The sequence below is a fragment of the Artemia franciscana genome, chromosome 13 (genome assembly GCF_032884065.1).
Source record: "Artemia franciscana chromosome 13, ASM3288406v1, whole genome shotgun sequence".
NCBI classification, from domain to species: domain Eukaryota; kingdom Metazoa; phylum Arthropoda; class Branchiopoda; order Anostraca; family Artemiidae; genus Artemia; species Artemia franciscana.
In genome coordinates this window covers 29,591,550-29,735,728 of record NC_088875.1, presented here as the reverse complement: position 1 = coordinate 29,735,728, position 144,179 = coordinate 29,591,550, and the positions used below count along the sequence as shown (strand labels likewise).

Below are 144,179 nucleotides of genomic sequence, written 5' to 3'. Positions count from 1 at the left end.
ATAAATTAGAAAAAAATTAATTAGAGTGCATCAAGCCTTTGATTTTCCTGTTAAATCAATCTATTGATTCTTTAAATTTTGTCAGCGCTCATAGCATATAAGCTCTCGTCTCTTGGCTCTTCTTGCCTCGTCACAAGTGACATATGAGCTCTTAGCTCTTGTTTGCCAGAGTTTTTATTTACTTAGTAGTTTTGGGAAATGAATAAATTGATTGTCTAACTGGTCTTTTCCCTTCAAAGTCAAAACACATAGAAAGAGGAGGATTTTGAACTTCTTGGGAACAATGAGGTGAAATAAAGACGGATACACGAACTAAAGTTACAGTGGCTGCTTAATAATTACCAAATTTCTTATCTCATAACTAAAGTGAAAAATAATAGCTTGTACGATTGTTGCTGGTTTTAACTAACAAGATGTGCCATGAAATGCTTTTTAAATAAGAGAAGATGATTATTGTTGAGTCAAGGTATATAAGAACAGATTGTTGGATAACTTTAGTTGCGTTTCTTGTCCCCTATCTTCTGAGACATTGGTTCATTTTTCAATTTTTTGAACCAAGACTTTTCTCCTAAGGCCTTCAAAGAAAGGAAAACGGTGATTCTGAGATCAGTTCTCAAATCTCCTCTTGGAATTAGGAAAATAATCAAATGAAATATGAAACCTGACTGGCAATTATGCAACCGTGAAGGTTACAAGAATTGAAAACCCATTTTGGTATTCAAGGTTATGAAATAAAACTTAGCGGAAATTTAGCTGATAGGAAAGAAGACTTCGGTGAAGGTCCACTGCAGTTTTGAAGACTTTGAATTTCCTTAAATAGTTAACCGGAATGTTAGGGATATAGTGACAAAACGTCATCGTCTCCTAAGTACATGGCTCCAACAGTATTCGTGGTTGATGTTCACCCCTTTAAAAAAGTTGTATCAAATAAACATCGCTTCCTATCTGCTAAATTTGAGACCAGAAAAGGCTCACATTAGACATTTGGATGCTTACTTTTGGAGCCATATACTGACCTTGAAAATCCTCTTGCTGAGTTAAAGCATCATGATGAAGACAGCATCATGTTTCTGCAGTTCAAAATCTATGATACACATCAAAATACAAGAAGGAAAAACATTCCAATTGAATTTGCAAGATCACGAGCAAAGGATTAAAAACTGATAAATGTTAAGACCAATTGTCCAGACTATTCTATTTTGTGGTTTTCATGGACTAGCCCTGTAGGGTCTTCATGAAAGAGGGGATTTTCTTACGAAAAGAATTGAAAATGAAGGGAGATAAAACTCTACAAAAAAAGAAAACTTAAAACGAGACGACAGCCAGTAGAATTAAAGACTAAAACAACGCGGATATTTCGCCTGTATAAAGCAAGGCGTCTTCAGCACAAGATAGAAAATTAAAAAAGAAAACTAATCTAAAAACAAACAAAAACCACCACCAAATATAATAAATACAATTGTCGCTACTTATCCACGTAGGGAAAAGCAGCTATGCGAGTTACTTCAATGAGAATCAAAGAGCAACTGAGGAAAAATTTATGAAAATTGAAACTTAGTTAATTATTCTGTTGCGAAATAATCCTCTTGTAAGCTAACATTGAAGCAACTTTTTTTGGTCTAGTGGGTAATCTTGTCCCCTGGTGATTGTGTAAAATTTTAATTCCCCCATTGACTATTGGTTCATTTTTTAAAAGAATATCATAAATTGGGTCAATATTTAAATTCCCTGTGTCTCTATTTATTGAAATATTAGCAAATATATGTTTTTTAATTTCTAAAGCCTCCCTCGCCCACTGAGAAAAATCTCTATCATTGGAAATAGCTGTAGCCTCATCAAATTGTATAAAATGTTCAGGATAAAAGAATGTGTGTTCAGCTAGAGCCGAAAAAAAAGTTTCGGGAGGCTTTCTTAGTTGTAGGGTTTTTTCTATTGAGTTGCGATGCTCAATAAATCTTTCAGTAAATTGTTGGTGAGTTCTACCAATATAAAACTTTCCACAGGAACATTTTCTATCTTGTGCTGAAGACGCCTTGTTTTATACAGGCGAAATATCCGGGTTGTTTTAGTCTTTTAATTCTACTGGCTGTCGTCTCGTTTTAAGTTTTCTTTTTTTGTAGAGTTTTATCTCTCTTGATTGTTTATTGTCATGTCTGGCCAGTTCGGCTTAAGAACTTTCAAAATGAAGGGGTGTTCAGAGCGCTGTTGCAATTGATGATGGATTGCAGGAACACAAAATTTTGGGACCATTTGAATCATCCTCTAAAAGTGCGAAATACACATCTTCTATAATGCCGAATCATATCTTCAATAGTGTAGGTAATGTCATCTGGGATACAATTTTAAATAGAGCAAAAATTCTGAAGTATTTTTCGGTATTGGCTGATGAGATGAGTTTTGTAACTTCAAAAAAAAAAAGGGGGGGGGGGTACTTGTTGTCTGTTTCTATAACCGTCTTCAAACAGAAAAAAATTTGCGTTTCAATGCTGACTGCTTAGGGTTAGGATTATACATGAACGATTTAGGTGGAATTGGCTTTGGTGGAGGACCGGTTTGTGCAATAGCAGCCTAGACAGTTGAAAGTGTTGGGATGCCCTCATCAAAACCAAGACGCCATCGGCGGTGATTCTCCTCTTCAGACACTTCTCTTTTTACAAAGTTTTTGTCTTTTCCCCATACGTCGAGCAGCTATGTAAAGAAATCGAAATGAGGTTTCTTAACCACCGAGATAGAACATTTTACATCCAACTTCTGTTCCCTCGTTTCATTATTGATGCTCTATTAGCCAAGGCTATGACGAATTTGCAATAATATAAGCCGTTCGGCTCCTCTGTGAATAGCCTAATTGCTGAGTTAACTGTCTGGCAAGTCAAATGGAGGTCTATAGGTGAGTCTCTTCATCCCGATAAGCTTTCTGTAACTTTTGTACAACTGTGCATTTATACTTAATTGTATTCTTCCTGTTATCATGACGTATGCAGAGCATTGAATTAGCACCCCAAAGCAGCTTAAAACATACCTCCGGAATCAGACAAGAGAGGGCAGGTTGAATGGTCTTGCACACGTGTCTATCAATTGCAATGTCAAGATGGATATTGACTATGTTTTAAGTGACTTTTGGAGGAAATCAAAACGAATTAAAATATAAAAAGTATCTACAGTGCTTATGTTGTTTTGTATCTTATTCAAGGATTGGCAAGATAAGAGCTCTTCAGTTTAGTTAATTGGTCATTATTTTTTTTAATAGCATATTAATAAATAAGTTCAAAAATGACAGTTACAGTACATGATAGTAATATACTTAGTACTTGGGCACAATGACAGTAATATACTTAATTGCTTGTAAGTTTTTTACGCCAAAGTTTTTTCCAGTACTTCCAAAGGAGATATTTATTTCAGTTAAACGGTCTTTTTGATTCAGGGGTCATTCTTCAAGAATTGGAACAAAATTCGAACATTTGCGTAAAGAGCGAGAATTTTGGAAAGTATGAAAAAACAAGAGCTCATATGGTATGAGCTTTAACACAATTCTAAGAATCAATAGATTGATTTAAAAGGAAAATCAGAATCTTAATACCGGTCGGGATTTAAAATAAGAGTAAGTCACGATGTCCTTCTAAATACCAAATTTCATTAAGATCCGGTCACCCACTCGTAACTTATAAATATCTATTTTTTTCTAATTTTTCCTCTTCCTGTTGCCCCCCAGATGGTCGAATCTGGGAATACGACTTTATAAAATCAATTTGTGGAGCTTCCTGACAGGCCTACCAATTCTCATCATCCTAGCATGCCCAGAAGCACCAAACTGGCCAAATCACTGAACCCCTCCCCCCAACTTCCCCAAAAAGAGCGAATCCAGTACATGTACGTCAATTACGTATCTAGGACATTTGCTTATTCTATCCACAAAGCTTCATCCCGATTCCTCCACTCTAAGCGTTTTCCGAGATTTCCGATTTCCACCTGGAACTCCCCCCAATGTTAACAGATCTGGTCAGGATTTGTAATAAGAGCTCTGAGACATGAATTCCTTCTAAATATCAAATTTCATTAAGATCCGGTCACCCGTTCTTAAGTTAAATTAACCAAAAAAAAACAAGTTTTTTTAAATCAAGGAGGCACACTCGTGCCTCTTTAAAGAGGCAAACCACGACAATGTTAAGCGATCTTCGGTTCCAGTGGTCGCAGAGGGATGGGGAGGGATGCATTTCGTAGCCCGAGCTCCAACTAAGAAATCTGCCAAATTTCATCCCCCTCCGACTTTTCCTTCATGGGGAAAATCTGGCCGAAAGTTTCGACCCATTTCCCCATAAGAGCCCATGTTGAGTTTTTTGTTGTTAAAAGTTACGAATTTCAACATTCAAGTACATCAAAATGATCAGCTTGACATGGTGAGACTGACTGAAAGCTTCAAAAAATTCTGTCTTAATCCGTAAAATTTTTATTTGAGAAAAATGACAGAAACCCTTTTTTTTCTACCACGCCTACAGGTCACAGCCGACATCGGATCTGGGTGTACGAAGACTCATTCGACGCGGAATTCTCCGAGTAATTTTCCTGGAAAGTTTCGTCGGAAAATCTTAACCCCCCGATTTTCTAGCTTAGAAATTAATTTTTGAAATTCTTAAAAGTTATTTAAAAGTTATATTTATACACATGCAGGTATTTCGACTTCAAACATGCCCGGTTAGCTCAGTCGGTAGAGCGTGGGACTTTTAATCCTAAGGTCAAAGGTTCAAGTCCCTTATCGGGCGGTTTTTTTTCACAAAATATGAAAAAAACTTCGTTTTCTTAAAGAGTTAAAGAGGCTGCGTCCCAAAGTCGAACCTTAAAACGTACAGGAATTAGGAGAGACAGTCCTAATTCTTGTACGAGGAGTACAGGAATTATTAAATTACATCCACCATGGATTGTAGAAAAACGTACAGAAATAATATGAAAAAAACTTCGTTTTCTTAAAGAGTTAAAGAGGCTGCGTCCCAAAGTCGAACCTTAAAACGTACAGGAATTAGGAGAGGCAGTTGGGAGGCTGCCGCCCCCCAAACCCCCCGCTTTCAAAGACTCTTTTGTACAGGTTTTTTGTTTTGTTAATTAAAAGAGAGCCTTTCCGAAGCCAAGAGCGGGGGGTTAGGGGGGCGGCAGCCCCCCACAGCAAAAAACCTGTACAAAAGAGTCTTTAAAAGCGGGGGGTTTGGGGAGCGGCAGCCCCCCAACTGCCTCTCCTAATTCCTGTACGTTTTAAGGTTCGACTTTGGGACGCAGCCTCTTTAACTCTTTAAGAAAACGAAGTTTTTTTCATATTATTTTGAAAGTAAGGAGCGACATTAAAACTTAAAACTAACAGAAATTACTCCGTGTTTGAAAGGGGCTTTTCCTGCTCAACGCCCGCTCTTTCTTTTTCTTAACTTTACATTTTAAAACAGTAAAAAACTTTAGCGTAAAGAGCTGGGCATTGAGGAGGAAAAGCCCCTTTCAAATACGGAGTAATTTCTGTTCGTTTTAAGTTTTAATGTCGCTCCTTACTTTCATTTAAAAAAAAACTTTTTTTGTTTAATTTCTGGACGTTTTTGAATTAATGTATGGTTTGATTTTGGCTCTCCGCACATAAACAATTAAAAGGAGCGACATTAAAACAGTAAAAAACTTTAGCGTAAAGAGCTGGGCATTGAGGAGGAAAAGCCCCTTTCAAATACGGAGTAATTTCTGTTCGTTTTAAGTTTTAATGTCGCTCCTTACTTTCATTTAAAAAAACTTTTTTTGTTTAATTTCTGGACGCTTTTGAATTAATGCATGGTTTGATCTTGGCTCTCCGCACGTAAGTAAACGTAATTTGCATATTAATAAAAGCGAGGGAGGAGGCCCTTTGCCCTCCAAGTTTTTGATTTCTTAAAAAGGCAACTATAACTTATAATTTTTTACGAACGTTTTCATAAGTAAAAAAATATACGTAACTTACGAATTAAATTACGTAGCGAACTTCTATATTCGTATGTTTTTATTGCGTATATGAGGGGGCTCACCCCTCGTCGATACCTTGCTTACATTAAAGCTTCAATTTTGTCCCAATTCCTTAAGAATGACCCCTGAATCACAAAGGCCGTAGAATAAATAGTTGAAATTTCTAAAAATACTTTAGCGTAAAGAGCGAGGTATTACGAGGAGGTAAACCCCTCATATGCGTAATGATTTCTGTTCGTTTTAAGTTTTGATGCTGCTTCTCACTTTCAGTAGAAAAAAACTTTTCATATTTATTTTTTCATTGTTTTTTTTTAAATAATGCTAGAATATCTTGCGCCCCCTCTATTGAAAGTCTCTTCTCCCATGAGAAGTTCCTCCATGGAAAGATCATCCCTGGTAACCCTCCCCCCTCAAATATCCCCCCAAACCAAAAACAAATCCCACTGAAAATGTCTGTACACCTCCCTGTAACCATTACTTAGTAACACAGTAACTTACCAGTAACACAGGTCAAAGTTTGTAACTTGCAGCCCCTCCCACGGGGACTGTGAGGGATTAAGTCGTCCCTAAAGACATAGTTATTGGGTTTTTCGTCTATGGTGAATAAAATGGCTATGTCAGAATTTTGATCCAGTGACTTTGGGGAAAAATGAGCGTGAGAGGGGGCCTAGGTGCCCTCCAATTTTTTGGTCACTTTAAAGGGCACTAGAACTTTTAATTTCCGTTAGAATGAGCCCTCTCGCGACATTCTAGGACCACTAAGTCGATAGATCACCTCTGGGGGGAAAAACGCGCATCCGTGATTTGTCTTCCGGCAAAAAATGCGAAATTCCACATTTTTGTAGACAGGGGTTTAAAACTTCTACAGTAAGGTTCTCTGATACGCTGAATCTGATGGTGTGATTTTCTCAAGTTTTCAAATTTTCTCAGGCTCGTAACTTTTGATGGGTAAGACTAATCTTGATGAAACTTATATATTTAACATCAGCATTAAAATGCAATTTTTTTGATGTAACTATTGGTATCAAAATTCCGTTTTTTAGAGTTTCGGTTACTATTGAGCCTGGTCGCTCCTTTCTGCAGTTCGTTACCACGAACTGTTTGAAATACCTCAATTTTTCTAATTTTTCCAAATTAACACCGCCCAGCTCCTCCAAAGAGAACGGATCCGTTCCAATTATGGCAATCACGTATCTAGAATTTCTGCTTATTTTTCCCATCAAGTTTTATACCGATCTCCCAACTCTAAGCGTTTTCCAAGATTTTTGTTTCCCTCCTCCAACCCCCTATGTCCCCGGATCCAATTCGAGTCACAAATGGAGCATCTGAGACATAAGATCCTTCTATATATCAAATTTCATTAAGATCCGATCACCTATTCGTAAGATTAAAATACCTCAATTATCACGTTTTCCAAGAATTCCGGTTTCCCCTCCAACTCCCCCCGATGTCACAGGATCTGGTCAGAATTTAAAGCAACAGCTTTAAAGCACAAGATCCTTCTAAATATCAGATTTCATTAAGATCTGGTCACCCGTTCATAAGGTCCAAATACCTCATTTTTCCGAGTCCCCCCCCCAACTCCACCAAAGAGAGTGGATCCGGTCCGGTTATGGCAGTCGAGCATCTTAGACTTGTTTTTATTCTTCCCATCCAATTTACATCCTGATCTCTCTGCTTTAAGTATTTTCTAATGAAAGTATTTAAGTGTTTTCTAATTTAAGAGATCCGAGGTACGAGGTCCTTCTAAATATGTAGTTTCATGAAGATCCGATCACTGCTTCTAAGTTAAAAATACGTCATTTTATCTATTTTTTCAGAATTGCCCCCCCCCCCGCAATAGAGCGGATCCGTTCCAATGTCAATCACATATCTAAGACACTGCTGATTTTTCCCACCATGTTTCATCCCGATCCCTCCACTCTAAGCGTTTTTCATAATTTTAGGCCCCCCCCCCAAACTCTCTCCAGTGTCACCGGATCCGGTCGGGATTTAAAATAAGAGTTTTGAGACACGCTATCCTTCCAAACATCATATTTCATTAAGATCTGATCAACCGTTCGTAAGTTAAAAATACTTCATTTTTCTATTTTTCCGAATTAACCAGCCCCCACTATCCCCCCAGATGGTCAAATCGAGAAAACGACTATTTTTAATTTAATCTGGTCCGGTCCCTGCTACGGCCGCCAAATTTCATTGTCCTAGCTTACTTGGAAGTGCTAAAGTAACAAAACCGGGACTGACAGACAGACCGACAGAACTTGCGATTGCTATGTGTCATTTGGTTAATTAGGGGAACCGATTATTTTTTGGGGAGGCCGAAATATTCGGGAAAATACCCGAAAATGTAGGGATAGTGAAACCACTGGCATTTTCTGACGAAACCTGCCAACAAATTTCACTAAGCCACATCAACTTTAGTCAAGAACTTTACAATAAGTAACTTCTCTAAATTTTACGAATCAGAATTAGCTTAATTTCGAAATATTCACTTACAGTATTAAAATAAGCCTTTGATATTTTTAAAACCGAGTTTTAGCAGTTATCTCAGTGATCAATAGTTTTTATGGCACTTGATATTAACCATGTGACATATAGAGATCGCAAATTCTGTCAGTCTGTCTGTCCGGTTTTGCTAGTTTAGGCTCTTCCAGATAAGCTAGGACGATGAAATTTTCCAGGCGTATCAGGGACCAGACCAGATTAAATTAGAAATAGTCGTTTTTCCGATTCGACCATTTGGGGGGGGAGTGAGGGGACGGTTAATTCAGACAAATTAGAAAAAAATTAAGTATTTTTAACTTACGAACAGGCCATTGGATCTTAATGAAATTTGATATTTAGAAGGATGTTAAGTCTCACAGCTCTTATTTTAAATCCCGACCGGATCCGGTGACATTGGGAGGAGTTGGAGGGGGAAACCTAAAATCTTGGAAAACGCTTAGAGTGAAGGGATGGGGATGAATCTTGGTGGAAAAACTAAGCACAAGTCCTAGATACGTGATTGACATAACCAGAATGGATCCGCTCACTTTGGGGGAGTTGGGAGAAGGTTAATTGTGAAAAATTAGAAAAAATGAGGTATTAACTTACGAAGGAGTGATCAGATATTAATGAAATTTCATATTTAGATGGACCTCGGAACTCAGATCTTTTATTTTAAATTCTGACCGGATCCAGTTTCATTGGGAGAGTTGGGGGACCGGAAATCTTGCAAAAGGCTTAAAATCGAGGGGTCGGGGTGAAACTTAGTGGGAAAAATAAGCACAAATCCTAAATACGTGATTGACATAACCGGAACGGATCCGCTCTCTTTGGGGAAGTTGGAGGAGGGTTAATCCTGAAAATTAGAAAAAAGGGGTATTTTTAACTTACGAAGGAGTGATTGGATCTTAATGAAATTTCCTATTTAGAAGGACCTCGTAATTCAGATCTCTAATTTTAATTCTCGACCGCATCCAGTGTCATTGGGGGAGTTGGGGGGGGATCTTGGAAAACGCTTAGTGTGGAGAGATCAAGATGAAAATTGGTGGGAAGAATAAGCACAAGTCCAAGAAACGTGACTGACACCACCGAACTGAATTTGCTCTCTTTGGGGGAGTTGGAGGGAGGGGGGTCATTGAGAAAAATTAGAAAATATGAGGCATCTGTAACTTACAAACGGGTGACCGGATCTTAATGAAATTTGATATTTATAAGGATCTTGTGCTTCAGAACTCTTATTTTAAATCACGACCAGATCTGGTGACATTGGGGAGTCGGAGGGGAACACTGGAAATTTTGGAAAACGTGAAAATTGAAGTTTCTTTATCTTACGAATGGTTGATCGGATCTTAATAAAACTTGATATATAGAAAGATCGTATGTCTCAAACGCTCCTTTTTCATTTCGAATTGGACCCGGGAACATAGGGGGTTGGAGGGGGGTAACAGAAGTCTTGGAAACCGGAAATCTTGGAAAACACTTAGAGTGGAGACATCGGGATGAAACTTGATGGGAAGAATAAGTACAAGTTCTAGATACGTAATTGACATAATTGTAACGGATCCGCTCTCTTTTGGGGAGTTAGGGGGAGGTGTCAATTTGGATAAACTAGAAAAATTGAGGTATTTTTAACTTAAGAACGGGCGACAAGATCCTAATGAAATTTGGTATTTAGAAGGAACTCGTGTCTCAAAGCTCTTATTTTAAATCCTGACCAGATCTGGTGTCATTGGGGGGAGTTGGACGGGGAGGCCTGAAATTTTGGAAAACGCTTAGAGTGGAGAGATCGGGATGAAACTTGGTGGGTAGAATAAGCAAATGTCGTAGATACGTTATTGACGTAACCAGAGTGGATCTGCTCTCTTTGGGGGAGTTAGGAGGGGGTGTCCAGTGCTTTGGCGAGTTTGGTGCTTCTGGATGTGTTAGGACGATGAAAATTGGTAAGCTTGTCGGGGACCTGCTCCAATTGACTTAATAAAGTTTTTTTTCCGATTTGACCATCTGGGGGGGGGGGGTGAAAGGAGAGGAAAAACTTACGAGTGGTTCATCAGATCTTAATAAATTTTCATATTTAGAAGGACCTTGTGACTCAAAGCTCTTCTTTTAAATCCCTACCGGCATTAAGCCTCTGATTTTCCTTTTAAATCAATCTATTGATTCTTAGGATTTTGCTAGAGCTCATGCCGTATGAGCTCTTCGCTCTTCCAACCTCCTCACTAGTGCCATATTGAGATCTTAGGTCTTGTTATTTTATACATTAATTGCTCTATCTTTTTAAGCTATTTGTGTGGTCGTAGTAGGCTTTTTAACATTAAGGGATAGTGGGTAGTCAGGAACTGGTAATAGGAGGTTCAGGGGGAAAATCGTCGCTGCGTATAGTGGGATAATGGTCCATCCATAATGTTTATTCTCAATAGGTCCAAGGAATCCCTGACTTTTCTTTCTAAAAGGGTTTGTTATCAATCACCTTAAGAGTTTAACTTTCAAATTTAGTTACTTAAGAAAAAAAATAAGTTTTTTCAATTGAAATTAAGGAGCAACATTGAAACTCAAAACGAACTGAAAGTATTCCGTTTGTGAAGGGATTGCCCCTTCCTCAATACCTCGCTCTTCACACTAAAGTTTTTAGCACTTAAAAAAAGCCTCCTATTCTAATTAAACGGTCCTCATGTTCAGGGGTCATTCTTAAAAATCGGACAAACAGTCAAATTTTAGCGTAAAGAGCAAGGCATTGGGAATGAGGCAACTGCTTCATTAATGGAATAATTTCTGCTCAATTTGGATTTTAATTTTGCTCCTTGCTTTCAGCTAAAAAAAAAATCTTTTTTTAATTTAATTTCTAATCATTTTTAAATAATACCGGTAATCTGGCTCACCCTCTATGAAAACTTTCCTTCCTTCATGGGAAACTTCTCTGTGGAAAGCTCCTACCATGTAAAATATCCCCCCCTCCATTATTCTTTCTGCTAAATTTTCTGATGACAGCAAAATTAGGAGCCAATTTTCCTTCTCTAAGAAGCTCGAATTGAATCATAATCCCCTTAAGACCTATATAAGCCATTAGCTATTAATTTCCATCTTGTTGAGGACTCCCTCTCCCATATTTGTTAGATTCTGGGTAAAAACTTCCAAAGAGGAAACTGAACTTACTCTTATTTCCCGCCAAGTTCGGTCGAGAGCCGACAAACTGTTCTGCTAGATGTCGTAATGATAAGAATTTACGTGTCTCAATACTTGTTTTCCCTCTGAAGTAGACAGAATTAGTACAGACCCCCCCCCAAAAAAAGAAGAAAAAATACTTAAAGACGCCCATCTTGTTTCCAATCAGGTTTATCAAGGTCAGATAAGTTATTCTATTGGATGTTCTGAAAATGATAAGTTTAACACATCTTTCCTCAAAAGCACCTCATATCCTGTTAGGCCCGAATCCTCAAAAGACAAAACAAGGATGGTTATTAAGGGGTCGGCACCGTTTATTTTTTTTTTTTTTTTTTAGCAAAAACAGATATGGTAAAAAACGGCAAAAAAAAAGGAACCGAAACAGATGATTCTACTGTGGTGGCTTCAAGTTCCTATCTGCAAAAAGGTGGAATTTTGTATTTATTGCCAGAAGAAAGATCACGAATGTGTGTTTATTTGTTGTTTTTTTATTCACAGGGGTGATTGTATCGACCCAGTAGTCCTAGAACGTTGCAAGAAAGCTAATTTGAACGAAAATTAAACGTTCTAGTGCCTTTTTAAGTGACCAAAAAATCGGCGGGCAACTAGACCCTCTCTCATGCTCATTTTTTTCCAAATCACCGGATCAGAATTTTGAGATAGCCATTTTGTTCAGCATAGTCGTAAAATTCAATAACTGTGTCGCTGAGGACGACTTAATCCCCCATAGTCCCTGGGGACTATGCCAGTTAGCCAGTTAGGCTGCCAGTTAGGAACTTTGCCTATTGTTTACATATAGTATTGGAGACAGTTACGTGGGAGGGTCTTTCCATGGAGGGATTTTTCATGGGGGAAAAGAATTTCCATGGAGGGGGTAATGGACTTCCCAGTATTGTTTAAAAAACAATCAGAAATTAAATTAAAAAATTAATTTTTTTCAATTGAAAGTAAGGAGCAGCATTAAAACTTAAAACGAACAGAAATTATTACATATTTAAGGGGGTTCGCCCACTTTTCAATTCCTCGCTCTTTATGCTAAAGTTCGAATTCTGTTCCAATTCTTTAAGAATGACCCTGAATTATAAAGGTCGTTTAATTAGAATAAATATGAAAGTAACTTCTTCAAACCGCACAATTAGCTTTGGCTTGATTGGAAAATAAATCGTAGCTATGTCTTATTCAAGTATGTAGCGGGTATTTTGGTTTGGATTGGTTAGGTTAGGTTGGTGTAATATATACTATGCTTTACTCCCTCCCCCTCCCTAGTGTTCAAGTATATAGCCCAAATTTGTTTCTAAACTATTATATTCTCATCATATTCTGTGATTTCATTATCATTAATCGAACTTTATCTCCCGAGTGTTTATTACATAATCGGTAAGTACAAAAACTTTAGCGTAAAGAGTGAGGTATTGACGAGGGGGCGAACCCCCTCATATACAAAATAATTTCTGTTCGTTTTAAGTTTTAATGTTGCTCCTTACTTTCAGTTGAAAATACGTTTTATTCTAGAGCAATTTATCTATGATAGAAGTAGTCAACAAGTGCTGAGTGGCTTTATACAGACAAATGAACAAATAAAAGAAGAAGAGGAAGAATTGTGTCGAGGGACAGGTGAGTTAAGCCCTAACTTCTTTTTCTGCAACAGTTTCAACTAAGGACAATGGGTAAATATTATATTAAATATTGTTCCACAATGGTACAGAGGGTGCTCAACAAGCAAAGAGGATCACTGCAAATTCCTGGTTAGATAATAAGTGCTCAATAAAAAAAAAATACATCTTGCAAACCAATATTTTCTTAGGTAAGGGCTTGCAAAGTTTAAAGCTCTACGAAAATGGATCACTTTTCAGGGAAAAACTGACAGTTCATTTTGAAAAACAACGTTTAACTTCTAAAGTAAATAATTAATTATAATAAAGTTAGTGTACAACCACTGTTTGTGCTTACTAGAAAAGTATTTCATGTCTATCTGCTCTCTTTTTTGTTTTCATTGTAAATTTGTGTTTTGCAGGATAATGAAAAAGTGGGTATTTTGATAATTGGTAAATTACGGTGCTGTTTACTCCTTTTCATGTGCATCGACTTAATGAACTAATTGTGTTTTCTCTTTTCTTCTATGTTGTCGCCAACGATTGTGTGTTTATCTACCGATTGGGCGTATGTATTTCAATTGTTTTATTCCGTAAGGTAAGGTTTTTTTTGCTATTAAAATATTTAGAGTATAGTATTATTGAGCGTTTTTACCTTAATCTTTCTTTCAATGAAGAGCAATGGAGGTTGACTTGGACGATCTTTTAAAACTTGTTGATTCAGTGTCAATTAATACGCATACCCCCTCTAATGAAGTGGCTGAGTTGGATATTGACGATTTAATAAGTGGTACGTGCATGGAACTTCCATATGTAGTACGCTCTAGCCCAGAGGCTTGTGAAAATCTGGGCACTTCAGAGTTGCTTAGAGATATTATTCCTACCAAATTAAATCTCTCAGAAGAACTCTCAGCCGAATCGAATGTGGCTGATTTTAAGGTTCAAAATTCAACACCACCAGTGCCTATCACAGAGGGCCTTGACGACAGTAATGCATCTTCTAATGTTAAGTTAGTGTATCAGCAAGACAAAATCAGTTCTGAAAACATAACCTTTCTTAATCCTCAAATAGCCTTGGAAAGGAAAGATGCCGAGGCTAAGAAAACATTGTCAAGTGATAATGACGAGTCTGATTCTGATCTAGAGGATTACAGTTGGATGGACTTGGTAGAACTTACTGGTTTTAAGCTTAAATCAGCAACATCTACCACGGAGGAGATATATGACGAAATAAGCGAAACATTAGACCACCAAAGATGCTACAAACCTACAATTTTGCTAAAAGACTGCTCTGAAGTGGGAATAATAATGAAACCAGTGTTGTCTGATAGAAAAGTTGAAGAAAAGCGCTATGAAAAGATAAAGACTCCCATTAAACCATTTGATTTTAGTACACCATCACCGGATGCCTGTGTACGCCAGAGGAGACTTGGGACAAATATAGTGTGATTTATATACAATGTTGTCGATTTTCAAAATGAAATTAAAAAGAATTAGAGTTGGCCCAGTTTCTGTGTCGGTAAAGCTAATTCCTATTGCTGTCAAATATGAATATGGAATAGCAAAATAAAGGAGGTTTTGAGAAATGCTAAATACTAATCCAGATGAAACCCGGTTGTTTTTTCTCCTTTATGCCTTTTATTCTTTTTATTTTCGTTTTGTACTCCCCTCTTCCCTACATCTTAAAATTGTAGAAAACTGATTCTTTTTTTTCTTTTTTTTTTACGACAGTTTATTGCACTAGCATAAAAGTTGGACGAAGAGTTTGTAAAACGTAGTCGCGAAGCGTTGATTAATCCTTTCTTCTTTTTTCTAAAGATTTAAAATCTATTTTTTCCTTTTTTGTTCTTAATTGAACGATTTTTTTTCTACTTTGATATCTTTTTTCTTTTTTTTATTACATTGTTAACTGATTAAAATAATATCTTTTGGTTATCAATAGGTTTGCTCAAGTAATAGGATACTACTATAAAGATTTAACACTTGACTCAAATAAGAGTTGTCAATTAGTGAGCTTTTTAATCAACGAACAAAAAATGCCTCTGATCTGTTATAATAATCGAAGCTGTGAAAGAGAAAGTCAGCAAAGCTCAGTCGGACAACAAATTTACTTATGATTCAGTTCGCTTTTGGTGGGAAACACTATAGAATAACAGAGTGATAATTAGTTCATCAAGTTCGGCTAAAGCTCTCGCCAATTCCTATACACTGATGATCCTGTGTGTTTCCTCTTGTGATTTAACTCTATAGTTTCTAAAATATTTGCCTTCTTGTGTTATTATGCCTTTTTTCTTAATTGAAATTGTGTGTATTTTTCGAAAAATTTTGAATGTTGTTCATTCCTCTTTTAAAATAACTCAATCATATGTTTCATTTCCCCTCGTTGTTTAGTAGGTTGTAAAGCAGGCAGCTTGGGTCTTTCGCACACACAAGGTCATGACGGAATGATGACGTCAGTCTAATCAGAGCCCAAGGCCTGCATGAGTGTAGGGAGGAAACAAAAAACCGAGATCCTTCTATTATATGGTTTATATGTATACCTTATAATACAAGAAAGTACATAACACGTATAGTAGAAAGGTTCATTACGAGTAAAAATGTAATGCTATGTTTTTGCTATATTCCAGTTACTTTTTTGAAGTGGCTTTGAATTTTTCTTTATGATTTATCAGTGATTAGCGTATATGGTGCTGAAGTGGGTCAAAATCTTGCACATTATCATGAACAGTAGGGGAGAAAGAAATAATACCAGGCGATCAAATTATATGATCGGTATCACAAGCCTTTTTTAGAGTGATAAATATTAAAGAAAATTTGGAGATTTGGGTGTAAAGTGACGTGTTGGAAGACACTAAAACTCTGATCTATTTTTCACTGAAGATCGATTAATATTAATATTAAGATTAACCGTAATTAAATAATATGATGAATTCCAAACAAATTGACCCGCATTAGTCTTCAGTAGACTGCGCGTCTTAGTGAATTTTGTCTAGGATTTTAACACAACGGTCTTTATTTTGGAGATAAGAGTTTATAGAAACGGTAGTCCCAGTAGGTATGGCCAAGAAAGATTGATCAGATTTGAATGGAACTGGGGAAGGGGGAAGTACATGCCGTTTAAGAATACAGTTAACTGGAAGGGCGACTGTTATTCTGATATACCTGTTATTCTTAGAGGACTCAGGAATGGAATGTAATGCTTGTTTACTGCAAAATCTTCAAACTTGAAGCTGTAATACGATGCTGGAGACATTGTAAGAATCGAACAAATCATCGATTATGAAATTCTCATCTTGTATGCCTTTAATATTAAAAAAAAAATAGTTGGGATTGATGCGGTATGTATAAGCAGAGTGTAATTGGGTAATTGGAAAAGTTAGAGCATCTAAGGGATCCAAAACGATCATTTGCTCTTCCTACTCCACAACTCAACTAAGCAGAAGAAAAAATAAACTAAAAACTTTGCATTTGTGACCCTTAACACTTCTCTTTTCGAGGATATTAAAATGCATCGCACTTTAAAAACATCAGTCGTCTGCTTAACGCAACAAATTATACTCCTATTTTAGTCATCGGTTCTTTGCTGCTGTTAGCAAAACCAGAAGAGGACAAACATACACTGAATTTGTTTTTATCCAATAGACGGTTTGAAAATTCAGACAAATTTACCAAAATATTGCAAGGATGAAAATCAAATCCCAATGTCGAAACTGTGCTTTCAAATAAGATTTGTTATAACCTTGAATCCTAACGATTTAAAAAGTCACTTGTGAATTCATAATCATAATAAATTGTTATGAAATAATATTTCAAGTGTAAGATCGTTTTTTGTATTCTTTCCGATATTTTAATTGTGCTTGATTATTTCGCAAAACTCATTTTAGTGGTATCTATTTTATTGTAGTATAGATGGCGTCTGTCTTCATTACATGAAGAACATAACATTGGTGAAATAATGGTAACATTTCTATATTACGTCGGTTCGTTGTGTAACATCTTATTAACCCCACATAATTGTATAATTGGACACAACCCATAGCAATTTTGAAGTTGGATCGTCGAGATATGACAAAGAGAAAAAAAGATACAATTTACTTTGAGCCAATGTAGAAAAAAGTAGTGGCGGATATCTTGACTGATATTTCCAGTGTATCTTCAAAGGATAGTTGAAAAAGGGCAAAACCTTAAAAACTCACATGGTAAAACAGTCACAAAGCGGGAGCAGATTTTAGTTTGTTATTTTACCAGTGGGGTTCCTCCAAAACAGTCTGGGGCAATCCCCGCCCCTTATGCAGGTAAAGTTTACAAACAGATATCTTGAAAACGATGCATTTAATCAACTCGATATGATTTTTAATATTAGTTGAACTTATAGGCAATGATAGTTACATCTCTTGTTGGGAAGTATAATTTCGTGCTTTTGGGGGTACCTTTGAAATCTTAAACATCAAACCCCCGTAACGGTAAAAGTTGGTTGCTTTATCCATAAAACGCTTCTCCTTCTAATTCTTCGTTTACTAGTACTTTTTATATTTTTGTCTAAGAAAAGGGTTTCAAATTGAGAAAGTTTTAAAGTAAATATGTAATTGGAAAAAATTACTTTAATTATTATGCTCTCATATTTAGCGGTTATTTCCATGTTTGTGTTACTAATATTTTGAAGCTATTTACAGTTCAAGTTGAGCTCTCTAAAGCCACTGCACCAGTCGAAGAAAAGGTCTTGCAAATCCCTTTAAAGGTAAGTCGTATTGCATCTGGAATGTTATCCGTTATATTTAGTTGAAATTACAGAATGTCTGATTTGTAATTTTGAGCATCTTGGAGTTTTTAATAAAAATGTCTCAGTTTTTTCAGTTTGGGGGGGGGGGGTATTTATCTTGGCAATTGCCTTCCCCCGCCTAAATCCCGCCTCTAGACTTCTGAAGAATACTTTTTTGCAGGTATTTCTTTGAAAAATGACTTTTCTTGTATTTTTATTGAGAAAAAAGAAAAATATTGCCTCTCTCGATTTAAAAAAATATATATGTATTTTTGCCCCCCCCCCCCCCACTCCCAATGTTTGCGTGAATCGGCACCATTGGGATAAATTAAATTATTATTTTGATATGTATATGTACAGCGAACAGCCATATCTATCTCCTAACTCCATTCTGTTCAACAAAACGACAGATTTGGCTGAGTATACGTTAATAATATCAGGTCAAAATTTTTGGATATTCAGTATATATATAAGTATTGGCAAGTTGATTACATATTTTTCTCAGCAGCTCTTACCTTTTCTAGTTATTTTAAGCTCATCCTCAGAAGCTTTGATTTTGGTTACAGTGTTGTAGACTATTTTGATCAAACAATTTGGTCCTACTTTGAAGTTTCTCCCCAGCCAGTGTTAATTTAAAATTGTTTTTTTGATGTTTTTCTACAGTTCTTTCGAGAGCCTTTCAACCTTTTTTTTGTAAGTTGTTTAATCTGGCTGCTGTTACTTATGTAGTTTGCATTTTCCTTCATCTTTGTTTTTCAAGTTTCTTTATCAATGGAAAGTGAAGATAGAATTTTTTATAGTGACGTGCAAGCTAATGGGAACTTTTTTTTATCGGCACGTAAATACACAACAATACAAAAGATCCTCGCTCAACAGTAATATAAATATTACTCAAATCTATCTAGTCAGCCGAATCTATATTTACCGTATTGGCTAGACCACCCGACGTCTGCCACCTGTGATATTTGCTGGCTGAAAAAAATCTGACAACTTTAGTAAACGATAAGCTACCAGTCTACTCATAGAGATCAAAAACATATAAACTAGACGTACATTAGAAGGTATTCCCGTCTAAAATACCTTTAAGAGGCATATTTTTCTTTCTCTTAATTTAGAAAAAAAACTCACCGAAAACGAAGTTTTTCAAAGAAAAGTAAATACCATATTGAACCTAGGATCTTAGAAAACGAATTCGGACATAAAATCTATAGTAAATCAGACAGAAATTACTATTAAAGAATAAGTAAAACCCAAACCAAAACGAACAGAAATTAAATAAACGATCATAGCAAACAAACATACAACATGTACTAATGTAAATGAATAAATAAATCTTGAAAACGAGTAAAATTTAAATTGAGTGTGCAAATCAAGCTTGAAACGAATAAAAAGTCTTTTAGTATTAAAGAATAAATAAAACCCAAAACTAACAGAAATTAAATGAACAAACATAGCAAAAACATACAACAGGTACTAATGTAAATGAATAAATAAACCTTAAAATGAAGAAAACTTACATTTAATATGCAAATCAAGCTTAAAACGAACAAAAATTCTCTTATTATTACGGAATAAATAAAAGCCGAAGCGAACAGAAATTGAATGACCAATCATAACAAAAAATATGCAACAGGCACTAATATAAACGAATAAATGAATCTTAAAATGAGTAAAACTTGCATTGAATCTGCAAATCAAGCTTAGACCGAGCAAAAATCCTTATAAAAATGAGTTTGTCTACTGCCCCCTTCCCTAACTGGAAAAGTATAAAACCAACTGCGTCATTGGCGCTTTATTGAAAACAAATTATATTACAGGTATTTGCTTGTGTACTTATTACAACATCGAAAATAAAATGATAAACTGTGAAGTAAAATCTTGAACTGGTGAGCTTTCAACAATTAGTTGCATTATATATCAAACATTCAGTTTGATTTTATTTGTACTTTTCAAGACGGTTCAAAACACATAGTTTTCAGTAAAACGTCAATGACGCAGTAAATTTTAGATTATTACAGTGAAAGAAGGAGGCAAAATCCAAACCATTCTTTGTAGAGATTTTTGTTTGTTTCAAGCTGGATTTGCATATTCAGTTTAAGTTTCACTCGCTTTAAGATTTATTTACTCATTCATATTAGTAACTATTGTTTGTTTGTTCGCTAGGATTGTTTATTTGATTTCTTTTCGTTTTGGGTTCCATTTATGCTTCAGTAGCAAGATATTTTTGTCCGTCTTAAGCTTGATTTTCATATTCAACTTAAGCTTTACTCGTTTTGAGATTCATTTATTCGTTTATATTAGTACCTGTTGTATTTTTCTTTGCTATGATTGTTTATTTAATTGTTTGTTGTTTAATAGTTATTTCTGGTTGTTTTGAGCTTTAGTTATTGTAGGCTTTTGATCTTTCAGCCATTTATCAAATATTCATTTAAATTCGATTAGATCTTTCCAAGAATGTTCAAGACACCTATAGTTTTTACAACAAACAACTGCCCGTCTCCCTGACTGTAAAATTCTAAAGCCTACTGCATATTTGGCGCTTTACTAAAACGAATTATATTACAAACATTTCTTTTGTACTTATTACAATATTGAAAATAAAATGAAAATTGTAAGTAAAATAAAATCTTGAGCTGATGAGCTTTCAGCAATTGATATCATTATGGAATACATCCAGTTTAATTTTATTAGTTCTTTCCAAGACTGTTCAAGACACATTTAGTTTTCACTTAAGCACCGATGGCGCAATAGGTGTTATACTTTTACAGTTAGGGAAGGGGGCAGTAGCCAAACTCTTGTTGGTAGTGATTTTGTTCGTTTTAAGCTTGATTTGCATATTTAGTTTAAGTTTTCCTCATTTTAAGATTTATTTGTTCATTTGTATTAGTAATTACTGCATTTTTATTTGCTATGATTGTTATTTAATTTCTCTTCGTTTTGAGTTTTATTTATTTTTGAATAGTAAAAGATGTCTTTTTTTCGTTTTAAGTTTGAATTGCATATTCAATTTAAGTTACAACAATTTTGGAATCATTTCAGCCTCAAATAAAATCAGACAATTTCAATTCTCAGTATGTTATTTATTCGAATTAGTAAAGCCGAAAAGGAAATCACGTCGGTGAAAAGGTATTGCAATTCGTTCATAGAAGGAAGCAACTATACAAGCATTGATAAATATGCCTTAAATAAATGGGATCACGTCTTTTTATACTGACTGCTTAATCAAGTGACACATTTTCATGTTTGAATGACTGAATCATAAATTTACAAGTCCTTGACAAGGACATTCTGAAAATGAAAGACGAAGTGAATAATTTTACCAAAAACATGGTAGCAAGTCACCTTTCTTGAAGAAAGAAAAGTTGACGTGTTTGATTTAACTTCCTATTTTTTTCTCTTTTTAATGATCTTTCAGTTTTTAATCCACTTTTCAGCGACGGCAACTTTAAAAATAAATCTAGCTTTAAATATTAGACGTCATATACACTTTCTTTATTAAATAGCAGTCGAACCAGGCATACTTCAAACCGCCTCCATAAAAAATGACTCCATAAAAAAAAAGACTTTCTTATAAGAAAGGGTGTTTTCCCAACGTAAGAAGCCCTTCTTATGGTGGTCTTTTTAGACCACTTCTTGGTTTTTCAAAATAGTGGTCCATCATGTCTCCCACAAAAAAAGAGAAATCTGTTTATTTTCAAATAGGAAATGATATAAAATAATAATCAATAAAAATAAACCAACTTAATTAATAAAAATTACGAAATAGAAAACTAAACTCTACCGTTGTTGTAAATTTCTTTTGCGCAAATGATCACAATAGCTGCAAAAAAAAACATGTAACTAAAACACATTCTAAATTTATCAACCAACTTTTATCTATAAACTCCACTTCGGCTGCTGTTTAAACAACAACAAAAAGACTTAATTTAATAAAAAAAATAGTTTGGCAACGCTGTTTTACTTCTTTTCACTCTCTCATACACTATTCACACCTTCCTATAAACTCTCATTCGAATCAAAACTTCTACATCAGACTCCATACACTCAATATCACTCGCTCCTTCCGCTTTTTGCTAATACGTAATATCATTCTCACACTCAAATTACATAATATCATTCTACACTCAAAACCAAACCCTCTGAACTAAACTCCTTCTCATTTTTCTTTTCCAAATATATTCACAGAATTTCAACACTTAACGCAACAGCTTCTTATCTTATCTTAATGTTCAAAACCACTCGACAGTCGATAAAAACACTAATTCTTGGATCAGGCCATTCGTCACCATCTGATCACACAGCTTGTTCCTTGGGCCTTCTTCATGAATAAAACGGCACACTTGGTCTTGATACATAAATTACTTCATAGAATCCATAGGTGGTACATTATACATTTTCTTAAATGAGAAATTAAGATTCATCAAGAGCCTTTTCTTTTCACAAGAAAATCCAATAATTCTTTCTTTTTTTTGAATATCCATCCACTATCCTTTTCATTTCAGTAATTTTTGCATAATCACTGAGTACTCCTAAGCTCTTCATCAAAATCAAACAGTTTGTGGTAATGAGCTGTAAGTAAGGAGCAACACGGCTCAATAGTAACCGAAACTAAAAAAAAGAAATTTTGATAACAACAGATGCACCAAAAGAATAAGCCTAGTAGGCTGATTCTAAATATATAAGATTCATCAAGTCTAGTGTTTTCCTTCGAAAGCTACGAGCCTGAGAAAATGTACCTGATTTTACAAAAAAGGGAGAAAACATCCTCTAAAAGTCAAGGAATTGACCTAAAGAAAATCACACCATAAGATTAAGCATGTCAGAAAACCCTACTGTAGAAGTTTTAAACTCATATATACAGAAATGTGAATTTTGCATTTTTGCCAAACGAAAGATCACGGATGCGATTTTATTTGTTTAGTTCTTTCACATGGGTAATTGTATCGAAATATTGGTCTTGGAAAATCGGGGGAGGGTGTGTTCGAACGAAAATTAAAAGTTTTAAAGCCTTTTTTAAGCGACCAAAAAGATTGGATGGCAACTAGCTCCTCCTCCCGCGCCCCTTTTTTCCCAAGTCGTCCGATCAAAATTTTTTGATTGCCATTTTGTTCAGTATATTTGAAAGATCCAATAACTATGCTTTTAGGGGTAACATAACCTCCAAAGCCTGCGGGTTGAAGCCTGTAAGTTATGAAATCTGTCCATTGTTTACGTATGGTATTTATTATTGGAAAGTATACAGATATTTTTAGGGGGAAAGGACTGTGGTTGGGGTATTTGTATATGAATATTTGATTTAAATCTTTTGATTAATAAATAAAAAGTTATTTTGTACAAAAGTGCTTCATTTTTCTGATCGACTACGATCCATTGTGTATGCCCTCCCCCTCCCAGTGTGTGAAACAATGGTCTGTCGGTTCTGTCCGTTTTTCAAAGATTATTGTGCCAAAATATTACTTTTCTATTTGAAAAGTTCATTTATTTATTTAGTCCACAGGAACACAGAAATGTAATTATATTTTTCCCTGCTCTCTGAGAACCATCTTTACACCTTACAATATCGTAATTGCCAAGACCAATTGCTCATTATCGAGTAATAATGGATACTCCTAAGCTCGCCATAACATGAAGTTTGGGGCATTGGAATTCCTTTCAGACATTGCTGCCACTTTTAAAAATTTCATGTACTTGTATTTAAATCTTTTAAAGGTTAAAACGAATTAACTATATATTTTGGGGTGCATCAATTGTTCAATGCGCATATCTTCATTTTCTTTTCTTTTTTTTTAATCCTCCTCTTTTCCATTTTTGTTCACAACCTATTATAGTGACGTATGCTAATTTTGAAAAAATTTCTTCCTAGTCTCCGTCAATAGAATTTGGAGCACCGAAAGCACCGTCTGTGATTTCAGGTCCAGTGCCTCGGCCGACTACTGCTAAAATAGTTCCCGCAACCCCTAAAGCTACAATTGTAAGCGGATTTCTTGTGCCATCTGCTACTCCAGACAAAAGTAAGTGTGCCAGTGAAACAAGAATTTGTTTTATTTGTGCTGGTGTTTGATTAATACTTTGTTTGTTTGTTGTTTTTTTTTTCTTCTAAAAATTGAATTGGAAGTGGTCTATTAACATCCTTGTATACATTCTCCTCGACAACCTACATTGTGTTTTGGTGACTTATTACCAAGCATGTTTGGTTATAGTGGAAAGTTAAACACTATTATGAAAAGTTGTGTCCATCTTGACAGTTATTTATCTGATTAATATCTTGTGTACATATTTTAATTGATTGCTTTTATTTAGAAGCAAAAATCGAAATGATGTTGGACCAAGCTGGGGTGGGTTACCCTTGGAAACCCACATTCCTTTTGCTGTGATTTTACTATTCACTCTATGTTCTTACTGGAAAATCTCTTCAAGGGGAATGCAAATACTAAGTATTATATCCAACTTGACTATCGTTTAATTGATTAGTAGCTTACTATTTTAATTGATTAGTCATTTTTCTTACAATGGAAATGACTTTGACCAACTTTAAGAGGATTTTCTTTGGCAACCTATATTGTCTGTTACTGAAATATTACCAAGTATTCTAGGCTCTAGCTGGAAATTCTCTTTAGTGGAATTGCAAAGACTATCACGAAAAATTGTACCCAACTTTACAGTCATTTCTCTGAAATCTTTGGGACGACAGGTTTGCATTGTACCATAATCTCCTGCATCTCTCAATAACTATAACAGTTATGAGTTATGACTAAACTGGTCATGGTAACTAACTGTAAGTAAAGAGTGACCCTTGCCATTTGTAACCAAACTCTACAAAGGAATATTTGATAGCAATATAAGTTTCAAAGGGATCTCCTTTTTGTGCTAATTTTAAATATTTAGATTTAATGAGGTTTCTTCTACTGGGAAGTAGGTGCCCTAAGTGTTGACGAATGCTTTTTTAGGCCCTTATTTTCAAGCTTCCTATAAGATATGCTTCAGACAAATGCAGAGAGAGTGAGAATTAACCCCTAACTTCCCTACATCTGCAGAAAAAAATATTTTGACTAGGTTCCCTCTAACTGCTGACAGTTCCCCCTTGCTGCAGATTTTGTACATTTCAAGGGGAGGACTAATTTTTACCATCGAATTGTAGTGACAAAAATCCCAACTTGGTCCTACAAAGCGGGATTTAATTGAGGTAAAAGCATCCCTCTCATTCGGAAAAATTACATTTATTTCCATAAGGTTAACGTGGTCATTCTTTGTGGATGAAGGATGATAGATTGCCGAAAATTATGCTTTTTGGTTTCCATCTTGAGCCAAGCAAAAAGTAGGTGGTCTCCGACAGGGGTGGGATGAAGTCACAAGAAGGCATTGAAAGAAATTGGAAACTTTGTAGGAAGGAGTAAAAAGTAAACCTTTAAACAGATTTGGGCAGAGGAGGAGCATAGATAGCTGTGTTGGCCCTAGATCGCTTGGTTCTGTAAGTAATTGTTTTTAATAGTGTCGATAACGGTGATTTGAAAAAAAAAGACATTCTGATGATGTTAAAATGTATCAGGCTCTTGAAGGTGATCATTTTATATAAATTTTATTATTGAAAATATTTTAGATAGTTTACATAGTTAACGTTTAAGTAATTCTAGGCTTTATAATCATTAAGGCTGCACAGTGTCACTTTTCGACATTGTGGAAATAGTAATTGTGGCAATATAGCTACTGTAATTTTCCATTCATTGATTTAGTTAGAGACCTTGGTAAAATATTTGATGCTTAGATACATCTCATGTGGCAAAAGCTGCAAGTATCTATGTAAATACTAGTAATCGTTAATTCAGGTACGTTCTTTCGTTGAAAATGGTACCTCAGTTCAGTATCCCACGAATAGCTTCCACCATTCACGTATTAAAAGATGTGCTCCTAAGGAGACCCCGAATCTTTGCTGGTTGGATTATCAGCAACGCTTGAAACGTCTAAAGTTGCTTTCATTTCAATTTGGTAAGAGCAACATTTGTTCTTATCAATGCGTTCACAATAATTAAGGGCATATATCATGTGGATTCTAATAGGATTTCTCCGTTCAATCATTACTCTTCCACCAGATAACACCAATATTAAGTTTACCATGGCCGACAGAATACATATTCGTCGGTTTTTTTTATTACTGGAATATATGAGATTTGGAACTTCATTCCTTCAATTTTTGTTTATGTTGGCAGTGTTGATCTTGTTTGCACAAGACTGCATACTGCAGTTTTGCTAAAGAAATATAAATATTACTGGTGTTATCACTCAGTGATCCCCTGTTGTAGACTCCTAAACTGATTATACTCCAAGAAAACATCACTAATTCCAAATTCAAGACATATTCTTCTAATTTCTAGGTTTGTCCCCTGTATCTTCCGCTGAAACTTCAAGATCAGAATCTCCTACTAATATCCCTGTCGTTCCCGAAGAAAAAACAGCTGAGCACCAAACGCCATTGAAACCCACCAAGTAAATTTAATCTCTCTCTCTCTCTCTCTCTCTCTCTCTCTCTCTCTCTCTCTCTCTCTCTCTCTCTCTCTCTCTCTCTCTCTCTCTCTTCTCTCCCTTTTTTTCTTTCTTTCTCTTTCCCTCTGTCGCTCTTTCTTAGCACAATCCACCAGCTAAATTATTATTACCAAGTGTTCTAACGAAGAATTCTAAATTTTATACTTTCTTTTAGACAAACAAAAACTTGAGGCTTTTGAAAAAAAATTGTTTTTTCATGTTAAACATGTAAAACTCAGAATTGGTTTAATTTTTCTTTTGATTTACTCAAGGATCAATGGTCTTCTTTTATGAGATGCTATTTCTCATTTTCTTTTGATCCATTTCAGGAAAAAAGATGTAATGTCCCTTTACGAGAAAGAAAGAAGCGGAGCCAAAGACCGTCTGAATCTAGTTGTAATTGGTCACGTTGATGCTGGTAAATCCACCATGATGGGTCACCTCCTTTACGAACTCGGTGAAGTTTCACAGAAGATCTTGCATAAATATGAAACGGAATCTAAAAAACTTGGAAAGCAGTCCTTTGCTTATGCTTGGATTTTAGATGAAAGTATGGAAGAAAGGTAATGATAAAAAAAGAGACCAGATTGTCATCAAAATACTTATTATGTAGACAAAGATTAGGGCCCCACTAGCCGAGTTGATGACGCGCTGACCTCCGCAGATCCTTTGGACCTGGGGAGTTCAACTTTGCCTGAAAGTTTCAACTTAATACCCTATTTTGTTTTTTATACAAATATTGTACCTATTCTAGGGCTCGACCGGTATATCGGCCGGTCGATTGGGGGGTCAGTGTCATTATCGGGTGTCTGAAAAAAAAATCTGATATTTTTTTTTATGCCGCAACATATCGAGAAGATGGTGCCAGATTTTCTCAGGTAATTTTTGCTTTTTCAGTCCTTGGGGGTGGAGCCGCCAACTAAGTCTGACCATGGTGGAGAGGGTAGCAGAGGTGAGTCAAATAAGTCCAAAGTGTATTTGTTGTCAATACTTGTGAGTACACACCTGGTGCAGCAATGTTCGAAATTTAAGGTGAATTCAAAAACGTACAACTTCTACCAAAGCAAATAAAAAGAATACATTAAACCATATATTTTTATTTAATCAACGCTCAGTTTCGTGGATGAAAGATTTAAGATTCAATCTATTAAAACTATTGTATCCATTTGGGGGTGCAGCAAAGGGGGGAGGGGAATTTCAATATGTCGGTGCTGCCTGCCGACACTTGAAAATTTATCTATTTACCTTGGAGATTTAGCTTCTGTGTCCATATTTGTCGGCGTACTGGACGAATTTTGCGACACCTATCTTTAAATTCCTCCTCCAAACTTAAAACCCTAGCTGCACCCCTGTATTCGGTAGTAAGAGACTGTATCAGATGAATGTAGAGTGAAGTTTTCACATTAATATGTGAATGATTACAATACAAATTCTCGCTATTGAAATTTGTTCTTCGAATAATCAAATTCGATAAATATCTTGCGCTTATTTCAATCAGACTTTCACGTATTTTTATTTTTGTAACTAAACCGGCTTGAGATTATTTTACTATCCAGATTAGAACTATATTTGGTTTAATTGTTTTTTCGAATCATTTATAATAAATCTTTTTTGCATTATCTGGAATCCACGGGGAATTATTGAGGCTATTCTTTGGTGCGTAATAGACCAGGGAGAAACATGTGAGTGTAAATATGGGCAGAGAATGCAGGGTTTAAACTTTAGGTAAAATTCTCCGGGGGGTAGATTATCGGCAAATCATTATGGATATCGTGTTATCGGTGTATATCGGTGGCAGAACCCAAAAATCCATATCGGTCGGGCCCTAATCTATACCACTTTGACAACCTGGATGCACTTAAACTCTTTTGATTAAGCTCAACAGTAGTAACAATAGGAGTTTTCGTAGTAGCCCTGAAAGTTTCAACTACATACCGTCAGCCGTTCTTGAGATATTGCTGATACGTCCTTTTGACAACTTGCATGAATGTAGTGCTTTTTTATTTAATTTTATATCCCATTAACTTTCCATGAAATTTTCAACGTAATAGCCTATTCCGTTCCCGAGGTATTGCATCCATACTATTTTGACAACGTTTTATCCCCTTCAATTTTCCTTGAAAGCTGAAAATGTCAATTTAATACCCTGTTCTGTTTCAAATATTTTGTACCTTTACTATTTTGACAACCTGGATGCACTTAAACTCTGTGATTGAGTTCAATACTAGCATTATTATTAGTAGTAATAGTAGCGGCAGTATCCCTGAGAGTTTAAACTACCCTGAACTTTTCCGGACATATTACTGATACGGCCTGTTAACAACGTGCTTTCATATATTACCTTTTAATCAGTTTTGCATCCCAATCAACTTTTCTTGTAACTTTTAACTTAATATCCTATTCCCTTTCGGAGAAATTGTATCTATAATGGCTCGTTGTTTTATAATTCATGGATTCACTTAAACTCGTTTGATTTACTCCAATAGCAATGGTAGTAGTAGTCGTAGTAGTAATAATAGTAGCAGTAGTAGTTTTAGTGGAAGTGTTAGCCCTGAAAGTTTTGACTTAATACCGTTCATTAGACGTTCACCCCTTCCTGAGAAATTGCTGATATGCTCTTTTGACAACCAGCATGCATATAAGGGGTTTGATGTAGTTCAAACTTCCCCTCATCATTCTCTGGAAGTTTCAGCTTAATATCATTATCCGTTCTTGGAAACCCAGGGTCAAACATGCGCCCCTTTCCAGTAACAAACCATGTATGTAACAACGGGCAGTTTGCATAATTACAGCCCCTGTCGCAGGGACTAGCCCCCTTTTTGGGAATTTGATCTTTGGATAATATATATTTCAGATGAACTTTTTTTAAGTAATAAAACTAAATCTTAATACTACCCTAAATTTATTAACTTTTCTTAAAACTATAAAAAAAACAAGTTTTTCAACTGAAAGTAAGGAGCAACATTAAAACTTAAAACAAACAGAAATTATTACGAATTTGAGGAAGGTTGCCCTCTCCTCAATACCTCGCTCTTCACACTAAGATTATTTGTACTTTCAAAAAAGATTCGTATTATTCTAATTAGATGACCCTTGTGTTTCAGGAGTCATTTTTAAAGAATTAGAACAGAAGTAAAACTTTAGTGTAAAGAGCGAGGTAGTGAGGAGGGGTTAGCCGCCCTCCAACCTTTTTGGTCACTTAGAAAGGGAACTAGAACTTACAATTTCTGTTCGAATGAGTACTTTCGCAATATTCTGGGACCATTGAGTCGATACGACCACCCCTTGGGAAAACAAAAACAAATAAATGAATACGCATCCATGATCTTTCTCCTGGCAAAAATACAAAATTCCGCATTTTTGCAGATAGGAGCTTGAAACCTCTTCATTATGGTTTTCTGATGCGCTGAATCTGATTATGTGACTTTAATTAAGATTAATTGACTTTGAGCGGGTGCTTATCCCCTTTGTCGAAAATCAGACAAATTATCTCAGACCCTTAGCTTCTTATGGGTAACACTGAACTTCGTGAATTTTATATATTTGGAATTAACATAAAAAGAGTCAATTCTTTTGATATATCTGTTGATATCAATTTTTTTTTTCTAGAATTTGGCTACAATTGAGCCGCCTAACTCCTTACTTACAGTCCGTTACTACTAACTGTTTGATATTTTTGATGTTCTTTTTACCCACATAGATCGCGTGGAGTTACAATGGATGTGGCTCAATCCAGCTTCGAAACAGCAACTAAAAACATCACGTTGTTGGATGCACCAGGTCATAAAGATTTTATACCCAGAATGATCCTTGGTGCTGCTCAAGCCGACGTTGCAGTGCTTGTTGTGGACGCTACCAAAGGTGAATTTGAGACTGGGTTTGAATCTGGAGGCCAAACTCAGGAGCATGCGCTGCTCATTCGGACTTTAGGTAAGCGTTGAAATGCCATTCAGCTCATTTTCTATAAACTCTTCGGTAACTGAAATGATGCGTGTTTCGTTTTTTCTTTTTTATGGCACTTTTTATGTAGGCTGCTAAAAACTTCGGGCCCAATACGCAATTTACCTAGGCTTTCTCGACAGGTCGTATCTGTTGAATTCTTTTAAGTCAACAGCCAGTTTTCAATGATTATCATTATCAGGAGACCATTTAAAATGGAAGCATAGGATCTTACAAAGCTTTTACAAATTGATCAAGTATAATTTTGTCGCAAAAAAAAACTTAATGGGAGCTCAATATCATGATCCGATTAAGTAGGCTATAACCAGCTTAGTATTTGAGATTTAAATCCAGCATTACGTAGTTGTCCGAAATCCTAAAAAAAAATGAAAATCCAAACTTTTCTTGAAAACTTTAACAGAAAAGTTTTGAACAATTTTAACTATTTAGCAAAAAATATTGAAAATACGCGAATCTGCTTAGATTACTGTGTTGTGAAATTCGGAATGCTGTTTTAGAAGCATTGCAACTTTGGTCTTTTTTTGTTACAAGTCCATATTGATTATTTTCGTAAGAAGCTGAATGAGGCAAAAAAAAGGAAGATGATGATATATTTTATATGATTCTTTTCTTTGTTAATTGTGATGCTCAGTTTGCTGTTTATAAAAACTTAAGGTAGAACATTCCAGGTCCGTGATAAGATGGTGAAACCAAGATTGCCCTGTGAAAGGGAGATACATTTTAAAGTGATTTTGACTCATTAAAACTTTTTCTAATGCATAGAATACTTTGATTTCTTTTTTTTTTTGCATTTTGGAAGAGGTAGTCACGCTCTCCAAAATTTGTTTTTGTGGGAAACTTTGGGAAGGATATTTTTTTTGCCAGAAGTGGTTATTTTGGGACCAAAGCATTTGAGTTGATCCCTTCAAGCTTCCATGACATGATTTCTTTAAGTTAGTGCTCCCTGTATTTCTGGAAATACCTTTAATTCTTATACTTATCACTAATTTTCAGTTTTCATTCCATATAAAATAGCCAATGAAATTTCCAATCAAGAATGTCTAATTTTAGGTTTCAGGTTAATTTAGGTTAATCAGCTGTGTTTATTTTCCACTTGTTTGAGTAAGTGGGGTATAAATATAAAATTGACAGATAAGCTGTCTAAAATCTTTTATTCGCATCGTCAAAAAGAAAAATCGCTTAAATTTTTATTTTGCCAAAAGTGGTTATTTTGGGACCAAAGGATTTGAGTTGATCCCTTCAAGCTTCCATGCCATGACTTCTTCATGTTATTGTTCCCTGTATTTCTGGAAATAACCTTAATTCTTATACTTACCAGCAATTTTCAGCTTTCGCTTCATATGAAGTAGCCAATGAAATTTCCAATAAAGAATCCCTAATTTTAGGTGTTTCTCAGCTTGTAGTTTCTATTAACAAAATGGACACATGTGATTGGTCAGAAGAAAGATTTATAGATATAAAAAAGCGGATGGCAACTTTTCTCAAACAAATTGGTTTTAAGGAAGACGAGATCAAATACATACCAGTTAGTGGTTTATCTGGAGTCAATTTGACAAGAAAACCGGCTGAACCCTGCTTGACTTCGTGGTACAAAGGCCTTACGTTACTTGAAGCTATTGGTAAGTTTTTAGGTCTTATATTTCTTATTGCTGCGACTCTTTCTTTGTAGCGTTCAGTGGTAGATAGTTGTTAGTAGTAATAGGTAGGAGAAGGCCTAAAATATCGATCTATAATTTTGTTAATATGTAAATTTTTCATCGCTTATTCGTCGTTTCGACGGCTACCCGAGTTTACATTTTGAAACAGAAATAAATATAAACACTAGTGAAGAAAAGAATTTTCATTGGGGGAGAAAAAAGGGGTTGCTTTTTGAAAATGCTGATTATCTTTAAAATTTAAACATTTTTAGGCCTACTCAGTTGCGAGTATTTTCATCTAGATCTAGATGGTTGCTTGTGGAATTGTTGTAATTTTGGGACAGATATTAAATACTTAGACGACGGTCAAGCAGAGATCTCGAAATATTTGCATAATTTTCAATTTTTTCACTGGATGTTTATTGTCCTCGTTCTTCTTTTCTTTGTGATTTTGTGTGTTGGACAGATATTCACTATAAAAAAAGCATGCTGGCTCAATATCTACCTTAACTGGCCCATAATGGACTATGGGTGGTACATATTAAGCCTAGTTATGGTCTGTGGAGAGCCATGCTAAAAAAATCAAGATGCAAGATTTTTTCGCTAAGAAGAAATATTTAATGACTCACATGAAAACTGGAAACGAATACACTAGTCCTTTACGAGAAAACTCCGGAGAAACTGGGCTTTAAATTTTTTCACGATACCTTCATTAAGATAGAGACTAGAGTCTTTCCTTGCACGCTATGTGCGTCTGTTAAAACTTGTAATGCCAATGACATGCACATGAATACTAGGGAAATAAGTACCAAAATTGCCGAGAAATATATGATCAAATTGTAGAGGCAGTTTCTGTTGTCAGCATAAGACTCTCTATTTTCATCGGGTAGTGACTGAGTCCCAAGACCCCACACCACCGTTTTGTGCGTACGCTCATTTGGTCTCCAGACAGCATGTGCTATGTGTAATTATTTAAATTTTGAGACTGTTTGTTGGAGCTCTTCATGATACTGTGTTGCTATCTGTATTTCGTATTTGTTACCCCTGAATTGCGCTGATGGCCTTGAAAAAAAAAATCCTAATTTAATTTTATTGCAAAACCAGTGTAATTATTTTTTGGCTATGTAATCACCTCGCTACTCTCCTAAGTTGTATCGTAAAAAAAATTCTTCCTCTTGTTGTGAGTTTTGAAGTCATTTATGGCATACATTATGTTAATACACCATACTTTTTTTCTGAAGTATATTTCTGAATAAAAACTAGACCTACGTTGCCTGAGCAACGTGAAGTGTTGCAGCAACCTTTATCCGGCTTCGCCGAATAAAGTGTTGCAAGAGCAACACTTTGGTTTTGTTTCTTTGCTATCGGTTAAACGCTGAAGTTGTCAGCCTATCGAAGCATTTAAAACGTTATGTTCAAAGAAGAATGCGATCAGTAATCACATGATCAAAGGCTATTCCTCAGCGTTGGAAAAACAACAATAACAAAAGATTATCGAAAGAAGGGACTAAATTGACTTTGCAGCCAGTTGAACTTTATCCTTTTCAATCATAGACATCGTGATGGATCAAGACTTGGAACAATATCCTATATAATCTAGTTGGTATTATAAAGCTATCCGTAACTTTTCAGGATCAAAACACCATAGATGACACTCTATTAATTATTACGAAACTGCCTCGTTGTTTTATATTATCGTTTGTACCCGTTGTGTAAACACTTAATGCTAGGTTACAGTGAGTATGGGTAGGCTACACCAACTAGCAAAAGTTACAAACCCCTCTTCACTAAAGATGATTGTAGCCTAACAGACGATTATTATTTACAAGTCCCCTACATGTTTTACCACTGGAACCAACTCGGTCTTATCATCAAATACACTGGAAAAAAATAATAGGTACACCAAATAGCAAAATTTGCTAACCCCTCTCTGCCGAAGATGATTATGAGCTAACAAATGACCTTTCCTTACAAGTCCCCTACATGTCTCACAATTGGTATCGGCTTATTTTTGGTTTCAGTGTGTACCCTACTACTGAAGTTGTCAACCCCTTGAAACTTTCAAACTAGTATATCTCATGAAGGAATTTTCGTATAAAAAATGGATGACGTATACTTTGATCAGCTCATCAAGAGCTATCAATTGCCGTCGAAGAAAAAATTATATCTGTCTTAGTTCAAAAGTTGATTTTTTGCCGTAGGCCAACTTTCTAATGTCACCACTTAGAAAGGAACAAAGGATAAGCTCCAATTTCTTTAGCAATGACAGAACTTTTAAAGTTTAAGAGGTACATTTGATAACATTTCTCTACCTCAATCCCAAGTCCAAAAAAAAGCAAATGATAAACCCAGCGAAAATCACGGCAGCACTTTCGGACCCGTGGGAAAATGCCGCTTTTTTCCTTCTGTAAATTTTTCTATTTATCACTCAAAGAAGATATATTGGCTGTGGGGCCGGGTAACTGCCGCATATATTTAACACTTATAGATTTTAGTCCATCTTCAATTTGAAAATGGTGCCTGCCTGCTTGCCTGCTAGAACGGAGCTTTCCACTCGAAAGCAGAAACATTGTTTGATGAAACGAAAGCATGGCTGCACAACTTCAGATACTCCTCTCTGACATAGGCTACATAACTCCACTTCACTTCGCACACCATAGGCTCTGGCTCGTGGACAAGCAAAAACCATCCTGTTTGGCCCCAGGCAAGAGTTCTGCGGAGCTTTCCAAAATGTAATGCCATATTCATCAATTCGGCCTGAGGTCCACACTTTCCGTAAAAACCGTACAGGTTAGACCCTTACCAGTTTCCAGGAATAAGCCGACATCGGCGAAATAGGAAAAAAAAAACGGGACAAAACCAAAGTGCTGCTCTCGAAACATCAAAAATCATTTATTTAGAAATTTATTTGTAAAATTAAAATAAAAAACCTCGTATATTTATTTTTTGTGTAGTGTTTTTTATTTGTCAATATTTGTAGCTGAGTGACTCAACTGCCAGTTGATTAACTTTATGAAATAATAGTAGTGAAAGTTGAAAGAAAGATACAATGCTGGCTTTGCTTATGCTGCACCAAGAGGCCGATAGAAAAAGAGATCTGGAGTTTCTTTGCTGCTATTTGTTGTGGTTGGCAGATTTTAGCATACAGTTAGGCAAGTTAACTTCTATTTGTAGTTCTAATCTGAACGATATTCGAGTTTCAGTTTTGGTCAATGGGTATGGCTGAAATTCTTCATTTAAGTTTAATTATTTAATTTTGGGCTTTGTTGTCCTTGTTTTGATTTCTTTTCTTCAAGAATTCATTTGCGACAGACAAATCATTTGGCTGTTGGATATGAATCTATATTCTTGGAGTTTTCCATGCTTATTTTCTGCTATTAGCCTGACTTGTAGACCTACTTATTCCAGATGTATGCTGGGCTACAGAATGAGAATTTTTCGAAGCCTTTACGACTTAGCTAAAGGAGATTCAACATAATGTGTTTTTACATGCTAGTTTTGATCCTTTTTTTTTCTCTCTTTTTTTAGATTTCTCTTGCAACACCCACATCGTTTTTTGCTTTTGGATTTAATTCAACATTATTGTTTTTGTGCACAATTATTTTCTTTGTTTATAAAACGGTACTAGCCAGACTTGCAGACCTCCTTATTCCAGATGCATTTCGGGCTCCAGAACGAGGAATTTCAAAGCCTTTACGACTTTGTGTAACTGATGTCTACAAGGGGTCAGGAAGCAGTCTTAACGTTGGAGGTCGCATAGAAAGTGGAATGATTGCTACTGGGGACGTCGTACAGATAATGCCTTTAGGTAAGTGCTCTGCTTGCAAAACCGCTTTAACTTTTTAGCCCAAATGCGTAATTTACGTTAATGGGGCCAGCACCGTCGGGTTTGAAACCAATTGGCTAATCAGTTAGTGTGCTTCTGTGGGTCCTATTAAGAAATTTTATATACCAATCAAAGCCCCAGATGGTTCACTAGGAAATAAACACCAGGGAATATCAGCCATTATTGACTAAGAATATTGTACCGCATCTAGCTCAAAACCTACCTGGCATAATTTTGTGCATGCTTTTCCAAAATTAAGCAATATCTTCAAATCTCAAAAAGAAACTATCCCATCAAGCTCAAAATTCTTCCTTTCTGTGTCTTACAAAATTATGAAAGTTCGTTACTCGTTTTTAAGAAGGATCAGAAGGTTTCTAAAAAAATAATGGGAATCAAACATATGTGATTAAATAAGAAACAATATTTTGAGATATTAGACCGATGTTTGGCAATATGTTCATGTTTGCAATAGCTATTACATCGTCGCCTTTACAAAGAGTCTAATTTACCTTAAAAGAAACCTTGTTACAGAACGAGAAGTACTTTCTACTCCAGAATTGAGACTGATCACTACAAAAAGGAATCTGTCGGGAAAAAGAATAAAGCCTGTTTGTAAACATATTTTCCTATTGGTTACGAAAGAAAATCTAGAGAATCATCTAAGCTAAAACTAATGCTGATTTATTTATTGGATTTGAAGTAGATGAGCACACCAGTACTTTGAATATTTTGTTGTCGATGATGATCCAAATTTTATTATTTTAGTCCTCAAAAACAAAGAGTCTACCGGCACAGTCGGCCAATGGCAACAGTTTCAGACGCTACTTGCGACGTCATAGTCTGTTAAGAAGATTTGAACTGAAGCCTGTAGGCTGCTTCGTTCTTACCAGTCAATTTTCGGCTGAAACACAACTCATTATCAACATAGACTTGGTAATAGCTTTCGTATGGCGTAGAGTCAGTGAACAGCCGACGGAAATACTTCAACGTATGTTCGCATTGATGTTTCAAAAGAAGAGACTAAAGCCGGAGCTACGATCACCTCATAGTACCAATACCGAGTCTATCAGCAGAAACTAGTAAATTCTTGAACTTGTGTTCGTTCTCAACAAAAGCCAAAGCAGAATGTCATTGCTTTCACACGTCTTATCAAATTAACAAGAGATCAGGCCCAATAAAATTGTCTTTGAACCTGAAGATTATGGGCAGATACTCCTAGACTGTGTGTTGCATCTTATCTTCACGGATCATTCAGCTTTGAATCTCGAATCGTCTTGTATTCGATGTGACGTCAGTATTTAAATAAAGACTATATTTTATTCTCATCTATATGAATTAGTTAGGTGGTCTATTCCTAAAGAACATATTGAAGGTTATGGTACAACTTTTTACGGAACATCCTGAAACTCTTCTAGACTTGGTCAAATAATTCGGGTGTCTTAGGTGAAAATGTTACCGAAATGAACGAATATTTGAATGTTTTGAGAGTTCGGAGTTCGAGAACGTTTTAAAAAATCTATGCTTCAAAGACCAACCATAAAGAGGTGACGCTAGGTATCAAGAAAATTGACCTACTTTGTTGCACTTCCCCCATACTTATTCAGTATTATTAGTAGCGGGGGTGGATATGGTTGAAGTGTAATATGTGGATATAGTTGAGGTGTAAGACACACGGAGTTTTTTTGTAGTTGAAATAAGTTTGGAAGAATAGGAAGATAAATTTTGAACTGAGATTAAATACTAGAAGCCACGGTAATTATAATTATCAAGTATGGCTTGGAAACATGTGGGTTTAAAAAAAAAAGATGAAAGTAGACATAAAGTTTGTTTATCAAACAATTTTTCATTTAGAAAATGCGGTTTTATTGAACTATCTACAGCATTTATTGGAGAAAAGCTAAGATAGCCTTTCCAAGGTTAAGGTTAAATTTCTTAGATTTGGATGAGTTGCCTTTTTTTCAATTCAGATGGTGTCAGAGGAAAAAGAAGACGTGCTCGAATTAGGTAGAGAGAGGTCACAAGGAAAGATGTAAAGGAAGTAGGAGTTTCATTGAAGAGAGTGAAGAGCAGAGCTTTAAACATGGAAGCGTAAAGAACCTGCTTGAGCTGTATTGATGGTATCAGGTGGCTTGTTGCTGCGTTGACATGTTAGCAGTGGTAGTAGTAGCGTAAAGACACTCCTTGGAAATGAAAATTTATGCATGAATTGATAGACTGTATTAAGCTCACTTTGACCAGGTCCGTAGTTGACTGTGCTAAGAGTAAACACCAAATAATTCTGGAAATTCCCCTCGCTAGATGATTGTTGCCTTGAATTGAAAACCGGGAATATGGCTTATTACTTTTTTTTGTGTGATCAGTTGGGCTCTGAACAGCCCATTTGGAATCGTTAAATAAAAGTTTTGGATAGTAATATAAAAATTACTATCAACAGTCATATAGTACTGACATAACGTAATAGTCTAATTGAGAATTTGTTATGCAAAATCAAGGATGTAATTTGCTTTATTACATCACAAGTTACGTAATTAATTATGGAGTTACATTTTTTTTTCTTATTTGAGCTTGAAATTAAATTAGCATCAATGTGAACTTAGAAAGGGCAATTTTGTAGCCTGGGCTAAGTAGATTTGGTATATAAGACTGAAATTGTAAAGCCCAGTGGAAAACCGTCAGATCACTTCCCGTATTTTCTCCAAAACGCTGCTTAGCTGAAATGAGAAATTCACGTCGGAAGTGTAAAGACGAAGGTGTCGTAAAGACACTGTCATTTAATCTACTAGAGAAAGTGTGGAGATTGCTCTTAAACATGTCTTTTATTTACTGTGGTATTTACTTTTTGTTATTCCAGGAGAATCGGCGTCTGTGAAGAGCATAAGTGTCAACTCTGTTAGTATTACAACGGCTTTTGCTGGGGATCCGGTGGTTGTAACATTAACTGGTATTGATGTTTCCAAAGTAGGAATGGGCAATGTTATATGTCATTCCTCATCTCTAGTTAATGTCACGACAAGATTTGAAGCTCGAATTGTACTTTTCGGAATCGAATTGCCTGTTATACCTGGATTTCCCGTAAGTTTATCTTGTCTTTGTTTTTTTCAATACCTGTCATTTTCTTCTTAATCTATTTTTTTATAATCTATATATATATAAATAAGTTGTCTGTGTGTCTGTCGAGTGACGTCATGTTTGTGTGTCGACTGACGCCATGTTTGTCGACTGACGAAATTACAGACTGGGACATCGGGACACAAATGACGACCAGGACACCGGGACATAGGGAATATAAATGACGACCGGGACACTCAAAGAGAAAGTGACCGGGACACAAGGAATGTTCGATTAGCAATCACCATCAACAAAGCACCGGGGCACAGATGACGACCGGGACACAGGGAATATAAATGACGACCAGGACACTCAAAGAGAAATTACAGACCAGGACACCGGAACACAAACGACGACCGGGACACAGGGAATATAAATGACGACCGCGACACTCAAAGAGAAATTAAAGACTGGGACAGCGGGACACAGGGAAACAACAACAACGGGGACGCCGGGGGGCACAGGGGGATATATAAATGACGACGGGGACACAGGGAATGTTCGATTAGCAATCACCATCAACAAAGCTCAAGGGCAATTATTAGAATAATGAGGTATAGATCTCAATACGGATTGTTTTTCCCATGGACAAGTATATGTTGCATGTTCAAGAGTCAGTAAACCTGACAATCTATTTATATGCACACACAATGGGACAGCGAAGAATGTTGTATATTCGCAAGTTTTACGTAGTTAAAAACATATATATATATATATATATATATATATATATATATATATATATATATATATATATATATATATATATATATATATATATATATATATATATATATATATATATATATATATATATATATCTGTGGACACAGGGACACAACTACAATGGCCCGTAACGACTTACGCGCGCGGGGGGGCTTGGGGGGCGCGAAGCGCCCCCACCAAAGGTGTTGGGGTGGCGCAAAGCGCCACCCCAACAGCTAGTATATATATATATTTGCTTAATTCTATAAATTAAACCTAGCCTCCTGAAGAAAAGCCTTTTCTTTACCAAAGCCTTCTGAAGGAAAAATTACTTTCATGATATCATGCATGGAGTATAGCTCCTCAATTCATCTCTCAGCTCCTCTTATGAAGTATAGCTCCTGGTAGTAAAATTCCTTTTTTAAAGTTTAACGCCTTGTAGCAAAATCCCGTGTGTGTCTGCATTGCACAGTTGTCACCAATTGACTTAAAGCTATAAAATGTTAAAAATAAAAAAAAATGGATCGGGCGATGCTCGCGAATTCTTCTCAATGACATTAACACGATTATCCCAATTGTAGGCAACTTGGAGTATAGACTCATATCTGTATTTGTTTTTTATAATTTTTTCATTGGAAATTGGGTTGTATTTTGCTATTTATTGGCAAAACTAAATTTCTTTTATAACTTAAGCTAAGATTTTGACCAAGAAAACTACTTTTTGTCTTCCACCTTTATTGATACTCTATATGGCTTTCGAGGGGGCTTAGACTGACCGACTAATAAAAGTTCAAATGGGGATCCATCCATTTATTTAGACAGCGAGAACGGGTACAAAAGTCTAGATATTTCGATCCCATATACAGCGACCGTCATCTGTAGAAATGCTAAAGTATTAAAATTAAACAAACATATTTATACAAAACAAAATAAATGACTTTCGGGTGAACCATAAAATAGTCTAAACAAACGGATTTATCTTCTTTTGAACGTTTATTTATTCGTCATAGAAGCAGTGTGGTCTGAGACAAGGATACCTAACGTAAGGTGTTACGTCGAAAATATACAAGTATACAACTATACTTTGCAATTAGAAGACACAGAAGGCTTTGACACATTCATTAGAAAGTTATTTTACATTTATACAAGATTAAAAAAGAAGTTACATCAAGACTTTGAATGAACTTTGTCATTGAACTCTCTCTGAGAAAAATCTAGTGAATAACCCAGATGTTCATTGTTTTGTGAATGACCGGAAAGGGGTTTATTTTGTTTTATATAAATATGTTAGTTTCAATTTTAATACTTTAATATTTCTACTGATGACGATCGCTGTATATATGATCAAAATATCTAGAATATTGTACATTGTCTAAATAAATGTATTTATCCCCATTTGGCCGCTTATCAAACAGTTCATGGTAACGAACTGTTTGATAACAGTTCAAAAAAAAACTTATTAACTAGAGGAACAAAACTCTAAAAAAAGGAATTTTGATACTAATAGATAAATCAAAAGCATCGGATTTTTGTGCCAATTTTAAATATAACAGTGTCATCAAGTTAGTCTTACCCATCAAAAGTTACGACAAAGCTACGAAAAGTTACCTGAGAAAATTTGTCTTTCGATAAAAGGGGTAAACACTTGACTCTTACTCACAAATCTACTTTTTAAAGCAATACAAATTTTAGCGTAAAGAGCGGGGTGTTGAGGAGGGGACAGCCCCTTTCACATACAGAATAATTTCTGTCTCTTTTAAGTTTTAATGTCGCTCCTTACTTTCAGTTAAAAAACTTGTTTTTTTTGTTCTTTTTATTTAATTTGTTTGTCATAGAACGGCAGTGTGGTCTAAGAAAAGGATACATAATTTACGGTGTTACGTCGGAAATTACACTGACTTATCTTCTTTTTCAAATTTTAAATACTTTTTTATGACTGAAGTTGGCTTTTAATTTAATTTTCAATTCTGTTAGACAATTTTCAAAATAGAACAGTCTTGTACCACTATAACAGTGAATCGTTTGGCTTACCTCTTGTCTTTGCTGCTAAGTATGTTTTAATATCTTGAGGATCATAGTGCTCAGTATGCTCTAGTAACATCATTACCCAACTTCTAATATCTTTTATATACTTAGTGGTCAGCTACATCAGTGCTACTGCTATTTATGATCTGTACTTGTAATATACTTAAACCTCTTAAGACAGAGATGTACCAATCATTAAGGAAGGTCCACCTGGAAATTTCGTGGCTAGGAATGTGAATACTGGATATACCAGTATTGGGAACTTTAACTTGGGTAAGACAATAGTTGTATATATAAATAACTAAAATTAAAAATCTATGTTTTTTCCAAATGAAAGTAAAGAGCGACATTGAATATCAAAATATTTTTATATGCAACTATTTTCAAATTTTTTTAAGAGAGGAGGAAGGTATCATTGGACAAATTTTAATCTATAACATTTCTATACATTTCTATAAACAATTGCAAACCTCTTTTTGTTTTAGGTGAATAATTTTCAGAGTTTCAAATTGAAACCTTTGGGCTTCAGAATGTATCAATAATTTATCGTCTGTTTTTTGTGTTCTGTTTAATTTCCATCCCACTTTAAAATTTTACCCTTCCTCATATCAAATCTCAACTTAAGTGCATGCTCCTGCTCAGTCTACCAAAAAATTGTTGGGTTAATTACTATAGTTTATGCTTCCCTCCTTATGTTACGTTACTTCCAGTGTCAAAAAGCTGAAATTTGTTAAATTAGGCATGTTTGAGAACTATTGAGCGGAGATTTCATGCCCACATCTGCAAAAATACGAAATTTCGTATTTCCCTACGAAGGAGGGCTTTTGCACCTTTATTTTACATTTTTTTTTTCATCGCTGGAAGCGATCGACCTGTGGTCGCAGTATTTTAAGTGATAACTCATTTGAGCATGAACTGAAATTTCTTTTGCCCTTATGAAGTAACAAAAGAGACTGCTTCGCAACAAAATGCTGATAACTACCCTTTGTACCTCAAAACAATAATTTTGGCCCAAACATAGCCAAAATACTGTCAGGCCAAAATTACAAAACAGTCTAAGAATTTAGAATTATCGAAAAGCTATTTACATACCCCCCCCCCCTTAAAAGGTCATAGTATCTCATTGTGTTAACCATATGCAAGTATGCTAGTCCTACGTAATGATTGCTCATTGGTGACAATTATTTTTAAGATAAAGAGGCATTAAATTAATCACCTGTATGCGTCTTCAGCACACAAAAAAAAAGAAATAGTCTAAGACATAACCAATTATTATAGAAAAGGTGTAAAATCTAAAATTAAAAACATTCAAAATTGAAAATTAACCCTTTATATAAACAAATACAACTCCATGACCCAAGACAGAGTAGTGGAGTAGTATGTGTTCTAATGGTCATCTTTTGTTTTCTTTCTACTGGCCATGGACCCGTTGTGGTGTTATGTTTTTTTCGAGATTTTTCTCTCTTTGCCTTTTCATGGTGGGCCAGTTCGGGTTTAGATTTTTCTAATACTTTAACCTTAATTTCGGCGATTTGACTCTTTTGACATCCTATTATTTGAGGTATGTTTGTGCATAATTGTACAGCAGCTATTACATGGGTGATTATTGAACTTTTCCTTAGGTTTGGAGGGGGAGGGATAAAACCTGGAAAAGCAATTTCGAGTAAATTTTCAAGTTTTTATTGAGGAGTCTTTCACATCTATAAGAAACTTGGGATACCTCCTTAATCGGAGGGAAAAATTTGTATCATGCCTGCAGTACGGGGATGTACTTACGTATGCTAGCAGCGGGACTAGACGTTTTTATGGCACTTGGTATTAACCAAGTGACATATAGCAATCGCAAATTCTGTCGTTCTGTCGGTCCCGGTTTTGCTATTTTAGACACTTCCAGGTAAGCTAGGACGATGAAATTTGGCAGGCGTATCAGGGACCGGACCAGATTAAAGTAGAAATAGTCTTTTTACCGATTTGGCCATCTGGGGGGGGGGCCGTTAATTCGGAAAAAATAGAGAAATTGAAGTATTTCTAACTTACGAACGGTTGATCAGATCTTATTGAAATTTGATGTTTGGAAGGATATCGTGTCTCAGAGCTGTTATTTTAAATCCCGACCGGATCTGGTGATATTGGGGGGGGGGAGGGGAAAACCTAAAATCTTGGAAAACACTTAGAGTGGAGGGATCGAGATGATACTTGGTGGGAAAAATAAGCACAAGTCCTAGATATATGATTGACATAACCGGAACCGATCCGCTCTCTTTGGGGTAGTTGGGGGGGAGTTAATCCTGAAAAATTAGAAAAAATGATGTATTTTTAACTTACGATTGGGTGATCGGATCTCAATGCAATTTGATATTTAGAAGGATATCGTGTCTCAGAGCTCTTATTTTAAATCCCGATTAGATCTGGTGACATTGGGGGGGGTGGAGTTGGAAGGGGGAAACTTAAAACTTGGAAAACACTGAGAGTGGAAGGATCGACATGTAACTTGGTGGGAAAAATAAGCACAAGTCCTAGATACATGATTGACATAACCAGAACGGATCCGCTCTCTTTGGGGTAGTTGGGGGGGGGGGTTAGCTCCGAAAAATTAGAAAAAATGAGGTATTTTTAACTTACGAACCGGTGATCGGATCTCAATGAAATTTGATATTTAGAAGGATATCGTGTCTCAAAGCTCTCATTTTAAATCCCGACCGGATCTGGAGACATTGGGGGGAGTTTGGGGTGGGGGAACCTAAAATGATAGAAAACGATTAGATTGGAGGGATCGGGATGAAACTTGGTGGGAAAAATAAGCAGAAGTCTTAGATACGTGATTTAAATAATTGGAACGGATCCGCTCTATTGGGGGGGGGGTTAATTCTGAAAAATTAGAAAAAAATGCCGTATTTTTAACTTACGAAGAAGTGATCGGATCTTCATGAAATTTCATATTTAGAAGGACCTTGTAACTCAGATCTCTTATTTTAAATCTCAACCGGATCCAGCGTAATTGGGGGGGGGCAGTTGGGGGGAGCCGGAAATCTTAGAAAATACTTAAAGCGGTGAGATCAGGATGAAACTGGATGGGAAGAATAAAAACCTGTCTAAGATACGTGACTGACATAACCGGACCGGTTCCGCTCTCTTTGGGGTAGTTGGGGGGGGGGGGGGTAATTATGAAAAACTAAAAAAATTAGGTATTTTCAACTTACGAACGGGTGATAGGATCTCAATGAAATTTGATATTTAGAAGGATATCGTGTCTGAGAGCTCTTATTTTAAATCCTGACCGGATCTGGTGACATTGGGGGGGAGTTGGGAGGGGGAAACCTAAAACTTGGAAAACACTTAAGAAGGAGTGATCGAATCTTAATGAAATTTCATATTAAAGAAATAGAAGGACCTCGTAACTCAGATCTCTTATTTTAAATCTCAACCGGATCCAGCGGGGGGTACCGGAAATCTTCTAAAAGACTTAAAGCGGTGAGATCAGGATGAAACTGGATGGGAAGGATAAAAACCTGTCTAAGATACCTGACTGACATAACCGAACCGGATCTGCTCTCTTTAGTGGAGTTAGAGTTTGAAAATTGAGTTAGTTTGTTAGTTTGAAAATTGAGGTATTTGTAACTTACGAAAGGGTGACCAGATCTTAATGAAATTTGATATTTAGAAGGATCTTGTGCTTTGTAGCTCTAATTTTAAATTCCGACCAGATCCTGTGACATTGGTGGGATTGGAGGGGGAAACCAGAATTCTTGGAAAACGTGAAAATTGGGGTATTTTTATCTTACGAATAGGTGATCGGATCTTAATGAAATTTGATATTTAGAAGGAATTCATGTCTCAGAGCTCTTATTTCAAATCCCGACCAGATCTTTTGAAATTGGGGGGATTTGGAGGGGGAAATCTTGGAAAACACTTAGAGTGGAGGAATCGGGATGAAACTTGGTGGATAGAATATGCAAATGTCCTTGATACGTGATTGACGGAACCGTACTGGATTCTCTCTCTTTGGGGGAGTTGGGGGGAGGGGTTCAATGATTTGGCGAGTTTGGTGCTTCTGGACGTGCTAGGACGATGAAAATTGGTAGGCGTGTCAGGGAGCTGCACAAATTGACTTGATAAAGTCGTTTTCCCAGATTCGACCATCTTGGGGCTAAAGGGAGGGGAAAAATTAGAAAAAATTAGGTATTTATAACATACGAGTGGGTGATTGGATCTTAATGAATTTTGATATTTAGAAGGACATCGTGACTTAGAGCTCTTATTTTAAAGCCTGACCGTCATTAAGCCTCTTATTTTCCTTTTTAAATCAATCTATTGATTCAAAAAAATTTGTTAGAGCTCATACCATATGATCTCTTGGTTCTTAGCTCTTCATGCCTCGTCACAAGTGCCATATGAGCTCTTAGCTCTTGTTCACCTTACCTGACATCTGAGATTCAGATGTTTTGTGGGATTTTTTTTAACCGTAAACTCTACAGACTCACGGCATGATTCACAATATGGACCAGGCTCAAAGTATGTAGGACATGGGAAGGGACAGCTTATCTCGTATTGCGAAAATTAAATTGAATTTATTTATAACCCGTTGTAAATACAATAATGAACGGAGCAGAAGAGAAGGAAAAAGACAGAAAAATAAAATAAAACAAAGAAAAGATGAATAAAACAAAGTTAGAATTCATAGAATAAGCACACAAGCATGGTAATTAACCAAATAATCACACAATATACCTAACAAGTACAAAAAGACATAGCACAAGCACAAATAAAACAAAATTAGAAGTCATAGAATAAGCACACAAGCACAATAATTAACCAATTAATCACACAGTATATATAAGACACACAGAAACAATAAACGTGATATATTTATTTTTTTTAAAGGGAACACTATGGGTGTCCATTAATTGCCATATTGTAAGGTTTAATACATGTGCCGATGGCAGCATTGGGGTCAATATTACCATATATCCTATTGACCCAAGAATTACTTGCCTGGGGGGGGAGGCTAGAAGAAATTTAGCATACTGGTAATAAATTCTTTAGAGCTGCTTTGATTCCGTTGCCGAAAAGGCACGCCAAAAGGGTGTAAGGTATAAAACGTTTGGGAGCGCATACGAGTTATATAATTTTGCTAGTAGCTGGCAATACAAACGAAGTTTATTAGAAACTATGCTACTATAGGCGTTAGACGTCCGGCACTGGAAATGGCGAATGAGGAGCTTTTTAGTTGCTTTAAGGGAGTCACAGATTGGGAGGCCAAGATATTTCATTTCCAATTTAGGAGTAACTGATATTCCATTAAGATGAACTTTAAACCCATCGGGAACTGAGCCCCAGTTGAAAAGTCCACTTCTGACTTTTCAGCGTTAAACTTAAGATTTACTTTTGAATACTCATGACTCAGAATGGAATTTTTTTTCAAACGCCAGTACCGTTCGGCTGGGGTTGATGACATCGTCCGCATAAGCAACAAGAGGTACATGTATCCCTTCTAAAATACAGGAAGAAACCACTTGGGACTCTGCGTCCAGAATACAGTTGTTAAACGCGATTGGGGATGTAAGGGCGCCTTGCTTTACTCCGCAACGAACATGTATGATTATCTTTGTAATCATTCCGTCAGGCAGATTAACAATAACAGTTAAATGAGTATACATATCATAGAAAGCTTGAATAATACAAGTACTGACCCCCCGTTTATACAATTCAGCGAGGATATGCGCGTGAATTATTGAATCAAAAGCACGACTAACGTCATGGCTCTCCTGATTTATCAGCATCAATCGAAACTGACGACAGTGCCATCAGTGCAGGAGCACACCCTATTCCTTCCTGGAACCCAAATTGGTGTGGGGGCATATAACATTTATTAACCAACTCAGGCATTATCAACTTCTCAAAAATTTTACAAAAAGTTTCATTTAAAGATTTATTCTTTTTAGGGACAGGAGTAAGACGGCCATTTGAAAACAAGGAAGGAACTATTCCTTTTGTGAACACCATTTGGAAAAGTAGGGCAAGGTGGGAAAAAAGAGAAGGGGTTCCATGTAGGGGGTGTTTGACGCAAACATGATCTGTACCTCTTGATTGAGGTTTCTTGATTTTACGAAATATATTATAAACATTCGAAACTGCTACAATAAACGTTGATTTGGCCCCTGGGAAAAAAGAGAAGAGGTTCCATATAGGGGGTGTTCGGCGCAAACATAATCTGTACCTCTTGAGTGAGGTTTCTTGATAACTGCTACAGTAAACGTTGATTTGGCCCCTATCGAAAATATCTTTTCGGGTGTGACTTTGGAGGGATTTTCCATTAGTGGGTCTGCTTCTGAACACTCTGTGGAGAAATATTGTTCCCATAGTTACCTAATGTAAAGATAATGATATCTAATTAAAATATCTTTCGAAAGATTTTATCGTTTGAAAGATAAGATAATTTATCTTTCAAATAAAATATTTCCTTGGAAAATAAACAAAAATTATGACCAGAAAATTTGTTTGACATTTCAGACCCCTTTTCCCGAGAAAAATCTTGAGGGGTGGACTTTTCCAGGTGGAATAAACAGTCTGGGCGTATTATCATAAAAGCTTAAAGTTCAGGATAATAAGCGGGATGGGTGGCCTTAGATTTTGTAACTCCCAGAATATTATGTTAAAACATTATTGACTACATTAATAACTTCATCTAGTAAAAAATTATGGGCACTATTAGCAATTAGCGTGTAATATCTGAAATTTATCTCTTTTTCACATTGAAGGTATTATGCTCTAAGAACTTTGATAAATTTTTCCAGTAGTTGGCTTAGGTTCTTAGTATTTACTATACATACTCGATTTTGTGTGTTTTCTTATAGTATGTTTTTTATTGTGTTTGATTTTCTATGTGCCCTCCATTCGGAGGGCTTGAAATTTTGTAGTTATTTTTTTGCTGGATTTTTTTTTTTTTTTCATAATATTACTAAATACAAGGTGAATGTTGTGGTGTTAAATAATTTCTTTTTACCTTCTATTTCCACTAATACGGTCATTTTTGGAAGCTGTAAGAGAACCATGATTTGCTTTTCTTTCATACGAAAATCTTGACTCGCTTTGACTCGATGCTAAGAATTGCGACAATTTTTTTTTTTTTTTTTTTTTTTTTTTTTTTTTTTTTTTTTTTTTTTTTTTTTTTTTTTTTTTTTTTTTTTTTTTTTTTTTTACTACAGAGCAATAGGGGGGATATGAGATTTTTCTGCACCTAATTTTCACCGAATTTATGCTTAAATAAATTTTGTTTTTGAAAGTTTGGACCTACATCGACCTTCAGTCTTAGCTACCTGGTCTATCTATGAAACAAATATGTGAAATTTCTACTTAACTGACTCCTGTTCGATATTTTCTACCCCTTTTTGATATGATGGCCGGTGATGAAAAAAAAAGGAAATGAAAATAAATATGCATCACTCCTATTCTTGGATATTGGAGAATCTGACCTCCGGCGAAGGGCTATTAGACATATTGGATTTGATGGTGTAATTTTTATAGAGATTGCCCTCCATTTCCATATATTTTTTTTTGTTATGGAACTCTGCGAATTCTTTTGTCCTAATAATTTTGGAGCTGAACTATTTTATATGTATCATATAGCTGGAATCAGCATAAGATTCAGATTCATACATCTACCATTTGATAAAGGTTTACTACGTCTGACTCTAACCCGAGTTGTGTGGATGGCTGCATTCTCTAAATTTGGCCGATTTGTAAGGTTTTGAAGTTATGCCGTTTATGCAGGTGTGGTTAGCAAGGCCTTATCCAGGAGTGGCTAGGGGGTTTTAACCCCCTCCCCAAAATGTTTGTCCAACTCGTAAAAACGTAACAAAAATTAATACAAACAAATGTTGAATTTGTTTTTAAAGTTTTTTTTGTAAAACCGCCCCCTCTCTCCCCCGAAAAAAAATCCTGGGTACGTTCTGGATGGCTAGTCTTATTTTCTTTTAACATTTTCAGTTTGAACTTCATTATCAAGGTCATACTGAGCCAGCTATATTCAAGAAACTTATTGCTCAAGTTCATAAAGGAACTGGAGAAGTTCTTAGGAAGAAGCCTCGTGTATTGACAAAAAATTCAAGTGGTATTATTGAGATTGAGGTTAACAGACCAATCTGTATTGAAACTTATGGGGATTTTAGAGAATTAGGGCGTTTTGTATGCAGATCTTCAGGTCAAACTGTAGCCGCTGGACTTGTAACTAAAGTAAGTACTGTTGAACTTTATTAATTGTGCTTTATCATGCTGTAAAGGAGACCAAGCTTTGGTTGTGAAGGGAATTATAGACCCAAAAACTGTATTCAGTCTAACTCTCCTCTGGAAATGTATGCCCACCCCCCACGCCCTGATTTACTCAAGAAAACCTTTTGTTTAGTTTTAATAGAATTCGTTTTTTTAAAAGAAAGATACAAAGAGAAAGTTAATTTTACAACTCTACGAGTCAATTTTTCCTTCCAATTGGCATCCCTGGCAATTTTTATTTTTCCGAATTGTTCAAAATTAAAGGTTCAAGAATTGTTCAAATTTTCTGGATATTCTTTGTCAAACAATGTCCAACAGATAAGTTAATAATTCTAACTTTTTTTTTTCGAATACTTTCAAATTTGAAATACCGTCACTATATAAATGTGGGGAATCTGTCACGATAAAATGTTTCACAATCTCTGGTAATACTTTGTCTTTTCCTGCATCAAACAGTTCGTGGTAACGAACTGTAGTAAGGAGCGACCCGGCTCAATAGTAACCGAAACCCTCAAAAATGGAATTTTGATACCAATAGTTATATCAAAAGAATCGCATCTTAATGCTGATTTTAAATAGATAAGTTTCATCAAGATCAGTTATACCCATCAAAAATTACGAGCCCGAGAAAATTTGCCTCATTTTTGAAAATAGGGGGAAACACCCCCTAAAAGTTATACAATCTTAACGAAAATAACACCGTTTGATTCAGCGTATTAGAGAACCTAATTGTAGAAGTTTCAAGCTCCTATCTACAAAAATGTGGAATTTCGCATTTTTTGCCAGAAGACAGATCACGGATGCGTGTTTATTTGTTTTTTTAGTTGTTTTTTTTTCCAAGGGTGATCGTATCGACTGAGTCGTCCTAGAATTTCTCGAGAGGGCTCATTCTAACGGAAATTAAAAGTTCTAGTGCCCTTTTTAAGTGACCCAAAAAATTGGAGGGCACCTAGGCCCCCTCCCACGCTCATTCTTCCCAAAAGTCACCGGATCAAAATTCTGAGATAGCCATTTTATTCACCATAGTCGAAAAACATATTAACCATGTCTTTAGGGACGACTTAATCCCCTGCAGTCCCCGTGGGTGGGGCTGCAAGTTTCAAACTTTGACCTGTGTTTACATATAGTAATGGCTACTGGGAAGTGTACAGACGATTTTATGGGGATTTTTTTGGTTTAGGGGGAGAGTCGAGGAAAGGGGTGTTACGTGGGAGGATATTTCCATGGAGGAACTTCTCATGGGGGAAGAGAAATTAAATGAAGGGGGCGCAGGATTTTCTAGCATTATTTGAAAAAACAAATATGAAAAGTTTTTTTCTACTGAAAGTAAGGAGCAGCATTAAAACTTAAAACGAAAAAAAAATATCACGGATATGAGGGATTTACCTCCTCGTTATACCTCACTCTTTGCGCTAAAGTATTTTTAGTAATTTCAACTATTTATTCTACGGCCTTTGTGATTCAGAGGTCATTCTTAAGGAATTGGGACACAATTTAAGCTTTAGTGTAAAGTGTGAGGCATTGAAGTTCTAGTTGCCTTTTAAAGTAATCAAAAAATTGGAGGGCAACTAGGCCTCCTCCCTCGCTCCTTTTTTCTCAAAATCTTCCGATTAATTGCAATTAATTAATATGCAAATTTAGTTTTAATTATTTATGTGCGGAGAGCCAAGATCAAAACATGATTTAATTCAAAAACGTCCAGAAATTAAATAAAAAAAAACAAGTTTTTTAAATCAAACAGTTCGTGGTAACGAACTGTAGTAAGGAGCGACCCGGCTCAATAGTAATCAAAACTCTAAAAAATGGAATTTTGATACCAATAGCTGCATCAAAAGAATTGCATTTTAATGCTGATTTTAAATATATAAGTTTCATCAAGTTTAGTCTTAACCATCAAAAGTTACGAGCCTGAGAAAATTTGCGTTATTTTAGAAAATAGGGGGAAACACCCCCCTAAAAGTCATAGAATCTTAACGAAAATCACACCATCAGATTCAGCGTATCAGAGAACCCTACTGTAGAAGTTTCAAGCTCCTATCTACAAAAATGTGGAATTTTGTATTTTTTGCCAGAAGGCAGATGATGGATGCGTGTTTATTTGTTTGTTTTTTTTTTTTTTTTTTCTTTTTTTTTCCCAGGGGTGATCGTATCGACCCAGTTGTCCTAGAATGTTGCGAGAGGGCTCATTCTAACGGAAATGAAAAGTTCTAGTGCCCTTTTTAAGTGACCAAAAAAATTGGAGAGCACCTAGGCCCCCTCCCACGCTAATTATTTTCCCAAAGTCAACGGATCAAGATTCTGAGATAGCCATTTTATTCAACGTAGTCGAAAAACCTTATAACTGTGTCTTTGAGGACGACTTACTGCCCCACAGTCCCCGTGGGAGGGGCTACAAGTTACAAACTTTGACCAGTGCTTACATATAGTAATGGTTATTGGGAAGTGTGCAGGCGTTTTCAGTAGGATTTTTGGTTGGGGGGAGGGGTTGAGAATAGGGGGATAGGCTGGGGGAGCTTTCCATCGAGGAATTTGTCATGGTGGAAGAAAATTTCCATGAAGGGAGCGCAGGATTTACTAGCATTTAAAAAAAAAAAAAAACAATGAAAAAAGAAATATGAAAAAGTTTTTTTCAGCTGGAAGTAAAGAGCAGCATTAAAACTTAAAACGAACAGAAATTATTACCCATATGAGGGGCTCACCTCCTCCTAATACCCCGCTCTTTACGCTAAAGTATTTTTAGTAATTTCAACTATTTATTTTACGGCTTTGGTGATTCTTAATGAATTGGGAAAAATTAAGCTTTAGTGTACAGAGCGAGGTACTGACGAGGGGGCGAACCCCCTCATATATGTAATAAAAACATGAGAATACAAAACTTCTTTACGTAAGCTAATTTATAAGTTACGTATATCTTTTACTAAAAAAAAGATTCGTAAAAAGTTAAAAGTTCTAGTTGCCTTTACCTTAATTAACCAAACAATCGGAGGGCAACTAGGCTTCCTCCCCCGCTCTTTTTTTCTCAAAATCATTCGATCAAAATTATGAGAAAGCCATTTAGCAAAAAAAAAAAAAAAAATATGCAAATTTCGTTTTAATTATTCCACTGCGGAAAGCCAAAATCAAAACATGCATTGATTGAAAAACGTTCAGAAATTAAATAAACAAAAACAAGTTTTTTAACTGAAAGTAAGGAGCAAAATTAAAACTTAAAACGAACAGAAATTACTTCGTATATGAAAGGGGCTGCTTCCTCACCAACGCCCCGCTCTTTCCGCTAAAGTTTTTTACTGTTTTAAAAAGAAGAGTTGAGAGAAAGAGTCAAACTTTAGCGTCAAGAGCGGGGCGTGGTGAGGAAGCAGCCCCTTTCATATACGAAGTAATTTCTGTTCGTTTTAAGTTTTAATTTTGCTCCTTACTTTCAGTTAAAAAAACTTGTTTTTTTTTATTTAATGAAAGTAAGGAGCAACATTAAGTTTCTTACTGTTTTAAAAAGTAGAGTTAAGAGAAAGGGTCAAACTTTATCGTAAAGAGCGAGGCGTTGAGGAGGAAAAGCCCCTTTCATATACGGAGTAATTTCTGTTCGTTTTAAGCTTTAATGTTGCTCCTTACTTTCATTTAAAAAACTTGTTTTTTTTATTTAATCTTTACTTAGACAGTGCTATTTTGCTGCGTATGATTTCTGTTTTGGCTTTAAGTGGCCGTTGATTTCGATGCTGTTTATCAATATAAATTGGCGAACCCACAAACAAATCAATTTAATAAAGAGTCATAAACAATATTGAAATAAATCACATATATTAAAAGTCATAGTACAACAAATTAAATCTTACAGAGTCAAAATCCGTTCAAAATTACGGCTCGATATCCGGAACTATTAGAATAGAGCTTAGTTCAATTATGAGATCGGGCATCCTCGGCTGGGCGTTGAAGGTTTGGGGGAGGTGGAGGGAATGTATACTGCAGCATTAGTGGTAAATCTGGCTGAAAAATCTGGTGACTCTGGCTGAAAATTGACTCAGGTATCTACTACTACTACTAACAACTCACCGCAGCACCAAGTCACCAGAGTACCACACAGCTACACACACTCCTCTTCCATCCCAATCTATCCAAAGCCTCCCTTTTTACACCCTCGTAGGAAGTTCCCATTTGTTTTAAATCTTTCTTTATGACGTCCTCCCACCCCAGACAAAAGCGACCTGCTTTCTGTTTAGCCCTAGACAGTTGGCCGAAAAGGACAATCTTCGGCAATCTGTCATCCTTCATCCGCACAAGGTGCCCTAGTCATCTCAACCTTTCTTTTATTATAGCCCTAGAAAGTGGGATTGAACCACATTTTTCGTACAGCTTACTGTTTGAAATACGGTCAGTCAGGCGGGTACCCAGAACAATCCGTAGCCAATTTCTCTGGAGAACATATAGCAAATCTTCATCCACTTTTCGGTGCGCCCATGCTTCAGAAGCATATTCAACCAGTGTCATCATTGTAGTTTCTAATATTCTAATCTTGGTTTGCAGATTTATCTTCCTATTCTTCCAAACTTTATTAACTGTGAATAAACACCCTGAGCCTTGGCTATTTTACTTTTAACATATTCACTGCTCCCACCGTCTTTACTAATAATACTACCAAGGTAAGTGAAGCTACCCACCTGATCAATCTCTTCGTTACCCAACGTCAACTTTCATCTTCACTTATTCCTAGCCTTAGTGACTTAGTCTTCTTAACATTAATTTTTGCACCTATGCTAGCAGCCTGAACTGGCAAAACTTCTAAAAGCTCATTCATTTTGCTCACGCTTTCATCTAGGATGCTTAAATCGTCTGCATTCAAGTCCAGGAGAGTTTTTCCTCCCCATTTGATTCCGTGGTATCCCATTGCCTTTCCTGTGCTCCTTAAGACAAAATCCATTAAAATGATCCATATAAAAGGGGATAGAATACAACCATGCTTAACTCCTGATTTAATACAAAGCCAGCTGCTAACCTCGTATTTTTACCTCGGACTCTGTATATTTGCTCCTGTGACTGTAAGTAAAATTCATCTTAAGTTACTAGTATCTCCGTCAGTCGGTTCTAACGGGGCATATACTATTATAACTGATACCTTGAACTTTTTAGTCATAAAATGAGCAATTAGTATTCTATTATTGATACCTTCCCAGTCTAAACAAGACCTAGCAGCTTCTTTTTTCATCATTAGCCCTACTCCCTGTCTATTTACCGCATACTTCCTGCCTGAGTAAACAAATTCTATATCACCTAATTTCATGCTTCCTACCCCTGGGATATGAGTCTCTGAAATTCCTAATAAGTCCAGTTCCAATCGTCTGAATTCGTCAGTCAAAATGTCGATACAAAAGTCATTTTTTAATTTCGTAACATTTAAAGTTCTAATTTTCATGTTCTTTAAATCATTAAACTTATTTTGGTGTCGGGAAAAGCAATGATCCCGGATAGCAGTGCAGGACAGGGATCACAAGTATGAAGTTCTTATACTCTAATAGCTCCTTGTGTTATTAATGGAATATCTCTGTTATGCCAAACCAAATTAGTTTAGTTGAACTATTTCCGAAAGTGTCCAATGCTAGGGAGATTTTTTTGATGAGTGATATTTGATGATCTACATTGATTTTATTTTATCTTGTTTTATTCTTTTGTTTATAGCTTGATTGTATAATCATTACTCTTGGTATTTCTTGTTGCCAGGCAATCTCAAATACTGGTTAATTTACATTTAATTCACGCGGCCTCTTTTATATATATATACTAGCTGTTGGTGTGGCGCTTCACGGCACACCAACACCTAGTTGGCGGGGGCGCTTTGCGTCCCGCCAAAGCCCCCCCGCGCGCGTAAGTCGTTACGTGCCATATTAGGTACGCGCCATTGTAGTTGTGTCCCTGTGTCCCACCTCTGAATATATATATATATATATATATATATATATATATATATATATATATATATATATATATATATATATGTTTTAACTACGTAAAACTTGCTAATATCACTTCATCAGTGATAGAAATTCTGAATTGAATGCGCGTTGCGAAATTTCTCCCGACGTTGAAAGGACTATCGTTTCCCAATTGCAACATCTTTTCCACGAACATAATAATTTAGTGCGTCTGTTCAAAACAGCAATCGATTTGATGCCTACTGATACGCATAAAATTGTTATTTCCACTGACAAAACGCATACTGGCCAACATGTGCGTAGATACAATGCTCCAACTACCGACGAAGTGACAATCGTTATGGTCGGTGATCAGATTTTACCTCGAGATATTATTCTTCATAAGCGAATCGTTCAGTTGGTAAGAATTGCTGAAACTCATCGAAAAGAAAAAAGAAAAACTAAAAAAAAACAGAAAAGAAAAAAATAAACCAACAAAAGACATCAACAGCTAGAATATATATATATATATATATATATATATATATATATATATATATATATATATATATATATATATATATATATATATATATATATATGTGTTTTAATGAGACATTAAAGAAAGCAGTTCTTTCATCTTTCGAATATTTCTTCTACTTGTAGAATTGTTTAATTTACTTCTGAGAAATCTCTCGTTTTATCTTCCACTGTGTATGTTACTAGTATCCACGTTTTTATAAGAAGAAAAGCCTAAAACGAGAACGTTAAGCTTTCACCACATAGCCTAATATATGCTACTAAAAAAAATTTTTTTCAGGTTTTGTGATGACGACTTCTGATATTATAGTTCTTGATGAAAATGATAAAACAAGGCTTGGAATTATTTACTCTTCTTTTGGCAAGAAATTTTTATGTAATATGTTAGACCGCATCCTTCTCTATGCAATAGCTGCCTAAAAGCTGTTATTGCGCTTGATTGATTTAATAAATCACTTTTACCATACTTGTGTTATTGTATTGCGAAGAAATATTACTACTTTCATAGTTGTTGTTCTTTTTTTTTATTATATTTAGAGATCTGTAGCTCCTCTATCCTCTTCAATCAAATATATATGAAGAACTTGCTAAAATGGAAGTTTCTTGTTTCAGTCATTTTGTCTAACAACTGCTTTGTTGGATATATTTGAATTCAATCAATTTTAAACACTTGGGGGGGGGGTCATCCTTTACCTGCTGTTCTTTACCCTCCAAAGGGATTTTCTAAAAGGACTTGTTGTTGATTCCAAATATTTTACTAGCTTTTTATGCTGAATCAAAAATCGCTTTTTATCCAAAGATCTGGTACTTATTAATTTAAAAGTTTGTTCATCAGAAATTATTAGCACGCTACAATGTAAGTAGTTTAAGAAAAGGAAGGGGGAAGGGGGTCATCTCCAGAAAGGGGCGCGATCTTTATCCATTTTTGCCTTCGTCAAGCTTGAAAGGGGTGCGAGTTCTTAAATAATTTGGATTTTAATCTGAATGTGCTCAATGAAGTACTTCTAAAACTAAACACTCGCTCTCTGGGCATTATGTTTTTCATTGTTGTGAATATTAGCCATAATAACATTGGTGTCAGTTTGAATGACTGTAAATTTGACTGTAAATCTCAGCACAAAACTGCCTGGTTCAAGGCAACTGCACACGTTCCTCCTCCACCCAACTCTGTTTAGAGTGTCACTTTTTATTCTCTCGCATGTTACCTTTATGGCGTTTTTCTCCCCTATTCGAGGAGGGGCTGCTCTTCGTTTAGTCCTAGCTGGATTGCTAAAGAGCACAATTTGTGGCTACCTATCATCCATAAAACATGACCTAACCGTCTGAATATTGTTTTCATTATAGCCCTAGAAAACCTCTTCGTCCAGCTTATGGTTTTATACCAGTCGCTCAAATGAATATCCAAACATCCCGAACATCTCTAGTATCTCTTCTTCAACTTAACGAAAAGTCCATGTTTTAGAACCAAACCTGACAGCTGCTGTTACTATTGCATCTAGGATTGTGATTTGAGCTCTAACACACATTTTTTGATTCTTCGGAACTTTTTGTTGGATAGCCATGTTTATTTTACATCATCAATGTGCTTACCCTCTTTACTGTGCTGGTAAAATCCCTCTTTCCTTGGTTCCTAACATGACTTCTTCATCTTCATTTACTCCCAATTCAAGCGAAATAACACCTTGACATTCGTTTTAAAACCTACTCTCGCAGCCCATCCCTAAAAAATTCAAAAAATTCCTTCATTTCGGTATTACGCCTACCTAAGACGCTCAAATCTTCTGAACAATCTTCAACTCCTGAAGAGATCTATATTTCCTATTAGTACTCTGTTCTCATTTACTTATATTCCTTTGAACGAAGTATGTGAAGTTTATCTATCTTAGTGACGATAAAAGACAGCCCTGTTTAACCCTTGACTCCCAACAGAACCAGCTAATAATTTTGCTTCCTTCAGGTTCTGTTCTTTTTTAGTTTTAGTGTTACTTTACTTTTATTTGAAAATCTTCTTTTTTTTATTATTCATTCAAGAAGAATGAATAGTTAAGCTTATTAAAACACTCATTCCTCTATAAACTTTTAAGATACCTTTTAACGCTGGAATGGATCAAGTCATGGCTTAAAATTGGGGACTGGGATTCAACCCTGGCGATCTAATGTCACAGGAGAATTTCTGTACACAGCTATTACATCATTTGAATAGATAAAATATTTTGTTTCCTAATGAGCTTCAATTGAAACGCACTATGTACATAAATAGTAAAAATGGAGTATGTGTCTATTATAACGCACCTGTTAGAATCGAAATTTTGGTTAGACTTTATTCTGAATGACAAAAGAATCAAAGTAGACTCAGTAAAAGGTAAGCATACGACATCCTGCTTCAGCCAGGATCTTACAAGGATTTTTTTTTTTGTATGAATGGGACCGGAAGTTAACCGTCCCTTACTTTTTCCCTTTCCAAAAGTTGACGCATTGGCCGCATCTCCCTCCCAAGTTCTTTTTTAAGAAATGTAGACTGGTGTATCTTTTTTGAAGCGGATTGTAGCAAATATTTTCAGTCTGTATCATCAAAAGCAATATATGGCTTTGTATCTGATGTAATATCAACCTTCCCCTCCCACCAACAATTTCTCTGCGGATAGGTATCCACGTTGCACTTTGTTTGAATTTGAATCATACTGCAATATTGAATATGTGTGGTCAGAGGACTGAACGTGACGCGTTGCCTCACTAACTCCCCTGGTCAATTTGTTTATAGAAAGCTACACAACACTGTGGAAGCTCTGAAAATATCCTACTGTCCCTACTATCACTAAATTCTCAGTAGAAAAACCTATTTAAATTAACATCTTCCAAGCATATTGAACTGATGTCATTGTTGAACCAAAAGGTCTATGGCCCACAATTTCTCTCCCAACCCTGCAACATTTTAGCTGAAGGTTAGGCATGTTGCGCCTCATTTCAGATATTATCATGCAAGGATTTTCAATCTGTGCGATTGGGGTTGGGATATGAAATTACCCCTTGATACTGGGCCCTGTTTCCTTTTTCAAACAGTTCGTGATAACGAACTGTAAGTAAGGAGCGACCCGGCTCAATAGTAACTGAAACTCTAAAAAACGGAATTTTGATACCAATAGATACATGAAAAAAAAAATTAAATTTTTATGCTGATTTTAAATATATAAGTTTCATCAAGTTTAGTCTAACCCATCAAAAGTTACTAGCATGAGAAAACTTGCCTGAGTTTCGAAAAAAGGGAAAAACACCCCATACAAGTGAAAGAATCTTAATGAAAATCACACCATCAGATTCAGCGTATCAGAGAACTCTGTTGTTGAGGTTGCAAGCTCCTATCTGCAAAAAATGTGGAATCTTGGATTTATTGCAAGAAGAAAGATCACGGATGTGTGTGTGTGTTCTTTTTTTAGGACCCAGTGGTCCTAGAATGTCACAAAAGGTCCATTCATTGCCCTTTTTAAGTGACCAAAAGAAATTGAAGGGCAAATAGGCTCCCTTCCAAGCTCATTTTTTTTCCCAGTCACCGGATCAAAATTTTGAGATAGCCATTTTGTTCAGCATAGTCGAAAAAACTAGTAACTATGTGTTTGAAGACAACTTAATCCCCCACAGTCCCCGGGGGAAGGGCTGCATACTATGAACTTTGCCCATTGTTTACGTATAGTATTGGTTATTGGGAAGCATACAGACGTTTGCAGGGGGGATTTTTCTGGTGGGAGAGGGAGTTACGTGGGAGGATATTTCCATGGAGGAAGAGAATTTCCATGAAGGGTGCGCTGGATTTTCGAGCATTTATTAAAAAACAATGAGAAATTAAATAAAAAAAAACAAGTTTTTCAACCCAGAGTAAGGAGCAACATTAAAACTTAAAACGAACGAAATTATTACGTATATGAGGGGGTTCGTCCCCTCCTCAATACCTCGCTCTTTACGCTAAAGTATTTTTAGTAATTTCAAAAGAGTTATTTATTCTAACTAAACGGTCTTTGTGATTCAGGGATCATTCTTAAAGAATTGGAACAAAACTCGAACTTTAGCGTAAAAAGCGAGGTATTGACGAGGATGTGAACCCCCTCGTATATGTAATAAAAATATACGAATATAGAAGTTCGTTACGTAAGTTAATTCGAAAGTTACGTATATTTATTACTAATAATAAATATACGTAACCAAAAAAAACTGGATGGTAACTAGGCCCCCTCCCCCGCCCCTTTTTTCGCAAAATCGTCTAATCAAAATTTCGAGAAAGCCATTTAGCCAAAAAAAAAGTAAAATTAATATGCAAAATTCGTTTTAATTATTCATGTATATTGAGCCAAAATCAAAGCCTGCATTAATTCAAAAACGTACGGAAATTAAATAAAAAAAAACAACTTTTTTTTAATTGAAAATAAGGAGTTACATTAAAACTTAAAACGAACAGAAATTGTTCTGTATATGAAATGGGATGTCCTCTCCTCAACGTCCCACTCTTTACGCTAAAATTTGACGCTTTCTCACAGCTCTACTTTTTAAAACAATAAAAACTTTAGAGTAAAGAGAGGGGTGTTGAGGAGGTGACAGCTCCTTCCATATACGGAATGGTTTCTGTTCGTTTTAAGTTTTAATGTCGCTCCTTGCTTTCAGTTAAAAAAAACTTGTTTTTTATTTAATTTGCAGAAGGGCTGGAATCTTGCACCTTGTTTGATGCTGAATACCGCAATGATTTTTAGTCTACATTGTTATATGCATAGATATATTTACGGTTGAAACTATAAATGAAAAATATCTAAACAAACTCCCCGCTAGGCTGTTTGGCCGGTAATAGAGGGAGAAGGGGAGGGAAGTCAAATGTTGGCAAAATTATGATAAGTTGAATGATCAGAGAAAGAACATGGATTAGTTCTTAGGGCTTCCGGAACCTCATGTGTTCATAAAAAATAGCGAAAAACACACAGAAGACAGTATAAAGAAACTTCAATTCAAACAACTGCTTATTAAGACCTCTTTGTTTCAAGAATAAGGTTCCTCTTTTTGTCATATATATTGTCGAGTAGTATAAGAAAGGAAAAAGAGATTGAAATCCTTGATGCAAGTTATTGAGAGACGCAAAAACAAAAAATGAAACAGCATTTCTAGAATATTTTATCATTTATGCCCCCAAGACTCTATAGCTGGGAAAGAATTGAAAAAAAATATAGAAAATCAGAAATCAAGAAAGTTTTTAAAATTCTGAAAGGCACCAAACGAGTGACACTTTTTAGTTGAATCAGAAAGCATTAGAAGCATTCAATAGGTTGAAGCTTTTGAAAGTACTCGAATTTCAAAGATGAAGTGTGGAATAGCTGGAGACAATAGATTGACTAAAGGCAAATGAAAGCATCTAAAGTGACTTTAAATCGAGCAACGGCTTATTAACAGAATTATTTGTTGCAAGGATTCTCGATTTATGTACCGCCTTACCGCCTTAGGGAGCGGTACCAGAAGGGAAGAAAAAGCTGAAATCCATATTGTAGGGCAAAAAGAGAAGTAAGATAGAATTAAAAAAGGAATAAAATTTTTAGAAATGGCATAGCAAAAATTTGTTTGAGCTTTCTAAGATTTCCGAGATTCCTCGATATCTTTATTTTCAGTAAACTAATATAATACCAGTAGGAGATACCTAAGAGCCGGATATACCGATATGTAGATCTACTGAGAGAATCCATTGAAATGTAAATTTTCGATAACTGGGGGCAAGCCTCAGAAATTCACGAAAAATCAGAAAGTTTGACATAGCAATATTTAGGACAGGATAGCTTGGAAGCATCTCAAACAAAAAAAAAAGGTTTTTTTACGAATCTCAGGCTCCGTTCTGACAACAATGCCAAGGGTACTGTTATTAGCAAGTGTGACTAGAGTGGTCTCATCAACTGATGGAGATCTAGTTTTGCTAATATGGATATATTTGGGGTGACTGATGACGAAAAACCGCTTGATTGGGGTTCATAGCAGTAACAGTAAGATCATTAACATAAACTAGACCTACGTTGCCTGAGCAACGTGAAGTGTTGCGGCAACCCTTGTCCGGCTTCGCCAAATAAAGTGTTGCGAGAGCAACACTTTGGTTTTGTTTCTTTGCTATCGGTTAAACGCTGAAGTTGTCAGCCTATCGAAGCTTTTAAAACGTTATGTTCAAAGAAGAACGCGATCAGTAATCACATGATCAAAGGCTATTCCTCAGCGTTGTAAAAACAACAATAACAAAAGGATATCGAAGGAAGGGACTGAATTGACTTTGCAGCCAGTTGAACTTTATCCTTTTCAATCGTAGACATCGTGACGGATCAAGACTTGGAACAATATCTTATATAATCTAGTTGGTATTATAAAGCTATCCGTAACTTTTCAGGATTAAAATACCATAGATGACACTCTATTAATTATTACGAAACTGCCTCGTTGTTTTACGTTATCGTTTGTACCCGCTGCGTAAACACTTAATTCTAGGTTACAGTGAATATGGGTAGGCTACACCAACTAGCAAAAGTTACAAACCCCTCTTTACCAAAGATGATTGTAGCCTAACTGACGATTATTACTTACAAGTCCCCTACATGTCTTACCACAAGAACCAACTCGGTCTTACCATCAAATACACTGGAAACAGGTACACCAAATAGCAAAATTTGCAAACCCCTCACTGCCGAAGATGATTATGAGCTAACAGTCGACCTTTCCTTACAAGTCCCTTACATGTCTCATAATTGGTATCGGCTTATTTTTGGTTTCAGTGTGTACCCTACTACTGAAGTTGTCAACCCCTTGAAACTTTCAAACTAGTATATCTTATGAAGGAATTTTTGTACCAAAAATTGGATGACATATACTTTGATCAGCTCATCAAGAACTATCGATTGCCGTCGAAAAAAATTATATCTGTCTTAGTTCAAAAGTTGATTTTTTTTTTGCCGTAGGCCAACTTTCTAACGTCACCACTTAGAAAGGAGCAAAGGATAAGCTCCAATTTTTTTTAGCAATGACAGAACTTTTAAAGTTTAAGAGGTACATCTGATAAAGTTTCTCCACCTCAATCCCAAGTCCGAAAAAACAAATGATAAACCCATATATAGTGTGTATACCCTTATATGGTGTATATAAGGCCTGTAGTGATGTAAATTTGTTTCTTTCTGGTTGAATATTGTTATTTGACCACTTATAGATATTTGGAGTACTTAAAGACCCCCATAGAGGCGCTTTGGGTCCTTACATAATGGGAAACCACAAGTATCATTTTTTTTAACAGTAAATGTAGTTTTGGTTGTCTGAAAAGTTCTGCTAGAGTATTTTTCGTAGCCTCGCTAGTGTTCCATTACCGTGTAATATGGTAGTGTGTGTTATGTATTGTATTTGTGCATCTATGTGTACTAGAATTGCTGGATTGATTTATGGAAGAAAGAACTAATAACAGGAACTAATAAGTTTCTAGTGATTTATTTGACAGCTGAAATCTTAAGTAGCATTACGAATTGCCCATTCTTTAGTGATTTATTTGACAGCTGAAATCTTACGTAGCATTATGAATTGCCCATTCTTTTCACTATTCCAACTATACTTTGGATTATTTTGTCATTATCTGTTCTATCTGTTCCGTCTGTCCAGGTTCTGCATCCTGTTCTATCTGTCCTGTTCTTCATATGTGTGGCGCATACAGAGCTGACTTCACGTGCTTCTGGGTATTCGGTTAGCCACAGGAGAACTAGATGCACCTAGGGACGGTTGGGTTAGCAGCCCTCCTCCTAAAATTCCCGCTAATACAGGAACTAAAAAAAAAACTCGAATGCCTCACCAACTTCCCCCGTTGGACCCAGGCCTGCCTAAGGACGTGATCTTTTGAACATTGCTAACAATCTGGTCTGGTGGAACCCAAAGAAGAGGGGAGTCGGTGTTGTTCTCAACAGCTTTGCTCGGACTGTCACTCACACCTGTCTATCCACGTCTACTGAGATCAAGAATCGACAAAAAGCACGGGAAGATAACTATTTTTACCTGTTATGCCCAACAAAATATCAATGATGAAGAAAAGGACAGCTTTTACGCGTTACTGTCCTCTGAGCTCCCCGCCGTGCCTCTAACGGACTACCTCTTAGTCCTAGGATATTTTAACGCCAGTATCGATAACAACTCCGGTCTGTACGATGCAGCTTCTGGACCCGTAATTGCGGATACACTGAATGATAATGGTGAACAGCTGCTAAATTGCTGCATCACCCACTCCCTATCAGTCACAAATGCATAGTTCGTGACAAAAGACATTGCAAAGTACACATGGTACAGCTACGATAGCACAACAAAAAGATGCTTGACCTCATCATTGCTAGACGACGCTGGATCTTGTCTGTCCAATGCTGCCGCTCATACAGAGGTGTCGAGCTGAGCAATGCCAACCACCGTGTCGTTTCTTCGAGGATCAAATTTTGACTGAGGGCTAAAAAGAGTTTATCATCTTCCTTCAAGAAAAAAGACACCTCTTGATTGTAGCCCATCCCTCGATTCACAAGTAGTATATGGTTGAAGTCTCTAATCACTTTGAGGATCTCCTGCAGTGTTTACAAAGTAAGTTTTTTTTACCCTTTCAAGGACAATCTTCTCGCAGCAGCAAGAAGTAGTTGTTTGGCTCGAAGCAGCGAAAAAAGAAAGAGTGGATATGCAACCAGACCTTAGAAGTAATCGAACAGAGACAGTGAGTGAGACTACGAGGAGACATGACACTCTACAGACAGTTCAACAAACTACGTAATTATATGCTCCACAAGGACAAGAAACAAGGACAAGCCAGGCGAAGCCACTGGGCTCAAATTAGCTGCCCAAAAGAAAGACACTGAAGCAACATTCTAGATCCTACGTGAGCTTACCAGCCAACAGACAATGGCGGCCACAAGCCTGAAAGCAGCGAATGGAAAAACTATATACCATCCATCATTGAGAGTAACGAGTCCTTGTGCCAATACTCGACAACAAGGCAGCAAAACAGTCGGAAGCAACTACCGTGGTATCACCTTACTATTTGTTCCTGGAAAGCTGTTTGTGATGGAGTTGCTGAAACATACAAAAGTTTTCTACATCATTTGTGCCACCCTCAACAAGCCAGATTCGTGCCAGGAAGATTGAAAACTGAGCAGGGACATAGAGTTAGACAGATCGTTGAGAAGACACTGGAATACAACAAAAAGCGTGCATACTTTTCATCGACTTCCGCTCTGTCCTTGATACTGTAGGCAGATGACCCCTGTGGCTAAAATTGGAAGCTGCTAGCCTACCAACAAAGATAGTCAGCCCCTTTAAAGACTAAAATGTTCAGGGTATCGGTTATAGTATTATCGGTTATTGTAGAATTGACTGACGGAGATACTATTGACTCAGATAGATTTACTTACAGTTACAGGAGCAAATAGATAGGGTTTCAGGTAGAAATATGGTGTTTTGACTTGGAGATTTTAACGCCCAGGTCGGTAGAAATAGGGATAGATGGTAACCTAGCCTTGGTAAATTTCGTGTAGGAAAAAAAAAACAGCAATGGATACAGACTTTTCAGTTTTGTAGGCATAATAATCTAGTTATAACATGTACAGTATTTGGTCATAATATTAGATATATTATGTCTAACATGGTATTTACGTGATGGTAAGACCGCAAATTCTTATCGATTACATTATAGTAAACCGAAAACTGACAGGATCAATAGAAGATACTAGGGTATATAGGAGTGCTGTTACTGATATTAAAAGTAGAGATTACCATCTAGTAGTGTCTAGGGTTAATTCAAAGCTGAAATTTTGGAAGGGTAACTACCACTCTAAAGTTATGATGTTGATAGACTGCTGAATGAAAATTTGAGAAAAAACTTTCCAGGAACAGTTGAATATTAAACTTGAGAGATTAAAATTTGACTATGTGGAAAATGGTAGGAGTAACTTTAGAAAAACAAAAGTTGCTGCTGTTGTCTTAGGGAAGAAATATAGAGCTGCAGCTGGGAATATTAGTGAAAAAGCTTTATTTTTAATAGAGAGTAGAAGAGGCTTACACATGAATTATCCGAGTGACAGATCATACGAAAACAAAAGGAATGAAAAGAAGGCGGCGAAGGTATTAAAATAAAAAGTAGGGAGGTGTTAAGTGGAGGCCATGGATAAAATTGCCGAGGATCTAAAAGATACTGCTAGTAGAATATTGTACTGGCATGTTAATAAATTGAGATGGAGTAGTTAATCCAGACTTATTCCAGTTAAAGAAAGAAACGGGGCCATAAGTGGTGATAAGGAAAGAGTTAAAGGGAGATGGGCAAAACATTTTGAGACTTTTCCAAACCACGATAGAGTTGCAGGAAAAGATATAGATGAAAATGAAAATGTTTGTGATACCTTGGATGTGAAGGAAGACTTGTTTTGTGAGGAAGAATTAGCGACAGTACTAAAAGAAAAAAAAATGATGAGGCTCCAGGTGCAGATAGTGTTGTAAATCATTTTCTTAAATGTGGTGGCTCTGAGGTTAGAAATAAGTGACTGCAGATTACTAACTTGATTTTTTTTAAATGGAAAGTACATAACGATTTTAGGGAAACCTTATTTAAACCACTGTATAAGAAAGATGATAAGAGTAAGTGTGGTAATCATCGAAGCATAGTCTGGTCTCTGTATGTAGCAAATTACTTAGTAATATGATACTTATTAGACTGAGAGATGATGTAGAAGAAGTTTTAAGAGAAGAACAGCGCGGTTTTAGAAAACTTAGAGGATGTGTTGACCAAATTTTCACTCTCAGGTTAAATTAAGAAGTGCCTGATTTGTCGAACACCTTTGGTCGTCAGTTTTATAGATGATAGGCAAGCGTTCAATTCTGTTGATAGAAGAGCTTTAGCAAAGGTATTATCCTTGTATGGTATACCAGACAACTAGATTAAAGTGATTAGTGCTATGTAGGAAAATAACAATGCTGTGGTTAAGTTAAAAAATGAAGTTAGCAGCTGGTTTTGTATTAAATCAGGGGTTAAGCAGGATTTTGTTACATCACCCTTTATATGGATCATTTTGACGGACTTTGTCTTAAGGAGCACAGGAAAGGCAACGGGAGACCACGGAAACAAATGGGGACAAATTCAGCTAACGAATTCAGCATCCTAGATGAAAGTGTGAACAAAATGAATGAGCTTTTAGAGGCTTTGCGAGTTCAGGGAGCTAGAATGGGTTGGAAAATTAATGTTAAGAAGACTAAGTCACTAAGGCTAGGAATTAGTGAAGATGAAGAGGTGACATTAGGTAACGAAAATATTTATCGGGATTCATCAAGATTCAACGTCACTGACCTTGGTAGTATTATTAGTAAAGACAACGGGAGCAGTGAAGATATTAAAAGTAAAACAACCGATGTCAAATATGGCCCTGAAGCATGGGTGCTCCCAAAAGCGAAAATCCCCTTACATATACGAAGTAATTTCTGATCGTTTTAAGTTTTAACGTCGCTCTTTACTTTCAGTTAAGAAAACTTTTTTTATTTAATTTCTGAACGTTTTTGAATTAATGCATGTTTAGATTTTGGCTCTCCGCACATAAATAATTAAGACAAAATTTGTATATCACTTTTTTTTGGCTAAATGGCTTTCTCATAGTTTTAATCGGAAGATTTCGAGAAAAAAGGGGCAGGGGAGGAGGCCTAGTTGCTCTCCAATTTTTTGATTACTTAAAAAGGCAACTAGAACTTTTATTTTTTTACGAACGTTTTCATTAGTAAAAATTATACGTAACTTACGAATTAACTTACGTAACGGAACTCTATATTCGTATGTTTTTATTACGTATATGGGGGGTCACCCCCTCGTCAATGCCTCGCTCTTTACACTAAAGCTTAAATTTTGTCCCAATTCCTTAAGAATGACCCCTGAATCACAAAGGCCTTAGAATAAATAGTTGAAATTACTAAAAATACTTTATCCTAAAGAGCGAGGTATTAAGAGAAGGTGAACCACTCATATGCGTAATAATTTCTGTTCGTTTTAAGTTTTAATGCTGCTCCTTACTTTCAGTTGAAAAAAACTTTTCATATTCATTTTTTTCATTTTTTTTTAAATAATGCTATAAAATCCTGGGCTCCCTTCATTGAAATTCTCTTCCCCATGGCAAATTCCTCCATAGAAAGATCCTCCCACGTAATCCCCCCTCAACTTCTCCCTCTCCCAAACCAAAAAATCCCCTGAAAACGTCTGTACATTTCCCAATAACCATTACTATATGTAAACACTCGGTCAAAGTATGTAACTTGTATCCCCTCCCACGGGGACTATGGGGGAGTAAGTCGTCCCCAAAGACAAAGTTATTAGGTTTTTCGACTATGATAAATAAAATGGCTATCTCAGAATTTTGATTTGGTGACATTGGGGAAAATATTAGCGTGGGAGGGGGCCTAGATACCCTCCAATTTTTGGTCACTTAGAAAGGGCACTAGAACTTTTAATTCCCGTTAGGATGAGCCCTCTTGCAACATTCTAGTACCACTGGGTCGATACGATATTCCCTGGGAAAAAGAAAAAAAACAAATAAATACGCATCCGTGATCGGTCTTCTAGCAAAAAATACCAATATCCACATTTTTGTAGATAGGAGCTTGAAACTTCTAATATGGGGTCCGCGAATACGCTGAATGCGAGGGTGTGATTTTCGTTAAGATTCTATGGCTTTTAGGGGGTGTTTCCCCCTGTTTTCTAAAATACAAAACATTAAAACAATTTTCTCAGGCTCGTAACTTTTGATGGGTAAAACTAAACTTGATGAAACTTATATATTTAAAGTTAGCATTAAAATACGATTCTTTTGATGTAGCTATTAGTATCAAAATTCATTTTTTTTAGAGTTTTGGTCACTATTGAGCCGGGTCACTCCTTACTACAGTTCGTTGCCACGAAGTGTTTGATAACGAAAGAAAAGTTGAGATGGCTTGGCATGTTCAGCCGATGAAAATTGACAGATTGAAAAAGACTGTCCTTTTCGGCCGACCGTTTTGGGGTAAACAGAAAGCAGGTTGTCCTTGGTTGAGATGGGAGGATGTCATAAAGAATGATTTAAAGGAAATGGAAACTTCTTGGAAGGATGTAATTTGGGAGGCTTTGAAAAGATTGGGATGGAGGAGGAGTGTGCCTAGCTGTGTTGGCCTCAGATGGCTTGGTGCTGCGGTGAATTCTTAGTAGTAGTAGTAGTAAAGCAATAAAGAAAGCGCTATCCTAGTTGTTGAGAAGCTTTTTTGTCTCCCCCCCCCAACAGCAAAGGAGACCGGCAAGGATGTGCTGCAGCACATGGAATGTTTAGCTGAGTCATCGGCTACATTCTAAACGAGACACAAAGTGTCCACTCAATTGTCATCAGTAATAGCGGGAGGACTCCCTCTGATTTTGACTTCGTAGATGATATAGCTATACTTAGTGACAATCTTGACCAGCTTAAGTCTCCACTCGAGACACTCTCCTCCACAGCCTCCAGAGTAGGGATCAACTGGAAGGAAAAAAGACAATGGCCATGGTTAAGACCGCTTCGACGACACCCGTAAATTTTGATATTTACGGCAAAGCTGTCGACTTGGCAAGGCAGTTCACACATCTCAAATCAATTACATCCTCAAATAATACAGTTGACACCAAAATTTCTACCAGATCAACAAAGGCTAACTTTGTATTTGGGCACCTCCTGAGGGCAGTTTTACTCAAACCGCAAATTAGTCGCTAAGCCAAATCTGCAATTTACAAAGCCACAGTCTTAAGTATCATTCTGCATTCGTTTTAAATGTGGCCAATGACTCAGCCATAACTATGAAAGTCGATGCCGTTTAAACTAGACACCTGCTTGGAAAAGAAGACTTGAAATGGTAAGACCAGATTCGGAACATTGAAAACCTGACGACGTTCAAGCTGGAAAATCTGTCTACCGAAGTAGAAACTAATCTTCTATAGTAGTATAGCCATCTATTATGCCTCCCACCAAGCACCCTACAAGGATCATCACGGATTTCAAGCCCTCAGGAAATTTCTTGTGACGTTCTAGAGGAAGACCGTGCACCAGGTGACCTGATTTCATAAGACAACGACTCCTCAGCTGCAATATCAACCCAAAAGAGGCCCCATCATTAGCCCGGGGCAGGACCATCTGCAGAAGACAGACGGCGCTAACGGCTAATTCCCTCTACGATGGTGACCCTGCTGAGCAAGAGTGTAAACTCAAAGTAAGTCAAGTAATAGAATTCCACACTTTAGAGCACAGAGAACTATCAATTGTCTTAAAGATTACTGTTAGTTTAAAAAGCAATCCTGAATTTGTAGAAAGATCTGAAAAAGTTTACTCGTAATTTTACTCTTTGTGTGAAAAAAAAAACGATTCTCTTTCGCTGTGGCCATGTAAGTAATACCAACTTTGATTGGCTGTTTTAAGCCAATGGGACCGCGATTTACATATTTGAGAAGAAAAGACTAACCAAATAAAGTTCCATCTCTATTATCATTTAATGAAAGACATTTTGTTATGTTTATTTCGACTTGTTAGTTTTGTGAAGCTTCTTGTAACATGCGAAGGATTTTGGCTTGATGATAATTGCTATATCTGCTTGATTGTATTATTGCTCCAAGGTATAAACCAAAAGCTGTCAATATAGCGTGGTGTAATATTGGTTAGATAAGGTCTAGGTCAAATAGCCTATTTGAATGAGTTGTTGACCTAGTTGATTGCTCACCTGAGCTATGTCATCTTTTCAACAGACTTAAGTTCAATTTATTAATATAATATAAATAAAATACACTGGGTTACCATGGAGAGACGAGCTTGTGATTGTGGTGACTGTTGATCATTTTAATTCCTTCTTAGTTAATAATCATCATTCTGGATTCATCTTAATCAATGATCCAGAATGAATTATCTTTCTTCAATCATAAGGAATAAATCTAAATGTTGAAATTTAATTAAATATGTTGTAGGGTCTATAGGTAGACTCACTGCTCTGTGTAAAATTTATTACATATGGGCTTGCTTAGACTACTTCAAAATTTCTGTGCTGGATCAGAGTTGACCCAATTTACTTTCTATAAGAGCCTGCTTTTGTAATAAAGTATGATTTGGCTAACAAACCTCCTTTGCATGACCTCTTTTGAGCTAGATCTCAGCCTGTTAAATTTCTGACAATAATTGTTTTACCTTATTTTTGGGTTAACAGTCTCATATTCATGGGATCTAACTTCTGAAAAATGCAATTCCTGTTATTTCAGCAGGATTTTAAGCCTTTTGTAGACTTTTACCTAAGTTTATGTAACAAGTGAGGCTAGTGTAAGGTAATATGACATCTGATTACCATTCAATAATTAAACCTAGTAAATGTTTAGTTTCATCACAAGCTGTCTAAATAGCATATTACTGCATATAACAAGATTCTGATGATTGCATACTGTTTCTTTGTCATTATTAGAGAAACACATGCATTTTTTACCTTTCTAAAATCCCCCTCCAACAAGATTAAAAATGCTTAAATTGGGCTTGCTTATAGGTAACAATACCCATAGAGAAAAGTGTATTAGTCCATGAGCCCTGCAGGCAAGGTTTGTTTCCTATATTTGATCAACAGATAGTGATAAAACAAAAAAAAACTCAAATAAGGTTTATTTAATAAATATAGAATACAGACCTTGCCCTGCTGCCTGCAGGGCACATGGACTAATACACTTGCTCTGTAGGTAGTGTTACCTGTAAGCAAGCCTGCTTTATGCATTTTCAGTTTGCCCCATAGAGGAGGAGGGTCAACCAGAAATGGATGCACTTCTAGAATTAGCATTTTCAAGTGCTCTAAACTGGAAATTAGGCCTATGCTGCTTTGCAGTATAGTTTTCAGTTTAGAGCACTTGTGACAAAACTAAACATTTATCTTAAACCTCAGTAAAAATTTTGCTTATGCTATATCATATAGATAGTGGATTGTTTCACCTTTAGATTTATATGAATTTTGTTAATAAAAAATGTGATTAGCCTACCTTGAGTAGGCTATTTATCTATAAACAATGTTAAATATTTTGGTCAAATTCTAGACAAGTGACTTTTGGCTGTCTTGGAAAAGGGTTAGACTAGGAAATAAAACTTGCAACTATGAATTCAGGGCCAAAAAAAATAGCTACAGGAATATATTGCCAAGCTTGGCTACTATGTTAATTTTTGTCTGATTTCTAGGCATACACCTTAAAAATTAGGATCCTTATTTTGTGTTTCTGACAAATATCTTGGTTGTTTTTATGACAGTGAACCCCCACCCACCCCATGATGGTCCCAAATTTAGCCTTTATAATACATTCTCTACAAGGGCCTAATTGAATCTTGTGATAAGTTATTAAATTTAGTTTCAACTATGATGAATTAAGATATTGAATGAAAATGTATTGTTAGAAATGATTAAAAAATAGATAACAATGGATAAAAAAAATGATGAACAGGTACAGAAACATGAGGAACAGAAGCATACTGTGTATTCTAAAGTAAGAAATAAGGGAGAGGAGCAAGTTTGCAGTGTCTGAGAAACAACCATGATTTTTAGTGATTGATTAAAATTAGAAATCAGACTACTAGACTGCTTTTAATTGTTTGACATGTTTCCTTCAGATCTGGCCCATCACTAAATATTTACTAGCAGCTTTTCTGAAGGATATACTGTAAAGCAAAAGAGTATTACTATTTGATTCCTTATTTTGTGCTATTTTACAATATAGTAGTCATGGTTGTGATTATCTCCTCTCCTGATAGTCCAAGATATAGCCCTGGGATGTATAGAAAACTAAAACAATAAGATTCTTACTTTATGATATGCAATATTTTTCTGTTAATCTGATTATCATGTTTCCTTAACTTTTATTCACATTTGTATATGGCTTACTTCATTTCTTTGTTTAAAATGAATAAATAATATTTTGTCCAACAATTCTCTAAAAGCACTCAGAGTGGTTGGTGTCTAAAAGCACACAACAAATATGTTTTAATATGATGCATCATATAGATGATGAATAATGTAGAAATGTATTATTTAGGACTACATCTGGGGTCATAACAGTCAAAATTACTGGAAAAAAATTAATGAAATTAGACTGACTGTTTAATATAGAACAATAATACCGCTAGTTTAATTATGGCCATTATGTATCCATGAATGTATACAGAGGAGTAAGGGAAATAAAAAAAAGAAAGTTAAAACTTCAAAATAGTATCCCTTCAAAAAGTGATAATAACTATGATTGTCTGAGAAATTAATCATATTGTTGGTTCATTTTCAAAGTTTATATTAAATATTACTAATTTTGGATTAGATACCTTTTTTGAGCCATAATAAGACTGCAAGAAAATGTTTATAAAACTGAAAAAATACACACAGATATACTTTTCCTGTCTATTAGCTAAAATCTTCAAAAATGGAATATAAGGAGCACATGAGGTCCAAACACTGTATTGTCAAGTTCAGTAAGTATTTGTTTGTCAAAATAACCTTCCACCTTGACTAGCAAGCTGTAGGTTTCCCTAAATTTTCCAATACAAACAACAATAACAACTGCTGTGTAGTTTTATAATTTTGCCAAAAGGTAACCCAAGGCTTCACTTGGGTTTCTTTTCCCTAATTAAGAATCTTGATTGTAAGTTTTCTGTCCTTCAACCCTAAATGAATGAATCCAGGAATTATTAATTTCCACTAAGTATTCTATTTTCTAGAGGCTCAACCTCAAATCCCATCTTGTGCTGATGTGATTTTAATATGTTAATTGCATTCTGTATTGATATTGATTTATCCAAAAACAAATGCATTATTTTGATAGCCTGTGTTAATATTTGGTTGTTTGGTTCACCTCAGCATTTCACCATCAATAGATTCAAGGCTCCATAATATAAATAGCACCAACAGTTTTAGATGAACTGAAGAAAAGGTATTTGAAAGTCCCACATCCCCTCTAAATACCAATGTGAAGTTCCCTTTCCCCCCTCCAACATTCTGAATGTTTCACTGGATGAACACTCAGCTTAATCCCCATAGTCATTTGCAGAATTTTGCAGATATGCATTTTCAATAACCTAAATACATGATTTCTTTTGATTCTCCTCTGCCCCTCAGAACCCCCTGAAAATTTCAACTTGATCTGTTAAACTGTTCCTGACTTAAGTAAGATATGCTATTTTGATAACCTGGGTGGGTCTACTCATTGTTTCCTTTGGTTTACATAGCTAGTTCAACAGGAATTGATTTTAGTCCAATATATGCTGATTGTTCAAAGAATTTAAACAAATTAAAGACCAAATCTTTGGACCTTTCCCCTCTGCTCCATCCCCCTAGTCAAGACTTGAGGGTCAATTGTACCCCTCCCCAAAAACACTGCTAGTTCAACTCGCCTTCAAAGCTTTCCCCAGTATATTGCAGATGTGCTATCTGGATCTGTTGATTGACTATGAATAAATGTTTAGTTTCCAAAATTTTCTAAGGCTCCTAACCTTTGATGGGTAAGATTAAACTTAATGAAGCTAATATATTTGAAATCAGCATAAAGCTCCAATTCTTTGAATGTATCTATTGGTCTCAAAATTCTGTTTTTTAGAGTTTTGGTTAATATCAAGGCAGGTTGCCCCATCTGTCAGGGAAAGATTAAAGGTCCACTTACCCCCCTAATAACCTCTTGAAGTTTTAACTTGACACCCCAGGCCACCTTCAAGATCTTACAGGTACTGTATACTTTATTCATAACCTGGTACCAAGAGGTCTATCTGGACCCCCTCCCCCAAGACTCTGGGAAGCTTCAACTTGGTCTCCTAAGCTGTTCTTGAGATTTTCAAGATACTTAATTTTTCTTTAGTCTGGTTACATATAGTGTCATTCCACTTACATTGATATTTTGCAGCAATTAGGTTTTAGTCCCACAGGGGGTTAAAGTGCCAAAACTGTTAGGCATACTTGAGTCAAAGTATGTTTAGGCTATCTGTTGTCTGCTCTATTCCCCAATTTAAGATTGGGAATCCCCAGGATCCCCCCTCAACACAAAAACTGAAAGTTTCAACTTGAACTCCCAAACCATTTCTAAGATATTACAAATATACCATTTTGATAATTTGCCCATACAGGGATTTTGATCTACCTTGCTAATTAATCATGAATAGATTCCAAGTCCCAAAGCAGCTTGTAGTGCAAACACATTTTGGTTGGTGAGAGACAAAACATATTTAACCCCTCCCTCCCAACACAGAATTTGAAGCCCCCTGCCCATTCCACTTCCTTTTTTGACAGTACCCAAAAGTTTCAACTCCTTCCCACAAGCTGTTTTATCTTTACAACCTCTATTCACACAATTTCTTTTGACTTAGCTTCATCCACTCTCCCAAGACAATTCAAGATCCATCCACTGAAAGTTGGAACTCAATCTCTTAAATCATTCCTAGGTTATCACCTTACCAATAACCTATATTCCTAGGTTATTGTTTATAATTTGAAAGATTGGGTGCATATAGTATTGTTTGAGCCCCCAAGAGCTCATAGCTGATTGGAAAACCAATATAAATCATGGCTACCTTTTCTAATGAACCATGCTTTTAAATAAAGGGTGATTATGTAATTTAGGGTCAGTGGCTCTGGGCATGTTGGGGTGATATTAACCCTGGAGGCATTCTTATTAGAACTTTCAAAATTTGTGAGGAAATGGCCATCTCAAAGTTTAAATTTGATATCATGGAGGTTATCAGATCAAAATTTGAATTTACACACTGGAATGAATAGCATAGAAGCACATGGGAGGGATACTGGTTGCCCTTCAATAATTTTGGCTATTCAATAAGTCTCAAGAAATTCCAATCAAATGTGCCCCCTCCCAAGTTTCCAAAATCACCTCTCCAATGCAAAGTGACAGGGGGAACATTTTGCCCTTTTGTGTGGCCCCATTTTTTATGAAACAATATTTTGTTTTCCATTTGGTCTTCTGTATTTGGGTCCTCTTAATCCAAGAACAAGGATATAAGTTTTGAGCCAATTAAAAGTTTTTTGGCTCTTTTTTTAACCTATATTTTTTGGATGGTAGGGGCCACCAAAACTGTTTTTGTTTGTTTTTTCCCAAGTACTTTTTGCTGTAAGTTTCAAACTGATGAGGGCCAGAAGGTGTTTTGTCTCATTTTTATGGTGTTTAACCCCTCCTAAAGCGAAATAATTGACCAAGACCAGTCACTGAAAGTTTTGAACCACTTAAGTGGTTCAGAACTTTCTGGACACCTAAGTTTAAGCATGCCCCCCTTTCTTAGTAATTTGTGATTTATATAATCTATGCCCCTTTCCTAAGGACTGCTGATGGAGGAGGAAGAAGGCCCCTCAAATGTACACTCAACAGGGCCCACTAGCATGTCATCCCATGAGCATATTTATCTTCAAGAATGGGGAGTTGCATACTTATGATAATACATCTACCTTTTATTCACTTCTGATGCATTTTAGAGTACACAAATTTATATTCATACAAGTAGTTATGCAATAGTTATTTGATAATGCAACACAATGGTATCAACTTCTTTATTGCTACTGAAGTGCTGATGTGGCAATCACTTGGCCATAGATATAAAATCAGTTTGTTCTTATTATTCAATATATTGCAAACAAACAGGATTTGCTATGTCCTGAGACACTGTAATGTAGCCCTTGCTTTTACATGCTGCATGTTCAGAAATAATTATATTGATTGTCATGAGCACTATGTTTTGGGGCAAAGTAATACAATATTAGACTGTATGCGTGGTACTTTTTACTGGTAACAACATTGATCAGGCATGAGGAAATAGACAATTAGGTAGTTTTTAAGCAGAAAAAGCTATTCTGAGACCACTTTTAATGAACATGTTGTCATTCCTTTTTTTTTCTGTTAAGGACAACTTCTCATTGAGACATATCAATTTCAATGTTCTGATGGGTTGACAACTGTATTGTTTTAATTGGTGGCAAAGAAACAAACCAGAGTTTGCTGTCATAATACTTTTTCAACAATACCAACCAAAGTTTAATGCAACAATATAACTGTAGTTTTTGTTTGTTTTTGGCTTTACTTCTTTATTCATTGTAATATGTGCTCATTTAAGGCTCAGATAATTTCATTTCTGCTTGTTTTTAGTTTGATAGGTTAGTGTTCTTAATTTTTGGGAAGCTTTAAATCTGCTCTTCATTTTTTTGTGGAAAAGCTTTGTTTTTATTATTTAATTTAAAATAATGCTGATAGTAATATGCTGTAGCAGTGTTTGTGTCTTTTATTACAGATGGAGGTCAATAGATCTGTTTATGGGGAGGGACAGGATTCTTTAATCCTGAAAAAGTGCGGTTTAGACATTCAAACTTTATCTGAGAGGCTCTCCAGATCAATATGAGTTCTCCTTTTGACCTCCCTTCGTTTGGAGGAACACAATTGGGATTTTTTTATGCAATATATCTGTTTGACATAACTGATTATTGTGGAAATGGCAGTTTTACCAGATCAGTTGTAGCTTATAAGAATTGAAGCATTTTGTCTTCAGGCTAATTTTTACTTCAGTGTTTGGAGTGGGGTATTCAACATGTGTTAGCCTTCAAATATTTTAAGATAACTTTTATAAGCATATTAAAACAAAGAAAAATAATAAATCTATTGGTTAGTTCTTGAAATATTTACACTGTAATGGTTTGTATTTCTTTTTATTCATACAAATGCTTTTAAATGACCCCTTTCATTCTCAAGGCAATATGAAAATAAAGTTTGACTTCTTGTAATATTGTTCTTGTGTTGAGCATTCAGTCTTGAAGGCTTGAGATAAGTAAAGGGCCAAATTTTAGCCTAAACAACAGGGGTTGATCAGGGGAGAGATATTTCCATGTGTAAAAAGTATTGTGCTAAATGTATGTGGTTGGGGTAGGGGGAAAATCCCCTTCTGCCTACAATCTCTATGCTAAAGTTCACTTTTTATGCAAGAATTTTCTTGGATGGAAAGGGCTCATTTACGTATGCTTGCAATACACAATAAAATCGAATTATTGCATATATGAGAGGTCTGCCATCCCTCTCATTCTCCCCTTTTTCTTTATAGTATGTCCAACTTGCATTGTCACACTTCCATATCTTAAGTTGCCATTTCCAAGTACATATGAAAAAGAGGTGTTTTGGGGCAAGTTTATTATAATTCTAAACTGATTGGCTCTCTGAAAATTTGGCTCAAATTGCTGTTTTAAAGCACAAAACCACAATAGTTGTTGACACTTTTTTGCTTTCTTTGGAACTACAGGCACTGCAATTTCCAGTTGAACAAGATCTTCTGAAGTTCTGTGATCAGTGGTTGAATATAGTAAACATTGAAAAAATATATAGGCTGAGTCATGATGTAGGCAATAATGCTCCTAAACCAATGAATCAAATAGAGAAATTTATCACAGAAATTGTGGCTTGTTCTTTATTATTTATGTTGTTATGTTATTTATGTTGTTATGTTTTTTTCTTGTATTTTTCTTTTTTTTGTGTGTTTACTCCACAGTTTTATATATTCTGTGGGTTATAAATAAATTATTATTATGATTATTATACAAACACGTCTTTGATAGAAGGATGACACATATAATCTTTTGATGCATATAATTTTGATAATTTTTCTTTTTATGTTTTGGTTACTATTGACAAAAGCTTCTGTTTCCTTACCATTTATTTTCAAGAATGATTGGATTCATCTGAGTTATGTTTGATCCAATATTCAAATTTCTGGATTGTGTCCTCCCAGTATTTCTTTCCTGCTCTGTTATGGCTCAGTCTAATATATTTTTATTGAAAATCGTTTGTTTCTCTACTATAAACTTAGTCAAAAAATAAAGGTTTTTTTTTCAGATTGCCTGTACACAGATGTAATGGATTGAAATTGGGCTTGAATTTAAAAAAATTGTCAACCTTATACAACTAAATGGACCCTCATGGACATCCTTCAAACATTGGGAACTACCCAGGATTGCAGCAGCAGCACAGTAAAGTCCCTAGCTACCCAGGATATGGAAGTCCTTCAATGTATGGACAGCAATCTCAACTGTATGGCGTACCACCTTCAAGTATTTCTCAGTTTGGAGGTCCAGGGTATCAGCCCTACCAACACCCTAGTATCAGGATGCCTGGAGGCATGCCTTCCTCTTATGACATGTATGGGAGTAATATATTGGGAAGTTATCCTGGGTCTCAAGGTATGGATCAAGCACAAAGATGGAGCCAGCAAGGTGATCCATATGCTTCACAGATGCTTAATGGTATTCCTGTTGGCCATACTTCTCATTATCCTACCACTCGGAGTCAAACACAACCATCTTATCCTGATCCAGCAATCAGACAGCCTAATCCTTTATATACTTCTAACCAAAATGTAGGAGCACCTCAGAGTTCTGGGATATCTAATGCCTCAAGACATCCTCAATCAGATTATAGTAGGTATCAACCTGCTGCTACATCTGTTGCCACCCATTCAGCACCTGCTCCCAGGCAAAATACACCCTCTTCACATCCCTTATATCATGAGAGAAGCACTGTGCCTTCTGATTTATCACAGAGAATGCTTTATGACCAGCCAGTTCCTCAAGCTTCCCAGCAACAGCAACAACCCCCAAAACAAGGACAGTTTGAAACATCTCCAAACAGGAATTCATTTCCAGTTAATGCTCCTTCTGCTCCAGTAAGGACGCGATATGATTCCCCAAAAGCCACCCCTGTCCAACCACAGCCTGCTATAGATTCTACACGATATGAAGTAGCTCAGCCCACATACACGTCCCTTGAACCAAATAAATATCCTCTTTACAAAGGCTCATTTGATCAAGGCCACACTAGTCTAAGATATCCTAATGCTCAACCTCATTCTTCTCATTATCAGCAATCTGTAAGTGCAACCATTTCTGATCCTAATAGGCAGTATAATTCGGCCTATTGTCCACCTGGTAGTCAATCAGTTAGTGGACATCCAGGTCTACAGCATGATCCCTATAGTATGCAGAATTCTTTGCCTGGTGATCCGTATCGCTCTTTATCTGTTCCCCAGTCTCAATACCAGTCTTCTTACCCATCTCAAGTTAACAGTGGCTCTAAAAATGTCTATAGTACTGCCCCAAGTAACGATTCTCATTTGAAACACATAGAACAGCTGGTTCCTCATATGCAGTCACAAGGAGTAAATCAACAGGAAATTCAAGCACAATCACTATCTTCTCATCAATTTGCTAGCCCAGTTACTCCAGTAACTCCACAGCCCTTGACCCCTCAACCTCCTACTGGGTGCATCACTCCCCAGCCTACATTAACTAATTTGACCCCATCACAACACCCTAAGCCATCTTTAAGTCTACCAAGTGAACCAAAATATGCTTATGGTGGAGATTTGTATAGTTCTCAGAAAAACTCTGCCCCTGCTGCCTATCAACAACCACACATGACAACTACTAGTGTTTCTCATAGTGTTGATAAGTTGATGAGTAGTGAGCCTCCAAGGACTACAGTAGAAAGTATATCTCCAATGCAGACTCATTTTACTATCTCAGAAGCTCTTGAAAGGCTTGAAAGAATGGAAGATGAAGATCAAGATCAAGTTATTATAAATGAAAGGTTTTCACTTAGCTTGTTCCCTGGGGATAAGTCGTCTCCTACTAAGAAATCACTGCAAGAGCCACAATCAGTTGAACCTACACCCGAACAACAAGAAGAAGAAAAGAGATATTCTGATGAAATGCAGGAAGCAGCAGCAAACTTAGCAGCTATGGCTGATGCAATCACTTCTCAAATTTGTAAAGAAACAGGACATGGAGGAGCAAATGAAGATATGAAGCCTATTTTACAAAAAGCTCATGATGAAATAGAAAAATCTAAAGTTGAGCTTCAGGCCCTGGAACCAAGAGCTTTGAATATAGACACAAAGATAAGGGACTCTCCTGTAAATCCTGTTCCTGAAAAGGCTGAAGAAGCAAAAGTTGAGGCACCTCAATTAGCAGCAGAACTGCCCTCCGTTTCATATCAGCCATATCTTACCAACAAAGTAGTGAATCATCCTATGAGCGTTGAGTCACTTGCCACATCTGCTAACGTTCCAACTATTGAAAGCGTTCCTACTTCTCTACCTGAACAGAATCAGTTTCAGGCAAGACACTTTTACCAATCAGATTTTGAAGTTGGAAAACCAGAAAATCTTACTATGTCAGATTATCATGGTTTTAATAGCTCGAAGCTGAAGTGTAGTAGCAGTCCTATAACTGTGCCCACTGGGGGTTTCGATTCTTTTCAAAAGCTTGCTGAATTTACCTCACGGGAAATAAGTCAGTTTGCAGCACAGGAAGCTCAGTTCCGGCCACCTACATCTCATAGTGCTGCACTTCAAATGGAAGCTGCTCGTCTTGTCGAAAGCGCGTCGCGAGAAATGTCAATAAGATCAGCTTCCGGTTCTCCGTTTAGACCCCCAAGCACACACTCTTTACCAGGTCACTTTGAGAGCAAGGGAGAAAGTTCTTTTGCTGCCCCCATTCCTAGTCCTAGTCAAAGATCACGACCAACTTCTAGACACTCTTTACCTTGCACTGATTACATTGAGCAAAAAGTAGTTCCTCCTACCCCAATGGGCACTAATATATCTGAGTATCCTCTTAGACCAGGAGAAGAAACGAAAGAAATTATGAGAATGGCATCTCCAGCCACAGTAACTGATAAACTAAAACCATCCCAAGTGTCAAAATCGGCTCCATCTCATCTTCAGAAATCTCCAAAACCTCCTCCTACAGTGAACAATGTTGAATCACAGGGTAAAGAAAAAGAACTTGCCCTTAATTTAAGACCCATTATAAATGCTATAGACCAGCAAAATAATTACGTTGAAGGTGTCAAATCTGAAATTAAGCTAGCTGATAAAAGTACAAATAAATATGATACCATTTCAGCAACGAATGTCAAAGCAGATGTTATTACCAATCAGCAGTTTCCCCTTGGAACTACCGAATCTTCAATTCAAAAACATTCTCCCACAGAAAAAGAAGTTCCAGTACCTCATGTAGAAAGAGAAGTTACCGGATCCCCCGCAGAAGAAATTAAGCCCCAAAAACAAGCAAATGAGCAATGTACTCAAAGACTTGAACAACAGACACAAGTAGATAATCAAACAATACAGTTTGTCTCTCCTGCTTATGATGTAAATCAAAAGTATGCCTATGAACAGCAAATGGCTGCAATGAGCCAGTCTGCTCTTCCACAAAATGCATATTCAATGGTTCAGCCTCCATCACAAGAACATATGTATTCTCAGATGGCACTTCACCCACAACATTTAGAAAACATGGCAGGTCAAGCCCAATTTATTCATCAGCAGTTGCAACAACTGTATATGATGCAACCAACACCTGAGACAAAGCAGAAGGTTAGTTCCGTGGTCATATTTTATCAATGTAGCCTAGTTCTTTATTTATTTATTCTTAATTTAAAATTGCGAAAAGATTTTATCTTGGAAGTGGGAAGTAGAAGTTTATTATTTAAAGTTGTTGCTAGTTGTCCAGTACATTAAACAAATCAAATTTACACGTACATCAATCATCATCTAACTGTTTTTGTTTTGAGACTATAGACTTTTCATTTTTTTTTCTATTATGGTAGCTTAGTATATCTGCAATTTGGTCGAGTCTTTTCATTGGTGCTTCTCAGGTAGAGGCACATTTAGTATAAAGAAGAGACAGATGAAGGTTAAATATATATATATATATATATATATATATATATATATATATATATATATATATATATATATATATCTTCTGGTTCATTCTTATTTAAAAATATTTCGTTTAAGTATGGAAACCATCACTAGCTATTCACTGATCAGAGTTTATAACCACACATTCCCACTTACTTTTAAGAAATTCTTAATCAGTTCTGTCTGCGCTAAGTTGAATTATTAAATGATTTTATATCTACTCAATTTACATTTTTAATAACAATCTTTTCAGTTCTTTGAAAAATAGTTCATGTGACTTCAATTTTCGACATTTGTGTTTAATAATATCAAATTTGTTTGCCTCGTGAGAAATCTGTGTGTTTCATAACTTCCGAAAAAGAAAATGTTAAAATAACAACTAATATAAAATGTTAATGAATTTGTAAAGCCGAAATATCGAGAAAGAAAACAAGTAATTCTGCAGTTTCTGTTTAGATGCCTATGTTATTTTCACTGAGGGAAATTCTCTTTGAAGGGGAACCCGCTCCTGAGGGCCAATGACTGTTTCTCCAAGTAAAGGTTCAAGTGCCTGATTTCATGAAAAGCAGTGACTTTTGGGGCTTGTAAAGGCCCATGAGAATGGGCTTGTTTAATTATTTAACATTATTAGTCAATTTTAAATGTTCATTTCATAAATCCTATTTTTGGTTCTTTTTCGAATTAAATAAGTTTTAAATAATGTATAAGTTTAAACAAAAGATTGCCATTTCTGACGATCAGACTACAAATCATTTGTTTATTTTTAGTGGAACTGAAACACTGGCTTGATGAAATTGATTAGTGATAAACTTAAAGATGCATTTTAATTACAGCATTGCTTGTTGGCGTTGAATTGGGTTGTCGTCTTGTCGGTACTAAAATATAAGTTTTTTAAGAGCCTATTTATTTATTTCCATCAATTTCGAGGAGTATGTAAAATACGTAAATTAAATTACAAAGGAAAACGAAATACTTCAACAAACAAAACAATACATTGATGTAAAATAGGATTAATAACATAGCTGATTAAAATACATAAGAAAAACATCAACAACAAAATATCAAACGTTATTTAAACTCTAGAAAAAAGTGAAAAGGTTGTGCGTAAAGAAAAATATCATACTTATGATAAAAATTATCCCTCTTAATTCTAGCTAATTCCAATGGTTCTTTTATTTTAGATATATAAACTAATTCAGTGTTACTAAAACCAATTGGAAAGCCAACAAAAGATTTACAATATTCAAAATACCAGCGCAAATTGAAGCCAAATCATAGATATTAAAATCTTGAAAAAGAGGGGCAGGACAGAGAACATGCTGGTGGGCAACTGCATTAAAAAGAGGACCTAAAATATCACGACGATGAATGCCACGAAGCCGTATTTTTGAGCCTAATGCATTTTAATGTTTTCTTGAGTATTTAAAATCACCATTGACTTCAAATTTGGAGTTGAAGAACAATAAAGTAACCTCAGACAATGAACAGTATCAGACCCCGGAAATGAAGTGCTCCTGTTGTAAACTAGTTCAGCTCAATTGTTGTCATTGACAGGGAAATATTGACATTTTTAAACACTGATAGAAATGCCTTTATCTTTAAGCTTAAACTAGCTTTAGGATGCCTCAATTAAATAATATCAGCATATGCAATATAAGACTTAACCTGTCCCGAGTGTTAAGAGTTGTAGATGTGAAAGAAGACACTCCGCCAAACATATGATAAAAATATAAGGGGGTAAAACTTCACCTCGTCTAACTCCATGACCAACAGACATTGGATTAGAAAAAGAGTCACAAGCAGCAATTTTTATTTTAAGCCTTTGATACTAGGATATAAGAAATCTAACCACGGAAAGGGGAATTCCACCACCATTTAGAGCTGAAAGATTGGAAGCATGTGAAATATTGTAAGGCTCCTTTCATATCAATTAAAAGTGTATAAAGCGGGGAGCCAGAAGACCTTAACTCATTAGCAATTGCATCAAATGCTGCATGGGTATGGTGACAACCCGTTGTCACCCTTGTTGATGATTACTTGATTAAAGCCAACATCTAAATGTTCGAAACGATCCTTTATACACGATTGAAAATGCTTACCAATCACAGAACGCTTTGTTATCGGTCTTAAAGAATCACAAGATCAGAAATCTCTTACCGGATTATGGGATAGAAGTTGCCACCCTAACTTGGGTTTTGGGATAGGAGTTACCACCATGCCTCTGATGTCATATTTTTTTGTAATTGCCGTGTTAATCTTGCTCTTCATAAAAAAAACATATTATTAGAGTGTATATCTGAGAAATTTGCAAGCTAATCTGTAAAAAAAAAATATGTATACTTCCCCTATGTTTGCTCTGAAGGATCTACCTCCAGGAATAATATATATATATATATATATATATATATATATATATATATATATATATATATATATATATATAAGTTAACTAAATTACAAATTACTATACACTATTCTAAATGTTCTGTTCTGCTTTCCTTTGTTATTGTTTTATAATGATTTTTCTTTGTTTTTTTTTTTTTTGTTTTGTTAGATTGCTGAACTTGAAGAATTGTTTACAAATATCCAAAGCCAACTCATGTATGCTGCAGGACCTCCTCCTGGCTATCCCCCGGGAGTTATGGGATATCCGCCTCAAGGAAGCATGCCTGCTGTGCCAAATCAGATGGGTATGCCACCCGGATACTCTGTGGCTCCTGTTTCAGGGCCAATAGAAGGACAAGTAAGCAATCTCAACTTGTTTCTTAATTGGTAGTGTACTTGTAGTTCTTCCATTTCAGCCAAGTGTATAATATGATATATATATATATATAAATATATATATATATATATATATATATATATATATATATATATATATATATATATATATTATTCTTCTATGCTATGAAGGTATAGAGTTATATATATATATATATATATATATATATATATATATATATATATATATATATATATATATATATATATATATATATATATATTTGGATCCTTGAGGTAATTCTTTGCTCTTGTAAATTTTCATAACTATGGACTCTTATTTGATTCTTGACAGATCTTAAGTAGTGAAGGGTGATATTGGAAAGTAGCGTGTATTGAGACTCGACATGATGTTAGATTCATCGATACCTCTGCTATTATCCTTTTGCGAGGGTAAAAAAAAGATTAATTTGCCAGTTATCAAGTCCCTGTTAATAACCTGTTGTACTCTTATTGCATGTTTTCATAATGTTTTTCCTGAGTAGGGAAAATCCTTTTCCTTCAATGCCTTTTTTATTCAGTCTTGAATCCAAACTTTTAGACAAGATTAGACAAGATCTCGTTTTCAGTCTTCCATTCTTCTGTAACTGCTTTTTAACGTGGAGCGAATGTAAAAAGAAGTTAGCGTATCATCCATATCTTTATTCACAGTGCTCTTCCATTCAGCCTAAAATTAAAATATATATGATGAGCTGTGATTGTTATAGATGCTTCAATAGTTCTCAAAGTTCAAATTTTTTATCATAAGCACCGTAAAGTCAACTGCATTCACCTGTATCATTAGAAGAAGCTTGTGTTGCTCAAGAATGTATTGATCTTTTTCCGACTTGGGAGAGACTATTTTAGATAAAGCAAATTCACCGGATACATGCTGCATATCAACAGCTATTAAGTTCACTAATGCCGTTTTTTTTTTTTTTTTTTTTTTTTTTTTTTTTTTTTTTTTTTTTTTTTTTTTTTTTTTTTTTTTTGTTATGGAGAGCTTTCTGAATATTTGAAAAGAAGCGTCGTATTCTATGATCTTTGCTTTCTGTCATGTCTTTTTCACCCTGTGAACCAACATTTCATTTATTACCTACGATCACTTCATCTCTAGATCCTTCTGACTCAATAGACCTCAACACTCTCTACCTTTTCCTCCTAATCCTCACTGCCTGTCTCAGTTTTGTGCTATTTACCAGTCAAAACTCTCCAGCTGATAAAATTTCTGTCTTGGGTGGTGCTTGCGTCAGCTTTTCTACTGGAGGTTGTTTTTCAGATACGGTCTTTTGCCAAAAAAATATCAATGCGGAAAAGTTTGCACTGAGTATCCTTCAATCCGTATTTGGTAAAATGTTCGTTTCCAGTTTAGTGGGCCTTTCCTACTGGTTAAGCAATTCTGAATAATCATTAGCTTTTTGCCATTAAGCCTTGCTGGATGATTCTTAAGAAATTCCATCCCATCCGAAAAGAAAAACATCTCACTTAAAAAACACGAAATTTGGATATATCTTCTGCTTCTTCTGTTACCATGATTGGGTTTAAGCACAGTATGGATGCACTGAAAATTAAAATAAGAAATGTACCATGGTTCAATCATATTTTACTAAAAAAAAACTGGTATGCTGCTACCAACTCCGTGCTGACATACCGCTTAGTACCGCTTGCTGACAAACCTCTTTTCGACAGTATTGATACCTCGATGCAACGCTTGAGAGTGTCGATGTTTTGACATCAATAGTAAGTGTTGTTCCACAATCCAAAACCAATCACGAGGCACAAGGGTTATAAAAATTTCTTCCATGATCTTCCAAAGGAACTTTGAAGCCTGCTCGAAATACCACTAACAGGAAAAACAAGTTTTTGGCTTGTTACTCCCCCCCCCATATCCAAACTCTCAACAACTCCCCACAGCACCAAACTGCTAAGTCCTTTCTTTCGACCTCTTCCCACTCCATTTGGGGACGATCTACTTTTTTTGGACCTAGGTGAACGGCAGTAAAACACTTTCTTTGGCAAAGTGTCACCCTTTACCGTAAAAAGGTCTCCTAGCCATGTCATCCTTTTTCTCATTATAGCCGTAGAAAGCAGGGTAGAACCACAGATTTCGGGCAGCTTGCTGTGCGAAAAATGCCCACAATTCAATAATAAGCGCCCACGTTTCAGAATCATTTTTGACTACTGTTATCACTGTAGCTTCCAATATTCTAACCTTGGTTCGCAGACCTATCTTCCTATTCTTCCCAACCTTTTTCAGTAATTAAAAAAACACCCTGGGCCTTGGATATACCTCTTCTAAAATCTTGACTGAATCCACTATTTTTACTAATAATACTAACCAGGTAAATGATTTTGTCCATTTGATCGATCTTCTTGTTACCAAACATCACCTCTTCAGTTTGATCTATTTATAGTCTCTGCGACTGGGTCTTCTTAACATTTGTTTTCAAACCTGTTCTCGCACCTTGACACTTTCAAAAACCTCCAAAACGTTATTCATTTTACTAACATTTTCATCTAAAATTCTCAAATCGTCAGTATAATCTAAGTCTAGTAGAGTTTTGCTTTCCCGTCTGATTCCATGCTCTCTCATAGCTTTTGCCATGTTCCTTAGAACCAGGGCTATGGAGTTCTAGTAAATTTTTACTCAATGGAGTTGGAATAAGAGTAGCATAAATAATATAAGACCCTTTGGAGTTTGAATCGGAATCGGAGTTATAGAGACACTTATTACCCTTAGGAATTTAGGATTCTATTTAAAAAAAAATAGGTTGATTATCTTGGTTATTGCTACTTGGAAAATCTAAAAAATTATTTAAGGAAGAACTTTTAACTTGAATTTCTACTGTAAATGCATGAATGTTGAAGTCAAAGTTCTTAATTCTTTGAAGAAAATTTTAGGAGTCGGAGCAATTATGTTAAAGTTTCAGGAGTCGGAGTCAGAGTCAGAGTCGAAGTCGTTGGTAAAGTTGACCAGCTCTGCTTAGAACAAAGTCTATCATAATACTTCATATAATTGTGAATAGAACACAACCCCGTTAACTCTTGATTCAGTACGAAACCAGCTGCTAACATCATTTCCCTCTCTTAACCGCAGCAATGTAATTCTCATGCTTCGCACTAATCACTGTAATGTATTTACCATGCTCCACACTTTCCCCTTCCTCTGAAACGATGGGGTCGAGTTCTGATTCTCCTACTAGCACATTGCCTCTCACTTCTGACCAAGTTTTATTAAGGTTTGACGACATTTCAAGTAAACGCCCTGATGGCATGAAGTTAGGATTTTCCTCCTCTTAAATTGGCTAGAATGGATGCCGACCCGCCAAATGTGATGGATATCACTCTCAGTTCTGACTAGGTGTGGTAGAGATCCAATAGCTCCTTTTACTATATGCTCTGATAACAAGAATTCACGGATTCCTCTGGTTTTCTTCCACCCAGTGGGGTTGTACTTGACTGGGATCCCCAAAAGACTTAAAAAGGACAGTAGCTCTTACTTATCTCTAAGTTCGGTTGAAATGCCACCATCATTGATGTTAAATGTCCTTACGACACAAATTTAGGGACTCCCCGCCCCCTCACAGAGGTTGTGTCCAGATACCAAAAATGCCCAGTAAGACATTAATTCTTATTTTCTGCTTAGTGGGTTGATATTCAAAAATTTTCTGTTTTGTCCCAGCAAGAATCCAGAAACCCACGCTACTTTCATTTGCCGGAGAGGCTGGGTTGGATTATGGTCCCGAAAGCCATAATTGGAGCAGTAGCTACTATTATCCACGAAGTCTGGTCAATATCTGACGTTTGGTTCTGATATGTCTCCTTGACAAAATGACAAAAATCCATGGACAAGATTCTTGACAAATTGGCTTATTTTTGAGGAATAACTTAGATTTACAAAGAGAAAAAAAAACTGTAGGGTTTGCTGCTTTGCATGTTGTACAACAACATGAAATTGCTGTTTGATTCAAATATCAAAACATCTTAGAAAAGCTCTTTTGTTGCAACATATACATCAAAACATATTTTTCTTGCATTCTTGTTAGTAATGTATCATGGTACACCAGTCACTTTCTCATAATAAAAATTCAATGAAGTCGCAAGCTACCCCATGATATAGCTTGCTTTAGTTCGTGTTTAAACCAAAGGCATTAATGATGTACACCGTATTTTATATATATATATATATATATATATATATATATATATATATATATATATATATATATATATATATATATATATATATTATAATATATTATATATATGTATTATTAACCTAATGTAATTAACTATCCTTTGTAATATTTTTTATTAAAATTTTCTGTAAAAAAGACAATTGAGAAAAGCTTTGAAACTTTATTTTTACTCCTGTAAAATTTTAAAATTCCAGACATGCCCATTGGTTTTTGCACAACCTTTTACGATTCGAAACTTAGCCTTTTATTTATTCATTTATTTAATTATTTATGTTTTAGTTTGCCATTGACGAGGAACTATCAGAAGGGGTCAAGAAAAAGGGAAGGAAGCGCCAACCAAAGGACCCAAATGCACCAAAAGGGAAACCAGGTAGAAAGAAAAAGGACACCGAGGCACCTCAGTTAGCACCCATCGAAGCACCAGCTATGCCACCGCCACCCCAAGAGCAAAATATCGAAGCATCACACGATGCATATCATTTTTCGGATAGCCAAGAAGCGCTCCAAGTATCTCAAGCTCAAGAACCAACCCCAGAAAGTAAGCCAAAGAAACAAAGAAAGCCTCGAACGCCGAAATCTCCAAAGCAAGAAGCTCCTCCTGTGAATGGTGATGGGGCTCCAGGAGAAAGTCCAACGAAAAAGAAGAGGAAGTATACACGGAAACCGAAACCTACAGAAGAGACAGAAGCTGGATATAAAGCTGCCCTTCCAAATGATGGAAATGTTGAGACAAAAGAAGACACTTTTCTAATCGATAATGCAGTGGCACCCACTGATGGATCCGTTAATGCTTCTTTAACGCTTGAATCTGAGGGATATGCTATTGAAGAAAAGCCAATTGAAGAAGGTGAAAATGAGAGTGAAACTCCAAAGAAGAAAGAGAAGAAGCCAAAACTGAAACAAACGACACCAGCCAGAAAAAGACCTTCTAAGTAAGCTTCTCAATTAGTTTAGTAAATTTTTTCCTACTGTTCTGTCCTCTTTTAAATCTGTTCCAGGTCAGCCCTGCCATACTCGTGTTCAACTCGTCTAATTTGTCTCTTTTTTCCATCATTGGTTACATAGTTTTACAAGTAACATGATGTAATTACAACAAAACAGAGTTTTAAAATGAAAAAAATCTTTCATTATTGTATCAAAAAGCCACCCCCCCTCCCTCACAAAAAGACACTAAATGCTTTACTTGAAAGATTATGTAATTTTTGAAGGATGTGAGGATAGGTGATCCTGAGGGAACTATTTGTATACTTATGTCTAGCTGTGGAATGCGCTTCACTACATCGTTGGAAGTTTTTTTTTGAAGGGGGGACGGGGTTAAAGAGTGGAAGCACAATGCTTATGCTCTACCACTGTTGACTTATTTCTATGTGATTATAAACGTACCACAGTTTTTTTTTTTTTTTTTTTTTTTTTTTTTTTTTTTTTTTTTTTTTTTTTTTTTTTTTTTTTTTTTGTACAAAGTGTATTTTATAGGATAGATAAAAAGAGAGAGAAAAAAAGAGGTGATGGAACCAGAATATTAAGTGTGATTGAAAGCAGACCCTGTTTCACATTCTAAAGAATGTTCGGACGTTTTTTTTTTTTTTTAGTTCTTTATGTTTCATTACAGGGCTTATAAAGTAAGGCAATGATCTGTCTGTAGTAAGCAATAGTATATTATGAGCTATGGTATAGTTAAGGGCACATATTAACCAAAAGAATGTATTGAATTCAACACGTTTTGAGAACCCGAGATTGGAGGTTTCAGTCACATCTAAGAATTGTCTGAATCTAGTGTTTTTCCTAAGAATAGTCACAGATATGTTTCCTTTAGCGTTTTTTAGGGGCGGAGGAATGATTGGACTGAGACAGTAATTGTAGGATGTCGGAAGATAGCTCATTTGAATGGAACTGTAAAGATATACTGTCCATTTTGAGTAACCTTTGTTCGACTGTTCGGCAAAATAAGCAATATTGGTCTGATTTTAACCCAAAGACTTGAACAAAATTCTAAGATAGCCGATTTATTAAAAAGCATGGAAAAGCTGTGCTAAAAGCCTCCTAGCTTCTGAGAATATGCTACTACGTGGTTGCATATTCATCGATAAACATGAAGTAACAGTTATAATGTTTTGTAAAGGCAGTTATTTGTAAGCTAGATTTAACTGAGTTTATTCATTGCAGAGTTTTTTTTTATTAGTTTTCGGTTCTGCCATTAATTATTAGTCGGTGAATCAGCGGACATCTCTTCAGGAGGAGAGGGGGGCTGAATCTCAAAAGTTTGTTTTTAGGCCTAAATTTTCTAATTTCTCACCTGTGATCTTTCCTATTCTTATGGTGGAAAAGGGCAAGTTAAATTTTAGCCTCCCTTCATTTGAGTATATTTCAATTCAGGTCAATGTGGATTCTAAAAGTTTGCGAGCTTTTCTCTTATTACAGAAATATTTTTAGTGTAAAACAGAATATAACTCCTGTTAACTTGTCTGTATTGATGGGTAGGGATATTCCCCAAGAATAAGATTGGTTCAAAGACTTCCTACCTCCTTGAAATTTATTTTAGGCGTTTTATCTTTCTTTTTTTATTCGAAAGTGGTGACCGATGTTTAGCTTAAAACGAACAGAGATTGTCCTAAGCATGAGGGCTTGCGGCCTCCTCAACCATATGCTCATTACGCTAAACTTAAACCTAATGAAAATCCATTAGAATGTATTAAGTACTGCCATTTGCAATTGCTAAGGCTTTATATATCTAGTATGTAAACTGAACAGTTTCCCGTTTCTTGTCTTTTGAAGTATTTTGATAAAGAATGCATATTTTGAATGTGTATATTGTTTTCTTTAAAATGGAAGTTGAACTTTATAGCATGAAGAAGATAGGATTAAGAGGAGTGGCAGCCCACCTTTAATTATACTAATTTATTTTCATTTTAAATTCAAACAGTTGCTCTTGCTTTCATGTAAGAAAAATTACTTTAGTTTCAATTGCTAATACGGAAATTCGACTGCCACTAATTTAAGCCGCTCAGATTTTTCCTGGGATTTTCTGATCCCACTCAAAAATTTTATGAAAAATCTGATCGGCTCAAGTTAGTGCCGGTTAAACCTCGACATCAGTAGAATTTCATTGTCAATGGTTCTTAATTAACAAAAGACTAGCTTTAAAATTAACGAATTTTTATTTCGTGGGTCAAGATCTGTAGCTTTCACTATGAAGAAGGTAATTTTTAGACACAATCTCAAATATTCCTTGTTTACGTGAACAAAATTATAATATTTTTTTTTATGTATACATATTGCTCTACTAGTGACAATATGTCCTTTAGTGGGGAAAAAATTCATTCATTTCTTTCATTGGATTTTGATTTGCATATTTCAATAGGTTTAAAATAATTTCATTTCATTTTTTCTAGAACCCTACTGCACTTTAAGAAAAAGAGAAATAGACGTGGTAGTGACGAAGAAGATAATGACGATGATGATAGATCATCGCCAATTCCAGAACTGGACGATGCTTTTGTGAGTTATTTCAGGCTATATCATATTGTAGGGTTGATCATCTAATATTTTGTTGTTCATATCTTCTTAATAATCGGATAAATTCCCTTGTAAAGGCACAGTTTATATTTTGGGATAGTTCAGTGTATATTTTAAATTTTACATAATGCGTCCTGGTGAGAAAAAAAATTATCCATCTACTGGCATTAACTTCCTTATGCCTACCGGACAGAAACAAATCGCTAAATTTTTCAAATTTACCTCAGGCAAAGATATTTTATTTCTTTTAACATTGACTTGTAATGGATAACTTGAAAAAGACTTTTTTCCAAAGAGCTCGTGAATGCGTCTGCGGATAGTGTATGTTCGTACTAGTTCATGTGTAGAGAGGTACTGCCTGACGCTGCTTATAAGTATTTGGTTGGGCCAGGTGTGACCAATGAGATTTTAAGAATTTGGTACAGCGTTATTCAACTTTCAATAATGTTTAATCCTGTGGAATCAGTATCCTAAAACCTGTCTAGGCATAACTTCGATATTCCCAAGCTGATATCCAAATTGGATTTTGAAACTGAGATTGTAATCTTTAGGGAAAATTGATGTACTTGGCGAATCAAACAGAGATGAGGAGTAGTCAATGAGGTACTAATGATATTTAAAATGAAGCAAACTACGACTAAGTTTCAAAACGCCTTTTTTGAAGTGTATTTTCTAGTGTGTCGAGCTGTTGAGAAGCGGCAATCAAACAAATACTCTATTTCAGAGTACAGAAGGGATGACTTAAAATTGAAGTCCAACGAGCCAAGTCCATGTTGCAGAATTTGTGTAGTGCAAATGACCTAGGTCCTGAATCAATGAGAAAACGAGATAGGTCTAGGCTGATAGACTCGGTACTAAAACAAGCTAAGTCTTTAGAAACGAAGGAGTTTAAGAAATGTACGTCACCTCCGAGTCTAACTTGCCTTTTTTACGAAAATATCTGGATCCACTTAAAATTTGAAACACCTGTTAGATCAGCAGCTTAATCACCTCAGCTTGGCTGTTCTTAAGTTTTAATTTCGTTCTTTCCTTTTCTTAGAGACACTTCTTTCAGTTTTTTAAAATTAATTTCAGCCAAGGAATGGAGGTAGAATTGCGCTTCAGCTAAAGGCATAGAGGAGCTAACAGTTGTCCACCTAGCCTTTTTGTTGTACTTTTCCATTGCTTGAAGCTAACAAATAATTTTTTTTTCATTTACTGCCTAGGATCCGTAGACGCTTCAGGGGAAATTTATTCATCAAGTTATAGGCTTTATTAACATCTACTAAGGGACAAATGATTTTTTTTTTTTTTTTAAGGCTGTTAGATTAATTGAGCATTTTTTAGAAACGGAGGTCTGGCCGCACTACTACATCAGAAAAGAAGAAGTATACTGAGGCTGAGGTGGACTTTGAGGAAGGACTTATTGACGAAAGCGTAAAAATGCTTGCTAGTGATGAATCCTCGGCTACCGGTGGCGACCTTATTGATAGACTACCTGTAAGTTTTATCTATATTAAATATCTCAAGTCCTGCCAGTCTCAAGTTTACCTTGTGAGATTTTTGGTTGTCTTAAGTGGGTAGGAGGATTACGTCTGATATTGTTCTGACAGTGCTCTGGTTAGCTCTTATCAGCTCCTAGTGGGCTGATGACACTATGCTCAGAGCCTGAGCATAGTAGGTGCTATAAGGTATTGAATTCAGTCCAAAGACAAAGGTATATAATACTGATATTCAATTAAGCAATTTTTCTTAATATCCGCTAAATTTGGCGCTTTTGATCGTCTGTCTTCATTTTCATCAATGGCACTTGTTAGTAGTAAGTTGACTCAGAGTTTTCTGTCCTTACAAAAAAAAAATCTTGTGATTGCTTGTCAGTTTTAGCACTGTGATCGGTCAATAAATGCTGATTAATAAACATGAATTGACCATTTGAGTAAATTGAACATTAAATTAATATGGCAAAACTGCCTTCCAGTGTACAGCAACATCACAAGTGACTTGAAGGCACACTTATCTGCTCAGCCCCTTTTTTAACATTACGGTATAGACCAGTCAAGTTCAAGTTCAATCATTTTATTATTCGCATATATATAATATTTGACATAGGCACATGTCGGACATGTATGTTATATATCTTTTATGTGTGCTTCTGTCCCTTTGCCAAAGAATAAGTGTAAGGTCCATTTCTTATGTGGAAAAGTAATTTATCCGAAGATTGTTGCAGGTAAGGCAACATATATTTCCGGACGTCTTTACCAAGCTCTAGTAAAGCCGAATTCGCTTCTTAATTCTTAATGAAGGATTTTTATTGCCCATCATCGAGTAAACAGATTTAGAAAGATGGGGTATGAAAAGAAAAGAAAGAAATAAAAGCACACGTACCACAGTAAAAACAAAAGAAAATAGATACTTCTAACAACACTGAACAACAGACTTAGTGCAGCTTTCAGTGAGTTCTATGGCGTGGTAATGTGGTACGGATCTAAATTGCACTTGAATCAGCTAATTCTATCGCTAATCACTACAAATGGGTTCGTTTTGTTGTATTTTTCTTAAACACGTGGGTTATTCGTCCACAGAGGGAGATTCAAAAGGTATTTTCCATACCTGAAGAATGTTGAACGGATTGTTCGTTTATCCTTTTCAGTCACGATGATTCAGAAAGTAGAAACCGTCAGAAGATATGGCATTACAAAAGTGCAATAAAACCTCGCAAGGACAAAACGATTGTACAGACATTTACAACAAACCAGTATACCGTACCCTTTGCTAACTTTCTTATAGGAATGCGAGATCAATAACCTACGCGTAGGATTGATATCAGATGCAATCGGTAAGCCGAAATATGTAAGCTGTTCAGTAGAAGCAATCTCTGTATATTTGCTTTTTAAGAAAAGACCCTGTTTTCGTCCGTTCTTTCTTCCCCTATAAATCTATTCCTTTCGAATGTATAGAAAAATAAAGTAACTTAAAAAATTTTCAATCTTTCCCTGTACATAAAACTCCTTTCTAAGGTCATTTATTTACATCACTATATTGCGTCATACGGGGTTTATCCGGAAAGTAATAAGACTGGTTTTCTTCCGCCCCGGCTGTACTTCGGATCATGCGCACGCCAACTGGATTCGGTAGAGGTTGTTCCTCGCTAACGAACGAGCGGCACATCAGTTGTTACTGATCATCTGGAAAGTCAGGATAGGTATTTTAGCGTGACGTGTTTCTGTGAGTGATGCAAGCCGAAAATGCAGTGTTCGTTAGAGCAGAGGTACGCGGTTACATTCTGTATGAATCTCGATAAATATGCGACAGAGACGTTTGATATGACCAAGCAGGCTTACCTAAATGTTGCTTTAGCAAGAAGTGGTGTGTTTCGGTAGCACTGATGGAAGACCTTTGACGAACACCGACAATGTGACTCGTGTGCGCAAAGTTTTGAACTAAGACCGTCGACTAAGTATTCGTTTAATTACCCAAATGCCAAATTTACCAAAATCTGTCGTTCATGACATTGTGACGGTGCATTTGAACGTGCGCAAGGTATGCGCAAAGATGGTCCCTAAAGTGCTCAGGACGACCAGAAATTGTGGCGAGTGGAAGTGTGCCAAGAAAATTTTGAACATGTGTGAAGCGACCCCCAATTTCTGAATAACGTAATCACAGGTGATGAATTCTGAATCTTGGAGTATGATCCCGAGAAAAAAAGGCAATCTTCTGAGTGACTAAGAAACAAATTTCCAATGAAGGCTTTGCCACCTTCTTTGGAAATTTGTTTTACTTTTGGGCAAGGTTAAAGAAGGAAATTTACACCAAGACATTGAATGAACTTAGTCATTGAACTCTCTTTGAAAATAATCTAGTCAATGATCCGGAAGTTCATTATTTTGTGAATGACCCGAAAAGTTATTTGTTTTGTTGTGTATAAATACGCTAGTTTCAATTATATTTTTAGTAGTTTTACTGATGACGGTCGCTGTATGTGTGAGCGAAATATCTGGACTTTTGTACCTGTTTTTTTTTTTTTTTTTTTTTTTTTTTTTTTTTTTTTTTTACTGTCTAAATAAATGGATTGATCCCCATTTGAAAATTTATTTGTTCTATGTTTTAAAATAACTTCTCATACCTTTTAGCCGAAAAATAAGGATGACGACTCTATGATTGTCCATTATATACTGAACTGTCGCATGGGACCACGAGAGATAGAAGAGGAGGAGCCAGAGGAGAGTAAAGAAAAAACGGAAGAGGACGTTACACAAGATGATCTAAAAGAGAAAAGGCCAGCGAAAACAGTCGAGGTTGAAGAGTTCTTTGTGAAATATAAGCATTTGTCTTATCTTCATTGTGAATGGCGGACAGAAGAGGAACTGTTGAAATGTGACAAAAGGATATCTCAGAAGATCAAAAGGTTCAAATTGAAGAGGTCACAATCTTCAAATATCTTTGAATTTGTGAGTCATCTGTTTTTTTGTTTTTTTTAATAAAGTAACTAAAAATTTGACTTATAATAATGGAGTCAGTAATCCTTCTGCTCATATTTCGGATCTATTGTCTGTAGCCACCTCCTATGTAGAGACATGCGAACATTTTAGAAGAAAAAATAGATTTTAAAACTTTCAGTTAATTTCCGAATGTTAATATCCCAAGCATGAAAGCGAGAAAAAAAAAATATATTTGCTTCTGTGAAAATATTAAAATTTCTTAAAGATTTGGGGACACTACAAATACTGGACGACTAGATAACCCATTGTCATATAGTTTCCTTCTAGTACTTGATGAAAGAAACCCTTGGAGTGTGTAATTGAAGAACAGTGTTGTACAACACTTGACTTCAATATGGACCTGTTTCCTTCAGGGGGTTATTCCTTTCAAGTCACTTAAAGACAGACATATATAACTTAAATACATAACAGGTAAATATAACCTAGACAATAAACCTGACCATTGGCAACTGGCGCATCCAGTACCTTTGATGTGCCTGGCTCGACAAAACATGTTAAAAAAAATTACTTTTAGTAAACTTATCCAGATGTATCTCCTAGTATTTAATTTTTTTCATATTCAGACTCATTCAAATCTATTAGATTTCAGTTGTGTTTTTTTCGTGATGATGAACAAATTGTTCTCTAACTTACTCTCATATGAGAAAATGATTAATTTCGATAGTTACAAAAAAAGATTTCTCATGTATTTTTTAAATTGTTTTTAATTCGTTTTTTATTTAATTTTTTTTTACCTTTTGATTTTTCGTCTTCTACGTTTTATCCCAATGCAATGACGGTTGATTAATGTGTAATTATATTTGAAAAGATGTTGGATGCTAAAATCCTTAAATAAGAATGTAGTCTTGTGTATATGGGCTGTTTCGAACCTTAAAAACCTGTAAGTATGGAGAGGAAAGAACGAAAGAAATAACGACATTTAGTTTGATTAAGTTTTAACTTTCAATTTCCTCAAGGCTTTCGGTAGAAATGTTTGGTACTAAAAATAAGCAATAATGTTAAATTAGGTTTGAGTATTAATAAATTACTATTCTTCTGAACATGTTAATACAATACTTATACTTAGAACACTTAAGCTTAGAAGTTACAAGTAATTTTTTCCCTCGTGATTTAAAAGCATGTTGTGAAAACATTTCTTGTAGATCTGCCCTTTTTGTCTTATGAATTTTAAATTGGCTTCGATTCGTTTTGCCATCAGTTTTAACGATTAATTATAGACTAATCTATACTGATTAATTACAGTTCAAAGCCTTTTTATTGTCTTTATGTCTCTCATTAATCCCATCGTAATGGATAATGTTAATTTGTTCAGCTAGAGGAAGAACCCTTTAATCCTGATTACGTTGAAGTGGACCGAATTCTCGACGAGTCAATATCAACTGACCCAACAACTGGGCAAACGGTTCGACATTTTCTTGTAAAATGGAGAGCCTTGGCTTACGAAGATGCAACCTGGGAATTAGAAGAAGATATTGACCAGAATAAAATCAAACAATTTAGAGAGTTTAATAAAATTCCACCGAAGGATCAATTAAAGGTAAGCTTCTCATATATTTTATTTTTGTTAAAAGTGTGTAAATAATATAGCCATCTGAAATTATATCCTCTTAGGAGTTCTTCTGCTTCAAACTTATGTTTCTATGCTTTATCTTAAACTTTAGAAATATATTATTTATTGTTGGTTAAATGGTATTGTCTTTTGTGTATTAAATAAAAAAGATACGTTTTGGATATTTGGTTGTGAAATTGATGCCCTTTTTAAACCCAAATGCAAAAAAAAATATTAACACCTGGATTTGCTCAATACTAAGCTGTATTTTAAATGCTCAATATGCCAAAAAAACTGACATAATAGAAACGAAATCTATAGGTTTTAATTCAACCCATGAACAGTGTCAGTTGAAGTTGGATCTGTGAAAGAAGGTCAGCTTGGCAGACCAGTGTACTGTAAATGAACTATTTGGATTTTTATACACAATTTTTTATGCATTTTTATTAAGCATTTCTTTAAACACTTTAAGTCACCCAACGGGACTGTGAAATGACATGAAAGTCTGCTGCAATAAATATTTTCTCTGGCTTCATTTGAGGAGTATATTTGGACAGTGGAAGTGGAGATAGTGAATGATTTTTATTGTAATAATAGTTTATTTCTAAGACTTCATATAAAGTAGGAAATTCGACTCACTAGATATCTAAAGGCTAATTTAACACTCACCAGACGGTTCTTAGTAGTAGAACATCAGGTTTTGGAGGAAAGCTTTATTTGAGTTAAACTCCTTAGTTCTGATCAAGACACTGCACTGTCTATTATTTTGTGCTGTAATATGTTGGTCTTGATTTTACCTTTGGAATAGAATGATGACTGTAGCCATGCTAATACCGAGCATTACCTTCTCAGGGTTAGTGCTATGAGTAGAACAAATCGAACTGACAAGTTTCAAATTTTGTAATTCTACATTCATTATTTCTAATTTTGCATCCACATCAACTATCCCTGAATTTTGCAGAAGAAAGCACGACCCAAACCAAACGAGTGGAAAAAGCTTGATGAGTCTCCAGTTTATATGGGTGGCAACACATTACGGGAGTACCAACTAGAAGGTCTGAACTGGCTTCTCTTTTCCTGGTATAATGGGTAAGTCTTCTTTCTAGCTTCTCTATTTTTGTTTCTTGTTTTATTTCTTCCAAAGAAACTATCAATTACTTTCACAATCCCTGTAAAAACATGCGTTCAAACGTTAATACCGTGCCGCAACCCTCGCCTTCAAAAGTGCTGTTTGACTGTCACAACCAGATGGGTGGTTGGATTGCCTCCCATACTCTAGTATAATAGAAATTATTTCAAGCAACTCTTATTTCTTGCTTGTTTCCCTGCTAAAATTCGTACTTCTAAAAATGGGATAATAGTTAACTAGAAACTTAGTTAAATTTTCTGAGAACTGCCGGCAGGTTTATACTGTTGTATTACCCCTATATGAATCGATGAGTTAGTTACTGTCATGCACTCTTATATTAATAAAGGGTGAAGGTTTGGTATAGGTTTCATGATTTAAGCTCCCTTAACAAGTCTTTTTTTGGTTTCCCAATTAACTATAGAACTTTTAGTGACTAAATACATCAATAAATGGAGAAAAGAATAGTAGTATAGGTCCTTCTTAAAGTTTGGTCGAGAAACGTGTCCCACATCAGAAGAGTCGGTTGATCTACTTTCAGGAAACCAATACCAAATTATCAACTTAAGCCATATTTTCATATTAATGAAAAAAAAACACATATTTTCCGTCGATAAACATTATGAGTGAAATAATATTTGAAAAAATTACCATAGTTACGATTTTGTAGTGTTTTGAGTTTCCTTGCTTGCTTTCGTTTTTTAAAGAAAAATTGTTCTAAAATGATGAAAGATGTTGGCATCCGTTCTAGTGAAGGATTTCAAATATTCAAGTTTTCTATAATTGACTTTCTTGAGTTTCAAAAACTTAACTAATCATATAAAGTGAAATAAATATAATTTTTTTTTTGAATGGGACACTATTGGGAAAACATCTAAAAAGTACCTCTTGCCATGATTTAGTAATGTGCTAAGTTTAATTTGCTTTGATTTTCTTGTCAAAAATTGATGTTAAAGTAAATAAATAAAAGGAGTGTACAGGAGTTTACTTAGTATTTCATAGCTGTTGACTGAATATGTAATTTCTTATAAGTAGCGTTAAATTAAATAGCCCAAATCTCAGGTTAATAACGGTTTATCAAAAACTAATGTTTCTTCTCATGCATCCTCCATACAAAACTGCATCCTGCGCTTTTTTCGTAACACAAGCCACTCGAACAGCCTTTATATGTGTCCTTTAAGCTCTAACGTTTACCCTAAAATAAAGCATACCCCATGATCAACAGATCTGATTTGATTAGGGTGACGATTGTAGACTAATCGTCCTCTCTTGTCTAGTGACCTTAGGATGGAATCTTTGTGTTGATTGATTTATTGAGATGGTCACTGTTCTTCCAATCTTCGTCAAGAATTTTATCGTTAGCTTAACCGCATTGACTGTTTTCCTGTTCTGTAACTTTGGTATCCAATTAATATGTGGCATGTAGTTTCAACTTCGCCACGTTTAACACAATTTTCACTTTCACTTAAGAACTTGGGTTTATATGCCTGGGTCCCATCATGTGTGGATCTCAGTCTAAACATAATACTGATTTCTTCTTTATTAAGCTTTTCATATAGTTCTCTTTCAAATCGAGTATTGTTTTCTATTTGCTCACGATATTCCATTTTTATCCCTCCATTCAGCTAGTTCGTCTATTTTAATGTTTCTTAATATATTTTTGATTGTGCAAATTATTTTTGATGTTATTTCTATTGTTGGTGCCCGATGAAGATTTTCAATTTAATTTTTAATTTTTCCCGATACCCAAATTCACCAAGAATTATCTATCTAAGAACAAGAGCTAAGAACTCATATGGCACTTGCGACGCGGTCGGAAGAGCCAAGAGCTCATTTGGCATGAGCTCTAGCAAAATTCTAAGAATCAATAGATTGATTTAAAAGGAAAATTGAGGCTTAATGCCGGTTGGGATTTAAAACAAGAGCTCTGAGACACAAGGTTTTTCTAAATATCAAAATCCATTAAGGTCCGATCACCCACTCGTAAGTTAAAAATACCTCATTTTTCTAATTTTCCTCTCCCTTCAGCCCCCCAGATGGTCGAATCGAGGAAAACGACTTTATCAAGTCAATTTGTGCTGGTCCCTTACACGCCTGCCAATTTTCATCGTCCTAGGACGTCCAGAAGCACCGAACTCGCCAAATCACTGGACCCCCCCCCCCTAACTCACCCAAAGAGAGCGGATCGAGTCCGGTTATGTCAATCACGTGTCAACAACATTTGCTTATTCTGCTCACCAAGTTTCATCCCGATCTCTCCACTCTAAGCGTTTTCCAAGATTTCCAGCTTCTCCCTCCAACTTCCCCCAATGTCACCAGATCTGGTCGGGATTTGAAGAGCTCTGAGACATGAGTTCCTTCTAAATATCAAATTTCATTTAGATCCGGTCATCCTTTCTTAAGTTAGAAATACGTCAGTTTTTCTAATTTTTCTGAACTAACACCCCCCTCACTCCCCCAAAGAGAGTGGATTCAGTCCGAATATTCCAATCACGTATCTAGGACTTGTGTTTATTCTTCCCACCAAGTTTCATCCCGATCTCTCCACTCTAATCCTTTTACAAGATTTTTGTTTTTCCTCCCTCCAATCCCCTATGTCCCCGGATCCGATTCCAATTGAAAACGGACCATCTGAGACATAAGATCCCTCTATATATCAATGTTTTTTTAAGATCCGATCACCCATTCGTAAGATAAAGACACCTCATTTTTCATGTTTTCCAAGATTTCCAGTCCCCCCCCCCAATGACGCTGGATCCGGTTGGAATTTAAAATAAGAAATCTGAGTTACGAGGTCCTTCTAAAAATGAAATTTTATTAAGATCCGATCACCCGTTCGTAAGTTAAAAATACCTCATTTTTTGTAATTTTTCCGATTTAACCGTCCCCCCACTCCTTCCAGATGGTCGAATCGGGGAAATGACAATTTCTAATTTAATCTGATCTCGTTCCTGATACTCGTTCCTGGAAGTGCCTAAACTAGTAAAACTGGGACCGACGGACCGACCGACAGAATTTGTGATCGCTATATGACACTTGATAGATACCAAGTGCCATAAAAACGGATTGCAGCTTATTTAGCTTCGACGCACAACAAGCAAATGATTAGTTTAATGGGTTCTGATAAGCACTATTGAACGCAATTCAATAATTGCAATTGCCTATAGAACGCCCAAAGATTACAAAACAAATGGTTGTAATAAGCCTATCGAACCCGGGTAATTCAGATTAAAGTTGATTAACATTTCTATTCAGATTTTTTCATTATTTATTATCATTAGGATTTCAATTAGAAAAAGGGGTAAGTTCTATAACCTTTTAAGGCTCACGATTTTAATAAATATCTTTTCATTTAAGGCGAAATTGTATTCTGGCTGATGAGATGGGTCTTGGTAAAACTATCCAGTCACTGACATTTATAGATGCCGTGTTCAAGTATGGTATACGTGGTCCTTTCCTTGTCGTTGCGCCTTTGTCAACAATTCCGAATTGGCAAAGAGAAATTGAATCTTGGACAAATATGAACGTCATTGTTTATCATGGATCATCTATTAGTAGAAATATGATTACTGAATATGAGCTGTATTTTAAGGATGAAAATGGGAAAAGAGTGAAGGATGCTTTTAAGTTTCACGTTTTAATCACTACTTTTGAAGTTATTATTACTGATTGTGTTGAACTGAGAAGTTTCCCATGGAGATTGTGTGTTATTGACGAAGCTCATAGACTGAAAAACAAGAATTGTAAATTACTGGAAGGTTTGAGACTGTTGAACACCGAGCATCGAGTTCTTCTCTCTGGTACACCGTTGCAGAATAATATTAGTGAATTATTTTCACTTTTGAATTTCCTTGAGCCTCAGCAGTTTAATAACAGTGAATGTTTTTTGTCAGAGTTTGGGGATCTGGTGACTGAAGAGCAAGTGCAGAAACTACAAGCTTTATTGAAGCCAATGATGCTAAGACGACTGAAAGAAGACGTTGAGAAAAGTTTGGCTCCCAAAACTGAGACCATTGTGGAAGTTGAACTGACTAATATTCAAAAGAAATATTATAGAGGGATTTTAGAACGTAACTTTTCATTCTTGCAGAAAGGAACCAACTACCAAAACATTCCCAACTTAATGAACACTATGATGGAGCTAAGGAAATGTTGCATTCATCCTTTTCTCTTAAACGGTGCTGAAGATCAAATTCAGTATGATATGAAACAATCAGTTGATGGGCAGGACTTCGATCATGATGAACTCTATTTTAGGTCACTTGTTCAGTCCTCCGGCAAACTTGTACTTGTTGATAAATTGCTGCCAAAGCTCAAAGCAGCAGGACATCGAGTTTTAATTTTTTCACAAATGGTCAAGTGTTTAGATATACTTGAAGATTATCTTATTTATCGGAAATATCCTTATGAAAGGATTGACGGTCGGATTACGGGTAACCTCCGGCAAGCGGCAATTGATCGCTATTCAAAACCGGACTCAGATCGATTTGTGTTCCTCTTATGTACAAAGGCCGGTGGCTTAGGTATTAATTTAACTGCTGCCGATACAGTGATTATTTACGATTCTGATTGGAACCCACAGAATGATTTACAAGCACAGGCCAGATGCCATCGTATTGGACAATCAAAAACAGTGAAAGTTTATCGATTGATTACTAGAAACACTTATGAAAGAGAAATGTTTGACAAAGCGTCTAAAAAGCTTGGACTTGATAAAGCTGTCCTTCAAAGTATGAATACTTCTCAGAGTGCAAAAGGAAGTGATGATAAGGATGTAGCATCTGCTGGCATATCTGGCTGTGGAGGGCTAGGGAAGCAACTTTCTAAGAAGGAAATCGAAGATCTACTTAAAAAAGGTGACTAATATATTTGATTTTTAAACTATTAGAAACTTATGCTTGAGCCAAAATTTGCCTGATTCCAATTTAAATTTTTGAAAACTTCAAGTGTGTTCCAGACTAAAATATCATAAATGATGATGAATTATTTGCTAATGTTCGCATTTCCAGATAACACAAAATTATAAGCACTTTGTATTGCTATAAGCGAAACGGTTGACAATGTTAGTTCATTTTACATATTAAAATAAAAACAAGTTTTTTTTTCTTTTTTCAAATGAAAGTAAAGACTGGCATTAAAATAAAGAGAAGATTCCATATATTGTGAGAAGGGGTGAACACTCCCTCTGTTCTTGACACTGAAGTTTTATAATGATATGCTGAAAGTATTGAGAAGTCCAACAATGTTAGTTAATGGCTAATTGCAAGTGTTCATTTACTGATTGCCTGTTGAAACATTTGAAGTCTTATAACCTCTGTTTAATGCAAATACTTGATATGTTGTGAAAGATACTTTTATCCCATTCTAACTGTCCTTGTGCTTGTGCTCTTACAGCATTGGGGACTAAAATTTAAACTTTAGTTTAAAATGCAAGGGCTTAAGGAGGGGGCTTTCCGTTCGTAGATGCAGTAATTTCTATTCGTTTCAAGTTTCAATGTTACTCTTTGATTTCATTTGGTTTTTTTTTTTTTTTATAAGTTTTTCGTTTTTAATTATGATACCCTGAGTTACCATGAGTGCAGATGAAGGTGCCACCCACTCAAGCCCTCATTTAGTAGTATATGCTTTTTGAAATAAAATATAGTTATCCAAAACGAACTACCACCTTTATAATTCTTTGTATTAAAGTTTAATATTTGTGTAACTATGCTTTGAGACTAATAATCAACCCTGAAAAAGTGTACCCCTTCTAATTTTTTCAACGAACCTCTTTTTTTGGATTTTCCCTTATACGGATGCAGGGGGCAGGAAAATGAGGAACATTGTCTTTTAAATCTTGTTGGAAACAAAACTCTGGGAAATGCTTGGCAGTGCTCATGATTCCCCCATCTCCTCACATTTTGTAGCGATAAAAATATGAATGTAATGTTTTAGGTTACACAGGAGAAAAAACAATTCTGCAATAAACAGAGAGCCATCATCCAATAGTATCCGTATTGCATGCTTAGTTGGAAAGTATATCTGACAAGGAAAGGATATACAAGGTTTTTTCTACAGCCCTTTCTCCCAAAAAACTTATTAAGCATCTAAATGCGGATGGAAAGGTACAAAATTTGGGCTAAAAGACGCACAGAAACGTATGCGTCACGGTGTGTCATAACTGCTTCTAAAACTGGGAAACTCAAAATGAATTTTTCCAATATCTTTTTTGTCTTCTTTAAGCCAAAACTGTTGTTTTGTGCCCCAACTTTGCTGCACAAAACGACACTTTGTTGTGGCACAATCCTTTTTGCTACTTAAAAAGGGCACTAGAACTTTCAATTTCTATTGGGATGAGCCTTCTTTCGAATTCCAATGCTTTTGGATGATTGCTTCAATGTGGCCAGTGGGAAAAGTAACAACAAACAAATAAACACGCATATATGATCATCCTTTTCGCTTTTTTGTAGATAGGGACTTAAAACATGTGCACCAGGCCTCTCCATTATGCTGAATTTGATCGTGTGATTGTCATGAAGATTGGTCACGTCTTTGTGGGTACTTTCCTTATTTTTCTAAAGTCACGTAAATATTCTAATGCTGGTACTAATTGGTGGATAGCTATAGGAAATTTTATATATCTAATCACCATTAAAAGCCAATTTTCATAATGTATATATTGTTATCTAATACCTTGTTTTTGAAGTTTTCGTTACTATTAGCTTGAGATGATTCTTACTTACTACTTATTACATGGACTGTTTGATTATAAGCATTTTAGAGTCTACATTTGTCTTTATCCGCTATTTTAGACTGAAGGTAATAAAAATAGCTAACGTTCATTAATAATAATTGAGTTTCGGAATACAATCTGTGAGTATTTTATGCCTGTGAGATTTTTGTATTTGTAAATAATTATTATCATCGACAACCCGACTTACGACTGCCTTTTATTCCACAGAGTCAATGTAGTTTCTTACCTTTGGTAAGGACGATTGTTGATTAGATATTCTGGGGTATTTTCACTTTTATTAGCTTGTTTCATTTTCTTGGAAATGTCCCCTGATCTGAAGATTAACTTACCCAAAAATATCTTATTGTAAAAAAATTAATTGCAGTTAAGATTAGAAGATTTAGAGGTTATAAGATTATATTTACAGTTAAACTGATATCATTACCTCTCTGGTTGATGTAGTTAATCAAGAGGAAAAGTGAATGTTTTCAGTTGTACTCTAGGAATTATTGCACATTGAAGATGCTCATTATTCTAAAACCAATTTAATATTACCAACTTCGTTTACCAATTGTACAAATGTACCAATTCGTTAATGTACTAATTGAGTATTGCAGCCTAGTAGTACTAACCTGCTTTTAAATCAAGACACTGAACGAATACACATATGTAAATAGAACATGTCACAGTGAATTTAACGTGTGGCTAAACTTGGTTCTTGTGCTAATATCAAGTTATTTTCCCAACCTTTTTTGTAAAGTTAATGTGCTTGTATTATTTAAGGTGCATATGGAGCAATAATGGACGACGATAGTGCTGCTGACAAGTTTTGTGAAGAGGACATTGATCAAATTCTAGAGAGACGAACTCAGGTGATTACAATTGAGTCTGAGAAAGGTTCTTCATTCTCAAAAGCGACTTTCTCTTCTAAGAGGGACCGGACTGACATTGACATTGACGATCCCGACTTCTGGAAGAAATGGGCTAAAAAGGCAGAAATTGATGTAGACAAAGATGAAAAGGTTTGTATATTTTTTGGTCACGTTTTTCTATGTTTCCAGGTTTACCTTGCGGATAGTTTGGCTGTTAATCCCAAAATAGCTTATCCTGACTTGACTCAAAGGAGGTAAACATACATACATATTTGGATAAGGGTGAATTCTCACTTGTGAAATGTTTGATGATAGCTATTCTACCCCTAAAATATTTTCACCTAAAATTACTCTTGTTTAGAGTAGAAGACTTGTCATTTCCTAAAAGAATCTTGTTGGAGTAGGAGAATTCCTCCACACCTTAAGGGGGTATCTATGAATAACTTATATTTATCAATATTTTATTGTTTGGCCACATAGAAAAAAAAAAGTAAAGAAAAAACTTATCCCATGTACTTTAAAAAGTAAAAAACATTCTTGTTCTTCCTGCAGCCCAGGAAAATCGAATTTTTAAGACTGAAAATGGAAGTGAGGGGGCGGGAGGGGAGGTGTCATGAAGTATAAAGCTGACCTTGGATTGTTATAAAATATATTCATTACTAGGTGCTTATGTTTTTTTTTTTTTAATTGAGGTTTCATTCTTATTAGTGTTCAATGTCCTTTAGCTTTGACTTAAACCTTATAAAATAACGTAAAAGTGACTCAAGAGATGAGGATGAAGCCATTTTAGTTCATGTTAATCAGTTTAGATATGAAAATGTTTTATAGTATATGTGCTCTGTGAACAACAACTCGAAACAAACTCAATCAATCTCTCAAAAGTCTTGTTTTGAAGGACGATGTTCGTGTTCTAGACATGGAGAAGAATCATACGAATGGGAATTTCAGGCTGTTTTCCTTCAAGATATTTAACTTAAAAGTCGTGGGAGACGCATTATAGCAGTGATGCAATATGTTTTTTCCTGCTCAAATATTCGTATGTTAGATTATTAAATTTTGCCAAAGTATTTATTTTCTTCTAAGGTTTCGGCTATTTACATTCAATTCGCAAACTAGTTTAATGGTACATTATGTCTCTTGCCTATCTGTGTGGTTCATACTATATAAGAATAATCAAGGAAACATTCGATTGTCCATCTCCATTCATTAATTTAAAATTTGATTTAAAATAATTGATTGCGAATTATTTTCAATTTTGATCTTTTTGATATCCAGGAACTACTTTATAGAATTAATTATGGGTGATTCGTTACTTTCTTTTCTGTCAACAGCTTGTAAACCATAAAAATTTGTAAATGTTACTTACTATCTTAGTTCTATTTTTTTCTAGTTGGAACTTATGATAAGTGAGCCAAGAAAGAGAACTCAAATCCGACGCTATGGTGAAAATGAAAACACGGAAGTTTCTGAATTGGATTCGTCTAGTAAATCAGGAGGATCTGATGGAGAACTTGAAGGGGGACTCACAGGAAGAGCAAAAAGTAAGCTTTGCTTGCATTGAAACTTTTCTTCAGTGCATATTGTTGTATATAAACTACAGTGTCACCATTGACCTATTCAGACAATTACTACGAGAAAATCTTGCACTTCTAAAAAATATTCACATTGCTAAATTCAGTTGCATAATCATGCATCTCAATTGAACAGATAATGCCTAATTGATATTATTAATTTTAAGTAAGATGATTTTTGTAGTCTTAGGTTCTTTATTAGATTCTCTAATTTTTCTCCTTTTCACTCCCCTATCATCCCTAGAAATAAAAAAGAATGTCACTGTTTTATTTGAAATAAAAATTGTTTGGGTGTCTCTTCTACTAGAATGACTCAATGATGTCGCTTCTCATGTCAGGGATCTTGATCCCATAGATATTATGGAGTCGTATTCGCCGAGAAAAATTAAATGTTATGTAGAAACGAACTTTCTATTTATTCATTAAAGGAATTCATTCCAATATACACAGCAGTGCATATTTACATGAAATTCAAAAGTTTGGCAAACTTAACGCACATCTCCTCATTTGCAACTTCTTTTTTTATGCTAGTTTTTATGACACCAAGTTTGTGGCACCTATACTAGTTTTATGGTATTAACCAAGTGACATATAGCAATCGCAAATTCTGTTGGTCAGTCTGTCGGTCCTGGTTTTGCTACTTTAGGCACTTCCATGTAAGCTAGGACGATGAAATTTAGCAGGCGTATCAGGGACCGGACCAGATTAAATTAGAAACAGTCGTTTTCCCGATCTGACCATCTGGGGGGGGGAGGGAGTGGGGGGCCGTTAATTCGGAAAAATGGAAAAATTGAAGTATTTTTAACTTACGAATGGTTAATAAGATTTTAATGAAATTTGATGTTTGGAAGGATATCGTGTCTCAGAGCTGTTATTTTAAATCCTGACCTGAACTGGTGACATTGGGGGGGGGAGTTGGGAGGGGGAAACCTAAAATCTTGGAAAACACTTAGAGTGGAGGGATCGGGATGAAACTTGGTGGAAAAAATAAGCAGAAGTCTTAGGTACGTCATTTACTTAATTGGAACGGTTCCGCTCTCTTTGGGGTAGTTGGGGGGGGGGGCTAATTCTGAAAAATTAGAAAATATGAGGTATTTTTAACTTATGAACGGGTGATCGGATCTCAATGAAATTTGATTTTTAGAAGGATATCGTGTCTCAAAGCTCTTATTTTAAATCCGACCGGATCTGGCGACATTGGGGGAAGTTTGGGGTGGGGGAACCTAAAATCACGGAAAATGCTTAGATTGGAGGGATCGAGATGAAACTTGGTGGGAAAAATAAGCAGAAGTCTTAGATACGTGATTTACATAATTGGAACGGATCCGTTCTATTGGGGGGGGGGGGGGGTAATACTGAAAAATTTGAAAAAATGACGTATTTTTAACTTACGAAGGAATGATTGGATCTTCAGGAAACTTCATATTTAGAAGGACCTCGTAACTCAGATCTCTTATTTTAAATCTCAACCGGATCCAGCGTCATTGGGGGGGGGGGAGGCGGAAATCTTAGAAAATACTTAAAGCGGAGAGATCAAGATTAAACTGGATGGGAAGAATAAAAACCTGTCTAAGATACGTGACTGACATAACCGGACCGAATCTGCTCTCTTTAGTGGAGTTGGGGGGGGGGGTAATTTTGAAAATTGAGGTACTTGTAACTTACGAAAGAGTGACCAGGTCTTAATGAAATTTGATATTTAGAAGGATCTTGTGCGTTAAAGCTCTAATTTTAAATTCCGACCAGATCCTGTGACATTGGGGGGAGGGAGTTGTAGGGGGGAGAGGAAAAATTAGAAAAAATTAGGTATTTATAACTTACGAGTTGGTGATTGGATCTTAATGAATTTTGATATTTAGAAGGACATCGGGACTCAGAGCTCTTATTTTAAATCCTGACCGGCATTAAGCCTCTGATTTTCCTTTTAAATCAATCTATTGATTCTTAGAATTTTGTTAGAGCTCATACCATATGAGCTCTTTGCTCTTAGCTCTTCTTGCCTCGTCACAAGGCCATATGAGCTGTTAGCTCTTGTTTCAACCTCGGGTGGCCACTCAAAAGACGCAAAAGTAAATGTTTATTAAGAATACCTGTATTTTGTTTTTAAGTCTACCATTAATTCAGAAGTTCTTCCCGCACAAATAAGAAGTAAGAAATGGGATTAATGTTCTTAGCGTCTATTTTAGAAAACCTTTGTATTCGTTTTCCCTTGCAAGCTGAAACTAATCTCAATCTCGTAATGAAAATTCTTATTGTAGTTTTTTTGTCCATGTTCGTTGTGATTCTTAACTAAGAATTTTGCAACTGCAGTAACGCTGTCATCAATTTCGATATAAGTCACTATTGCCACCAGGAAAAAAAGATCACACTATTTTGTTTTCGTTATGTCTCATGATCAAGAGGATTTGTTTTCAGTTCACTTAGAAATTAAGTAAATCTAAAAAAAAAAACACCACTCAACCAAGCCAAGAAAAGCATAGGTAATTTGGGAATGTGCATTAGTTTAGTGAATGGACAATGTTTGAAACTTTTGGAGCCTGCTAGAACCTCTAATTGAAAGTCAGTGGTCTAAATTGTCTTCGGGAAGGGGGGGATCTGCTTGACTTTAGCCATGTGCTCATCAAATTGCCTCTAAAATTTTATACTCCCTGTCCCGAGGCTCTGGCCTCAGCTTGAATTTAGCACGTTTTTGCACCAATTCATGATCTAAGTCGAAGCTGAAGACTTACTGGTTTTGTTGCAACATTTTGGTTCAAAAGCGATGAGAAAGGTGATTTGATGTACAAACGGATTTAATTCAAATAGTGGAATCCATTGTCAGTCATGTTGCAGCTTGTTCAATTGGACAACCAACTGGGGTCCGTAACTTTTGCCAATGTGATCTTGCAAATGTTACCCTCGCTTTGCTTGGTGTATGCTCATGTATAGCTGGATTCTCCACAGCGACATGTTTCTAAACTGATGTGGTTCATGTTTAGAACTTATGAATCTGGTGTGTTTTTAATATTTGTTGTTCCTTTTAGAAAAATTGAAACGTCGAAGTCGTCGAGGAGACGAAGATTCTAGTCATGAAGATGTAACAAAAGGCCAATCAAAGAGCGACTGTTTTAAGGTAGTTTATTGTCTTTTGTTTTGTGTGTGTTTTTTATATGATTGCTGAAAAGTACGAGTTCTCATGCTTTTTTGAATTTCAAAAATCTTGCTTCACCTGTAAAGAGGTGGCGTAACCATGTTAACCTATCTTTCATTGTGTCTTTAGAATGAGATATTTTTTCCATAAAGCTAATAATGACCGATGCACGCTCTTTTAAATGAGCATCTGAAGCTATCCTGAGACAATTTCTTTGAAACAAATCGAGCATATTTTGTTTAGCATTTGGAAGAGGTCGAGTCTCAGAGCCATACTTGACAACGCATTTTAATCTCGGCATTAAAACTTGTATTCTTGTTCTTCCAAACTTCTTTCATGCTACGTGGATAAACTATCTTCTTGTTCATATCTTTTGTAACACAAACACATCCTGTTCGTCATTCATCCCTCGTCTAAGCAATTTAATATAACTTTACTTATTTTTCTTGTTCTTACTTACTTTTTTTATCTTTTTTTATTTATTTTCTTACTTTTCTTTAGTTTCTCTTACAATTTTTTATACTTCTTACTCTGCTTACTTTACTTTTCATTGTTCATATTACTTTTCAAACCTATTCTCGAATCCTGAACCCTCAAAACATCCACAAATTCCTTCGTTTTGCTAACATTTTCATTTATGATATTTTTTAAATGTAAGAGTTTGTCTAAATTACTCAAATCAACTTTGTCATTTAAGTATTAGTGGGTTTGTCTAAAATAGCTCTAAAACAAGGTTGTTTCCATTTTGTTTAAACGTTTAGACTGTAATGAAATACTTGATCTTCTGCAGGAGTGAAGCTGATATTCAAAGCTGTAATGACTCCATAAATTCTGTATTATAACTTCACTCATTATGGCTTGAAAAATACTTTGTAACTAGCTCAACGGTACGCTTATTGTCAACGGTCTCTTTGTTTAACAGTCCACTAAAAGTTGGCTAATTTTGCCGTTATTTTTTTAATTGTCTTTATTTGGCATTATGAAACGTTTGTATATAGGCCAGGGTCGCATCGGGCCCCATTAGGGATCGGGGGCAATGACGATGGGGTGCTTATTGTAATTGGAAAGCACATTGAATTGAGAAATGAAGGTATATGTTTAGTTTCGTTCCAAGTACTCTAAAGTGCGTATCCAAGTACTCTAAAGTGCGTATTACTGCATATAGCAAGATTCTAATGGTCGCATATTGTTTTTTTGTCATTATTAGAGAACCGCGTCCACAATGACTCTCTTCTTCGTCATGATATTTTAGTTTCACGATGAATTTATATTTTAATTAATGATGACTACAGCCATGCTAATACTGAGCCCTGGAGCTATTTGCTCCAAGGCATTGAGTGTATTTATGCAACTGATATTTCAAAAGCTTAAGTTAGGTGGCGGTTCCTTTGTTTGTACCTTTTTTCACATTTCTAATCTGATTTTAGGTTGAGAAGGGGCTTTTGACTTTTGGCTGGGGAAGATGGAGCGATGTTATGCAGCACTCTCAGTTCAGACAGAATTTTACTGTTGAAGATGTTATTGAATGCAGTCGAGTTATTGTAAGCTTTTCCCATCTTCTTCTTTATTGCATTTTTCTATCTTTTGTGTTGTGAGACTATTAGCTCAAGTTGAAGAAATGATTTATAAGTTAAAAAAAGATAAAGATCGAATTACCGAATGCACGGTGCTGTACTGTATCATTGTTGAATTTTTCTTCAGTAAAAGAGTTGTTAAAAAAAATTGATTAGTTACGTTTTTAACTCTAAAGTATTTTAAAAATCTGAATAGAAATGGAAAGGGGGAGGGGCCGATATTATGCAGCCCCAATTCAGACTGAATCAACTTTTGAATGTAGTTGAGTTAGTGAGTTTTTTCTTCCACTTTTGTTTCTCCTTTACTTTTTTTTTGCACTTAAATTGATCTACTATTGTTATAAAACTAACGTACAAAAAAAGGGCTTGCAAAAACACAGTACATTTACTGAATTCGTCGTACGATCAGGGAAATGTTGGGAAAAATTCAGTGATCATGTTTTTTACTCTCGGAAACGTATGTTTCATATGTTTAAAGGAAAAATAAAGAAAAACCGAGGAAATATTGCAAAAAAATTACACTGTCGCATTATTCGTTTCTCTAGATGTTCTTGGGTCTTGCTGTTAAAAAAAGAAAAAAATATCACACGACTGAAGTAAATTGTGTGGGTTCCTACGTGTATTCCACACTGACAAAAAGAAAAGGAAATTAGAATGAAAAATTCAGAACGTAATGTAAAAAAAGGAATAGGATAAAATAAAATAGAATAGAAATAACACAAGATAAAGTAAAATAAGATATAATAGGATATCATTTTATCTTAATATAATAGGGTATAATTATCTACGAAATAAAAAAGAAAAAATAAATATATGGAGTTGGATATGAAATCATTACAGATTTTCCAATTTTCCATCTTTTAACAGTTCATTTTTATTGAACGCTATCGCATATTCTATATAAGAGAGCTTTGTATTTAAACATACCTGCACTCACAACGGGATGGCCCAAGACTTTTGTAGCCCCCCCCCCCCCTAGGGGTCGTATATCTGTATCTATGGACATGTCTCTCATGAAATCATTTCTTTTAGCTTCTTTATTCATTGCAACAGTATAAGGGAGATGAAAGAATCAAGACCTTTATTATGGACCTTATTGCACCTGCAAGAGATGGTGATGAGGAGAAGGCCATGAGGAATCACATGGGACTTTCAGCACCTGTGCCTCGGGGTAGAAAGGGGAAGAAAAGGCTGGAGAACGATGAAGAGCAAGCTTTCTTAGATCATTTTGCATGGGCCCTTGATCCAAAGTATAATGGAGAAAATGTTCTTTGCGCGCCTTATCAAAGGCATCTTATTCGCCATTCAAACAAGTTAGTGTTTTTGTTTTTTCGTTTTTTTTTTTTTTTTTACTGTTCTCTATATTTATATATTTGTTGCGTACCTTATCAGGTGCTTCTTTATTTATTTATTTTTATGGCACTTGGTATTAACCAAGTGATCGCAAATTCTGTCGGTTTGTCTGTCCCGGTTTTGCTACTTTAGGCACTTCCAGGTAAGGTAGGACGATGAAATTTGGCAGGCGTATCAGGGACCAGACCGGATTAAGTTAGAAATAGTCGTTTTTCCGATTTGACCATCTGGGGGGGGGTGGTTAATTTGGAAAAAATAAAAAAAAAATGAAGTATATTTAACTTACGAACGGTTGATCAGATCTTAATGAAATTTGATGTTGAATTCAGTATTGAATTTAGTAATCTATTATCCTTTTAAAGCAATCTATTGATTCTTGGAATTTTGCTAGAGCTCATACCATATGAGTTCTTGGGTCTTAGCTCTTCCGACCTCGTTACAAGGGCCATATGAGCTCTTAGCTGTTGTTATTTTTTTTACCACTTGGTCTAAAACAGGAGAAAATAATGAAATCCTAAAACATATACCAAAGAAAACGATGGGTAAAGTTTATTATTGCTAAATTTTTATGAATGAATTCAGTATTTAGAACATCTGAACAGCTATAGATCCTGAATCAAGATTTTTTTTTCACAATTAATCTTCTCGGTTTATTCTTTTATATTTACTCTTTCATATTCTTCCTCAAATTGTAAGAGGATCTACGAACCAAGTGTAAAGAACCAATGGTTTTTTTGGAATTAGAAAGGGCCGCGTGAAAATGATTTAAATAATTGTTTAAAAATGGATGTGAAAAATGTTGTTTAATTGTTAAGTTTTTATTTTGTGTGCGAAATAATACAAAGACGTTTTTCATTTGGGGGTATTTGAGAAGTTTGAATATTTGGGAGTATTTTGAGAGGAAGGGAATTTATGGCAAACTTATAGATTTTGGAGTGATTTAGAAGTACATGTGCTGACTTGTGCTTATTGTAATTTTTATTCCACTATGGAGGGGGTGCTCTATGATGTAAGGGCATTCTGAAATTACTGGGCTTGTTTTTGTTTTTGTTTTTTTTTTCAATGGTGATTGTTTCTCGAGCATCACAATAGTAAAAGGAATAATAATAAACTTTTTTTCCTTTCAAAATAACAGCATTGGAAGGGAAAAAGTTGTTTTTTTCTATATTGTGCTCTTTTCCATGATTCTGTCTTCATTACCCCATTTACCATGCATCTTTTTTCGCCTTTGACGTTTTTTACCTTTTTTGTAGGGTCCTCCTAAGAGTTAGAATGCTTTACTACATTCGACAGGAAGTAATAGGGGACCTTGCAGACCAAATTGCCAAAGGAGCACATGCGAGTCAACTCCCGATTTACCCGCCACCTTGTGACCAGCCGCCGGCTTCATGGTGGGATAGCAAAGCTGATGTATCTCTGTTGGTGGGGACGTTTAAGCACGGTTACGAACGCTATGCGGTCATGAGGAGTGACCCTACTTTGGTGTTTTTGGCCAAGTGTGGACCTCCTGATGGTGCTGACTTGATGAAGGAAATTGAGTCGTAAGTATTTATTTATCAAACTAAGTTGGTTATGAACGGAATATATTTGGCTGTAAATACATTTTGACATAAAAGGAAGAACTGCTGCTATGTGGGTTAATTTTGATAAAGTTCAAATTATTTCTTCTGTTCATTACGTTCCTTTCAAAATGCTTTTAAAATTTGGTATTCCAGTGCCCTGCTAGCAGTGGAGAAAGAAGGGAAAAAAGAGTATAGATCAGTAATACCCTTGTAGAAAAAGTTATTTTCCTTGTTGTTCAATCCAGGAGACTGTAAGTTTCTCTATAGGGTTTTCAGCCATGTTGTATTTTTTTGTTTCGATCTGCTATTTTTAGGAGTTTCACGCCATTTTTTGAAAATCCCATAAACTTATTTTCGAAATAACATTTTACTATTGAGGCTAATCGAGATAATAGTTTCTCATTATGGAATCAGCTTTACATAGCAATTTTGTCACTAGCCAGTTTTTTTATAATGCTTTTTTTGTTATATTTGATTACTTTATATTTCGGTCTTTACAAGATTACTGCTACCGATGAACCCTGTTCATTGAACAGATGTTGCTTAAGAATTTGTGGCTGGCAAAATATGGTTGTCTCCAAGAGGATAAGCCTAGAAAGGGCTGATTTATAGAATGTTAAAGAACTATTCAAAACCATTAGACAACATTCCCAACAATAAATAGCCCAGAATCATATCCAGGTAATAAAAATGCTCTAAATATGGGCCTACTGGACAGACAGTTTCGCTGGTTTTCATGAAATATAGCAGTTTTTACTTCGTATCCTTAAAAACTTCTTGTGTTTTTTTTTTCCTTTTTTTCAATTACATTTATGCTTATCTTTCGATCATTTCTAAAGCTAATTCAGCTCCTATTTGGTTACAGGAATGATGAGGATCTAGACAAGGACTTGGATAATGAAGAAGACGATACTAATGATGAAAGCCCTGTTGAAACGCCAGGAGAAACACCTGCCGCTACACCCGATCCATCACCTGTTGCGAGTGGGACAGATTCAGAGAAGCTACCATGGCCTTCAGCTGCTGATTTAAATGCTCGAGTAAGACGTATTGTGACGTCATACCAAAGGAAATTTAAGAAAGAAGAACTGAAAAATGCCCAGAAAGCCAAGGTTGGTATTGTTTTAGATTAAGGAATAGAAAAACAGGTTTTATCTATCTATGTCTACATCAAACTAGAAAGTTTGACTTGACTTACTTGACTTAAGCTCTTTCTCAGCAGCGTCAGCCAGCGTAGAGGGAACCAGACGTCACTGCCGTTTGTCATCTCCGGAGTGGCCTGTTTTGGGTGAGGATAGGAGCTTCGCTGAGGTCAATGCCCGACGCTTTGAGTCGATCACGGGTGATATCTGCCCATCTCATACGTGGTCTAACTCTGCCATTTGTTTCCAGCCATTTGCAGTTGGATCGAAGTCAAATATAAATCGGGCAGGTGTTTCAGTGAGTAGGCAAAGTAAATGACCGTACCAACGCAGCGAGCGGTACTCAAGCTGTTCGGACAGGAGTGGTAATTTAAAGGACCGGAGGATATCCATGTTCCGTACCCTGTCGAGCCACCTAACGTGTTCGATTTTGCGGAGGTGTTTGCCTGGACAGCATCTACCTTCATGTTTTGCGACCTAGTCAACGGCCAAGTCTTTGATGGGTACAACACAACACTTGCTACCTAGAAAGTTTGGCTGACAAATTTCTGGAATCTTGCAATCTACCTGTAGTATCAAATAAATATTTGACTAGCAAAAAATATAAGTTTCTGGGTAGAGGGAGATCTGGCATTATTGTTTTTATCTGATGCTGCGAAGATCACTGCTATATCTTTCTGCTATAAATTATATAGCTATTACTGTGTATTGATAAGCCCTAGAATGTAACCGTTTAGGGCTTCAGAGTAATAAAAGAATAGTCATATTTATTTCGACTTATATTTTTTAAGAAATATAAGTCGAAGGTATTTTTGACCTTAATTATAATATGCGTCTTTTAACTGTAAAGCAATTAAACCTACAAGTAACTTCTATCTAATTTATAGTCGAAACGTTATCAAACTATCATACGATAGAGATCATCACGTTTTTGTCAGTGTTTTGTCTGTCATAGTTAAATGGAAGACCTTTTATTCAAGTTTGAATTAACCCTTTGCTGTCTTAACTGCTGTATTGCCATTGTTCAGTCAAGCCCTGGTGGCAAAATGTTGTTCTATTGTAGTTCGAATGCATATGTCAATCACATTATTCAATATCATTTAGGGGAAAGGGTGAATATTTAACCGGAAAAGTTAAACAGGAGATACTATAAATTTGCTTTGAAAATGCTATTCTATGACGTCATTTTTCTTTTAGTTCTAACATGACAAGTTTCTGTGTTTCAAAAGCAACTTTTCAAAAGATAAGAGTGTTATATCATCTTGTCAAAAGATTTTACAGACAAGTTTTATACTAAAGACCTGTGTCATATTATCATGTAGATGAAGGTGCAGTTGTTGTGTCATGTTTTCTTACTTGCAAAAAGTATGTAGGTATAGCAATCTCCTATCCAATGAGCCCTTAAGTATCTCTCTATGATGTTTCAGCGCCCCATTAGCGACTACTTATTATTAACAACACCTCATCGCAGCACCAAGCCGCATGAGGCCAACATAGCTACCCATGCTCCTCCTCCATCCCAATCTATTCTAAGCCTCCCTTTTTACACCCTCCCAGGAAGTTCCCCTTTCCTGTAGATCTTTCTTATGACGTCCTCCCACCCCAGACGAGGATGACCTGCTTTCCGTTTAGCCCTAGACGATTGGCCGAAAAGGGCAATCTTCGGCAATCGGTCATCCTTCATCCGCACAACGTGCCCTAGCCATCCCAACCTTTTTTTCATCATAGCCCTAGAAAGCGGCATTGAACTACATTTTTCGTACAGCCTACTGTTTGAAATACGGTTAGTCAGCCGGGTACCCAGAACAATCCGTAGGCAATTTCTCTGGAAAACATCTAGCAAATCATCATCTGCTTTTAGGAACGCCCATGCTTCAGAGCCATATTTGACCACTGTCTTCACTGTAGCTTCCAATATTCTAATCTTGGCGTGCAGACTTATTTTCCTGTTCTCCCAAGCTTTTTTTAACTGTGAAAAAACACCATGCGTCTTGGCTATTCTACTTTTAATACCTTCACTACTCCCACCGTCCTTACTAATAATAGTACCGAGATAAGTGAAGCTGTCCACCTGATCAATCTTTTCGTTACCCAACGTCACCTTTTCTTCTTCACTAATTACTAGCCTTAGTGACTTAGTCTTCTTAACATTAATTTTTAAACCTAATCTAGCTCCCTGAATTCGCAAAACTTCTATAAGTTCATTCCTTTTGCTCATACTTTAATCTAGGATGCTTAAATCATCAGCATAACTTTCGGCCTCGATCGAGGTTGAGGCCGAAGGCCTCGACCGAATCCCTTGATTTTTGAATTGAAAAGGGAATAGTTGTGGGAAAAGTCAAGTCATGGCCCAATTGTAGAAAAAGCCAAGACAAATTGTCCAATTAAATGGGCATCAAGTCAAGGTTAATTTTACCCCTCTTGATTGCCGTTGTTACTGTCTCCCACTTATGCCACTTATGCTAGTCCAGGAGATTGTTTCCTCACCATTTGATCCCGTGGTCTCCAATTGCCCTCTCTTTGCTCCTTAAAACAAAGTGCATCAAAATGATCCATATAAAGAGGGATAGAACACAACTCTGATTAACTCCAGATTTAATACAAAACCTGCTGCGACCAAAAAAAAAGAGAAAAAAAGGAGACACATCACCTCTTCCGTTGCGAAAAAGTGATTTCCCTTGTTATTCAAGATGAATCGTAATTCTTTTCAGTTAGGGTGGGGTTTTCTTCGATGGTGATTCCAGCGATATAGTTTTCATTTTGATCCGATACTATTTTTCTGATAAATATGAAATTCTCGTTAATTTGTTTTCGCAGCCGACTTATGATTAATCGGAGTGGAAGTTTTCATTCTTGAATCAGGTTCAAATGGCGTTTCTTCATCACTTGACAATTAATGTCGAAGTGCGTTTTTAAATTTTTGACTACTATGGGCTAGAGTTCGTTCTTAGCTTGGTCGCCCCTAAGGGGGCATTCTTGTCCCACTCTCTCTCTCCCAGTAAAATCTTGTCTCTGTCCATACTTCTGTAAATTATAGGAGCGAATATAAGGCGCATGATGGTTCGGAATCTTCATCAGTTGATCTAACTAGAAAATATATTTTTTCTAGCTACTTTTTTCTTAATCTAGCGTTCGCAAAAACATGGTTTTTATTCGTCAAAAATCATTGAATTTACTTTTTTTCTTTCAGCGAGTTGAAAGACGTGAAAGGATTGACGTTATGACTCGTGAGCCTGAACCAAATAAATTGACTCCACCACCTATTAAGCGATGGACAAGAAAAGAGGAAAAAGACTTTTTCAGTGCATTGTGTACCTTTGGCGTGGATTATAACAGAGCTGTGGGCCGTTATGACTGGACGCGATTCCGAGCTGTTGCCCACCTAGAGCATAAATCTGACGAAGGGCTTACGGATTACTTGAGGGCTTTCTGTGCTATGTGTAAAAAAGTCAGTGGAAGGAAAATGGATGAAACTGAAGGTTCGTACCATCAAACAGAATCATTGTTGACAAGATACTATTTAAGAGTAATGCAAAATATAAAAGAAAATACAAATCAGATTTTTTTTTATAACCCATTAAAATAATATAGTAGAGCTGGATATAATCAATATTTTAATATTGGGTTAATATACCAGATGAGAAATGAAAAGTTCCTGTTTCGATGGTAGCTTTTAGATGTTGATGTGTTTTATTATTATGATTTCTGCATGTAAAACCTTGGGCTTATATTTATCTTTCGATATTAACCATTAAAAGCGAATCTTAATAGAAAAAAAATTTAAAACCGTGTTTTAAAGTCAATTTGAGCGCCTATGGTCAGTTCCATCTGAATTTGACTTCTTCTTCATCTCAATGGATTAGCCGAAAACTAAGATTCTGGATTAGTTTTCAAAAATAGAATTCAGAAATTTAAGAGATTTAATATCTTGGTTGTATTCAAAAGCTTGACTTAGAAGGGGGTCCTGCATTTCGTTCTGGAAAACTCAGCATTTCGGACTATATAAATAAAATGTTTATTATATTCATTTTTCTATTTGTTAAATTAGGATATGTAGTCTCTTTGTTTTGACTTTTATAGTCTTTTGAGTATGTTTAGCGTGGATTTAACTATTTTGAGTGTAAGACACATTTGTATATTGGCTTGAAAACATAGTGTTTAATCTCTGCTTGAGACAGTAAAATAGGATCTTTAGAAAGTGAAACTGACCTTGAATATCGTGAAGTTTTCTTATATCAATTGCTAAATATAAAAGACCACCAATTACTAAAATAACTTAGAATTGTAAGTATGAAATTAGATGCGTGGCATTTAACTCTAAACTCCTTTGGTCATTGGTTGGAAATAATGTAACCAGTGAGGCAAGGCCGTATACAGGATTTTTTTTTCGGGGGGGGTGGGGTGGGTTTACAAAAAAACTTCAAAAACGCATACAGAATTTGTCTATATTCAGTTTTTTACATTTTTACGAGTCGGACAAACATTTTGCGGGGGGGGGGTCCAAGCCAACTACTCCCCCTTCCCACGGGATAGGCTACGACCTTGAGTGTAAGGATTGAAATTCTAAATTTTATATACTAAGAAAACTCAGTCAAGTGCTTTGTGCTATGCAATATCTTGTTAGTATCAAGTTTCAATGTCGCACCAGTGCTATATGCCTTGAAGGCCATAGTATATCAATAATGCCATGCACAGTATCTCTGAGATTAAAAGTAATTAATCAATCTGGTATCTGACAAGGTCATACATGATTATAGATACTTTTGTTTTTTGTTTGGCAGCCTTATTAAAAAATGAAATTTACAGGTTTGGGCTATTACAGCCTTTCAGTAGTCTAGTCTTTGTTCATGTTTCTTTACATTTATAATTTATTTTGTTAGAACAGCCAGCTTTTTTCTTTTAAGTTTAATCTATATTTATTTATATACAACAAACCTGGTTGATCTGTTTAGCTTTAACATTAATTTTTGTTTTCAATTTTTAGAAATTGCACAAAGTTTGGTTGAACCAGTGAGTCCTGCCAAAGCTCAGCGCTGCCTCGAACGATTGGAGCTACTCTGTAAGATTCGTGAAGAAATTTTGTTACTGCCTGATCTCGATGCTAGACTTGAAATTTGTCAAGAATCCAAAGACATTCCAGAATGGTGGAAATGCGGAATTCACGATAAAGATCTTCTCCTGGCAGCTGCAAGGTTAGAACTTTCTGCTGTTATTTTACTACGAGTTCGTTTCTCTTCTGAATCAATGCTTTGATAGTTTATTATATGAAATATTTGTACTCATTTCGTGTTCCAAGCTTTTGGCTAGTCATGGAACCCCCAAATCTAATAGCAAATTGGCTTTGAAGAATATCTGCCCATCATTGTGGCTTAATGATTGAAGCCTCTCTCCTGTTGCCTTCTATATTTCTGAAAACAATTATCTTTCGTCTTCTTTGCGAAAAAAAAAAAAATCACTCTAGGTAATGCTTATGCCACACTGCTTTAACTTGACTATATTTTCAAAGGCTGAAATATTAATTCTATTTGAATGTGAACTAATTTTTTTTGTTTATTTATTTTTAAGTAGCTGAAGTGTGAACTTCCGGAGAGGAAGGGAGGAACCCTATCGTCCAGGTTAAGACAGTTGTGTGTATTGAGGTAGAATGTGGTCGTGTTGAAAAGTGAAGGGGAAGCCATACTGTATGCTGGTCAAGCATCTTTTATGTTTATGGGTCTCAACGTGCGTTCTGTAACAGAGCAGTGTATATTAACTTTGTTTACTCATTTCTTACTATAGATTAAACCCAATTTATCCTTGAAACCCAGAAGAAGAAGCATATTGCAAAGGCACGCATGGGTTTATTCTTTATTTTGTTGTATCGCATCTTAAATTTTGTTCCTTTTTAGACATGGACTGAAAGGAACTTCTCTGTATTACTTGAATGCGCCTGAACTTGGCTTCAGAGAGATACTAAGACGGCTGCTCGCAGGTGAACCCCTTTCTGACAAAAAACCGAAATTAATAGAAGAAAAAGCTGAAGATGATGAAGCACCTCTTCAGCAAATTAAAGAAGTAAAAGAAGAACCAAATATAAATGGTGAAATGCCGTCGGCCAAAATATTAGAAGCTGGAAATAAAGAGAAGGGCGATTCTTGTGAAGATGGTGATAAGAAAGAAGGTAGAGATTTATTAAGATCTAATAGGTTTTCAGGTGAAAGATTAGCTTGCACTGTGGCCATTGCATTCCTTTTGGATCCAGCACACAACTAATTAATGCTATAAGGGGAGGGGTGTATTTGTCTTGGAAGATCGGGTGGCCATTTATTTTGTATATTTGGAATAGCAGCTTTTATGTATTATTTTCCTGGTTGCAGCAGTAGCTTTAACCTAGCAAAGAGCTGTAACACAGGACATAGGAAATGAAGAATGGGAATGATTGCTGCGTGAAAAACATTTGCGGTGCAATTATGATTGGGAAAAAAAAAATGTTTTGTTTGATCGGTTGTCTGGCTACCGTATTCTGATTTTGTTACGAGGCCGTTTTACCTCGGTCAACACTAAATATTTTGTTTTAATATATAGACTTAGAGTCAAATGTTAGATCCTTAGATTTTCAATGTTTACAAGATTAATTTTCAGCATCTTATTCCCAGTACTCATCGAAATGTTTTTTTTTTTTTTTTTTTTTTTTTTTTTTTTTTTTTTTTTTTTTTTTTTCTGCAAATGTTCATTGAAAAGAAAATCTCTAGCTCCGGAAACTTAAGTCACAAAAATTTAAACTTTAGTCTGTGGTTGTTGGTGGAAAAAATTGCATTTCTAATCCTATGTCTTATGTCTTAAATTAGGAGACGGGGTTAGATCTAGTGAAGACATATGTTGAGGTCTTATCTAATATATGATTCCAAGGTGTGAATGTAAAATTGATCGGCCTGTTAGGCATCGTGCCAAGTATGATTCTGCTATGTGTTGCTAAATATCATTATCTACTGAGCCAATAAAGCTAAGATAGCGAAAAAAATATTTGTCAATAACTATTTAAAGAATGATGAGCTAAGGTATAAAAGAACCACTTTAATCTCTTCACTTATATTGGTGCCAGGTCTAGTGCCGCTAAAAGCCTAAATTTTGTGACAGCTTTGGGGCACCGTGTGAGGGATGGATAAGACTAAGAAGCCTGGGCTGTTGGGATTGATATTATTAAGGGAATTGTTTTTTTCTGAACTTGTTGAATTGCTTGCAGCGAAATTCAAAACGAATTAGATTGAAGTTCTTTTTAAACATGTCTTTTCAAACATAATTAAAGAGTGACTTACAAATTTAAAATCAGTAAAAATCACCCTGAACGGGAGGACGTCTGCTATCCTCCTCAAACCTTCACTCATAATTATCGAAGGGATTGCTTCTACTTTACTGACAACTTTTTAAATACAATGGATACCTAATCGTTAACTGAAAACCTTTTATCGGTTTTCAAAATCAGAGGAAGTCCCATGTCCTCCTCAAAATATCGAAAATGTGTTGTTTTCAGTAAAGCGCCAGCAGCCTCTTGGGCGTTACGAGTGCCGGGTTGAGGAGGAAACTGCTCTTCTCTCCTTCATATAAATCTGGCATGTTTTAAGTTTTAACCGTGCTCTTTGCTAGTATTTGAAAAAAAAAACTTTATTTATTTATTTGTCCAATCGTAATACGCAGTGAATTTTAGCTCCGTCATTTGAAAGGAAATACCAAGTTCAGCAGACTTATGTCAAAAATTTTTTATTTTGGCGCGTGTCGGTCTCACTTTCGTCAATTATGCCTGTTGACCGTAGAGAGGCCGGTGTACCCCTTTTTTATTTATTTGTGGTGAGGGACTTAAAACATGTTGTAAACACAAGTATTGAATCGGTGGCAGGACTTTTTTTTTATACAGAGATTCACCGGAATCGTTAATCTTTTTTCTATGAAACCTGTTGATTTTTTTTTTTTCTATTAGCCCGTAATGATGACGAAACAGATCAAGCAGCTTCGAAGGTGATTCCCAAAGGGGAAGTGAAGGCAGATGAACCATCTGAGTCAAGCAAAACTAAACCCGAAATAGGACAGGAAGTAACTATAACCGTCAAAAAAGTAGAAGAAGTAAAGGAGCCTAAACCTAAGGCGTTTGTTATTGACCCCCAGATGCTAGCCATGGCGGCTACTGATCCAGCAGCTGCACAACTATTAGCTCAATCTCTTGCTGATGCAATTGGCTGGCCTAAGGTATTCTGATTTGTTCCATTTGTCCATACTTTATTACTAATACGTTAGTATAGCATTAGTGTTAATCTTTTTTTTTTTGTCAGCTTTTATAATAGGGGCAAAGGAAACTAAATAAGAAGGAGGGGAGCTGCTTAAACCGACGGCTTAAACAAGGTTTTTAATTTGCTTACGGCGTCTTTATCATTCTCTTTACTGTTTTTTATTTCCCCTCTTGGTTATTTTCTTTTTCTTTCGCTTCCCTCTTGGATCCTCTCCTTGTCTCTCTCCCATCTTTTCCTTTCTCTCCTTTTCCGCATACCAAAATAAACTTGGAAGTCATAAAGAACCATCACCACTTAAACTATAAATTTATTTTCGAGGCTGTTTCTTTCTTTGCTATCATAGAGTTGGTTTAAAGAAAGGGGGGACTGGTCCTAGTAGGTTTGTATTTCGAAACCCCCTTTTCAAGTTCCTCAAAATTCCTTTGTGTGTATATGCCTCATTGCAATGAGAAAACCTGTCGTTTGATTAACTGCATTGATTAAAGTTGTTTAGGTCTAACATTATCTAACGTATGTAAAAAAAATATCTACTTTTTATGCTAATTTGATATATACAAAATTCCTTAAGTTTAAATTTACTCATCAAAGGTTGTATTTGTATGTTCATTCATCATATTTATTCATTTTTAATCTCTTGGGTCTTGATCTAAAACGTAGATATTTGATCAAGTGATCGGTTTTGATACACAATCAGTATAGTTTCTGGACATCAGTTAAGCATGTCAATAAAACTTATGGCCTAGCCGAAGTCCAGACATTTTACTTCCTAGTCAATTCTTCTTCAGATGCGGCAAATCAGTCAAAGGCAGAGTTATCAGTTTTCTTCGCCGCTTCCACTAAACAAATACCAGAAGGTTGAACTCAGGGAGTTTCTCACTCAAAATTACGATTATTGCATTGTTATTCTTCGTAATTTGGCAAGTAAATAGGAAGATTTATTTGCAACTATTATTCGAGGAGCTTTTTTTTTGGGGGGGGGGGTCAGCTTCCGCAAGAAATACCGGGAAAATTAAACATTTCGCAGGGAAAATTAAGCATTTGGCAAAGTTTGGGGGGCGAATTCCTCTCCTGCGTGCGTGCCTGTGGTCTGGTCATCATTGTTTGCTAGGGTGCGGTAAGAACTTGTGGAAATTACAAATAAAAAGTACATGTTTTCGGGTTTTTTTCTTCATGCAGACCTAAAATAAAATTTAAATAATTGCTTGAAGCGAAGTGACCAATTTACTTTATTTTATTTATCTATACGGGTCCATAAAAAAAAATCTAAAGATTGAGTGCTGCATATGTATTTGTATATCTGAATTTGTATTCGGATGAGACAGTAATTACACATGACAACTACTTACACTTAGCATAATTGGATTCATATAAACGGTTCCTGTATCTCCATACTTCTTGACAACCTTCCGTCGACAATTTCCGGTAACAGCGGTTACAACTAACTAATACTTCACTGAACCGCTCAAGAACAATCCGAGTGGTTAGTCCCTTGGTTTAATTTATGCATTCTCACGCGCTCTGATTACAGCTGCATCTAGTCTTTTGTGGGGAATTTTGACTTCGGAGCACAAATATGTAAAGTATTTGAAGGGACTTCAGCCAGCAAGTATATATTATAGAAATAAGTTTCTGATTGTTGAATAGAATATTTTTCACTCTATTTTTTGATACCCCACAACAAAAATGTCAAGTTTAGCAATCTAGAATGCAAACTCGAAACAGGTTTTATATTTATTTTGGAATTGTAAAAAAAAAAAAAAAAATTGTCGGCTTTAAGATTTGATTAGATCAAAATATTTACCAGATTTTTTTTTCTATCTGTTAAAATAAAAACCGCCGAGATCACTAAGTCAGGAACGTCAGGCAAACCTCAAATGTTTAATACGGGAGGTATAGGAAGACTCCTTGAGAGTCCGTCCTGCCTTAAAGGAAATTAAATAAATAAATAGATAAAAACATTGCCAGACAATTTCTGTCATTTATATCTGTGTCATTTATTGTTTTAGGATCAAGCAATAGTTGCTCGTTTAGAGCATATTGTCCATGGTATTGAAAATGGCACGTGGCCAGTGCCAAAAACATTTGTTGCCCCCGAAGACAACATTCTAGATGAGCCACCCGTTCAGTTATTTCCTACTCAAAAACCCCCTGCTAAAGAATATGAAGATCCGCTTGAAGTGTATTCATTTGGGGAAGAACCAGAAGCCCCGAGTCTGCAGTACAATAAAAGACGCGGGCGACGTAGCAATATTGAATATGACTTAGAGAGAGCTAGATTACAGGTGAGAACTTTTTTTTTTTCAATGGAGCATGAGCGTGATGAAGGAATTGTTCAGAGGCTAAGTTGATAAGGTAAAATTTTAGAAGTGGGTGGTCGCTTTTTCTTGACCCGAGAAGTTGTGTTAACTGAGTGAAAATTTGACGGGTGAATCTGGTGCCCAGATAGAGAACAGGAAAGTATTTTCAAATTCCCAACTCTAGCCCTTTTTTCTTCATAGCGCAGATTTCTGCCGGACTGCGAAAATTGTTGTACAAGATGAATAAAACTTTCAGGAATGTGGCTACAGATGGATTAGGAACACATTGCTGCTTATTATTTGAATGTACGAATCGCCTCTCAAAAAGTCTGTGGTCGTATCGTAGCAGAAATCCTTATTTTTCGGAAATTTTATTTTCACCGTACAAAGTGCCCAGTAAAATCATGCTAAAAAACAAATAATATGAAACATGTGGTGTTCATCCAATTGACTTCTGAACAAATAAATTTGAGAAATGCTTTGTAGTCAATATTTAGATATCAGGATACATGTTCGTGTTTCCATTTTATTTAACTTGCTATGAAAGGAAATGGGATAATGGCTAGAAACTTGGTCTCCAAGAACTAAAACGAGGCACCTAGGTTTCTAAGGAAAAAAAGATTATTCCTGTAATGTTTGATATTTATAAATGATTTACATATTTTGTTTAAGTTTTTCAAAACTAGCTTGTAAAAAATAACTTCTTTTCGCTAGCTGTACGCATCCATACATGAGTTGTACAGAAAGAAAACTTCAAATTAGGAGCCGCAACCTTTTTCTGCTGCAGGTCAAAATCCAACGAAATATGGATATAAAAGGAACGTTTTGATTAGGGATATTTTGAACACCTTTAAACCTCTTTAAAACTTTTACACCTTTAAACCAGAAATTCAAAATTATAATTCCAATTATTATAGCGACAAACATTGTTGAATGAACTTTATTTATAAGTGTTCTCTTCAACATCGGTGGCTCCTCTCATGTTGAGCTTGTAGCGTCAGTTTAGTCGATTCTGGTTTATAGTCAGCAGTTTTAAGATGAATACAAACATCTGAATTTTTGGCGTTGTCTATAATTAACCTGTTCCTGTTCTTTCTAAAAATTAATTTCTTTTGTCAAAATGTTTGGTCAATTTATGGATTAAACCTTATGTTGACGAAGTGACAAAGTCAGCTTTTTTCAAAGACTGTGTAATAATTATTTAACTGCGTCACTATCCATTTGCTACTAAACATCTAGAACTGAGAATGAAACAAGCCGACCACCTAATATTGGTGTCCGTGGAATGTTGCTGTACTCCGCGTATTGTCGTCACCGTAACTTCGTCATCGATCCGAAACAATATTTATTTTCAATGTATTTTTTTTTATTCCCAACATACCTGTTTCATGTGTTCTAAAGTGAATTTATATGTATTATACTTTTGCAATACTGAAGTGGGTCATTTCAAATTAGTAAATGAGCTGCTGATAAATAATTAGTCCCGATACTTCTAAATAGACTAAGTTACAAATTTAATATTATCATGATTGTTCTATGTTATTGGCAGGAAAGATATATTCATTTTTTTTTTCTTTATTAACTTTTTTTGGCAAGGCATTCCTCAGGTACCATATGTATGTCTTTTGTGTGTCAGACTTTTTTAGAATATTTAAAGAGAAGAAAGATAAAAGCTGTTGGAAAAATGTAAAATCGCATTTTCTCTTCTAGGCATTACTTCAGCAGCAGTCAATTCAAGAATCGTACATGCGGCAACTTTCTAGTAAGTCACATGCCAGTTCTGACTTGTATCAACCTCCTGCCCCAAAAACTGAAATGGACTCTTCAAACGCGGCGGCAACTCTGGGTCTCCCTCCATCTATTTCCGTATCTGTTACTACCAAGAAGGTAGATACAGCAACACCTTCAGCTCTCGATCTCTCCGGACTTCCTCCTCCAAAGAAAGAGCGAGAGTCACCAATTGGTATAGAGCTTATCAAGAAAAAATCGGAAGAACCTGGACCAAGTAAAAAGAGACGGAAATTAGATGAAATTGTTCTTGGTCTCTCGGCTGCTAAAACTGGCACTAAGACTCCTGATAGTTTTGCAACTCCTTCTGTGGCTCCTTCTCCAAGTGTGACAATTACAAGATGTAGTAGCAAAGATAATCGGCCGGCTTCAAAGTTGGACGAATTAGACACGAGTTCGGTGTCCATCGAGCCAGTAAGAGCAAAAGCTGAGACTCCTGTTTCCAAAAGACTTCCTGATATGGCGCTCGCTAAACTTGACATGTCCACTCCTCCAAATGATCAAAAGGTAGGAGTGAATTCATTTGCTTCTTCCTCATTCTAGGTCCAAGTACTTTGCGTTACCGCAAATATTATAAAAGAGAATTTTTATGTGTACGATTTAAATATGTCTCAATATCGAGCTATAAATGGCTTGCGCAGTTAATGTTGGACTTGGTTAAATATTTGCTTTTTGTCAGTATACTTCTCCCTTCACTTTTTTCAATAAAGATATTCTTGAAGTGCTTCAAAATCATGCACAACATATATCATGCCTTGGGGAGAAAAGCTGAATACCCGTTTCTCAGAGCTCACCGTGACATTTAAAATTTAGCTATAATAGCTGAAAACGAAATACTTGCAGAAACGAGAACCAATCGAACTCAAAACTATTTTTAATTTTCTGGGGCTTTATTTGGCGTCTAGAGGCTGTCTTGCAGAGTTTTATTCCAATAAAGTTCAAGCATATGTACAGAAGGAAATCATATGAAACATATCTATTATCAAAATCGAAATTCTTGACCTCAGGCTCGGCTGTTTTACTGTCTTTGCTTTTAAATTCAAATAAGGACTTTTGTACTGCTTGTGGTCATGGATTTTATTATATGTTCATCAGTGCTGTCTTAAATGGTCATTTTTTCTTTTTTTTTTTTACATTATTATGTTTACTGTATGACTTGCTCCTCTACCCCCTTTTTTCTAAATCGTGGTAATTTGACTCAATTAAAAAAGATTTCAACAAAGAAGCAATAATCATGTCACATCTTGGAAATCCATGTATGTTTGGGGGGGTCTAATTCTTTTCATCTAATTCTTTCCATGTATGTTTAAGAGAAGTAATGGTCAATGTCCTATTTGTGCCTTTTGAACTTTTGGACACATTTCAGTATCTGTAGGAGAGGGGGGGAGAGAAAGAGCCCCAAATCCATGTCATCAAGACATCTGACTTGAAAAGAAAACATCTGAATTGGGTTGGATTTCAACTTAAGGGAAAACGTCTAAGCTGTGTGGAGCGATGCCCTAAACTCTTGTTATCGCAGTAGCTACCAAGACGGGTCTTGGGATCTCTACCAAATCTGGTATGAAATAAGAAGTAATGTAATAAATTTTCTTTGTCGGGCTCAGGGTTTAATCTGACCATCCGAAATTCTTGTTATAAGATCTAGCAGACGGAAATACTGGATTAAAAAAAAAAAAATGTAAATATGTGCAAGTCTCCTAGTTGTGATCATCAGGGATCAGTACTTATTCTGACCTTTGCAATGAGGGAAGGGGTTCTAAACTTTTGATTTCATGACATCTGGCTCAAACGGTATCTCTCAACCAAGCTCAGGGAAAATTACAGCACTTGTTCTGGCTCCACCTTTCAAAAATTAGTGCATAATCCAATCTCTACAGGAGGAAGTTCTTAAATTATTGTCATCAGGATATCAACCAAAAGGAGCTTCCGGATCTTAACGAAAATGGGTGAGAAGTAAGATAATAATATTCAAATTATGCCCTTTTGGCGATCATCAGTCTAAATTATGGTATTGGTCTGAGGAAATCAACGAGAGAACTAAGGCCATGGTGCCAAAACAATAACCATTTGAGATTGTCGGATTTCAACCAAGCCTATTCAAAGTTAGTATCTGGTGTGATCAGAAAGGGACGTCGGGTACTAGCCAAACTTGATGGAAAGGAAATGCAAGGCTTAGATTTGTGCCTTTTTATTTGTATACCTAGTTCGATTTCTTCATGAGGGGGAGGGCTTCTATCAGCCTTTTTTCAAGATAACTTGGTGGAATTCATTTAATGACACTTGTCAAAAGCTACAGTTATGGTAATGGATGTGTGTGGTCAATCAGAGTCCTGTTAGGGGGAAAGCTACTTTCTTTTCATCCTCATCCATAAAATGGTCCTATCGGATCTTGTATGGTGTTTGATAAAAGTTAGCCACTAGAATCCTTGTCATATCTTTTGATTCGAATCCAATTCAATGGATGTTGTTACTCGTATTATAAGGGATCGAAGACGGCTTCTTTGTAACTTTTGTTTTATTTCTGCGCTGAGGATACGTTTCAGCATTAAAATGATATTTTGGAACTCTATGTGTAAAATCGTGCAGTTACCAGTGTATTACAATTTGTTATCCCTTGTATAACATCTTCGAGTCACGTTGAGGGTTGTTGTTTAATCTGAAATTTCGATGAAAGAAAGCGTAGAAAGATTTATGTTTTGTGGTCTGGTAATAGACCAGAAAATGCCTGTTTAAAATAACAAGATGAGACTATTTTGTTGAGAATCATTGAGAATTGTGGTGCTATACGGTATTGAAAGAGGTACTGTTGCATTACTTCCTATTCCTGAGTTTCATATTTAGCTCACAGTATCTTTCAGCGTCATAATGGTTACTTGTCCGAATCTGTCAGAAAAAAAACCCAAATGCTTATAATTGGTACACGTGCTAATTAAAGTGATAATGGAAATGGAATCAAATAAAAAGAATCCGAAACCGGTTGAAGATGGCTTATTTTGCCATACAATATATTTTTAGTCTGATTTTTGCTGTTTCATAGATTCAACAGAAAAAACTAAGGTTTAGGCTTTAACTTTGAAAAATAAGGCTTTAACTGACACCAAATTTGGGTAGGATTTTCGCCTATCCATTGAAAGCTCGAAACTTTTTTTTTTTGAAAAAGAAGTATTTGAGAGCGAGTGAAAAAAAAAACTGTTATATAACTTAAGTAAATAAAGGTAATTGGGTAAAAATAAGAGGGGGTATTATCTTGCAGCTAAACCTTCAGCATCTAGAGATCATTTTGATGATTTTACAGGGGAGTACGTGATCTTGTTTAACTCTGGATCTTTCAGGGGGAGTAATTTATTTTTGAGTATAAAAATATGTTAATGTATTTTAGGATATATGCTCTTACTCTTTACTCTGATAAATTAATTTAGCTCTTTGCACAAATTTATAATATCAGTTTCTTTTTGTTACATATCTTCTATCTTAAAAGCAATTTCACTCTCGTCTTTCTTGAGAGTTAGCCGTAAAAAAATTACAAAAGAGGCTAAATACATCAGGTTTATAGGATACTTATGAATAACTAAAGGAATATGCACGGATATTTCAGTTGCAGTCAGAACCTATTTTACCAACAGGCTAAAAACCCGAATCGGAACCTGATTTCATCGATTATGTTCAGCCTGTTGTCTGTCAGAACCGCCCACAGGCGCAGTGGCCGCTCACAGGCTAAAATATTTTACTAGTATTTATTTAGTTTCTGTTCGTTTTGGGTTCTATTTATGCTACAATAGTAAAACATTTGTGTTCGTTTTAAGCTTGGTTTACATATTCAATTTAAGTTGTACTCGTTTTAAGATTTATTTTTTCATTTATATTAATACAACAAAAGAATAAAAACGAAAGCAATACGAAACCAGAAAATTGGAACAACAAGAATAATGCAAGAAAAAAAAAAGAAAACTAGAAACAATATTTTTTAAAAGGAAAACAAAAAACCAATTGACCCCCCCCCCCCTCATGCACAAAAAAAACAAATTTATTTAAACTACTCCAACCAAATCGTTGCAATCCCTTTTTCTTATTGCAAGACGTTTATGTTCTTTTCTGGTTCTTATCGGTATTGAACATGCCTCGTTGGACGTGTATTTTCTATTTAAAAATTAATGTTCTTTTTTGTATCTTTGCTTTTCCTTTTTCGGGGCCGAAGTTAACCCCCTGGAAAATACCCCGTGCAGAAAATAGCCCCACACGCCCCCCCCCCCGAAAAAATTTCACCCCCGCGCAAAGGACTAGGGCTCTCAATTTCTGATCCAATGAGTACACTCCGGAGTTCCTGCGACCTTAAGGTGGAGGTTTGGATGAGGAATTGGCAGTCCTCCTCTACAGAATTAATTCTGCTCATTTTGGGGTTTAGTGTTATTATTTACTTTCGTAACAACAGCGTAGACCAGAAATATTCCAAGAAAACGTAATGGAGTAAATATCAATTTCATATTTTTGATGCGTGTTTTAAAGTTTCTTTTGTATTCCTCTCCCCTCTATAAAACCTTTGCTGGATAACACCCTTTAGCTGCCTTTTTTGCTGGGAGACTTTTCCACCGAGAAGGAGATTACCGGAATGATCTTAAAAAAAATAGAAATTAAAGTGTTTTTCAAATGAAAGTACGCTAAGAAAAACTTAAAAAAAATTAAAAGTACGCTAAGAATCATCTGCAAAAAAATTTATGGGTGGAATTTTCATCTAGGATGGAGTTGTCTTGAGGGAATTTCCGTGGAAAAGGGGGAATGGATTTTTACGTGAAACAACTTTCCACGGTGGATTTTTTCCGCGGGTGAAGGAATTTTTCATGGGGGGGGGGCTAGATTTCCCGTTGTTGTTAAAAGTGATCAGAAATTAAATTATAAAAAGTATTTCTTCAATTGAAAGCAATGAGCAACATTAAAACTTAACGGACACAAATTATTACGTAATTGGAAGGGTTTCCCCCCTCCTCAAAACCTTGGTCTTTACGCTAAAGTTTTGACTGTTGTCCCAATTCCTTAAGAACGACTCCTTAAGCACAAAAGCCGTTTAATAAGAATAATAAGCCTTTTTAAATTTGCAATCACCTGTTATGAAAGAGTGTCGGTGGGTGAAGAGTGGGGAGAGCGGATGGTGCCTGAAACTACCTTGAGGGAGCCGGATTTTCCGGCATGACCTGATTAACAAACAGAACTTTTAATTTGTAAAAATAAGTTTTTTCAACTAAAAGTAGTGAACAACATTGAAAAAGACAAAAAGTAGTCGATATATGAGTGAAGCTGCACCCTCCTAAATCTCTTGCTCATTAAACAAACGTCTCTATTGCTTTGACAAACCTTTTTATTCTAATTAAATGGCCGTAATGTTTATGAAGTCTTTCTTAAGTAATTGGAGAAAAAGTCTAACTTTAGCGTAAAGAGAGAGAGTTTTAAGAGGGCGAAGCCCCCTCATGTTGAAAAATTTCGTTTATTTAAAGTTTTAATGTAGGTCCTTACTTTTAGTTGAAAGACTTGTTTTTTCTATTTAATTCATTAAAGTGTTAATGTATTGAAATAAGCGACACGTCATTAACACAGGATTCTGGCTAATGGACAATTCTTCTGGACTTGATCTGTTTTGATGGGTGTTTCCATGCTGTAAAATCTCTTCCTAGCTAATTTGTCTACTATGGCTGCTACTCGCCGTAGTAGCATAATGTTTGTAGGTACGAATATATAATGAGTAGGAATTCGTAGACTTGAGACTTTTGATAGAAGAGCATTCTTCTATCAACTCTTGTTGATAGAAGAGCATTTCCAAGTATTGAAGACCATGTTGTGACAAAAAATAAGCCCAGCATTTCGCAAAGCCTCCCTTCATACTGGAGGTCCCAGGGGCTTCTTGCTGTCCGATTCTAAGACGGCTCATGCGCTTCGGTGCAGACTTGAAAAGATGTGTCGGTCCCCGTCCTGCATTGGTATCTGGGACCATTGCTTTTCCTGAGGCCAAAATAATTAAAATAATTTAAAGAACATAAACTTTGAATGTTTTGACGTTAGAAAATAACTATCGTATCGACATTTTGACTGACGAATTGAGACGATTCAAACTGGACCTATTGGGAATTTCAGAAACTTTGTCCCGAGGATAGAAAGCATGACATTAGGCGATATAGAATCTGGGCTCATTATGAATAAGGAAGCTGCTAAGTCTTGTTTAGTCTGGAAAGTTATTAATAATGTGAATACTAATCACTCATTTTATGAATAAAAAGTTCGGGGTATCAGTTATAGTAGTATATGCCCCTGTAAAGCCGACCGACGGAGATACGAGTGATTCAGATGAATTTTACTTACAGTTACAGAAGCAAATAGAAAGGGTCCAAGGTAGGAATATGGTGTTTTTATTGAATTTTAACCCCCAGGTCGGTAGAAATAGGGATAGATGTTATCCTGGCCTAGGTAAATTTGATGTAGGAGACGGAAACAGCAATGGTTACAGATTCTTGCAATCTTGTAGATATAAAAATCTAGTTATAACCAACACGGTGTTTGGTTATAAAATTATAAAATGGAGAGGTTATAATTTCTGTTCGTTTGATTTTTAATTTTGATCCTTATTTTCAGTTGAAAAAAGCTGCTTTTTTGTTTAATCACGAAAAGCCGCAAACAATTCTCAGGGGAAAACATTGAAATGTCGCTGATCTTGAATAGCCAAAAATAGCCAGTAATTTATTTTTCTTTATCCGGAGGCGGAGCTCGTGTTATTTCAAATGTAGATTTTTATGGTAAGCGTTTATGTCATTGGAGCTTGTTTTTATATTATTCAATGTTTGGAAAAATGATCGTGCAAAATATTCTAATTACAATTTTTGTTATCGAGCTTTGGCAAAGCAAAGAGTTATTTAGTTTGAGCAAAAAAATAAATAAATAAAATGATCGGAGATATCGAAATTATTATAACAAATATAGAAAGTGAAAATATTGATATATCGTTTAATCAGATTATCCCCCAACACATCCAATTTAAAGTGACTGATTCATCAGTAGACGAAAATAAAAGTCAGTAGCGGAATCGTAAAACGTATAATAATAACGGACTTGAAGCAAAACAGTAGTTCGCTTTAGATGCGTCAGCTAATTGCCTATAAGCAATAAGATTGCCTCTGCATCGGCTTTTTCGACGTAGGGTTAATCAGCTATGTAAGGGGAAAAGGTGATGTTGATTATGCAAATAAGGTGCAAAATTTTCCTGTGGTTTTGACCATAACCTATTTATGAAAATCTCAGTTTTAAGGGGCTGGCCATGGAAATCGGTTAACTATGTGAAATTATAGGCTCTAATATGGATATCCGTCCAATATATATTTCTTTTTCTATCTTTTTTTTAACTTCTTCACTGAAATTGTCTAAATGGTCTTTTAAGTCCGTTGATATCTATTAATCTGATTCGGTCTAGTTTCTTCATGTTTTTTTATTTTTTGCTAGGTTTCAAAGTGGTTGGCCGACCAAGCTGGATTAACACCTGAAAGGCCTCATTCCCCAGATAGTGAAGCATCGATCGAAGACCGAAGAAAAAAAGGAAAGAAACAGGAACAGATGCTTTTAGACTGGAACCAGTTGACAGGGAGTGAAACTGTTCCTGTAATCAATCGGTTAACTGGAAAAAAGGTAATTTTGTCTTTGGTGTGGATGGCTATGTCTTATGCCCGAGTCGCAGTTGTCAATAAGAGCAAAATTACAAGCGACTGTAATGCCTATAATGTATCCCATCTGTAATTTGGTGAGTTATGGTATGTTCAGCATAGAGTGTAATCTTAATGACCAGCTCATTGGATCGATGATTTAAGGCTTTTTGAAATTGGGAAAGATGAAAATTGGGAACAACAATATTTTTGTCTGTATTATGAATTTTACGAAACTTGAGATGAAGATACTATTAGTAGCAAAAGATAGTTCTAGTAGAAAACTTTGGGAAAATTTTATGTTGATTTAGGCTTTTAAATTCAGTTTTCACTATTTCAATTTTCCGCTCCTTTAGCACAAGTATGATGCCAAAATCAACGAAGAACGTTGATTAGTTTATAAATCATGGGCTAAAGTATGGCTTGATATTCGTTTTCAGGAAGAAATTGGAGATTTCCTCATTTGTTTAGTCTGTCAAATTATTAGAGAATTCAACAATTTTTCCTTAACAGAAAAACATGAAACTTGGTAGAGGAAGTAACATCACAGGATGGAGTTCTAAAGTATTACTTTGATTGAATAAAAATGTGGTTAATTAATTGTTCCTCTTTTTTTTTTTTTTTTTTTTTTTTTAGCGGGTTTTATAATAAGTATTTTATGTTTTCATTCTTATTTACTTCAGAATTGATAAAGTGATTCATTGAAATATGATTTAGGTCTATATTAGGTAGAAACTAGTTTTTTTTTATGAAAGTAATTGACGATGATAAAACTTAAAACAAATTATTCTTTAAATAACGGGGATCATGTCCCCAAAATCAACATGTGTTCTTGGCGCTGAAATTTCAAATGTATAAACAGATTTGAGATTTTGTGAAGTATAATTTATACTGTAGCGTAAAGAGTCTCAGATTTTCAGGGTGAAATTAAATCACAAAATCTACCAGGACGGGTTGCCTGACTCAAGCTCGGGGGAAGTAACAGCAAGTTGCGAAGTTCTACGTTTTGGAACTCATGCCTTCCAACTAGGCATGCCATCCAACCTAGGTGGGAGCAGAAGGGCCCAAGCTAAATTATTTGTCATTAAGACATTTATCAGAAGACGCTTCCAAATCCTAACGAATCTTGATGTGGATGAAGGGATAATAACGTCAAAGAAACGACTTTTGGTATTCAGGACATGATCTAAACTGTGTTGGGGGGGGGGAGAGAAAGGAGGATCCCTGAGTTCATGTCACACAAAAAAAACTCCAGAATTTATGGAATCTCAACCCACTTTGGTCAAGAATAGCATTTTATGTGCTGCTTCAGGTTTTTTTTTTAAAATCAGGGACTCATTCGGCGTCTATGGGGTAGGAAGAAGGGTGCCCCTAATCTGTTGCGTTCAGGACATCATTCAGAAGTAGTTGTCAGATCTCAACAACCTTAGTCAGAAGTAACAGTTTTTGCCCAATTGTACCTTTTTAGCGTAAAGAATCGACTGAATCTATTTGGGGGATAGGGATGGAGTGGGGCTCAATTTTTACCACTAGAATGTTAATCGGAAATTAGGTCCAACATTTGTACCTTTTATTGTTTTGTGTCTGAAACTTAACTCTGTGGAAGGACTAGGGGTCGCTGCTGGAAATCTCTTCTTGAACCTAATAACCAGGTGACATAGTGGAACTGATTTAGCAAAATCTTGTCAAAAGGTCCTATTGGGTATCTATAAATTCATTATAGATTAGCATCCAGAATCTTTATTGCGTCTTTGGTGGTTCCAGTCCAATCTGTGACCTACGGAATACAGTAGCTGCAACACATTGTGCTTCACTTTATTCCGAAAAAAACTTATTGTTCAATATTCGTAATATTCAAAAACGTATAACAAGTAGTTTTTTTTTTTTTTTTTTTTTTTTTTTTACCATTCCAAATTTTAGGCCATTGATCTTTTGTTTACAGTTGTTGCACTCTGTTTGGAGACGTATTTTTTTATATATTGACCTTTCCTATTAAGACAGCTACCTTGAAAGTTTGGAGCAATCCCCTATTTAACCACAATGGGAGGGCAGGGGGGGAAATAGTGTAAGAAGGGCCTAGTTACCCTTCGGTCAGGTTCTGGTTCTTAAAAGGGGTACTAGAACTCTAGATTGTCGCTCGAATTAGCCCTCTTCAGAAATTCCATAACCATTGATTTAATACGATCACGCCTGGTGCCATACTATCACGCCATCACTGCCATTTGAGGTTTTTTCTAAGAAAAAAAAGAAAAATTTTGGTACAAACAAATCTATCCGGCCAAAAAAAAAAACTGTTCCGTTGCTTTTTTTTGTTGGGATATAGTTTTTTTTTGGGTTCTGATTAAGTTTGTGTAATGCTAACCGACATGCTCTTGATTGTTTTCAGAGTCCTTTAATCCCTTCCCCTTGAGATTCCGAAGGAATAATTTCCATAATCTTTATGATATTGGGTCAAACACGCTTGTTTTTCAATGTATTTTAATAAAGGCAAGTCCCATCTCCTTTCAATGCAGTGGGAAAATGAGTCGTATGATATACCCACTACCACTCAAGAAGTGAAGTTAGGTTAATCCTAATAAAATATACCTAAGTATGCTAAAAATATAATACTTTAGAAACAAATTTGGGCTGTATATTTGTATATTAGGGGGGCGGGGGTAAAGTACAGCGGGTCTGCATGCAAAATGTGTTAATTAAAATTATTCTTAATGTTATGAAGTAAGAATTGTTTTCTGACTTCACACTGTCCAAATATTTTACCCCCACCCCCCTAATGTGTAAATATATAGCCCAAATTATATATTTCCTATCTATTCTGTCACTTCTCTTTTTCTTTTCTCACAATAAGGTGAAAGAAACCGGTTTACAGTGCGTCAATGTATAAACAACTTGAGCGGTAGTGGGCATATCATTCAAGTACCAGAAAATGTGCCTTTATCTGTGTTAAATTAGGTCAAAAATTCAACGCTTGCTCCCAGCTGTTTTGTCTCATAGGAGCCAAAAGCTTAGAAATTCCTTATATATTTTGCTTGAAAAAGTATTTGTTTTGAGAGATAATAACATCAATATAACAGTATCATTTAGTGGAATTGACCATTGGGGAAACAAATAAGATCCAATGAGAAATCTTCTGTTTTTTTTTTTTTTTTTTTTTTTTTTATATTTACAAAATAACAAAGAAAATAATAAAAAATTGTAATTCAACGGATAGTAAAAGACTATGGCAAGTTCCTCTATTAAGTTGCCGATTGTGTTCAACAGTATTTCTTTCTAGTGGATTCTATGTTTTGAACAGTTTGTGAATAGTTTAAGATGTGGCTACACGCTAAATATAAAATTGTTTCTCACTATATATTACACTTGACAGCTTGACTTAATTTGTGTGTATAGTTTTTTCTTTATTTGTTGTGCTAATTGTTGTTTTTCTTGTAGCTTGTTGGGTCAAAGGCCCCTAACCTACGCAATCTTGGGCAATGGCTCCTTGCCAATCCTGCGTATGATGTTGATCCAAGTTGGAGTGAAATGATGAAAGACAAAATGGGTCTATCTAGTGAAGTTGGAAAAAGAATGACTGGCGCGAGTCCTGCCAGTGCAGCTTCGCCTGTTAGTACAAGCAGTGTTTCTGCCAGTCAAGGAAATAAAGAGTCAAAAAAGAGAGGTCCTGGTAGACCACCCTTGCATGCAACCCCCTCAACTTCTGGAGTTAATCCTCTTGCCAGTCTGGGCAGTTTTTCTATGGGATCATTGGGTATGTTAGATCCTAAAACTCTTGCTATGTTAGACCCTAAGATGCTAGCTATGCTTGATCCTAAAACATTGGGAAGCTTGGGCATGTTTGACCCAAAAGCAATGGCAATGCTTGATCCAAAAGCTCTTGGTATGCTAGATCCGAAAAGTATGGGCTTGACGGATTCTAAGAATATAAGCAGCCTTTTAGATCCGAAAAATCAACTAGCAGCAGCTGCTGCTGCCATGGACCCTAAATTTCAACAGATGTTTGCAGGATTTGACCCTAAAATGCTAGCTGGGCTGGATCCTAAAATGCTTGCATCTCTTGATCCAAAAATGTTAGCAGCTATGGATCCTAAGAACACTGCGAAAAATTCAATGTTTGGTGGTATTGATCCGAAATATTTTGATCCAAAAAACCCATTGTTTGGATGCTTAGATCCTAAATCAATGTTCATGCCGTTTGGAGCTGCAGCTGCTCTTGGACAATTTGCAAATCCTCTATTTCCTCAGTATATGAGTTTTGATATGACTGGTGCGGGGCCTTCTACCTCCAAAAGCACTGGAGGAAAAGATGAAAAGAAAGGCTCTTCCAGTGGGAGCACTGGTCGAGGTGCACCATCAGTTGCCGACTTAAACTCGTTACTAATGAGTAATCCGGGTTTATTGTATAGTTCTTTGGGTATGGGAGCTCTTAATCCGTTTGGCCTGCCTCCTGGAATGCCAATGCACTTCCCAGATATGAATGGAATCCAACAAATGTTGGACGAAAAACCGAAAGACTTGAAACGTAAAAGTAGTGAAACGCCACCAAAGTCGACAAGTAGAAGTTCTGTACAAGAACCTGCTACTTCTTGTGGTATTGATCTGAGTAAAACATCTAGCGTTGCCGGTGCTAATGATGATGTTGGGGCTGTTGACCTAAGTAGTACGAAAAGTAGTAAAAAAGGTGATGACGGTAGTTAATCAAATATCGTATATGAATGTAAATTCCAATGAGTGGGAAGGAGCGAAGGATGCTTTCGTATTTTTACAAATCTGGTGCTGTGTACAGTTTAAAATTCCTCTGTGTAGCCAAGCTAGTGTATAATCATTTGTGTCTATAAATTGTGCAGAGATTGTGTCATTTAATTTTCCTTTATTTATTTAAGTTACAAATGTATATAATTAGTCCAATTTGGTACATTAAATCAACTCTGTATTAAGTAGAATTAATTGTTTATATGTTTGTCATAGCCCGTACAAAAGCTACTGTTTTCAGTGTCGCCTAAAAAACTTTATTTGGTAGAATAGGTGTATAGCATTTACTAGGAGATTAATCTTGACCTCCGAAAAGCGGTTATTGGGCCACAAACGTTGCCGTATCATTGAGCCAACTTCTAAACTGATCTTAAAACCAATTTCGATTAAGGCATGGCAATTTTGCAAATGACTAGAGGGGACCACCAGAATACAGGAGTCCAGGGGCATGTGACCTAACATAATAAAGAGAAAATAAAAAATCTTCCAGCAGGTGATTGAAATAGGGAAATGTTAAAAAAACAGAAAAACACTGAAAACCTAGAAAATGAAACAGTACGAAATATTTTTTCTTTATTTGGGGCATAATCGATGTTTCTATAAATAAATATACTAAGCTATCTTCAGTCCAAGAAGAAGGTTTAAAAAAAATATATCAAAAACCAAG

The 144,179-nt window shown here is 35.8% G+C and overlaps 2 protein-coding genes and 1 non-coding gene across 3 annotated transcripts in view; all 3 read left to right on the top strand.

The window, feature by feature from the left end:
* The window catches only part of LOC136034778 (protein HBS1-like), a 68,408-nt gene extending 11,501 nt beyond the window's left edge, over positions 1–56,907 (top strand). Inside the window, exons 3-13 of the mRNA XM_065716190.1 lie at positions 13,117–13,218; positions 17,870–17,934; positions 23,819–23,966; positions 26,325–26,436; positions 26,802–27,035; positions 30,173–30,402; positions 31,818–32,051; positions 35,725–35,877; positions 38,747–38,967; positions 49,720–49,965; positions 56,722–56,907. Coding sequence (XP_065572262.1) covers positions 13,117–13,218; positions 17,870–17,934; positions 23,819–23,966; positions 26,325–26,436; positions 26,802–27,035; positions 30,173–30,402; positions 31,818–32,051; positions 35,725–35,877; positions 38,747–38,967; positions 49,720–49,965; positions 56,722–56,730 — 1,754 coding nt within the window. The 3' untranslated portion in view covers positions 56,731–56,907. The remainder of the gene's footprint in view (positions 1–13,116; positions 13,219–17,869; positions 17,935–23,818; positions 23,967–26,324; positions 26,437–26,801; positions 27,036–30,172; positions 30,403–31,817; positions 32,052–35,724; positions 35,878–38,746; positions 38,968–49,719; positions 49,966–56,721) is intronic.
* A 14,030-nt stretch (positions 56,908–70,937) lies between these two features.
* Positions 70,938–143,703, top strand: LOC136034777 (chromodomain-helicase-DNA-binding protein 7-like). Its single transcript, XM_065716189.1, has 25 exons — positions 70,938–71,085; positions 79,333–82,873; positions 85,758–85,946; positions 90,442–91,094; positions 93,552–93,657; positions 95,002–95,154; positions 97,785–98,102; positions 99,466–99,690; positions 100,664–100,791; positions 104,186–105,684; positions 108,324–108,562; positions 109,803–109,953; positions 113,007–113,095; positions 114,541–114,654; positions 115,720–116,000; positions 117,294–117,581; positions 118,468–118,714; positions 121,935–122,223; positions 123,729–123,936; positions 124,633–124,904; positions 126,699–126,964; positions 129,012–129,287; positions 131,013–131,597; positions 138,567–138,749; positions 142,196–143,703. Exons 2-25 carry the CDS (start codon positions 79,406–79,408, stop codon positions 143,456–143,458), a joined length of 11,490 nt encoding a protein of 3,829 aa, XP_065572261.1. The 5' UTR covers positions 70,938–71,085; positions 79,333–79,405; the 3' UTR covers positions 143,459–143,703.
* LOC136035129 (small nucleolar RNA U6-53/MBII-28) lies at positions 114,388–114,488 on the top strand. Its single transcript, XR_010619347.1, has one exon. It is a non-coding gene; the product is annotated as a small nucleolar RNA U6-53/MBII-28 (small nucleolar RNA).
* Positions 143,704–144,179: the final 476 nt, after the last annotated feature.

What these genes read in the sequence shown, in the direction of transcription:
- LOC136034777 (XM_065716189.1), top strand. Translation starts at nt 79,406, where the DNA reads ATGGACCCTCATGGACATCCTTCAAACATTGGGAACTACCCAGGATTG. An exon ending in CACCGAAGGATCAATTAAAG is followed by an intron (nt 99,691 to 100,663) that starts GTAAGCTTCTCA and finishes TGAATTTTGCAG; the next exon opens with AAGAAAGCACGACCCAAACC. An exon ending in AAAATGCCCAGAAAGCCAAG is followed by an intron (nt 118,715 to 121,934) that starts GTTGGTATTGTT and finishes TTTTTCTTTCAG; the next exon opens with CGAGTTGAAAGACGTGAAAG.